Below are 103,133 nucleotides of genomic sequence, written 5' to 3'. Positions count from 1 at the left end.
AAATATTTGTGACAGTGATCAAATGGCTTATTGGTTGGTGACAAGAATAACCATTAACGTATGGGCTGTTTAAGCAATGCTTTCATGGTAGCAAACAGCATGTCAGGTTATGGTCAATCCATTTATTTAATTTAAAACAGTGCATGCACATAAGTGGTCGTAAGGGTAAAATCCTTGTGCGAACACCAGGGCTGCTTCTTTCAGTAGTACAGTATAGACTAGGCACAAGTGGAGATGTGAAAATACACGGAGAGCATTTCTACATCGGAGTGGTTGGGATTGAGATCCTCGATATTGAGTAGAGTCCCTTTCATTTTGATGGTGCCATTACACGGGGCCCTGAAAGAAGAAAGGAGTCTTGTCAGCCCATTCAAAGTCTTCTGTTAATGATGTGGTTCAAAACAAAAACACTGGTCAGTCATAACCTTACATACATGTTTAGTCATCGTCGTCATCATCTTCAGGGACAAATATGTCATGCTCCTCCAAAAGGGCAGCAAAGTTCTTGCTGATAAGAGTTCCAACATATAAGAAAGGTATCACAACCGCAGTGATGCGAATAAGGCCGAAGGAGATCTGAAAAGCAAAACATGAGCTACCTGAGACTGTAAATTCACTCCCAGCTCTGAGCCTATACCTCCACCCATTGCATAATTTTGAAAATGCTAAAAAGGTGTGCAAGGGCAGAGATTTTACTCCATATCCGTAAATATTTACCAATGGGTCGAATCTTCGTCAGCATTGGGCTTGCCATATTTTAAACAAGATAAACTTGGTTTTAATTAAAATGGTAATTTTTGTCCATATTACCACCAGCATGGTGTGATGTGTTTAATCACAATACAGTCATATTTAGTTTACAGCTCAAAGACACGTGGAAGTGTAATGTTAGTGTGTAGACTAAGTTGCCTTTTTAATTGTCTCCAGACATCAGTCCAAACTCTTGCTAACACACCCATTCTGTTATTGGAGCAGAACGCTATTCGACATTTAGTATAATCTAAAATATCGGGTTACATCTCAAAATCAATTACTCCCACCTCTTGTCAACTAAATGGTTATAATTATGTAGGTTAGTTTAATTTAAGCTATGTGTAATACATACTTCCTTACAGTTAGGTAGTGTACATATCAAGTCACTGACACAAGCTTAGGCCGAAAACTGATCTACTACCGTGTTTACTTTTAATGTGAAACGTTAGTTCAGTTTACCGTTAGTAAAAATACGTCACACCCAAATTCAGAGAAGAGTGATTTCTTTTCTGACACCGTGCGACCTCATTTGAGCTGTCAAAACTGTCATAACAGCAGTCTTGTGGCACAGCATGGTAATGCTTCGACAACTTACCTTTTTGGGTTTGGGTAAGATAGCACCAGTCGTCGTAGACACAGCGGTTCGACATGGCGTGAAAGTGGTACCTGAGCTTTTAAGCCCTGCTAAACCTGATGAAATCCCAGCATTTTTAAAAGCCCACAACCTTGATATGCGATACACTGGCGACGCCATTTTCCTCATAGTCGTACCCAGCTACACATATTTACAGCACTGCCGAGAGTTCCCTGTTTTACAACAGAGCTGACGAGCAATCTTAAAGGTGTAGAGCCTCATATCCCGCAGCAGTAAGCAAAAATGTCACTCTTCTGCTGATCGTGGTCATCATAATCAACCACTTACAAAGTTTAATTATTGTCCTCCTAGGTGTGTTAAAGTAACAATATGAAACAATTTGATACTTTTTCAGATATGGTTTTATAGGCAACTAGTTTTGGTACCATTTGGTACCTCAAATTCATTTTGATAGCAGATAAACTCATGTGCCCTTCCCACTAGCTTTCCAGGATGTAGTTCTGTGTACTGGGCTGGAATACTCTGCAAAAATGGAAGAAAAGCTTTCACAGCATAACATTGCCAGCTATACTGCCAAAAGACACCAGTTAATGGGTTGGCAAGCTTCTATTCAGTGTCCACTGGGCTGTTGGTGGTGTTTCCAAGGTTTGCACGCCTTTTAGGTAGTTAGGATAGCTTTCTGGTTTGGGAACAGAACTCCTTATTATTGCTGCTTTAAGTACCAGACACTACTGCAGTCAGTGGTTTTGTTATTGCTGCCTGCAATTTTAATAAGCATTCATGAAATGATAAACCTTTAGAGAAATTTGTGTGAGGTCAACACAGAGACAAAAACAAAAATGCAATTTACCCACACAATGCTGCACAGAGGGCACTGTTTGTCACAGACGCAATGAGCAGAGCAAACTTGGTATATGTTTATTTAATGTAAAGCTTGTTAACAGCCAAGACAGAACACTAGTGTGGTTTGCACTACGTTAATAGCTGTACATGGTGAAAATGTGGACAGGTTATTTGTACAAATTTGCTAATTTAAGACTATCATTTCATCTTAATACACAACAGTATGCACTTTTTATGCTAATCAAATTACCACTTCCTTTGTGCACTATTTACTGATGCCCCTCTTATATACACATAAAACACTCCACCAAGACCATGTTTTTCATAATCTTTTCAATTCATAAATAAACTTTTGAGAACATTTGAAAAGTAATAAATACTGTACAGTAGTAGAAATATATACATCGGAGAGATTCCATAAAATCACCTCATCAGAACGAAACCAATATTTTGGTTAAGTTTACGCCAGTGCCTCAAACAGAATATATGTACAGCCGATAAAGCAATTTAAAAAAAGACTAACTAGTACCTCCGTAATGTACTGTTTTGCAGGAATTTTTAAGGATCCACTCATTTCCTAGACTAGGTTCAGTTCAGTCCTAATAAACCAGTGGAGGCAGTGATGAAAGCAGGATAACCACAGGTTATAAGAATGTCTGATTGCGAAGCACAGGACGGCCAATCAGTGCAATGACATGAGGATTTGAAAAACTGAAGCAAATACAGCTATACTGTTTTTGTGCTTAGAACGTCATTTTCGGAATACACGCATTTATAGTTGCCGTGATCTCTAGGATTGATCCAGTAAACAGATAATTATTTTGTATAGTCCCTGTACAGATACCTGTATCCAGCTTACAGGGAAAGTCAATGTACATACAACATGCTTAGGAAGTGGATATTAACTGCAGCCTTTGGTTGACTGGCCAAGTAAAATAAAAACCTTAAAAACATGAATCAGTTTCTTTCACTGAGCAGAGCTATCCACAGGCTTGGTCTTCATCAGATCCTGTATAGTGTCTGGGCAACACTCTCACTGGAGAAAAACAGAACATGTAAAAAATAAAATCACTGTTTTCAGTTTGCATTTCATGCCATGTATGAAGCTTTATCTGACTTCTAATTCAAAAATACACTCTCACCTGGTGTTTAAATGGCAGCTGCTTGAAAAACTTCTTGATCTCAAAAGGTCCCGGTTTGACAGGCACCCCAGCTTTGCTCACCTCACCAAGCCTTCTGATCACTCCTCCTGCAATGGCGGCCTTCAGACTGAGGCTTTTCACCACGCGAGTCCCCGGCCCCAAACCAGACGTAGGCCGGGAGAAAACAGTGATGTAAGCAGCATCTTTCCACTGTTCTTCATAACTCACTGAAAAGAAAAATGACATGGGTAAGACTGAGAGCTCTGTAAATACAGATGCATACCATACCAAAATACCAGTCAACGGCCACAGCCGACAAAGTCATTACCTGCAGCAGAGAGCACAGTGTCAGTAGTGCTTGCCAGCTCCAACAGTATTGTGGGGTAGGTTGGATGCAACATAAACAGCTTGCGAACAACAGGGTCAGTCGGTGTTGAAGCTGTAGATACCTGCTGAACAACACAGATCCAGCCAAATAATTTCTCCAAATAGCAACTACTTACTTAATTTACCAATAATTATGTCTAATGTATTCAAATTGAGACAAAACTTCAGTTAGTAGTTAAAGTTGAGGTGGAAAGTTTACATACACTTTGGCTAAATCTATTCAAACTCAACAATTACGAACATTTCATTTCAATACATATTTTCTTTGCCAGTTCGGTGTACAGTGGCTGGCAAAAGTATTTCACCCCCCTGAAAGTCATCACCATTTTCACAATTACAAAAGATACTTACACATATTTTCCCCACTGCTGTCAAATAATTAAAAAAAATGACTTATTAATCCACATAATTTGTTGTGATTAGACGTGGTTAATCACTTTTGAGGTTGATGTATACGTTAATTGTATATCAATGGGTTATCATTACCGAGGCCTGGAAAGAAGTAACTCCCACTCCAGTGTGTAGCCTATTTTTGGAGCAGTGGGTTCGTTTTTGGGATATCAGGCCCAGCTTTGGCCAATTTACATAGCCAGCCACGCATCTAGCTAACACTGACAAAGTATAAAATTCCATTTGAGCTGGTTTACAATTTCAAACACTGTGAACATGTACATGAGCTGATCTACTTATATTGTAGGACCAACTTGACATTGACAAAGTTTAATATTGAGCTTGTCTTGCATTTGTTTGTGGAGGTTCAGTGTCCTCAACCTGAGCTTCGAATCTGGAAAGTAGGAGGAGGGGGGAGACAGCACTTGAAATGCAGTACCGATTTTAAACGCTTGGGGCCTGATTTACTAACATTGCGAACACAGCTTAATCTGCGCCTTTGCCAAAGTGTTTTTCTTGTCTTCTTGTCATTAGCGCCTAACCCCGCCCATTAGTGTCAATAGCGCCCCACTAAAATAGGGTAGACATAGCCTGCGTTTCCTGCCACCATGGATGAGGAGTTAAAATTAGAATTAGAGCTTTTGGTTGACGAGCACACTAACCCGGTTAAATATAGAATCTCATAAACATTTTTCCGTTTAGCCCTCCCGTTCACATTAAAAGTTGTGATCACTTTAAGTTCATGACTGTCCTTTATTGGTGAGCTGATTTTGGGAATTTAAACTTTTCAATGAACATTGAGTTTCTGGGTTGCTATGGCTACCCCTCAGTGTGCCTGTGCAGCTTCATATTAACAAGTTTATGTTCACACTGTTCAAGTTCAGTTAAACATATTAACATGAGTTTATCACACACAGGCAACTGCAAACTGTTAAGATGGTTCCCTAAGCTAGAGATAGCTAGTATAGTTAATAGCCAGGTTAACTGCCCATAGCATCCCGTTTAATAGTCTGGTAGGAATACACAGCACCCCTTACTTTAAAATGGTGTATTCCAACATTGAAAACAATGCCTTTCAAAAACGCTGCCCTCAGCGGATACATTTGAAAACTGGACTTGTAGTGTGGACAGGGCAGGGGAAACTGAAGTTCAGACGTTCGGTTGGCTTGGCACTTATTTAGGTTATAACGTCAAAATAAACATGGAAGGTGAAATTAATATGCTGCTCTGGATCTACAATTTAGAATGGGAAAAAATTCTTTCTGCGCGTTGTCTTTGTCTGTGTCTTCGCCTTGCTCTAATAACTGCTGCAATATCGAAGTTTTCAGACTCAATCAAAACACGCTTCCTGATTAAGACGTGCTTTTATGAAGCGTATAATTGTCCCGCAAATTTGAGACGCACTCTCGCCATGCAGTTTTAGTAAATACCACGGAATACATAATTAGGCGCACTTAACGTCTCTCCTCCCACCTCTTTGCGGCACACACCCATTTTTTTCTTTTACCCTCCCAGCAGAGGTAATCTGCGCTTCTACTCAAATGCGCCACCTTTGTAAATACCGTTTTATGTTTACACCCGCTTTTTTACGCCTGAAATGGCCGCAATCCTGTTAGTAAATCAGGCCCTCGGTGTCTCGTCTACATACAGCTACTTTAAGGTGTTAATCTTGACAGCACTAATTTGCCCACAGTATTTTTATTGCAAACATATATGCTAAGGTATATTTCCAAAGTCAATTTAAATGATTTGTCTATTAACAGTGACATATCTACGGAATGGCAGGTATGGTTTGTGCCCTGGGCACCACTTGAAGGGGGGTCCCACTGAGCAGTTTCCTTTCAAGAGGCCTTTTTATGCTTATTTTCAATGTTCATAATTCTATTTTTAGGGCCTACTAGAATAGATTAATATGCTTCAATGATCCAAAAACCTGTTAAGATTCTCATACTGCACATCTCTGTCCACCTTCTGTCTAAAACGCTTTATCGCTCCAGCTTAAAGTCCCCTCCTCCCAATGAGAACAGTGTGCCACAACACTACCAATGCCTTTAAGAAACACCATCCCAATAGTGAAATATGGCAGTGGTAACCTCATGCTGTAGGGATACTTCTCATCTACAAGAACTGGGAAACCTTTAAGAATCGAATGGAGAATCAATGCAAATACATTCTCCACAATATCACTAGAAAACCTGTTGCAGTCTAAAGCCGAGGCTAAAGCACCCAAGACACAAGGCTAAAGCAAAACTGGAGTTGGTCAAAAACAGTAAAGTGAACATTCTAGAACGGCTCAGTTAAAGCCCTTATCAAAATCCTACTGACAATCTGTAGCACTACAGTCCAGGACCGCCATCCCATCAACCTAGATGATCTATGTCAACTCTATAAAAGACACTTCAGAACTATGTGCACAGCTGGTAGGGTCTCACTTCAAAATACTTGTTATTGCAGTAAACTCTAACAGGTATAGGAGTTGAATACTTATGCAAGCAGAATATTATAGTTATTAATGTTTTATAATTAGTATATTTTAGTTTATTAATGTGTTATGATAGTAGACACATTGCTCATTTCGCCTTTAGAAATATACTACAACATAAGTGTATACCGATTGTGAAAAAATGTAAAATGGTGACTTTCAGAGTTGTTAAATACTTTTGCAAGCCGCTGTATGTACATTTCTGACCTCAACTGTACCTTGGTAATGTTCCTCTGTGGTCTCAGAGGATCCCCAGCCCAGAAGAGGAACACAGATTGGCCAGAGGTGGTCATGACAGAGGACCCCTCCAGCCCAAGGCGTGGGCAAACAAACTCAGCCTCCCACAGACTATGGCCATTGGCTCCATCTATTATCTGAACCTGAGAATAAAAAAATCCCAGCAGCTCACATCATGGGATGCATTTATGGCAGAGCAAAAATGACCCAATTAACAGAATAGATGAATATAAGCTGCACGTTCCTTACATGTTGATGACATAAACAGACCATGGTTCACATGTTATGTGAAAAGAGACCAGCGGGGACCAGTAAACGGACCAAATGTGAAAACTGTGTACAGTACCATTTTGTACACCTGTGTGACCTGTCTGTACAAGTTATACTGTTATTGTAATTTTTACATTTGAAAGCAAGCAGCCAGACTTACGGTATTTAAAGGTAGGAATTATGGAATCATATCAATGCCATAACAATTTTGTAATCTGTAATATAGATTTTGTATCTGTAATATAGATTTTGTATCTGTGAAACCATCTACACTTTCAAAACCTATCTACAGATACGGATTTCAAATACGAAATGTATCTACACTTTCAAAAACTATCTTTACTTTCAAAATCTATTTACAGATACGGATTTCAAATACGAAATGTATCTACACTTTCAAAAACTATCTTCACGTTCAAAATCTATCTTCAGATACGGATTTCACTTATGGATTTCAGTTACGAATTGCGGATACGGATACGGATACGGATTTCAGTTACGAATTACAAAATCTTTTTGGCACTGTTTTGACTTCCATTCTAAAGAGTTAATCAGCGCTTTTGGCAGATTTTCTAACGCGCCAATCAACACATTGTATCCTGTACTGACTAGCCAATCAGCGCAGTTGAGTGAAACAACTGTGTATGCAGGCAGCAGTCACGGAACAGACACCGAGAATGGCACAAGTAAGAAGGCCTTTATTTGGAGTTGTTAATAAGTCAGTCACAGTCAGTGGTTTTCACTCCACACTTCGTTCCACCTGTTTCTCAGATCCTTGTCGTTGTATGGAAGATATTATGATCTGCTTAGCTAACGAAGAGGTGGTGGTGGGGGTACGTTAAGTGCATATGCATCCTCAACAACTGGATAATGACCAGCCTGATTTCAAAACCACCTTGCAATGTCATTTTTGTTTCTTTTCATGGCCTATTTGTTACCATTTTCTGAAGTCCTTGAAAACGCTATTGTGTATTTTTTGTGGAAGCGAGTTTTAAAGCGTCTCAGTGGAAGAGATATATGAGGCAGCAAGCTGGAGTTCTCGCCACACTTTCATTAGATTCTATTTGTTAGATGTGGCTGAGACCAATTTCTTAGTGACAATGCGTTCTGCAGCCAAGCGATCTCTGAATCGCCAGAGCCTAAGAATAACTAAATATTACAGGTGTTCATCAGCTCTTACATGGTAGAAGGCAGTGAGCAGAGCCCTAAACGTTGACATTTTAGTGTGGTATTAAAAAGTACCCTACAGGCCGGAGCCGGAGGAGAGCTACGAGTTTTATGTGTTTTATGTGTTCTTCTACGTGGTAGAATGCAGTGAACAAAGACCTAAACCGTGACAGTTTAGTAGTGTATTAAAAAAAAACTCTGTAGGCTGACGATCTCCGAATCTCCAGAGCCTGCGGAGAGTTACGAGTTTTGTGCCGAGGAAAACTACACGTTGCTCGCATGCAGAGCTCATGTCAAGCACAGAAAACGTATTCCACCAAGCACCGCATTCCCACATGAGTGTCATAACCACTGCCCCTTTGGGCCAGACATAATGCATGCTTGTGTAACTTCCCCCACGGCGTTCGTACACCCAATTGTATTCAAACCATGCGGGGGGAACCCCAGATCTCTCCCTAGGCAGAGCAGTGGCAGATCCAGGTTTAGAACTATTGAATAATGAGCGGGACAAATTCAACTAGCGCTAGGCCTTCTTACTTGTGCCATTTATCGGTGTATGTTCCGTGACTGCTGCCAGCATTCACCCTTTTCCTCAACTCTCCCAGCAGTTGCCAACAAGCTAGCGCTGATTGGCTAGTCAGTACAGGATGCAATGTGTTGATTGGCGCGTTAGAAAGGACGTCAAAACAGTGCTAAAAGATTTTGTAATTCGTAACTGAAATCCGTATCCGTATCCGTAATTCGTAACTGAAGTCCGTAAGTGAAATCCGTATCTGAAGATAGATTTTGAAAGTGAAGATAGTTTTTGAAAGTGTAGATACATTTCGTATTTGAAATCCGTATCTGCAAATAGATTTTGAAAGTGAAGATAGTTTTTGAAAGTGTAGATACATTTCGTATTTGAAATCCGTATCTGTAGATAGGTTTGAAAGTGTAGATGGCTTCACGTATACAAAATCTGTATTACATATACAAAATCTATATTACAGATTACAAAATATTTATGGCATTGATCCGATTCCATAAGGCACCACTTAGAGGTCTATTGTAACCTAAGGCTATTGTTCCATCTAGAGACTGAAACAGATGCCTATTGTCCCTACTGGTCGGGTGGATATCATCATTGTAATCTGCTGCACAGCAACAAGTTCCTGACCCTAAAATCACCAACAACAAATCCTCATGAGATTGTTATTTGCCATAAATGTATGCCTGTGTAAAACACGTATCCCACCTTTCTCACACCTGCAGCTGACATCTGAATGAGAACATCAGGAATTCCATCTCTGTTGAACTGGCCTGGAGTTGGACGGCTGAAAGAACCCAAAAAGGACATCTGTTAAGTACTGTGAACAAGACAACAAGTGTTATCCTGCTGAGAATACATATTTATGGAGCTTGTTTGTTTAAAGCTGCCTTAAGTAATTTTTGCTGACTTCCATCAGACTACCACCATAGGATCCCACCCCTCGCAACAATGTGCTGTGCACACGCAAAAGTAAATCAAGTCACACTGAATTGCAGTTGCTTATTAAAGAGCACAGGAGATAATTTTTATCTGAAGGACTCCAAAAAAACATCTTTAACAGCATTTAGCCACATCATTTTAAAAATGGCACTAATAATCACACAATGAACAGCACGTTCACTAATCCCCACTAGTTGTCTATGGATACCTGTGTATAGCTGAGGAGTTGAGTGTCCACACTGTGAGGGTGTCCTTCTCTTTCAGCACAGCCAGCCTGCTCTCACATACCACCACCCAGTCACTTTGACTAGAGTTCATGCTGGACAATGCATCGAGGTTGTTGTGGTTGTTACAGAGCCCAGCCACAAGAGGGACAAGGAACCTAACTTGCTCCGTGCCACTGTAATAGCAATACAAATAGGTGTATGGAGTAAATGTCATAGTATGAAAATAACAGTGGATATATTGTTGTCCAATTATACATTAACGCATATTCAATTCATTTTACATTTCATCTTAAGTTGTAAAGGACAAATTCACTGCGTACAGAGGGACACAACACGATCACATCACTCTTCACTCAATGGATGTACCTCGATATGTGGATGAGTGAGGATGAGTTTGTTTTCCTCAGCTTTTCCCACTGAGGATCCTTCACTCTCAATTTAGGATCTATGGCTTTCTCACCACTGGCCTTCAGGTAAATGTCTCTCAAGGAGACTGCCTCCACAGTACCTGAAGTAAAGGCAGTAAAACATTTTTGTTCAAGTACTTTCTCAAGAACTCCCTTAAGTAAATGTTATAATGCACAATAATTCTCATGAAAAAGCATTTATTTACTTTACTTTAAGAACCCTGGAGTAAAGGTAACTTCCTATTTACTGTAACAAGGTAGACTGCCTAGAGACATGTTTTCTTCAGCTTTTTTTATTGCATAATAGGATGCCTGAATTTCTGGTTTGTGTTATCATTATTGACAAAGCAGGACTATTTTATGTTCTTCTCCGGCACACTATATATATGACACTGTCTACACTGACAAGTGGATGCTGTTAGGGCAATGTGACATTGTAGCCAATTGTAACTATTTGTAACAATCAGTTACACACTGCAGAAAGCAGTGGAAGCCATAACTGTCAACATTGGGTTTACCACTGTCATCCTACCCATTACATTTACAAGGGTGCATTCCAATTAGGGAAGGATTAACTAGCACCTACATTAACTAAGTGACTACAACTAGGTGGTCAGATACCAGGTTGAAAATAAGACTCTAATTCTGCTGCTCGCCTGCTGTTACTTTGACAGTAATGTGACCTTCTATGTTCTTCTGTGCTGTGTATATACTTGTAATATGTAATAAGAAACCTTACCCAATCCGAACAGAATGTAATAGGCCCCCACTCGGGTCTCATGGAGAAGAGGTCCAATTAGCTTGCCCTGTGCTGTGAGGTTAAAGGTCACTGGATGACCAATCTGGTAGCCTTTCCGTGCAGACAGCAGAACCAGAGAGAGGTCTGACACCTATTAATGAAGAGACACATTCTACAATCAATATTTCTGCAACTAACCTATGGTAGACATCAATTGCTTTCACTGTGATCAGAAATTAACAGAGTTAACATTACAACCCATAACAGTCCTGGTGTAGTTTATCTTTTAACTCTGCAATAGTTAGTGTCACAACTGACTGATTAATATGTACAAATATTAATCTTTATTTAAAAGACTTTGTTTTACATCACCACTGCAAATCTGACACATCATTGTTGTTGGTCAAATGCCTAGGTAAATGTTCTCTGTGGCGTGTTCCTACTGATGCATGTGTATGAGATAAGTGTTGTGAAAACCTACATGGTCTTTAGGTAGTGTCACGATGAGCAGGTCAGGAACTGAGTCTCCATCAACATCTGGTAGGGAAACCGCTGGTGACTCTATATCACCTGGAGTTGCAGACCATAGCGTCTTTCCTGAACAGACAAATTACAATTGCCTTCAACTGTCCCTTTGACCAAAGATGGCAATAACATTTCAAAGTTTCAAAGATCCGATTCCACAGAACACTCTTTGGATTGAAGGACTATACGGATTTGTGATGAATCCACCTGAAGTGCCATTGATGGCGGTGAGGTTTGAGGAGCCTACAAGCAGGCACAGAGGGTCAGACTGGAGGGGGGAGCTCTGGGCCTGCTGCCCCCAGTGAGCTCCATCTGCTGGGTGTGCTGCTGCTCCTGACAACGCTGGTCCAGTCCGTAGCCCACACTGTACAGACATCACAGGCTCTCTCAGTGGTCGCCTCCACAACATTGTCCCACTGGTGGCAGACAGAGCCACCACACTGTGTTCTGAGCAGAGAATAGAGGTAAGTTATTGAGAAAGATATGGATGGGGAGTTTAAAGAGAGTAAAAAAACAGGTAAGAGTAAAGGAAAACAGGACAATTATATCTTAGTGTATAATTGACAGACTATTTAAAGGTACAGTATGCAACAATAGCTATTCGCTAAAGGTATGCTAGCAGCTAAAACTAACGAAATGTCTTGAAATGTGCTGACTTTGACATTATGACAAACTAGTTACCCAACGACTGTCCTTACAGTCAACAACATCAAGCAAGTGCAACACAAGACTAAGCAAGACGGCAAATAAGCTACTTACTAGATCGGCAGAGGGTAAGCAAGTCAAGTCGGCGGGCTGCGGCAGGCAAAACTACAAAATGCAATTATAAGCCTATCGACCCTACTATGCCAATGGCACCGAAGCGATTCTCCATATTAAATGTCATTGTAGTGCCCAAATTTTTTTAAGCTGTTATTTTAAGGTTAAACTGCTTATCCTAACCCTAATCCTGAAGCATAATTGTTGCATACTGTGCCTTTAAGTGGATCTATAATTATATATATATATTAAATTACTCTTGCAGAATCTAATCTTGTAGCAAGTAAGTATAACACAGTATTTGTTAAAGGCTTGTCTTGAGGAGAGAATATCCCTCAAAGCATTTTTGTATGGTTACCTTTACTGATAACTTGTGAGCTGGAGCCCTGACTGTCATTGGACAACTGCGTGACTCCTATTAATATGTCTTCTATACCATCATTGTCCAGATCCCACAGAGCCAGGGGGAGTGATGAGACACCTGGTGAGGGATAGCAAAATATGTCAGAGACTGTAAAAACACACAATTAGTAGGGTGTTGCCTTTACATACCAGTTATTACAGCTAGATTAAGTAGTGGCTCTGACTAGAAAATATCATGTTTGAAAATCTATCATCATGATGACTGTACAGTTAACTCTTTATAGCAGCACTGCGGAGTTCTGTTCCAAAACTAGTGAGCTAACTACCTAAAAGGCATGCAAAAAGCTTGCAATCACCACCAACAATTCAGTTGACACTGATATAAGCTATCCAACACACTAACTGGTATCTTTTGGCAGTATAGCTGGCAATGTCATTCTGTGAAAGCTTTTCTTCCATTTTTGCAGGGTAACCAGTGGTATACAGAACTACATAGGGCATATTCTGGATGGCTAGTGGGAAAGACACAGGTGTTTATCTGTCCTTCACCTGACCATATGCTATCAAAATTAATTTGAAGATGGTACCAAAATGAGTTGCCTATAAAACCATACCTCAAAAAGTGTCAAATTGTTGCATAGTATTACTTTAAAAGGGAAGGAAATGAGTTTACAAAATCTGCTCTCAAGCTAATTTCTGATAATTTCATCATCACTCACCTCCTGCATCGCCTCCTAGTTCTCTCTCCCACTGTGGTCTTCTGTCGGGGTCCCCCTGTTGGCAGGGCAGGAGAAATGCACATAGCAGCACCACTATCATTGCTGAGCACAGGGGCACTAAGAAGGCAGCATTGCGAAGTGCCCCCTTCATTCTGGCCTTTTTCCCTTCAGGATCACACTCTGAGCCCATGCCTACACCTCCAGTGGATCGCATTCCCTCTCCATCGTCACTAGTTGCTTCCCTGCCCATCTCCCTCTGGCTCCAGTACTGTCTGCTCTCCCCATCCTCTGTCTCTTGCCTTATTTTCCCCCTCTGGCTTTCTCTCCATTCATCCTCCTCTTCCTCCTCATCCTCCTCGACACCCTGTTCCTGTATGAACCTGCTTCCTTTACTACTGCGGGAATCTGATATCCCCGTGCCCATGTTGTTGCTCCTGCCAAGACCATTGCGCGGATAGTTGAGCACCAGGTCATCCTCTTCACTGTCGTCCTCACTGTCCGCCTGGGTGAGAGGGTCATACTCTCCTAGCTCTGATCCCTTCTTACCTGAGGATAGAAACGTAAAAGCCAATCAATATGCAAACAATAGCGATGTGGCGAAGGCTCAGTGTAAAATGTATAAGCTATTCCATTATGTCATGCAACTTTGCAAACTGCTACAATGCATCTAGTTAAATAGCAAATTGACGTGATGCCAGGGTGTTCTATGACAAACAAACAACGTAGTGTTATTAGCATTTACTTGGTATTTTACAACCAGAACACTGTAGCTATTACGCTTCAACACCCCATACAGGTCAAATGTGGGGTAAGAGGATGATAGGGTAAAAGGATGATCAGTACTGTTTTTACATTACTATATATTATTAGATATAATACTTTCTATGTAACTGCAAGGTGCGTCACCAGCAAAATACAGGGCGAAGTTAACGTTGACATAGAATTCTATGAACTGACAAAATAATAACACAGAACAACATGCCATCCTGGAAACAATTAATTAACAACAACTAAATATTTTAGAAAGACTTATGTACCAAATTTACGTCACGTACCTACTCATTTAAACAAGCTAGCTTACGAACTTGGTTGAAATGAATGAAAATCCCTCCTAGCTAGCTGGTTAGCTGAAGTACTAGCATAATGTAACGGGATTTACCAAAAAAAACGGACTCAAGCTGATGTTTAACGAACAAATATCAGTTTTCATTCAAAAGCCTGTTACAGAACCAGATTTCTGTTAACTGACGACTTACCGGGCAATTTCAGAGCACGGGATAAAGCTGCTGCCATTGCAGATAGTAATGACGAAGTGGCAGGGAAATTTCAACGATTCAGACGACCGATGCGTGCCTCGCTGGAAGCCTGTCGTTGCGCTCAGCATGCTGGGACTTGCACGGGCCTAGCTTAAGGTCCACTCTGCCCCATCCCTCAAAAAAATGTGACTCATTATAGAAATGGACCCTCAGTGTTTCACGTAATCTTGTTAAATCGAATCTAATCCCTCTAAATCAAATAGCTTGTCCCATATCTAGTTGTCTCTGTTTTGTACTGAAATGTGTTTCCGATCAAGTATTCAGTCAAACAAGTAACCACAGTTAAAATTCAACTGTCAAGTGAAACGGGACCTTGAACGTTTCAGGTCAACTCTGGCTAAAATTTGCCACATAGCAGTTAATGCTCTTCTGCAGGCGAGCACAACAACTATCTTGATGTTCATCTGACCCAGGCAAAATCAAACATCTGAAACATGACTGTAACATTGAAAAAAGTCTCACAAGCCCTGTCCAAGGGTAGTCTAAAGTTTAGCATAAATTAACACACTTACTGTTATTGAGGTAAAAAGGACTGTATAATTATCTGGTAGCAGGGGCGGCCCTAGCACATTTGGCGCTCTAGGCGAGCTCCACTCCTGGCGCCCCCCCAAATAATATTTTTTTCCCCCCCATGAAAACGGAATTGTAACTTTCAAATGCTATTTTGCCCTGAAAGACTGCATTTCTTTCACATAAACACAACAACGATCGCAACGATGAACAAACATTAATTGAAGAACAATATCACTGAGAAAATGTCAGGCCTGTGCTGAACTAGGCTCCAGCCACGCCCCCCTGTTCAACTGTTTATTGACAAACAAACCGGTTGATCTCCGTGGAGAGTGTGCGGGCTAGAGTGTTCTATGGCAGTAGTTCCCAAACTTTTCTGGCTCACGGCACCTCTAAACATATCTCTCTCCATCCACGGCACCCCTATTTTTTTGTCATATTTGTACTTTATGCCATTTGATTTAACCTTGTGATGTGTTGAATAGGCTATAACTGCTTTTATTAAAGGCATTACATTGAGAAGGTGAGGTTTATCTCATTTTTGTCATATTCAAATTAACTGTTCAACTGACAGCCTTTGCCTCAGGTGTAGGAGGGATTGTGGACATTACAACACGGAGGTCCTGTTCAACTGACAGCCTTTGCCTCAGGTGTGGGAGGAATTGTGGACATTACACTAATTAAACTGGCTAGCTCGCTCGACCAAAATGAACGTTGTTATGATTACTTCAATTTGTATTTCATGACACATCGAAAAGTACGCAAATTGCAGTACAGATTAACTTGAACTGATGTTTAGACTGAATGGCAATAACAAGAAACATCACAAGTCACTGTCTAGCTAGCGTTAGTTAGGTAACTTTCATTGATAAGGTACATCATTTCTTCTCCTTTGCACGTTTCTATTCTTCCTTTCTTTCTTCTTAAATTGCGCCCCTGATGGCTTTAGCCTCTTCACTAGGCACACACACACACACTCTAACCAACACCAAGGAGGTTCGTACCCCTTCCGTTTTCGATTTTTGGCTAATTTTACCCTAATGTTAGATTTATTTTGGTTGGAGATATGTAAGGGGGCGCAAAAAAAAACTGGGCGCAGTTTTTTGCGTCCCCTTCTGAGTGGCGCCCTAGGCGCCCGCCTATACCGCCTGTAGGAAAGACCGCCCCTGTCTGGTAGGTTGCTAGATTGTGCTTCTCGGGCAGTGTCTGTAAGAACACCACAATCACGGCACTAGTCTTCTTGTTCTCTTTTAATAGGCTATCATTCTGTTTTGTACATGACACTGCATGAGTTGTTACATGGGTGTGGTTTGTAGCAGGAACGCACACAATGCCTCACATATGCAATTGAATAAAGATGATTTACTAATAATACATTTAACTCTTGACCACAACTGCCACAGGCTACGAGAGAAACTTGGAAACTTATTCATAACTGTCAAAACTGACGCGTTGCTAGGCAACGCCATAATCAACGTAGTCTTTCGTACAGCCGCCCTCGAATTGCTGAGGCAATTTGCTCATGAGAAAGACTCATCAGCCGGATGTTCTGCTGACGGTGGCGGATCTCCGTTGTCTTCGGAGTCTGGGATGGCGGGGAGTTGAATGAGTCGGGTCACTGGCCGAGTATAAACTCGATCCCTCACTCGAACGTCTGCTGAGCGCACGTGACCGTCTGCGCTCCGATGGACGTTGACGATCTTCCCAATGGGCCAACTTGCTCTTGGAAGCTGCGCGTCCACCAGCAAGACCACGGCATCCTCAGCGAGGTCTTCCGTGTCGGCGTGCCATTTCTGGCGAAGCTGTAGCGTGGGCAAGTAGTTCCTGATGAAGCTCGCCCAGAACTGGTCGGCCAGGATTTGGCAGTGCTTCCATCTCTTTCTGGTGAGTCCTTTGTCCATAGGGTACACCACTTGTGGTAGTGCGCCGTCAGGCCGCCCCATTAAAAGGACATTGGGTGTCACCGGGTCCTCATCAGCTACACTTGACGAGGTATAGCCTAAAGGTTTAGAGTTCAGGATAGCTTCCACTTCCAGCAGGACTGTGAGAAGCACTTCCTCAGCGACTGACTGAGCTCCTATCACTGTGTGCAAAGCAGTCTTTGCAGATCTAATTTCACGTTCCCAGACCCCACCGAAGTGTGGAGCTGCAGGAGGGTTGAAGTGAAAGGCAATTTTCTGCTTGGCTAGGAGTCTCTTGAGTTCCGGGTTCATGCTGGCGAACGCTTCGCGTAACTCCTTCTCACCGGCCTTGAAGTTGGTCCCTTGGTCAGAATAGACCTCCGCCGGGGCCCCCCTGCGAGCGATGAACCTTCTGAGCGCCATCAGGTAAGAGTCTACGTCTATGCTGGGTAAGAGGTCAAAGTGCACAGCCCGGGTTGTTAGGCATTTGAAGATAATGCCCCACCTCTTCTCTGTGCGCCGGCCTATCTTGATCTGGAACGGCCCGAAGCAATCGACACCAGTTGAGTAGAATGGCGGCTTGAAGAGCCGTAGCCGAGCTACAGGTAGGTCTGACATCTTCGGCACTGCAGGACGGGCCTTCCATCTACGACATTCCTTGCACTGGTGCTGTATGCGTCGGATGGCCTCTCTCCCGCGCAGGACCCAGATAGACCGTCTCATCTCTGCATACACACGCTCTGGTCCAGGATGACATAGGCGAGAGTCATAGTCCTGGATCAGGAGTTTAGTGGCTGGATGGCCGGGATCTAAGACGATCGGATGTATAGCACTGGAATCTAGTGCCTGTGCTCGCCGTAGTCTTCCACCCACCCGTAGGATCCCTGTATCAGGGTCCAGCTCTGGTGACAGGGTCAGCAGGCGGCTACTGCGCTGCACCGGCTTGCCTGCTTCGAGGAGGCGCAGCTCCTCCGGAAAACTGTCCCGTTGTGCCTGCTTGATGATCAGCATCTCTGCTTGCTGATAGTCTGAGGCAGTTGGAGCAACAGTTTCAGTGGCCGCCCCATGAAGCTCCCGTACATTGGCCTCGACAAGATCTCTCCAGCAGGCATACTGTTCAGCTCGGGAGATTCTGGGCTGCTCAGCTGTGGAGGTCAGGCCACAGAATGTAAGCTTACGGAATTCTGCAGGATCTGGCTCGGCCATTGTGGACGGCCTCACAGGCCAATCTTCGGGTCCCTTGAGAAGGAAAGGTGGCCCATGACTCCAACGGTTTGGCTGTGCTAGCTCTTCCAGGGTCTTGCCCCGCGTAATGTCATCGGCAGGGTTCTGGGCAGAGTCTACATAGCGCCAGCAGCTGGAGTCCGTTAACTCCTGGATTTCAGACACACGTGTGCCTACAAACACCTTGAAACGGCACGATTCAGATTGGAGCCACGTCAACACAGTAGTGGAGTCTGTCCACAGTATGGTCTGGTCTATGTGCAATGTGAGCTCCTTTCCCAGCAGGCTATACAACTGCGCTCCGGTAAGGGCACCACAGAGCTCCAATCTTGGCATTGATGTTTGCCGCCGTGGGGCCACTCTTGATCTTGCCACAAGGAATGACAGGTGGACTCCACCCTGTGTGTCCTCGGTTCGAAGATACGCGGTAGAGCCATAGGCCCTCTCAGATGCGTCGCTGAATATGTGCAGCTGTCTGGTGAGTACGTCAACCTGAGCTGGTACGTAAGGTCGGGGAAGTGATATACGTGGCAACACTTGAAGCTCTGTTTCCCAATCCTTCCATTCTCGCAGCACCTCTTGGGGGAGCAGTGGATCATCCCAGCTGTGATGCTTATCCCAAAGGCGCTGGACGAGGATCTTTGCACGGGTTGTGTATGGCAGAATGAACCCCAGCGGGTCGTACTGTCGAGCGAGGACCTTGTAGACATTCCGCATTGTTAATTCTCCATACTGTAGGGGTCGGTGCTTGTAGCCTAGCCTATCAGACTCCCAGTGCCAGGTAAGTCCGAGGGCAGATTCTGGATGGCTGGCATCACCCTTCGAAAGCCAGTGCTCAAGGCTGTTGGACCTGGCCTCGGTGGGTAGGTGACTGATTGCAGTTGGGGCACTGCTTGCCCACTGGCGGAGTTCAAAGCCACCAGTGGCGAGAAGAGCACGGAGCTTATCCACAAGCTGCTTAGCCTCCTCAACAGTTGACACGCTCTGTAGGCAATTGTCGACGTAGAAGCACTGTTCTACGGACCGCCTCACATCTTCATCGGCAGAACTATGCTCCTTGACGTGGCGCTGAAGTGCGAACGTGGCGCAGCATGGGGAGCAGGTTGTGCCAAATGGTAAGACTTGCCACTCGTACACATCTGGGGGCTCCTCTCGCCTCATGTCTCTCCAAACGAACCTGAGAAGTGGCCTGTCTTCTGGTTGGAGCCTGACTTGATGGAACATACTGCGTATGTCGCCGCTAATGGCCACTGCATCTTGTCTAAAGCGAAGAAGGACTCCGAGAAGAGAGGCGCTGAGAGTTGGTCCAGGCAGTAATGCCTCATTCAAGTTCAGGCCACGAAACTGGTATGAGCAGTTAAACACAATACGATTCTTTTCGTTGTGCCTAACTAAATGATGGGGGATGAACCATGATTCGCCCTCTGTTGAGACGTCAGGGCTGAGCTTCTTGGCTGATCCTGCCTTGACCAGTTTGTGGATCTCCTCACAGTACGCCTCGGCTAGCTTTGGGTCTCTTGCCAGCCTCTTCTCAGTGCTCCTCAGACTCGGCATTACCATCTCCTTGGTGGCTTTGAAGAAGGGCATTTGGCGTTTGCGTAGTAGGGGGGTAGCATACCGCAAGACACCCTCTACCTCCACACGTGTCGTCTTTGCCTCTAGCATATCCACAGCCTCTTGGTCCTCCTTGGACCGCATGACTACCTTGTCACTTTGGAATGGCAGCGTGTCCATCTGCCACAGTCTTTGCACATTTTCCATCAGTTCCGCGGTCTGCGGAGACACGGTGGTGAAAAGGCACTGCTGTTGTGTCAAAGTCTGCTGCACTAGCCTTGCAGGGCCTTGCAGGGTCCATCCCAGCCGAGTACGGAGAGCTGCGGGTCCTCCTGGTGGGCCCAATCTGACGGGCTCGACTGGGGTGAGTAAGTGAGGGTGGTCAGCGCCTATGAGGATGAGGGGCTGAACCTGGTTAAACTGCGTGAGGGGGAGACCGACAAGGTGTTTGTACTTCCTCTGAAGCGATGTGATGGGGTAAGACTGCTCTGCAAGGCTTAGACGCGGTGATGTGAAGGCTTGAGTAATTTTAAACCTGTTCTTCGGCTGGGCAGCTGGTGATAAGTGGAAGGACACACATGCTCCTCTGAGAACCTCGACGTCCTGTCTTATGGTGCGCAGGTTAAGTTCTTCGGGAGTGCCTTCTAGCCCTAGCTGCTTGGCAGCCTCTGGCAGGAGCATAGTGCGCTCCGAACCGTCGTCTAATACAGCGTATGTCTCCAGTTTGCGGTCGTGATGGATAAGCAGCACTTTAATTATCTTTAGAAGGACTCTAGATGAATCAGATGGGCGGTCCAGATAGAGGACCTCAGTTGCGGTGTTGACTAAACAGCTTTCCTCTCTGCGTGGCTCAGCCGAGTCTCTCTTATTGACCTCATGAAGGACCTTTAAATGTCTGCCTTGACACACGTCGCACAGCTTCTTCAGGTCACACTGCGCAGCTTGGTGGTTCCTTGCACAGCGCCAGCATCGTTTGTTGGCTTTGATCCACTCAATCACTTGCTCCTTGGTGAGACTTTGAATGGCTTGGCACTTATTAAGGAAATGCTCTGAGCTCTCGCAGTATGGGCAGTACGGCTTTACTTTGTCCCTCCTCTCAGACCATGCCGGGCGTTGTTGTTGTGGAACTATAGCCGTAGAGCCCTCCGCTCCATGTAGCACAGAGGCCCCATGTCTGTTGCTCGTCAGTTCGACCTCATAGCCTTGGCACCAGGACTCGTATCTTAGCCACTCTGCCAGGTCGATCAGGGTGTATGTGACCCCAGGTCGCTGAATCATCTGGCGGCGAAAGTCAGCTCTCATTTCAGGTGGGAGTTTGGTGAGGAGACGGGCGACGTGTGAGCCGCATCTCAATTCCACGTCTCCATCAGGCCCCAGGGTCTGAAGCATGCCCACCAGAGACTGTACATGCAGTGCAAACCTCTCGAAGGCCGCAGCATCTCCACGCTTCACCGCTGGTGACTCCATGACAGTGGCTAGTCTCTTCAGAGCCACGTGATGAGGCTGCCCAAACTTCTCATCTAAGGCTGACATGGTGTCACTGTAGGGAGTGGGTGAATTGAGGTAAGAATCAGCTACAAGACAGGCCTCTTCAAGTTTCAAGTGATCAGTGAGGACTTGATATTTAAAGAGCTCAGTGGTATCTGCAGGCAACAGATTCTCTAGGGCTATTTTTAGGCGGGCGAACTCCATTGGATCTCGGTGGATGAAGAGTGGGATCTTCGGCTTAGGCCCCCTGTACACCCTCTCTTCAGACCCAGATGAGTGGAATGGCTGCTGATTGCCTATATGTGAGTAACTATAGCCTCGGGGTCTAGGTAAATATCTAAAGCGGGAACCAGGGTCATACTGGGCTCTATGGCTTGGGGGGCTGAACAATGGGGAGTGTGTTGGAGTCCCTACAGCTGTAAATGGCTGGGATAGCGTGGGCCTGCTAGGTTGCATGGGCCTTTGGAAATAGCCTGCTCTGGGGGTGGAAGATAGGCTATTCGTTAGGTTAGATGCCGCACTCTGTTTCATAAGCTGTAGTTCAGCCATCATTCTGTCTATGGCTGAGACCATTTGCCCTTTATCAAGATGTCCTGATGACACTGCTGGTGGCCATGGTGGGGGAGGTGGCCAGTTGCCTTCGTCTCCGTAGTCATGCTCTCTATCTGTGACGCGTGGCGTAGGAGGTGGAGGGGGAGGGGGGGGGGGAGGTAACTCTGGCCAGGCTGTTTGATGATGCTCCATATGACTTATTCTTGGGGCAGTCACCTTCTCTGTTAGCGACCTCATGTCTTTGTGGACATCTCTGAAGTCTCCAATGTTGTTTAACATATACTCGTGAGCTTGGCGTAGTTTCATGTTCTCCTTACGGAGCTCCTCTAGCTCGGCTTTATATGCAGTGGCAACATCTCTGCCGTCATCATGCTTAGAAGAGGAATGTGAGCACTCATCAGACTGCTTACTCCACTGGTCATACACTGTGCGAAGGCTGGGGGAAAGCACGTCCTCTTGTTCATCGAGGGCTGGGTCCCACTGTACTTGGCGCATGGGGTATGAGGCGCGTGGATGTGAGGAGGGTGTCATCTGGACTGCTCCCTCCATGCTGGGTCTCCATTCATTCTCTTGCATGTGCATTTGCATTCCCGCTGCTGAAGGATAGTGATGTTTGTAACTGGCTCCATCAAGCTCATAGTCGTCTAGGTAACGTGGCAGGCTTGTCTGCCGTTTTTGACGAACTGTTTCACTGCTTTCTTGCATCTTGATCCCGAATCAACACTGTATCCGGCTCATAAGGACCAAATGTTATTGAGGTAAAAAGGACTGTATAATTATCTGGTAGGTTGCTAGATTGTGCTGCTCGGGCAGTGTCGGTAAGAACACCACAATCACGGCACTAGTCTTCTTGTTCTCTTTTAATAGGCTATCATTCTGTTTTGTACATGACACTGCATGAGTTGTTACATGGGTGTGGTTTGTAGCAGGAACGCACACTATGCCTCACATATGCAATTGAATAAAGATGATTTACTAATAATACATTTAACCCTTGACCACAACTGCCACAGGCTACGAGAGAAACTTGGAAACTTATTCATAACTGTCAAAACTGACGCGTTGCTAGGCAACGCCATAATCAACGTAGTCTTTCGTACACTTACATTGTATAATAAGGAAATATATTGTGTAAGTCCAACCCCCGAACTACAAATGAAACTATGAAAGCATCAAAACATTTACAACAAACAGTAAAGAATGCTCAATATATAGGAGGTAATTTAGTATGGGTGGATACACCCTGCCATGACCATTTGAATGTACATATATTTATTAGCTTTCATCCAAAGCCAAATACAAGTGAAGTGAGATATTATAAAAGCAGATAGCTGATTGGGGAGAAAATAGCAAGCTAAATATTGTAAATCCATGCGACAGTTTGCTAAATAGCTGAGAGGTATTTAAAGGAAGTGGAAAAGATAAGTCAAACTGCAGTGAAAGAATTAGAAGAGAATAGGGATTTTTCAACACATATGGTGAAAATTGCTAGAGGTGTAGGTTATTGGGAAAGAGATGAGTCTTCAGCTGTAATTTTTTTAAGATTATGAAGCATTCATTGGAACATACTAAATTATTTAACTTGATCCATTGTAAAACGGATAAGAGTGTGCTTATCATGTCCTTTCTGGCTCTCAAAAGCTGTTGATCTACATTAGTTTACGTACGTACATACGTTTTCATGCATTCTGGTTTGATGTCTGATATAAAAGTAAAAACTGCCCTTCGTTGTTTTTTGTTTTATTCTCTTAAAGGAGTACATGTTTTATTGTGCCATTTTGTTTCCTTTAAGATGCAGCTCGAGAATCGGTTTCGCACAGTGTGCACAAGAATATCTGCATCTTGTTCTCTGTCTGTGTGTGCATGTGATCAAACACCTCATACTGCTGTGCACAATCTCTCCATCCTTCCTGCAGTGTTATAGTAGAGTAACTAAGCCTCGAGTCTGAGTTGAGTCTCAGGTCCCAGATGTTCGGGTCCAAGTCCATATCACCAAAGAAGAGTCCGAGTCGAGTCCCCTTTATCTGAGTCCAAGTCTGTCATCAAGGTTGAGTCTACGTTGAGTTCCAAGATGGGCTCCAGTGCTCCACTATGGCACAATCAAAGAGCTGAAATACAAATACAAACCATTTCAAAAAGAAGTTTATTTACTGTGTGTAACACAATAACCAAACAAATGTACTTGCAAGCATACATCCGAGTCCTCGTCTCTAACTTCCTACACCGAATGCAGTCAATGCTTGCGTCTTAGTCCAAGTCCAAGTCATCAGTGCTCAAGTCAAAATTCACGAGTCCTGAAAACCAGGACTCAAGTCCAAGTCCTGGAGTTGAGTAGCCTACTACAACATAGACCTCCTGACCTATCTGGATCTGTAGAAGGGCTTTATTTCCCTTTGAATGTATCAATAACTGTAAAAAGCACACTGACCATTTATTGAAGAGAAGGTCCCTTGATTTACCATAATTTTAGGGGTAGTGCCTACTGTGTTCCTGACGTGGCCTGCACTTTTCAATGCTGCTGGAATTCTAGCTGTGGTCCTCCTTGGGCTATTTCTTTACTTGTTGTGGAGTCGAATTAGAAGAAATATACATTTTTAATTAGGTTATATGTATCCAATAATATATGCCAACGAGTTATATACTTGATACATGAAGTCGTGAAGTTTTATGACATTTCTTACGTGTGCTGATGTTGATTACATCGTGAACCACTGTAGGCCTGAGTTTACAACTGTGGAACTGTGTTGGGTAGTGACGTCACTGGGTATTGAAGTCACTGGTTTCAGCGCTTCCTCAAAACGTTCGGTGGAGGGAACGGGTTTGTCCGAGAGGCTGACGGCAAGCCTCGACAAAGCTACCTGAAAGGGATAACGCCTAACTATTGAAAACTAATTTATTTCACCATGTGTGCAAAATGACTGATCGAATTTCAGTCTGTATTTAATATTTAATTGCACCCAGAAACAAGTGTTCCTCCCAAGTCTTGAGACAGCTCTCTGGCTAGCGCAACTAACGTTGAGGCAAAACTCAAACGAAACCAGAACGGCGCTTGTTAACCGCCTAGCACATAACATTAGCCACCATAATTCAAAAGAAGACGGGCTATAGAGATGAAAAGGGAGCATTGGACAAACTGTTATCGATAAGGGTGTCTCCATCATAGTTTTTGAAGTCATGTTCGTCGTGGATTGCTTGTTTGACTCTGAAGTATAACATTAGCTACCTTGTGATTTCAAACTTTCGATAGCTAGCTAGCTAGCATACCTGACGTTACCCAAGGCCTTGGCTAGCTAGCTAGCTTTGTGGCGTTAATCAGTCTGTGGACACAACATTCGGCGCGTGGTCTGTCAGTGAGGGGACACCGACAGGAGCAGAGAAGATGTCGGCTCAAGCGCAGATGAGGGCAATGCTGGACCAACTCATGGGTACTGGAAGGGATGGTGAGTACAGCCATTTACATTTAGCTTTTCACAGATGTAGCATCGAGTGGAGCAGCTAATACAACAGGCACATGATGTAGCGCATTAGCTAATATTAGCATCTAGCTCTCAAGCGAACGTGCCTGGCTAGCTAAGGTTACGCTACTTAGGTTGATAAGATAGCTAACGTTAAGTTAGCAGTCCAAGCAAGCAAACTTGGCTAATGTTAATGGCTAGCAAGAGTTCACCGAGTTAGACTGCTTGATCTTCGTGAATTTAATTCTGGAATAGCTACCATTGTTAAACGTGTCCTTGTCTTGTAACTTGTTTATGTAGCCAACTGATGATGTAGCTTTATGGGCTTGTAGTATTTATAATTACACATTCGAACGAGTAGATGCCCTCTTCGTTGATTTGAACAGAGCAAAAGAAGTGCAGATGTCTTGTCTACTAACCCGTTAACTCAAAACAGTCGTCACATGTGTCGCAACTGTTAGCGCAGTGACACATACATAACGTGCACTATAGTTTATCTAAGAAGGTTTATTACTATTTAAGTTCTAAAACATGCCTATTGAATAACTGGTCACAATACTCTTTTTTAACAGGGGACAGCATGCGCCAAAGGATCAAGTTTACTGATGAGAGGGTCTGCAAGAGTCACCTGCTAAATTCATGCCCCCATGACATACTTTCGGGCACTGTGAGTTTTACTCTCCGAATCCCCAAGAAAACTTCAGCCATCCCTATTAAGTCAATGATATAAATGTGAAGTGCTGAGACCAATAATCTGATAATTGCTTTGTGTATTGCAGAGAATGGACCTGGGAGAGTGTGAGAAGGTCCATGACTTGGCCCTCAGGGCAGACTATGAGATTGCCTCGAAACAGAAGGAGTATTTTTTTGAGCTGGATGTAAGTTGTGCATACTTTTAGCTGTGCTGTCATTGTTTATTGCTTTGGAAATGTAATTTATCAGCTTATACCGGTTGTCATGGTTTCAATGCCTCATGCTGAATTCTAGTGGTTGACTGATATGGGTTTTCCAATGGCCAATGTCGATATTAAGGCGCAGGGTGACTGATAGCCAAAATAGAATGTTGATATCATGTTTATTTTTTGCATCTGATAAAATACAACAATTTAATAATGATAACAACTTACATGAATATTTATTTAACGCCGTTCTGTCCAGCACTGTGTCTATTTGCATAAGTAGTACAAAATTGTAGGGTACGTGCTTAACAACGGCAGACCACAGGTTCATGTACAATTAACGGCTACATAGATAAGGCCAATTTATAGTCCAGTGTTACTCAACCAAAAATTATCTAAAAGCAACAGAATTTGTGTTTGTTAGGGTGTTGCAGACCTTGTCAATACATCTGAAATTTTGAAAGGGTGCAGAATTTGAAAGTTATTGTCGCTAACTGATTGGGTGAGAAGAGAATCAATAGATATCTTGCTTTGTTGACATTGATATTGCCATCTGGCTATTTCATCCTTTTTGCATTCTCGTTAACTTGCAATGCCAGCTCTAAAGTTTATATTTGGTGAAATGTTGACTAAACAGTTGGGGGGATATAATTTCTATGTGGATGATATAACTTTGTGATCTTTTTTGACTTTTTGAGGAAATGTATATTTGAAGATTCTTCTGTGGCCAATAAGACATGAACTAGTTAAATAATGTTAGTTCGCTAGGTACCTTAGATGCCATAGAAATTACACATTATGTTCTGAGCCTTTTTGTCTAGACTACGAAAACCCACAGGTCCCATTGGCCTTTGCACCAGCCCACCTAATGGTTTTGTAAGCTTGTTTTGTTGGTTGAAGGCTTGCTATCATTGCAACTCCCAACAAAATGTAATTTTCCATAAGACCGGAATCAGTCTTATTGTACAGACAGTAAACATTGTACATGTTATTAAGAGTGGCCAATATATTGAGCTTTGAAAGCTAGGAATTTAAAGTAACACTATGCAACAATTTGGCACTTTTTGAAGTATGGTTTTATAGGCAACTAGTTTCAGTACCATCCTCAAATTAATTTTTATAGCATATGGTCATGTGAAGGACAGATAAACACATCTGTCTTCCCCACTAGCCATCCAAGATATGCCATATGTAGTTCTGTGTAACGGGCTGGAACACCCTGCAAAAACGGAAGAAAAGCTTTCAAACACATGCCATTGCCAGCTATACTGCCAAAAGACACCAGTGTGTGTATTGGCAAGTTTTCTACCAGTGACATCTGGGCTGTTGGTTGTGTTTGCAAGGTTTTTGCATGCCATTTAGGTAGTTAGCTTACTAGTTTCGGAACAGAACTCTGTATTGCTGTTTTAAGTCTGACCGTTTTCTCAGGTAATGTTCCATCCAGCATTAGCACTTTTTGCAATGTTTCACAGCACCCACTGAGGTCTGCCCATAGAATGGTGAAATTGACACAAGGGGAGCGCTACCACAGTTCCACAGCCGCCCTACTGGCAAAGCTGCCTGCAGATGTGTCTACAGACATTTTTTTGTTCGCCGGACTCGTGAGCGCAGTCATTGGCAGATGCTGGTTATCTCAAATTGGCATTTAATCGGCAGACAGATTAGTAGGCCGACCACTACTGAATTTTCACTGATATAACTGTCAATAAAGAAATTAATGTTCTCTTTCCTTTCACAGGCAGCAGAACACCTGCAGTCATTCATAGCTGACTGTGACCGACGAACAGAGCTTGCCAAGAAACGTCTTGCAGAGACGCAAGAGGAGATCAGTGCTGAAGTTGCTGCAAAGGTTTGCCACTGTTTTAGTTTTTTTACTTTTCGCTTTTCTCAGGTTCATGTTGATATCTGGTCTTCACAATTTATGTCAAATTGGCATTTGAGGGGGCATCTTAATATATAAAGTAGAGTTGTGAAAAATAATGCGTTATGATTCATTTTCAGGATTAATCCGTTATTTTTTTTTAACTAATTTAACGCATGTGACGAATGAGCTTCCAATAAACCCACAATTGACCGTTCGCGAAACTCCTCCCTAGAACGGCCCTCGTCCAATCCTACCTGAGGGTCAGACGACCTTGAGGGCTGATGAGCATGGTGAAACGGTGTTTATATGGGACTTGTAGATCTGACACAAGGTACCCTGAGATTTTAGAGCGACACGTCGTTTATTTCCACATTTCTAAAGCCCAAAACAAAGGAGGAAAGGAGCCGGCTGTGGATTAAACAGTGTGGGAGACCCCGCTCCCAACTCAATGCATCAAAGATCAACAAACACGCATGTCTGCTCCAAAGTAAATGAAGCTTCTTGAGCTTGCCAGCTAACACCCCCAAACAGTTATGGTTCATGTCAACTAGTATTATAACGACTACAAGTACACAACTAGTCTCTCCAACAAATGTGTTAATGTTAAAATAAAATGTTAATGTTACTGTCAAAATGTTAATGTTACCGTCTAAGGTTGCACACTTAGCCAGCAATAGCAAACAAAACGTCCCAAAAGGCCATTTTGAACTTTTTTTAATTTTAATCTTTGTAGCATTTTGTGAACGGGCAACCTGCTCCTGGGTATCCCAAGGTATGTGTGGTGTAGTGAAGCTTCAGAATAACGACAAGCAGGATGATATTAACACTGCTGAGAACTGTCAGCAGCATGAAAGTACGTGACTATTAGCATTAAGATTTATTCTTCTTCTGCTCTATGTACGTAAATTCAGTAGTCAATTGTCTCAATGAGAAATGTGTGAACACTGTTACTTTGCACTATGTGTTGATTTCATCCTTCTGTTTCTCAGGCAGAACGCGTGCATGAGCTGAATGAGGAGATTGGGAAGCTGCTGGCACGAGCGGAGCAGCTGGGCGGGGAAGGGAATGTGGATGAGGCACAGCAGGTGTTGGAGAAGGTGGAGAAGACCAAAGCCATGAAGAAGGAGGCTGAGGTAACACAGCTGACCATTTTGCCACAGTGATGAGAGGTTGACAAATGTCATAGTGCTTTCCCTGAGTCCATTTTAAAACTAATTGTCTGTAGGACAAAAATATACAACCTAGCCCATGCTCTTGTAACACTGTTTTGATTTAGCGCACTGAAGATGCTTCTGTTCCTACTTATTGCAAAACGTTTTCTGAAACTCTGTATCTATTAAGATACCTTCTACTCCTACCTTTGCTTAAAGACCCAGCATGTAAGCGAGACGAATTGTTTGATTTGTGTTTGTGTGACACAGGATATTTACCGGAACTCCATGCCAGCCTCAAGCTTCCAGCAGCAGAAACTGAGAGTTTGTGAGGTGTGCAGTGCCTACCTCGGTCTCCATGACAATGACCGTCGACTGGCTGACCACTTTGGGGGAAAGCTGCATCTTGGATTTATTGAAATCCGTGAGAAGCTTGATAAGCTCAGGGTAAGAAGATCTGTGTAAACCAGCAGGTTTAGGATGTACTTAGTCAGATCTTGACACAAGGTTTTTGTGGGGCCTATGGAAACCTGAGATGTACTTGTAGGTTGTAGATGTAGGTTATTCATTTAGCATGTGATTGTGAGACTGCTGTTTCTGTGAATTCAAAAATACTGGCTTCGTCTCGGTTCTTACTGCGTTTTAATTTTTCCTTTCCAAAGAAAACTGTTGCAGAGAAGCAGGAACAAATGAGGATGAGAAGACGGGAGGAGCGAGACAAAGAGGAGCAACGAGAGAGGGAGTGGGAACGAGAGCGGGAGAAAGAACGAGAGAAGGAAAGGGAGAAAGAAAGAGAGCGGGCGAGCGAGCGGGAGAGAGAGCTTGAGCGAGAAAGAGACAAGCGGAGGTGAGTCTGGATACAATGCCTAGTTATTTTAGTCATTGTTTAGAAAGTGGTATATCTGTATTCCAATTGACCTGTCGCTAAGCGCCGCCCTTAGAACGCAGATGAACCAATGACATTTCAGCCTGAACTGGACTCGGACATCGGCTCCGATAACTCCATTGAAAACAACAGGGAGGAGACATGTTACAATAATTTAATGATCGATTGATGTTGCTTATGAAAAAAAAAAAAACATGGTCAAACGATGTGCTTGGGGTACATGTAACACCGACAGTAGGTATCCCGATAGGCTGCAGAATGGGGTATATTTCATCCCTTTCCCCAAGCCACAACGGGACAAAAACAAGTGTAATTGTGGTAATGTAGTTTCAACATAAATGGCCAAACGATGTGCATGGGGTAGATACAACACTGTATACAATACGAGTTATCGTGAGAAGATAGGCAATGGGGTATATTGTATCTCATTTCCTAAACGAAAACAAGATCGGTCCAAAATATCTCCGGTGGATTAAGCTGTGTGACAGACCGCACAGTGAACGCTACGTTCATTAGCTTTCTGCCATACTCTTGTTAGAATTTCCCATTGCTTAAGCAATCAACTAAGCCTACATGATAAAAGGCATAGGCCTACTCATTATTCACAGTACCTGCTTACTTTCGCCACTGATGTTATGCTAGGCTTAGGCAAGTTATCTCTGGTTCAAATTAGCTAACGTTAATGATTCAATGCGCTAGCGTAACTTTGTCAGTTATGGGACAGTTTATTAAACAAACAATAGGTTTAATAATGGATTAACATGGCAACGTGAACGAAACACACGCATGCCGGTAATTAAAAAGGTTAAATTAACAAGCTAAACAGTTAGGACCATAGCCTATGGTTTGGACACTGTCCTGTCAGGGGCAGGTTCCTGCTAGTTAATAAACGTAGGTGTACATATCGGTGCCTTCCAGATTAGTTAAATTAACTGACTGTGAATTCATTGTATCTTTCCCATGCGGTGCATGAACAATGCAGGTATTGGATGTATTTATCTGCAATCGCAATGACCGTGAGTTAGGCTTCTCCCTCTTGCATTGAGCTCTGTAAATTCTCGCCTCAAATGTAAGCTTGTTATCCACCATATCGAGTTTTAAATTGTATACATATCCCTCCATTGCATAATTAAGACCCTTTTGAAGGCTTCTAGGCGAAATCAGGTCCTTTTGTCTCCAAAAGTTGTCTAGAGCCTCTTGGGATATAGTTTTGTCACTGATAGCTGCCATTGTAAACTCTAGTCAGCTCTGATAAAGTGTCCGATTTAGCAGCTGTCACAATGGGGGGCGTGGCTTAGCGATAGGTCAATTGCAAATGCTGTTTAACTTGTGTCATGAGTGAACATTTTTGTAGAGCTCCAGTTCTCTCTGAATGTGACCAATTAATTTCGCTCTAGTTAAATGTAAATATTGTAAGTGTATAGTTGATGATAACTCATGTTTTGTAGACACTACAGCTAAGTTTGTAAAATATAGGTATTGGAAGAGATGGTATATAAAATTACAGCTTAACATTCTTTACATTTAAATGTAGCTTTATTTATCTGTTCCCCCACTTTAAAGTCTCTTTTGTGATATAAATAGGTTAGAAGATTTCCTTAAAATTGGTATACATATGGATTTGCTGAGTGGTTCATCTCCGGTCTCAATAGTAGTTTTAAACAACATATCAGCAACAAATTAATAACATATTAACAATTTGCATTTTAACACATTGAAAACCAGAAGGCCTTGGTTTGGGTGAAAACCGCACAGGTTTATGGGAACTGAGCTCCCAAACCTGGACACGGTGTATAGTATCTATCTGCACAAAAAGAATCATTAAGGACCCAACCCACCTAGGTCACAGTCTGTTTGTCCCCTTCCCATCTGAAAAGAGATACAGAGCCATTGAAGCCTGAACTAAGACTGAAGAACAGCTTCTTCCTGAGAACTGTAGCCTCCATCACCCTCCACCCTCCCATAACTGTTGAAGACTGCGGTTTAATAGCTGTTATGTTTTTTTTGTCTTTTTTCCTTCCTCAGAACAAGATCCAGAAGTGGGGAGCGATACAGGTAAACATTGAGTGTGTCTATTACTGAAACTTTGCAAAGTACACTGCAATACAGTGCCCTGTAATACAGTGCCCTGTAATACAGTGCCCTGACATCTACAGTGCACTCCCTGTCGCTCAGGGGTGCTTTATCAAATAGAACACTTACGTTAAGCACCTGGTGGAAGTGACGTACGCAAATCTGCTCGCGATACCCGCGAAAACTAAAACGTTTGCGTTGTCATGTAAACCCATTATTAAACTGAGCATATCTATTGTTAATCCATTATTCAATTTGGCATTTTGATTGTTTAACAGAACAGTAGTTGTTTATCACTATCTGGTGATTGACATAGCTATCTGTTGTCGCACTGGCCCGTTGTAACGAGCGCCTGGAGCCTGCCACCTGCCCCCGCTCGCCAAACGAAAAGTGTCCCGATTTAGATGCACCTTCGTCGGTCTAGCCACAGGCACCGGGTGGGGGAATAGCCAGCTAGCTTAGCATAACTGCCAAGCAATTCTTATGGTAATGCTACCTAGCTAGGTATGCTGACTGTCGGTATACAGCGTGAAATCCACCAAAATACTCATGTCACTGGCTTTAATTTGATAATGGCATGTTAGTAGTACATTTAATATCAGTACAGTTGTTTAATTACTGCTGATATTTACATTTAAGGTCTGTAGCCTGGTGGTCTACTGCCTCTGCCACCATAGCCACTGTAGCCATCATGTCCGCCATTGTTTTAGAAATAAAACGAAAAGCTGGCGAAAGGGCTCCTCCTCTTCCATACATAGCCAAGATGGCGCCCGTTAGGGCGACTAGTGACCATCGTTTTACACTACATTTTTTGACCGTTTGCAGTGCATCATCCGGGCACTTTCAGTGCCCTGAATTCTGCTGATTTTGCCAGTTTGGTGCCCTTAGCACTGAAAGTCGGGGCTCAAACTGCTCAAGGGCACGGTAGTAGACAGTCATTGTGTTTATGTTTCCATTGTGTGTAGTCTTCTGGGGCCAGGTTCAACACCCAGTACTACTGGTTTGTGTTTTTCAATCAGAAACGCTGTAGCTTACTCATGCGTGTGTAGACCAGATTTCCTATTGGTCATCCCCGATGGTATGTTGTAATATATGCCTACCTCCTTGGGACTGCCACAGCATCTTGGTAGTATGTGTGGTTTCTAGGTGACGGGTGTTATAGAAAGGGCCCAGAGGTGTACAAATGTAAAAAAACAAGTCATCAAGGGGCGAACAAACATGGAGGTATCAGCTTGGCCCTCCCGTCTAAAACAAAACCACGAAACACTCCCCAGGTGGCATGATGTGGAAATCAGTCCCAAAGGTGTGTAGGCTGGTATGCATGAACTGTAAATGCGAAAGGGAATTCTGATATTACTGTTGCTAATTAACGCCACCTTTTCATGTTTAGGGATGGAAGCAGTTCTTCCCGTCATTCAAGACGTCACCAGTCCTCTCGGTCACGTGAGGAAGGAGGGGGTGGACGAGGCGGAGGCGGCGGAGGAGGAGGAGGCGGAGGAGGGGAAGGAGGAGGAGGAGGAGGAGGAGAGAGGGATCGAGAAAGAGACCGAGACCGAGACAGGAGGCACAGGCACAGGAACAAGGACAGGCAGCGCTCACGCTCGCATTCCCACCCTCATTCCAAGGGCAAGAAGAAGAGGTACCGAACACTTGTGCCTCTCAGCATATGCTGTGCTGCTGTTAACACTGCCTCTTTATTATGTCCTAAGGGCCAAGCATATTTTCTATGAAGCTCACACATAAACTTATATACGCAATCAAATAATAAGTGACCCGTAAATGTCCAGATCATTGAAATAAGAAATTGTAGGTGCACGTCAGCCTTTTCCGACATGGTTGGAAGGTGTATGACATCTTTAGACATTACTGACCACAATCCAAAACCAAGTATTAGACAAAAAGATTGTTTGGCTAATCCTAACCAAATCAACCTCCCACTGAAATTATTTCAATGAACCTGGGCTATTTTGTTATGCATCACATAGAATAAAAGATTCTAAAACATCCTTTTTGTCTTTTGAGCTTACTTAGCCAAGGACAAGTTGGAGATATTTATTGTAGGATATTGAATTGATATTCATGATGAACGGAACCTAGCCAACCTTACTATTGTGAAGCCAAGTCTTTGCGGTCATGGTAGTAGTTTTTGTTTGATGCCAGGGTCTAAAATGGTTTTTCAATTTGAGTTTTAGAAGCCTGTTTTCCTTAAAAATTTCAATGGTTAAAAATGACTTCTCTGTTAGAATACTTTTTGAAAGCCTGTTTTGTTGAGGCTAATATGCTAAGAAGCTAGTCCAGCAAAGGTTGACGGTGTCCCCCCTTGTTTACAAGTGACCCTTCATAGCATCTGCACCTCTTCTGTCTTCCCTGTAGTGAGAGCATGGGTGTTTCAGTGTGTTCTCTCTGTCCCCCTTCCTGTTGTATCATCAGGTCCTCCAGAGAGCGTTCTCCTCAGCCAAGAGAGAGGGGCTTCTCTCCAAGCCAGGAGCAGATGCAAGAGAGCAGGGGCTCGGGTGAGATGCCTCCAAGGGAGTCCGAGAGGATGATGATGATGATGGACGAGGAGTGGACAGCCTCACCGGACGTGCCCAGAGGCAGAGAGCACTCACCATCCCTGGAGAGAGAGAGGCGTTCTAGTTCAGAGGAGCGCGAGTCTGGGGAGCTCTAGAACAAACGGGGAGGGAAGAATGGTTTACCGAGCCACTGAGAGCATGTGTGCAGGGCTGTGGAGGGTTGTGTGTGAGTGTGTGTGTGTGTGTGTGTGTGTGTGTGTGTGACTGAGTGATAGGTGAATGATTGGTGTACATTTACTACTATGAAGTGTGGGTGGGAGCAGCTGACAGCAAGGTAGGGTTGGGCGAGGCAAAACAAGGCGCCACGGTGAGCACCAATGTAGGGAACATGGATGAGGAGGACTATTACCTCAGCATTGGTAGACCACCTCCTCTTACGGAGTCACTGGGATGAGTGAGGAGGATGGCTGATATGAGCGGTAATGGAGAGTGAATAGAAGGTGGAGATCCTATTGAAGGCTTCTTTTTAGCTTTTTTTTTTCTCTCTTTTTTTTTTTAAGAAATCACTGTAACGATCATTGTTTATGGATATCTGCTCCCTTGTCACTGCTTAATTGCATAAAGGATGGTTGTGTTTTATGTACAAAGAAATCCTTTCCTACACGATATGTTTAAAAAGGTTTTTTTCCTTGATTGACTGACAGTTGTGTGTTGAACAGTGTCATCCCCTATTGACAGACCTTGTTTCAGCAACTCGCCATCAATTGGACTCTATTCTCAATAGCAGAGGCCGTAGGATCTTTATGGTTCAGTCTCACAATTTGGTCCATGGTCCAGTCTGTGTCAGTGATGAGTTTAAAAATATTCCCCATATATGTATGATTCTGTTGTCAAATGCTCTTTGGATGTAATTTGGTGTTCAAATGTACATTATCAGTTGTACATGATTCATTGCAGAGTATAGACACATAGTCCATGGGGAGACTGTTTGGTTATTACTTTTCTTTTGAATAAACCTTTTCTGCCTGAAGCATACCAAGGAATGAGAGAGTGCATTTGGCATGCAGCTTTTAAGGTGATGGGCTATGGATACCCCGGCTCCTTGTGCTGTTCACAACAAATAAAGATTTATGCCTCTGAAACAGCTGTGAGCCTTTTGGTGTCTTTGGGAGATCAAAAGAAAATGAATGAAATAACGGTGTGACGACATAAAATCTTCTATGACTTTGGTGAAGCGTGATAGAGACGGAACACCAACCATGTTCTAAGGAGCTGCGGAGGTACAATTCTTCACAGTGAAGCAATATTGGATTTCTGAAATCTTGTTGGAAACTTATAAGTCAAAAACGTGTTTGTTCTGGTAGTATCCCGGAGTGTAATCTCCTAGCAAAGGTTCGGAAGTTTTATTATTGTACAGTGATGGGATAGGGTAGATCCTAGGCTTGCAAGGCATCTCGCGAAGTAAGCAAGTCACCTTAGCAAACAGACCTATACCCTCTCAAAAATTAATCTCGTTTAGTTTGACGAGGACACGGGCGTCACCCCGCGTCGTTATTTTCCTTACTCATCAGTTTAAGGCATGACGAGAAGATGGTCGAAATGAGTACTTGTGCTTTCGGTAAGTCGATTCCTCCATGGTTGGTACATATAGCGTATTGATAGGCTAATCAATATATCGCTCAGACTCATCTAATACTTAAAGGAAACACATTTGTTTCGAAATTATTAATCATCCTTATTTTTTATGAATCCATTGAAGTAGATAAATAAAAAAACATTTCAGAATTACAAGCACCTAATCGCAAAGGCTCATGGGTACCCTGTGACACGCCTCGCCGATTGCTCTTCAGTCTACGGCAATTTTGCATTAAGTTGCGGATGTTTAAGTCCTGTTATTTACAACCATACAACACCATAAACAAACTGAGTGTTTCATTTTCACAAAGCAGATCACATTTTATTCCTTGTTGGCCCCATCGACCACAGTCTCGGTTTTCGATTTACTGCCTTGTTTCGTCACACGCATGCGCAACAGATGCGGCAGGCTGCAGGGAATGATGGCGGATCTTTCTCTTGACGAATTAATACGCCGACGAGGTTTAAACACCAAAGGAGCTGTTCAGAGGTAACACACGCTGCAAATGTTAAAGATATTACCTCTAAATTATATATGTTGATTCTAGAGAGCTAATTTTAAACCTGAATGTAAAATATCGATTGAAACTGCTTCGTTATTTGTCCAGCGTCCTGCTCTAAGGACCGCCCGCGTCTCTTCCTTGATTGGATCAAGACGGCTTCTTCCGTCTTTACCCCTTAATAAAGTGTTTTTTGATTCGCTGCTGAACATTGCTCTTGTGGCTAGTTTCTGGCAAGCCATCTAGCTAGTTAGCCCGTGTTCATTCAGTCATTTTGTAATCAGCTGTTTGCATATTCATTTTATTTTGTCGACACAATTGGCTCAAACTCAGCGACGTTAAAAACTACGTCGTTTGTGTTAAACACACCTATAACTCGGTAAGTTAATGCATCCTAACCTCTGGCTATCTAGCAATGAACTTTGTTATGGCTAGCGCTAACGTTAGCTGGAGAGGCAACTACAACTTGGGTGAACAAATGTGAGAGACTTCACAATATAAAGTGTTCCTGAAAGCTATACTATACACGGGCTAACGTTAAATACTGACCTTCGACTGTACGCGTATGTTGTATAGTTACCTCCGCCATGGGGGTTATCTGATCGCTTCGGTGTGTTTGCCTGTTTGTTTGTCAGCAGGATCAAGGCCTCAAGGAGCCCATCTACGAGTTATTTTTCATTTTTGTTAACGTTGTGAGAGGGCATTTGGCTTTAGTGTATTTCTGCGCTTTCCGAATGCCTATCTAGTTCTCTATGTGGCTGTTGTGAAGTCTCTTTGGCACGTTCTCATTCCTGGCTATATTTTGAGGCTGGGATGTTTGATCACAGGCAATTTTACATATGATAGTGATTGCACAATGCTTTAGTTGGTCTTTCTTCTGTATTTTAATATGCATCTTCCTCATATACATACGTGGCTTGTGCCTATTTTAAAAGTTAATGTTTCTCTTGCAGGCCAGCCTTTGATAGAATGATGGGGACAGTGGGAAGAACGTTTGATGCAAGGCAGAAGATTGGGGCTGCTGATGTCCGACAGAGGCTTGGTAGCAGTGGGCAAACAGGGCCAGGATCAGGTAAATGGCTTGAACATATATATTTTTTTGAATGGGAGAATTTGCAGATGTTGTATGTCATGACTATTATTTTGAGAACTTTAGGAATAGTATTGTGTGATGCTTGCCTTCAGGGTTCCAGGTGAAAGATGCCAGGGAGAAGATTGGCCAGAAAGATGCCCGGTTCCGGATAAGAGGACGAGGCGGTGCAACTGGGGGTGTGCAGGATGCCCGGCAGATGCTCAACTCCCGAAAACAGCAAGGACCGAACCCAGTGGGCAACCCTCTTCTATCCCACAAGCCCCTGGGAATGGGGCTGCAAGCCACCTTCCAAATCCACAATAATAACGGTGCAACCAATGCCAGTGCCAGACAGTTCCCACCCACCTTCCAAGGACTTAATGTCCGAGCAGGGCTCTTGCCTCAGCCCAGTGGTGGGATAAAGAAAGTAGTGGATGCACGTGATCGGCTAAGCCTGAAGAGGAGCATCACTGGAGCAGCACCCACTATGAGCTCACAAACACCTTTGAAGATCACTAAAACTATTCAGGTAGGGGTTTCTTTGCTACTTATTGCTGTCGGTATTTGATGTCTGTTGACTCTGTTCTCATATATTGAACAGCCTGAGTATTCCAAGTACGTGGTATAGTTACAAACCTAAAAAAGTGAACTCCGAGTGAGTGGTAAACCTCCTAATAGAAAGGCGCTATGGCTTCATTAACCCAGGAAAATGAAGTCAGAGGGCTCTTCTTTTCGGAGTTATCTTCCCCCAGGTTTGCCACTATACCATGTACTTGGAACTGTTAGCCTAAATGAGCTAACATCAATGATTTTCTAATTTAATGGAGGTAGAACATGGATTTTATATTTTTCTCTTCATATCACCTAGTTTCTATATTTTGGCGATCTTGGGTGAACGTTATTTTTACTCAGAGGTTAATTCTCTGATTACAGCAAAGGCCAGTTGGAATGGCGAGTGACATCCGGTTTAACGTTCCTAGCAGAGGAGCCCAGGTGAGTGAGGAGAAGCCCTGGGAGCACCAACTGCATGACCTCATTTTAAATGCATGAACAAACCTGATCACGTCCTCTCTTTTCTCTCAACAGCAGTCTCTCTTGAATGACGACGATGTTATCCTTAACAAACAGATGAAGATAACCACCGCTAACCACATGGCACAGACACGGGTGAGTAGCGGTTCATCATATTCCAGTTTAGCAATTCTTCTGCCTTGTGCCCCTTACCTCAGGGTGCAGGTGACGGACTGGTGGGCCTTTATTGTTCATGAACAGACAAAGAAAATATACAGCAATTGTTTAGACATGGAGACCAGATATAATCCTGACGGCTCTTTTACTTGTACTGCTCCAGTGGGAGCCATGTGTTTTTCTCACATGTAAACAATACCATCTCTTTAAAGTCCACTTCAGTTAATAAAGCTGTGATCTTTTAAAGGCACACAGCTCCTCAGGCCTTAGTTTAAGCACATTGAAACCCTGGCACAGGACTGGCTTGCATAAAAGACTGGCCAGAATGTCATCTGCCCTGGCAGAAAATGGCTTGGCTCATTCCAGGAGAAGCAGCAGAACAGAAAAGCCCGGTGACCACTGGCACTCGGCCTTGGGCTTGTTCTGTTCTCATGGGTCACTAGGTGAGTGCAGAGAAGGGGCAGCACCACAGAGAACTAGGTAACCAGGAAGGATGCTGGAACAGCCTCTGGATTCTTTTTTTTAGTTTAGGTTTTTCTCCCCTTTTATTGAGCTATAATGGTGAGGAATGACAGGAAATGGGTGGGAGAGAGACTGGGAGTGGGATCAGGAAATGGCTGCTTGCCATGGTAAATTTCAGTATGCGTCTGTCCCCTTCCCACAAAACCTATATTCTTTGCCACATCGTTGCTGTACAGTGGCACTAAATTGAATCAAATTATTTCACAAATTACAAATCCAAGTTTAGTGCACTCAGGCTTGACTGACAGGGGATTAGTGACGGGGATTATTGAACATTTTAATGTTGGGTGTGAACTTCTCAAAATTGTTGGCAAGAATACAGGTCAGGAAAGGAGGAGGAAGTGCTCTCTTCTTTGTAGGGGTAACATTCAAATTATTTGCTTCCCCCCCTAGCCGGGTGGCATTGGATCCTCTTTCTCCATGTCGGCTCCTATAACCAAAGTGGTGAGGAACGACGCTTACACTGCCCCACCTCCACCTGTACCTTCTCCTCCTGCACGATCCACTGCTGCTCCCCCCGTGGCCACTGGGCAGGGCCATGGGCATGGACATGGGCAACAAGCAGCAGCCACCAGTGCCCGCCCTGCCCCCCCTCCTCAGGTAGGTCTGACTCCGGCAACACTTTACCAGCCACAAACACACAGAGTGGTCACTATGGGAGGTGTCCGTGCATGCAAATGTTACTGTCTTTAATGTACTCTTCAATTTTTGTCTGCGATGTATTTTTATGTTTTTAATTCGCATACAACAGCCTAGAGTCAATTGGTAGAGTTCATGAAAATAGTCAAAAAGCAGCTGATTTGGTAAATTATGAAGGTGTTAGTATGTTTACCACCAATTAAGTTGCTAGTTCTTTTGTCCGTGCCTCTACAGCCTACCTTCAGTCCACTGGAAGGCACCAAGATCACAGTGAACAACCTTCATCCCCGGGTCACTGAGGAAGATATTGTGGTCAGTATTCTCTCTTTCCTCTGTCTCCTTCCCGTCTCCCTACGTTCATCTCAAATGAGGCCTTTGATTAAGTGTTGTTGAACCATATTGAAATTACTCATTACCTTTTCTCTGTGTGTGTCTCCTTACGTGCTGCACAGGAACTGTTCTGTGTTTGCGGTGCTTTGAAACGAGCACGACTGGTCAAGCAGGGAGTGGCCGAGGTTGTGTTTGTCAAGAAAGATGACGCAATAAGTGCTTACAGGAAGTACAACAACCGTTGCCTGGATGGTAAACCTCTTTCCAGTATTATAATATTCAAATAGGGCTGGGCAATATAGACCAAAAATCAAACCTTTTTTTGTGTAATATTTTACCACTTACTTCAGTGTCCATTCCATGCGACACAGAAAATACAATTTCCAATAGCGATTGAGTCCCTCCTAGACTAGACAGCTCTGGGCACTTCCATTGGTGATCGTTGACATTATGAGAGAGACGCCTGAGTTACCTTCTGAGCTGTTTTGTGGTGGGAAATACATAGAGGAAAACTGTATTAAAAGAAACAACTTGTAAGCGAAAGGGTTAACAGCCGTGGCTGAACTCGTACTATTAGTTGTCCAGCTACACATGTTAACTCCAAACCTCCACTTTCTCATATTGGTGACTGGTTGAGGTAACCTGCAAAATAGTGATCTAGATACATATATTTGGTGTTCACTCACTTTAGGTATGAGGTACACCACCGCAAAAGGTTGTTCCTGTTGAAACGGTTTGAAGTGGAAACTAGGGTGCTACTTTCTGCTGGACTATTCAGTAACTTATTTGCTGTCTTGCTTTGTCTTGTGTTGTACTTGCTTGATGTTTGACTGTGTTAGGAAAGTTGTTGGCTCGCTAGTTTGTCATAAAACAAGTAAGCTCTTTTCAACAGGTTTCGTTAAGTTTAATTTCTAGCAAGCTTGATATAACACGCTTGGATATTGATGCTGTTAAGAGGGTGCTCTCGTGTCGCCTTCTTTGTAATGCTATTGTGATATCTATGTTGGCTAGCTTGCCAACAACTTTCCTAACACAGTCAAACATCAAGTAACTGCAACGCAAGACAAAGCAAGACCGCAAACAAGTTACTGAATAGTCCAGCAGAAAGTAGCACCCTACCTGGTGGCTTCAGAAACGCCGTAATGATACTTAAAGGAATTGTTTTGGAAATGTTTAGGGATTACTCAACTACTTGTTTGTGCTAAAGTGTAGTGGGTCATTGATTTTTGTTCATCTAACATCTTGCCTTCTCACTTTACTTACAGTGTTGATTTTTGAAATGCCCTTAATGGAGGATGGGTAGTAGAAGGCATTCATTTACATGATGGCTGATGTAAAATATGTAAGGACTCCTTGTGATGGTTTTTTGTGATGTTTGTGTTCAACAGGCCAGCCAATGAAGTGTAATCTACACATGCAGGGAAATGTCATCACCTCCGATCAACCCATTCTTCTGTAAGTCACTAATGGCTACTGTCCGCATACATTTCAGATAGCTTTACATTATAATGAGAATAATTGTGAAACACAATCAGTTGAACAGTAAAAAGCTAAACATTAAATTGAAACCTATATTAGCTAAAGTAGTGCGCAGTTGAGTAGTGGTACCAGTCCAGAGACACTACATAAGACTGAATGGTGCAACAAACATGGTTGTGACTATCAAAATCGCCCATTATTTCCCAATTCACAGAAAACATTTGAGTTTTACAAATCACCTTGGAGGCATACTGTACTGTAGTGCATCTTACCAATTTATCATGTTTCCTTCATCACGCCCTCTCCACTCTCAGGAGGCTGAGTGACACCCCAGGTGCAGGAGGTGGAGCGAGGAAAGATGGACTTCCTGCTTCTCTCAGCCGCCCAGGTGGCCGCCCTGCTTCCTCCCAGCCTGCGGCAGAAGTGGACCCCCAGACCATCCTCAAAGCTCTGTTCAAGTCCTCCGGCCAGACCTCCACAACCACAGAACCCCCGAGCTCCCAGGCCACTGCCTTTCGCATCAAGATTTAACCATGATCACATAAACAGGCACCTGTTTGCATATTTGACACATTCAAACACACGCACACAGGTACACCATGTCGTACATATTTATTTGTACTTCAGTAACAGAATTTGCATACAAAAATGTTTGAGTGTTTTAGAAATCACAATAATTTGGACCCTCCATGTCCATTCAGTCATCCAGTTCGTCAGCATTTAACTCCAGTGGTGTTGTCCACAGCAGTAGTGTTGATTGTTAGCTTGTGTATTTCAGTGGACCAACTGGAGAAAGGCTGACATAATTTGTTTGTAAGCTATTCTGTTTATTTTCAGTTTGAATTACAGATTTGAATGATAAAGCAAAAAGAATGGTGTCTGTCCAAAGGTTCATTTTAACATGCCTATGTTCAAATAGTTCACATTGAACGCAACCTCTGTGAAAGATGAGATGCTTGTTGCTTTTAGTTTTTTTTGGACTTTCCCCCCCTTTTTATATAATCCCTTAAAACAATATCCGGACAAGTACCAAAAGTGATGTCATTTACAACATGCAAAGGAATACTTACTGAAATTAAATGACTTGTACACAAGCTCACACTCTTCAAACAGGTTTTGTTCACCACTGTTCGCCTCCTTATGTACAATGAAATGCTTGTTGTGGCAGTTAAGCCACTTTGTCCTTAGATTATTAAACCGATGTAAACAGTCCATCTGAAACTCTTGTCTTTCAAACTGTAAATTACTTTCTACATATACATTCTTCTTTTGCTCAAAGGTCGAACGGCCAGAACTCTGTACAAGTGCATTTACTTCAGTAAAAATGTTCCTTTATATATACAAACATAATCTGTGTGATCTTTAATGGATAGTGCTCTTTTTAGGGTTGACTACCAATAAGCATTAATATGTGGCACATTATTTTTATTACCATTTCATACACTAGGCTCTATTGTCATGCAACTATAATAACGAGCCAATATTGAGCGCATGAGCTCGCTTCAGACTACAAAACATACGTCATTTCCTGCTTCCGCCGAAAATATCTTAAAGATGGCGGTGCCCAAGAAAACGCATGCTAGCCAGCCCTGTGTTATTCCAGGAGGATTTACTGGTAAATATAAAGCTTTTTTTGCAACGTTGCAACTGAAAATAGAATAAAAACTGTCATGTGTTGTAATAAATCGAAATGTGACACGTCAGTCAGGCAGATAAAGTTAACGTTACTATTGCCCAGAAGAACTAGAGATCGATGTCTAAACTGCCGAGTTAATTAAGTGTAATGTATCTAAATCTTTGTCTGTTAGGGATTTAAATGTATTAAGTGTGATCACACCAAATTGCATTGAAAAGTGTGGCGATCGGGCATGGGACATGTATCACACTGAAACACATCCTCGATGTGTCAATTTCACTTGTGTTAATGTTTTGTCTTGTCTTCTAGTACTGGATTTAAAGTTTACTAAGAATAGTCCAGCGGCACACCAGCTGTTTGTGAAGGAACACAAGGTCCGATTAGAAAAAACGTCGAGCAGACCCTTGGACAGAACACTGTTTGTTCTCAACATTCCACCTTACTGCACAGAGGTTGGTTACTGCTTAAGTGTCAGCTTGTATGTTGTTGCTATTGGAATTTAAATGTTACTACTTGGTGTTTCGTTGAGGTCTCATTTTTAAATCTGTTTAGGATGTCATAACCCGGCTATTCTCTCAGTTTGGGCCTATTCAATCCGTGGAGCTGAAGGATAAACCGGGCCACCCTGAGCCCACTGAGCAAAAACTTTCAAAATATTTCACCACTAAACAAAAACAGGTACAGTGCACATGTCGGCCATCAACTGTGATGCATGCCCTTTGGCATTATTGGTCTCCCTTTTTAAAGACTTTGTTCTCCACAGGGATTTTCAGTGGGGTACATCGTTTATACAAAGCCATCAGGTGTAACAGCTGCCAAAACCCACCCTCAAAATGTGCCCTTAATTGTTTCCACTGAGGATCATCCAGTAAGAACAGGTCTACACAGTAAGTGGGATTTCTGGCTTAGCGGGTTAAGCGTGGTTTTGTTTCGGCATCGTGCTACATTACCTTTTTTACATCACATTTAAACTTGGGCAATGAAGTATTTAAATTACTTTTAACATTTAAACAGAGACCTGTTTGTATTTTTCAGAATGGATACATCAATATAGCCAGTCATTTGTGCAGCCAGACACACTTCAACAGGCAGTTGATTCCTTTATGAGTGACTATGATCGGAGGAAAGAGGAGGTAATATAAATGTTCTTATCAAATCAATATAATTATATCAAATCTACATCTCTGCTACTTACTCTGTCTTGTTGTATTAGGAGTCAACCATGATGCATTTCTTTGAATTATTCTTATACTATCAGTGACTGCGTTGCCTTACGCCTGGCTACAAAGCTGTGCTACATCACCAAGTACATGCCAAAATGCAAAAGATAACAAACTATCTAGCTTGTATCAGTGCCAATTGTGCTGCTTTTGCTCTTTCCAGGGCAAGCCTGTTAGCTTGCTAGTTGTAGACAAAACAATTGTGACAAGGTAACCAATGTAACATTCTTAAAACCATCACAAAAAAATGAATACTCAGAAACTTCCAAAGGCAGGGCCAAGACACAGACAACTGTAAGGCAGCACAAAACTGTCCTCTGAATTCTTGTCACAAAGCAGATTAAACATTATGAGCTCATTGTACACACAGCACAAACCAAATGCAGAAAATTAGATATTGGTCTACTGTGCTGGGCATTTTTATCCTTACGATCTTCACTCTAGGATGCTGAGAGAAAGAAGAAGGAAGCAGAACAACAGGAGGAGGATGAGGAAGGCTGGGTTAAAGTAACTAAAGGTGCCAAGGGCACCAAGGTCCGACCTCACAGTGAGGCAGCTGACAAGAGGGCGCTGGAGAAGGAGGGAAAGAAGACAAAACGGAAGGAGCTGTTACGTTTCTACAGTTGGCAGCACAGAGAGTCACAGAGAGAACGTAAGTTAGGTCATCTGCCTGTGGCATTAGCAAAGAATAATGTGAAACTTCGAAAGATTCTCACTTCTGTTTCTTCAAAGTAATTGACCAGCTATGCTCTTACATTGCAGATATTGCAGAGCTTCGAAAGAAGTTTGAAGAGGACAAGCAAAAAATTGCTTTGCTCAGAGCACAGAGGAAATTCAAACCATACTGACTTTTACATTCATCCTACAGACTCAGATTTCATTATATATTCAGTTTATGTTGAAAGTTGTCAGGCAAACCACTTTTTTTGCAATATTGGTTATTTTAAGATTTATTCAAACAGTGATGCCTATTGCTTTGGACATTGCTTGTCAATTCTTTATTGTATAGCATATCTTGGTTTTTTAACCGTGGTAATACAATACTCTTAGATGGAATGTGCTCTGTATATCTGTGTATACAATAATACATCATTAAAATGGCTTAGTACTTTCAATACACATGACGGTTACATTTATCTTGTGAATGCTTTATTGGATTGTGCTAATTGAGTTGCTGTTATAGAGCCACAGATGCTTTCTCGCAGATGTTTACCATCTCAACCTTTGGGCTGTCTGGCTCTGATGTTTTATTCCTCCATCTACTACAGCCTCTTGTCCAAGCCAAGAATGGAAGAAAAAGTAGGACCAAGGCACACACAATGGAAAGGCAGTACAGAGCTGGTGTCCGTCCTCCTGTGAAAAGGCAAAGATATGGCCTGAGTGTCATAGGAGCTCGTACTAAACTAATACACTCAGATCAGTTTGTTCCGACCTGAACCCATTTGCTGATCCTGGTCCTCCTTTAGTCCTGAACTGTCTTTAGCCAGTTGGATGGGGCCTAAAGATACCAGTTGAGTGACATGGTCGTCCACGGTTCTCCTGCCCCGTGCTGTAGATTCGGAAGAGGTGGTGTCTAAGCCTACTTTAAAGAGCATAAAGAAAAGCACCATAAATCTGACTTGGGGAAGATAGTTATAAGAAGAGTGTTTTTTTTAATGCATCAACACATGAAAATACTTAGTCCATAGTCTTAAGAACATATTGACTTGGATAGGAAAAATTACAATAGTAGTAATGGAAAAGCAAAGTAATGCTGCTTTGACACAGGCTCTGGCACGCACTCTGGGTGGAGCACTGCTGGTCACACTTGGGCCCATGGGAGCAGATCTCCACCCAACAATAGAAGTACAGCTGCGGAACACATGCAGGGAGGACATGTCAAACTGTGGAAAAGTTGACCTGTTGATTTACAGGGATAAGCCTTTCCATATTATAATGATCAATACCTATGTGATTAAGGTCTCTTGGCCCAAGGAGCTATGTCTGTCAATGTTTCAAAAGGAAATTCAAAGGAATACCACTATATTATGCTATCTTATTCAAGATATACAAAAAATACCTAGCATTACCTCTTCCATGCTAGGTTTCCCAGTCTGTGGATTGATGAAAGCAAATGTCTTCACATCAAACCGTCTGACCTGGGAAGGTCCTGTTGACCCCAACTCTTCCCCCACTGGAATGGATGTCTGCATATTGTCAAGATGATTGGGGCACCTGGAGAATGCAAGAGAGTCATGGAGCAACCACTGTGGTAACCGTGGAGCTAGTGTCTCCATTTAACTACGTTAGTTGAACGCTTTTGGGAAATGCAGCCATGGGCAATTAACTCAACAACTGTTTTCTGACTTTCACTTTTGTAATTTGTATCACATCTACCTCGGTTGTCTGATCTAAATTCGTAGTCTTATTTTTCCTTTGGCTCACTCACCCATCATGAAGCAGTGTCCACAGGGAGTGTCTCGAGGCTGGATAGGCAAAGCAGTCACGCACCCTCAGAGAGAGGGTGGGATCGGGTGAGCGTGGGGAAGTGGACACCTGAATATAAACAGGCTTTTCAAGTAGTAGGCTTAGGGGCAGTTGGTCATGGTGGTGGAAGGAGGAGAATGACCCATCTGTTAAAAAAAAAATATATATTTTGGCCTTATGAGGATTTATGTGATGGACACCGATAGCCAAGCGTTGAGTATTACCTGTCAAGTAACATATATTTGTGTTTCAATTCATTCAAGACAACAGCATGTTCATTTAATTTGGTAAGTCAGTTTGGTTAGTGTTTATCCTATTTACCAGTGGCGATTCTCATCTGCACTCCCACTATCCCCTGTGCAGATGCTGGTGGGGGATTGGTGGGGTTTACAGACTGCATAACTGTGTTCAGAAGTGCAGACCTTGCATACTGACACTGGATGCGAAGGCTGAAGATGAAAGAAACACCAAGTCACTCATATCATACGTTCAAATTCTCACTGGAAAAACGGAAACAAATCTTCACATTTGTGAGACGAATCTTCACAGTACAACCTGATAGGTGTTTGCCTGAACACAGCTTCAGAGTTCACCAGCTCTACCACTTCTGCTTCATAATTCACCAGTGCTCCATTTACCTGAGGAAAGGCACATTTTATCACATTGGATTGGATTGCATCACTGCCATATATCCACAATAAGGTGGATCTCAAACACTTGTGTTGGGTTTGTGAGTTACAGTAGTACATTTCACTGAAGGTTTACAAGCCCCATCACATGAGTGAGTGGAGAAGAACAACTCACAGACATACGAGAGCCACACTCAGTCACTTCAAACTTGAAGAGTGCCACATCAGGACTGGAGAAAACAGGGAAGCACGGAGGCTGACTTTTGATCACCAGCATCCCAGGGTTAAGAGGTGGGTAAGCATCTGTCGCCCTCAGTGAGAACACAAAATGGCCATCTAGCGAGCATGCTAAGAAGAAAATAATTACATCTGTAGGCAAATAATTACATTGGTTACACAATAACCAATGACTAATTTATAAAATTCCTCTAGATCTTTGTAATAAGAGGAGAGTATCCGATTACCATTTATTTGGTAGTAGCACAAGGAATCTTGACTGTTGTAGCAGCATCCACGTTTTTGACAGGCATGGCTAGAAACCCTCTCTGGTCCACAAGCTACTCTCAGAGCTTTTTCAATGTTGCATTTTTCGAGAAATGCTTGAGGAACAAAGTGCAACATGCCAAATGAAATAACAGATATACCGTATACAAATACATTTATGGGTGAATATTCTCAGGAAATTACTGATTTCTTAAAGGAAAACATCCATTCATGGCAGCCTTGATCCAGATAAAACAGCACAGAGCCCACACACTTGCACTTTAACGTACTATTCAGGGTAGGCTATCTCTGCTTCTGCTTCTGCTTAAGGGGGCAAGTGATGAGGACAATACTTCTGAACACCAGAGACAAACTGGACACCCAAAGCTACCACCACTGAATCTCCCTGAAACCCAGAAAGGTGGCAATTACCAGTTCATATAACCACAATGATGCAATGTCTGGGTACAAGTTACTAATGGAAACCAAACTATCTGACCTCCATCTGTGCATAGCAACTGTCCTAACGACTTGACATTTAGGCCTATTTAGGATCTATGTCCTTTTTGGCCCTTCTCATCCCACATTGCTACACCTCGTTGTATACAACCATGATGGTGAAAGTACAGTGGACCACTGTCGGCTCACAGGGTGACAGAGCTGGTGGTCCACTGGCCAAATATGATTTAGAAATTCCAGGAATGAATAACATATGATCTTGTTTTAATATGCACTCCCAGCTACACTAAAGATGATGGTGGTGTGAGAGCAGACCAGACCAGCAGTGGGGTGCCGAGCCAAATTCACCGGTGGACCAAGATAATATGCTTTCTTCTCTGGGAATAATAGTCCTGCTGGCGCTAGGCTATCTGGAAGCAGATGCTACTGTATTACTTTCATCGTTGATTAACCGAGATCTATTGAATTCTAAAAGAAGCACTAAACTATTCATCATTTTAAATGTAATCATACGCATACCAAACCTTTGATGCGCAGGTTGTCTCTGACCTTCGGTCCCAAAACCGCGCGCATGACGTCCGCGGCAGGTAACATTTGGTGTAATTTGCAAAGATTTAGAACATCCTTGATTCTGAATGTGGGACGACAGATAACGACCAAACGTGCTACACACAAATGCCATCGCAATCAATTTCATTGTCATTTTTTAAATGTAGCGAACACACTTTAGTAATAGCCTACTATAAACACAGGCTTGTTGGCTATTTAATCTGTAAACTATGTAGGCTATACGTGGTTGGCTGGTGCGAAAATTAAAATAATTTAAACCTAGACGTAACCTTTCAAACATGGCATTACAGGCATTCAAACCAATTGACTAATTTATCCTTAATTGGCACATGAGCTTCAGACAGGAGAATGCACAATCATAACATATAAAATAGACCACCATTGACATTGAAACAAATGACTGATGGCGGAACTAAATAGTGAGAGGGTAAATAAGCAATTGTGTATGTTGAAACAAAAATAAGAGAATCAAGATTAAGATATATCATATTTAAATTGATAAAACAGATAGGCCCACAAGTCAGAGGCAATATTTGCTTGAGTTTACATGAAAAACAAGATCACATCATCAGGTCAAGAGTGATGGGCATTAACACGTATTTTGACATGTGTATTGTTGTTACACATCGTTATTATTTAGAGATGAATGCGCCATACACTTGTTTCTAGTTTATTCGATGGATCACGAGATGGAAATGATTACACAGCTGCTCCTGTGACGTAACGGGATTAGGCGAATGTAGGGCATTCAGATTATTTGACGGCCAGTGAACATACCAACGAAACACTAGCAAGCTAATCAAGGATTCTACTAAGCCAAACATGGCACTGAATCGAAATCATGCACAAAATGGAGGCGTTATGATTAATAACGGGGAAAGGTAAAGTAAAACATTGTAGATGTCTGAAATCTAGTATGTTAGATTGTTTGTTAATAGCCCTAACGTTAGTTGTAATTTTGGTTTCAGGCTGAGTTCGGGTTAGCTAGCTAGCAGGGGCTTCTCACAGTGCTTTCAAGCCTTAGTTTATGTCTTTATCATTAGATATATTTCTTTTATATTTGAGACCGAGCAGAATTGGTATGTATGAGATTGTCATGGTTATTGACACATATATGCTCGTAGTAAAAAGTAAACCTGATTTTGTAACCTAAAAGTTGCCAATTGGCTAAATGACGCCTTACGTCAAACGTTCCTTCAATGACGAGAAAGACATTAAAGCAGACACTGGTCAAACATAATCTTAAAGCTGACCTGTCTAAAGCTCTGTTTGTAAATGTTTCTAAAGCTCTACATACTCCTAGCTACCTTATTTCATAAGACCTTAAGATAGCAGCTAACGTCAGCTAGCTTTGTTTACGCCTTGTGTAAAATCATTGATTCTTTTCATTGGTTCTTCGGAGAGTCCCGTGACATTTCCACCTGCGACACTTCAATTACAAGTAGTCTGATTGGTTGTAATAATGCTGGAACGAATACAGGAAGCGAACTTTGTTGTCTTGTTTAGCACACAAACATTATACCTCCGCAATGCTTTTGGTTTTAACTACAGGTGTCATTTGACCCACATTTAGACAATCTAAACCACTACAGTATTGTCAAATTATATTTACTAGATAAAAAGAGTGTTTCTGACCAAATATCCCATAGTGTGGAGCTCAAAATGCTTTGATAATCTACTGGAAGGTCTGCTTTTCAGAGAAGAAGAATTGTTATTGAAGGACACTCAAAGCTTATATGTGTTCATATAGCAAACTGTAATAGGAGTGCATCTCAAAAATATTCTTCCTTTCCAGTGTCCTGAGAGACTGCAAAAATGTGGAGTTGTCCTTCAATGATGTTACAAGCAAGACCGATTTACTCAGGGGAACCAAGAAGGGTTCCGTGTACCTCACACCATACAGGGTAAATTGATTAATTTGTTGTCTGTGTGCTTTTCTCCATTTTGTGAAAACTAGTTTTCTGACTTATCATTTTCTTGCTTTTAGTATACATCTGCTTCAGATATTCTGCCATATCTCACCACAAAGGGTTTGAAGATAGGCTTTTGACTTTATGATTTCTTTTAAGGTGTATGAATATTGACATATATTATGGTCTCTATGCCCTTCACATAGATGGTGTTTGTTTCCAACAACCCAAGGGACAATCTTGGCTCAGTGATGTTCCCCTACTACCTGATTAAGGGTTGTAGTATTGAACAGCCTGTTTTTGCGGCAAATTACATCAAGGGCACACTCAATGCAGAGACTGGAGGTACTGAAATATACTGCTGTAACTTTCTTCTGGGCCGTAGGCCTATCAGATGCTTCATGAATAAAGCTTTGGAAACTCTCCTTGATGTATATATTTATATACAGTGTAATTAAAGATGCTGTAAGTGATGCTAGTGTTTCTGGGCAACTTCTGTCCCGTTTAGCCACTGAAGAAACTACCCCCTTGTGTGGTGAAAGTTTTGAAGATTCTTGATTAGTTGATACAACCACACCTTGTTGAAAATGTAGTCACTGGTTGTAGGGCGTGAGGGAGTACCATGAGCAGAATTAGCTTTTTTAGAGCATATGGTTTCTTCAAGGTTACTAAAATGAAAGTTAGCCTGCAGAAGCGTCACTTAAACCAGGTTTAAGGATCGGGGCGAAAACAGTTTGAAGCGTATGAGAGCTTTGTCAGGTCATGTTGTTTTGTGCTTATACTGGGAACTGTAATATGGGACAAGAAAAGAAACTCCTACCAATCAGGGGGCAAAAAAATGTGGTTGTGTTTTGTTGCCTTCTTTTTTCTTGCAAAAGAAGAATGTCATGATGAGTCCCTAACAGTTAAATCAAATATTTTGAAAACGTCTCTCCTGATAAGGTGGCTGGGAGGGACAGGCAAGTTTCAAGATGTCCTTCCCGAGTGGTGGAGCCATTGAGCTGGGTCAGCACCTCTTCAAACTGGCCACAAATGGTGAGGATTGTATCTTAATGTCTCGCTTCTCAGTGTTGAGATATGGATACGTGTCTGGACACGCTAATCCGTGATTAATGTCCTGTGTTTTTGTTTAGGCCAAATATAATATCTTGGTCATTTGCTAATTATTAATTCCGACTTTTTTTTCCCTCCATCTCAGCATCTCGTGCCCCTCCAGCCCAAAATGGTGGTGCCTCATTTGGCTATCCATCGCCTGGAGCTATGAACGGCTATGGAGCCCCACCCATGCCCATGGGCTACCCTTATGCACCCCCACCTCAGCAAAATGGTTTCCACCCTGGTTCCGCTGCACAACCTGGCAACATGGGCTATCCGTATCCCACAGCTGGTACACATTGTTAGACGTTAATATGGGCAAATGGTGCAAGTGTATTAATTTGTGCCGTGGAAAACAGTTTTTAAGATCCAAGTGGTCATGTCATGAATGATCAATGTCACACAACCTCTTGGTAGTGACGTCAAGGCTTGTGACATCAGACACGTGTATAAATAGTTTGTAATGATTCGTTTTGTTCACTCATTATGAGCACTGATGTCCCAGGCTCGTTCAGTAAAGCGTGTGTAACTGTCGTTCTGCAGGAGTGTACCCGACTGCCCCTGCCTACATGGCCCCCCCGCCACCTTATCCTGGACCACCCCAGAACTGGGCTGCTCCCCCTGCAGGTCTGTCTCTGCGTCTCTCCTCCTTCATCTACCTATCTCTTTTCCCTCTTCTCTTTTTGTTTTTCTATAGTACTTGTATCTGTTCTCTCTTTCTATCTCTCGCTCTTTTCTCTCTCTCTCTGTATCTGCCTCAGTGCATCTGTCTGATTCCATCAGTCAGCATCTGAGTGAATGCCATGACACAGGGCAGGCAGCAAGGAAGGAGGGCCAGTGTCAAAAGAGCTACTTGTCAAATTAAAAAGGACAACCACACACTCACGCACACACACACACACGCACGCACGCAACAAAAATATCTCCAGAAATCAACATCATCCCTTATACCAGTGCTGAGGTGCAACAAAATGCAACCCTTCAAAGATAAAAAAACGTAAACTTAAACCAGGTTTAAGGATCGAGGCGAAAACAGTTGAAGCGTATGAGAGCTTTGTCAGGTCATGTTGTTTTGTGCTTATACTGGGAACTGTAAAAGAAAAGAAACTCCTGCCAATCAGGATTTTTGTTTTGTTATTTTGTGTTTTCTGGTTGTGTTTTGTTGCCTTCTTTCTTCTTGTAAAAGAAGAATGTCATGATGAGTTCCTAACAGTTAAATCAAAAAAAAAGTTTAATGAAATTGTATATATATTTCAAAATGCACTCACACAGATAATACAGTTTTAACTGCCTCAATCGTCACACTCTACAGAACCTTACGTGTGATTTTATGACGTGTTATTATTTCCTAGATATGAAAATCTTAAAGTCTATTGTTAGATCTACATATGAAAAAAAAAAGAAGGTGTTGGTTCATCTAAAAGTGTCAAATCTAAATGCTTATGAAAGTATTTACTCATTAAGTGATCCAGTGGAACCGTTAACTGTTTGAATGCATGACTGATTGAAAGGGATGTCTATTTTTAATCATACAATTTGTAAACTGGCCCTTTCCCGTTTCTCAGGCAATGCAAAGGCTGCAGAGGCTGCTGGTAGTGCATATTATAACCCAAACAATCCCCACAATGTCTACATGCCCATGGTAAGTATCTGGCCATCCAAAAACCCTTCATACCACCATTTGTCACATGCACTTTATGCTAATTTAATTAACTGTGAGGTTAAATGTGATTAAAGAGTCTTTGTCCCTTGCAGGAGCAGCCACCTCCATACGCACCTTTTCCCAACTACCCTGAGAAGAAGAACAACTGAGACGAGGCCATTTACAACACATTCACTTACAATACATTAGTTTCCAGTTAAACACAGATAATAATTATTTTGTACTAATACTGAGCCAATATAGGTGTTCATTTGTGACAGACCGTGCTGGCTAGAGTGCAAACACATTAGAATACCTAATGCTGTTTTGGAGAGATAATCAATCATACATGGATCACAGTCATGGATCACAGGCAAGTGTATGGAATGAGTTAGATACAATTACCTCTCTATTCACAACCTTTCTTTTTCTCTCAGCTCCTTTGACACAGTTTTACTTCAGACATTTTTTAACTCCATTAGATAACCAACTCTTGTATTAAGTGTATGTGTGGACTGTTCTCTTGCCTCTCTGTGGGGCACTGAACTCTGCTTCAGAGAGAGCTTTTGAAACGTACTGTGTGGGAACTGTTCCTCTAAGTTCAGACATGGGAATGTGTGAGCCTGAAAGTATTTTACATTTTCAGCATTTGTAAAGGAAAACAAAGAGCCAATTGTGTCATAGGGATAATTTATAATGACCAATTTGCGTTATTCTATAATGAATGATGTGACTTAAAACCACAATGATACTATCACTCTTACCAGTAATAGTATACATGTGGCTGAGGTGGATGACTCCTCCAGCTATGGGGCTTTGCAACATATAGTCTTTTTCGGATTGCTAGCGAGCCTTCCATCTACGTTCCAATACACAGCAGCCTTTTGTGAATTTTTTTTTATTTTGTATTGCCTAGGAGGATAACTCTGTGATCCACGATTTACCATATAATTTAGATTGTTGTGATTGAGGGTAGTGTGGTTGCATTACATGGCACTCCTAGTTCCTAGGAGTAGGTCTTGGCGACCCTATCATATCAGGTTCAGTCCCTGACCTCTGCCCCTTTTTCAAACCACCAGTCATGACTTCTAATCTTCTTAGAAATTCCAACCTTACTCTTTCTGTAATTACCACAGAGTTGAGTTACACACAAACACACGCACGCACGCACACACACACACACACACACACACACACGTATACGTATACAACACAAACACACACGTTTGCTTTGTGGTTGTGTCTTGTTTCACAGCCTCCTCCCAAATGAACTGCGGCTATTAATGCATAATTGAACTGGAGCAGTAGTCTCCTCCAGTTTATAAAGTCATTGGCTCTCTCAGAGTTTATTTTGTATGTTCATGGCATGACATAAACGATTTGGAGAAGTGTTTAAAAATATGAAGTGTGTTTAACAAAAGCTCTTTGACTTGGCTTGTGTTTGTGTAAAATTATTATTTTATCTTTATTTTTAAAATCTAAAACTGATCAATATTTCTATAATCAAACAACTAATAAATGTATATTGAAAGTAATTATGATATGCGTGTGTATTTGGCTGATGTAGATATTGAATGTGCAAAAACAATGCAATTGTTTCTTTGTGTTATTCTTCTGTCACCCAAATATGCATGTGCCCTCACTACTTTTCTAGGAATAATATTTTTGAAGTCAACACAACATGATACATATAAATGCATCTTTTGAATATTTTTTTTTGTGGAGAAATGCAGAGCAATGAACATATTCTTATTTTGGCATTAATCTTTTAGGTCAGACACTTGAGCATTAGCATAAAGTCTGGCTTTTGTATGTGAACATAGAATTCCTAAATTAAAGTAAACAGTGCCAGTGACCAACATTTAAAACAATCGACCACAGAGTATTACCTTTGATTGATGGTTGTTCAAAAATAAAAATGCAATGACACCATTTTGTTTCAATAAGCCAAACGCTGTTGTGGTGCTGCTTTTGAAATACTTACTGGGTCAGTAATATGGATTTGTATCCTGGTGCACTGACAACCTGGGAATGCTTATACACTTCTTGGCCAGCCGATGACAGCAGCTCATAACCTTCACCAGGGTTAACAGCTTTGTAAATATGTATCAAATATGTGTATTTTATAATGCGACTGTGACTACCATACAAAAACAACAAAACAAAAACCACACTCATTACACTGAATAACATATTTATTACCATATGATATTCAATCCATTGCTGACCAATATATCCAACCTACATTTTCACAGAAAATCACGCCACGTAGAGAAGTACTTGAAAACGGTTTCTAGAACCACTGTTAATTTATAGTAAATGACTCAAGGAGTGCATTTACAGTAAAAAAAAAAAAAAAAGACAAACACAGCAACAAAGTCACTACACAGAAATGAAAAATAAACCAGTGAATAAAACCTACTTCTGGAAAGCACAAACACTGAAATAAATATCTGAATAAATTATTTTATGTATAAGAGGAGGCCCTTGCTGTTGCGCAAAATTGTTCCTATTCACGCAGGCAAAGCTTTGATGTTTTCCAACATTTCATAACATCATTTCATACATTTGTACAATGTCCAGTAAGTCTGTGAGATGTTTGTGACGCAGTTTGACAGAACAGTTAAACACATTTCAAATGACAATGCATCCTAAATCAACAATGGGCTTTGTAGAGTGTCGAAAATTAAGATATTGATGATTTGTATGAGTACGCACTTCATGTGCACAGTATAGATTTCTTTGTTTCAGAGTTGACAACTTCTGACTCAAAATGAACTGCTCAGTTCTAGCATGACAAAGTGGTGAAAGAGGTGAAAAACACGGCACTCTAGCTGGTGCAAGATATGATTGTTATCAGGATCTCTGATAACACAGGGGTCATGATACTGCTGTCATTGATGCAACATTTTGTGCCTTCCAATATCTTGTAAAGAGACTTGATTGATGATCAATCGTCTTGAAGATGATTTAAGGTATTTAGAGGCAGGTACAATGTAATGTAACATCACATTTATAAACAATAAACGGTACCACTTTACAATAAGACTCCATTGTAAATCGTCTATAAATGGTTTATAAATAGGTTATTAATTAGGTTGTAAACCTTTTGTAAGTCATTAATAAACCCTTGTAAATGAGTTATAAACACAGTTTTTATACATCGATGCGGGCTCACTATTTGGGAAGATCCCCATCTTGGCAACCCACTGTCTATCCCTTAACTTGCTCTACTAGCCCAATTGCACACTCCCTACCATTCTTGTATCTGTTACTAGAGATTAAATCCCAGGAGGGGGGGGGGGGGGGGGGGGGGGGTGATTGTGTTTTGTGATTTGTGGATGTTGTGTCTGGATGTTACTGGATGTCCTAAAATTTCCCTCTGGATTAATAAAGTATCCATCCATCCAAGATCAAGTTACTGCTTACTACTCATTACACAACAAATCACCCTTTATTAATCAGTTACTAACATTTATAACTGGCAAAACGGAGCCTTATTGTAAAGTGTGAAACACATCATCATCTAGTAATCAGTAACAAACATTTATAACTGGCAAAATGGAGCCTTATTGTACGTTGTGAGCCCCCCCCCCCCCCCCCCCCCCCCCCCCCCTCCTGGGGTTTAATCTCTAGTAACAGATACAAGAATGGTAGGGAGTGTGCTATTAGGCTAGTAGAGCAAGTTAAGGGATAAACAGTGGGTTGCCAAGATGGGGATCTTCCCAAATAGTGAGCCTGCATTGCCGTATACAAACTGTGGTAATAACTAATTTATAAGGGCTTATTAATGACTTACAAAGGGTTTACAACCTAATAAATAACATTTTTATAAACCATTTACAAACCATTTATATAGGAGTCTTATTGTAAAGTGGTACCCAATAAACACAATATACAAATGAAACATTAATAGTAAAAATGACCCTTTATGAAGAAGTTTTAGGACCTCTTACTATTGGTCTTGAAGATAACTATTTTGTATAGCAGAATGGCATAAGAGTGAACTGTGTTTGAAGCTGAACAAGTCCTTATTTGAATGGCAGACTCTAGCCCCCTCTTAAAAACTATAATGCATTGTGGTTTAGGCAGATGATGGTAATCAAGTCTCTTATTACCCTATGATAGATATGCTACTCACCCATTTATGTTATCGCACTAGTTGAAAGGTAAATATGAAGCCCACTATTGTGGATAATACTAACTCCAACATCAAATGAATGTTACTGGACTACTAGTAGGTCTGTGACAATGAACCCCACCCAACCGACCAATATAGTACTCCTTGTGCTTCTTGGAGTTTAATCAGCCAATCCCACCCATTTCCTTAATATCCCTAGCTCCTCTCTGTCAGTATTACATGTTTCTAGTCATCCCTACTCCATGCTACAATAACAAATGGTAATTCAGGGCTCGTCCTGGATGAACCAGACTTCATTTCGTCGCCCGTAGGGCTTAAGTGGTGGATCATAGCTTAAGCAAAAGTACTGCTTGCGTTGATAAGGAGCTGTCTCACCAAGGGTGCGTGTCAAACGGAGCGCCTCTGAGCGATACTCTGTCTCTCCTGCGAAGCCCCCAAACTGCCTGCATGATCGAGACAAAAAGAGTGATATTGAAAATTATAAAATATAATTATTCTATGTCAAGTAGTATGTCAAGAAAATCACTTCTGGAATTATAGCCCTGACAATGGTTTGAGGTTAGTTTTTGCAACTGTCCTTGAGAGGTGAGATACCTACAGTGAATAGACGGTCATGCCTGGCCGATCCTCAATCTTGATTGTGCTGTCGGTTGGGTCTGGTGGGCAGACTTGAAAGCGGGAGGGAATACGAACAGCAACAACCAGGCGTCGCATCATGGCACCATCATCCCGAGGGAACACTGTGATGACGATTGGTGTTGTGTTTCCCATTGCTTCTCCTACAAGTCAATACCAACACAGTGGGGTCTAAGGGGAACATTTCCAAATGAACCATGTGAAGGGGCCGCCGGGAGGGCTCTTCACAACAGTAAATATCTATGAAGCTAAAGATACCTTAAACATTCTACTAGAATGTCATTGGATGAATATGATGAGACTCTTAAAGGCTTCATCTAAGCCTGGGGAACTGTGTTGTGGGGTTTACATGGTCTACCTATATGGAAAACAAACTTGTATCCTTATAGTGCTACATTGTGAAATATTGTATATATTGGGCTGGTTTCATTGAAGGATGCTAAAAAGCCATTCAAGAGTTGTTCTCTCTTAAGCTGATACCCAGAAAGGATCTCCAAAAGTTCTGTTATCAAAGGATCAAAGAGTGGAAGCCACATGGAGAACCGCTCCCCATTGCTGAGATTCACCAGCAGGGTTCTACAGAGAACTCCTAATTAAAGGGCTCAAAACAGAAACGTATAAAATTGTTCCACATAACCCGCTTTTCTCCAATAGAGTAGGCTGCAGAGATAAGCATTCCCTTGATGAGAATGGTGTCTTTCTCAAGCAGTCTCACTGACCTTGTAACCTAGTGGTTTATGGCCAATTCTGTGCTGGCTCACCTTCTGTGCTGTTATGGTCGGCTCACCTTCTGTGCTGTTATGTTTGGCTCACCTTCTGTGCTGTTATGGTCGGCTCACCTTCTGTGCTGTTATGTTTGGCTCACCTTCTGTGCTGTTATGGTCGGCTCACCTTGTTCATTGCTCCCCCCGAAGTACATGAGGAGCCTCCTCACAAGTTCGCCCGACACTTGATCAAATGTCCGCCCCTCGGAGCTTACGGTGGCGTACTTCCAACTGTCATACCGTCGCACCTCATAGCTGACCCCGTCCTGAGAAGGAGGCCAAGGGGTGAGGACATGATTCACTACTGACGCACAAAAGAGATAAAAACAGGCTGTGCCTCTACTGAAAAAAGACACCTTCAGCCAGGAACTAAAACAGACAGTAGTGCCCTGGTTTGTAACAGCGGTGAATTTTTTGTATCCAGCTGGCTGAACACTCAGACTGCTGTTACTGAGCAAAGCATCCGTGGAGGAATTGAAAAGTGTTCACCCAAATATGGCCTGGCATATAGAGAAGGTTACACTGATTTGATTACTGTTGTTCTGCCCGACTCATCACACACTGCAGGGTTTAATCAGCCTAAAGAATATAATGAGACACTTGTGATTCCTTCTGTTACATAAGCTCAGACACACACATACACACAACAAACACACATATTGACAACGCAGGGTTAATGTGATATGCACATCCTTACTAACATTGAACACTGATCATGGTGACTCAGTGTGATTCCAATGTGAGCAGCATCAGTAAGCCAACAGAGGCGTTAAACAACAACCGCAATCAAACAATTAGTGCATCAAATATGGAAAATCTGTCAGGACATTCAAGGGATTTTGTGATATTCAGCTAGATTCAGCTGAATATGCACAGCCCTGCAGTAAAAAATTCCACTCTGTTAAGGGCAATTTGTCAGCAAAGTACAAAGGCCTGAAAACATCTACCAACATAGAGATAACCAAAGTCATCAGGTACAAACACAAAGCCCTCAGCAAGGTTTGTTACACAGCCTTTGTGGTATGTACTAGATAATGGGAAAACAGGGTAGCCGTATTGACCTTTTCAGAATGTGGTTAGGGATGATTAGCAAGCTCTGGCAGAAGAAGCCATGTTAAGTGGATGGAGGAGTGGAGGAGGTGATGGAGGACTAAGATTGTTTCATCATTTTAGTTCCTGATCACCTGTTTGAGAAATACATATTTAGAAGCAAGGAACTAAAAATTGAACTCCAAGTAAAAAATTAAACACATATGTCTATTATATTCTACTAAAACCATTATGCCTAACTGTTACATTCAACCATTTCTTAACGTTCAAAAAATTGTGAGTTCTCCACTGAGATGAATTCAAATTATGTGGTGCACTTTCCTTGTGTGAAGTTGTGACCATACGTAACAATCAACCGTATGTTAAACTTTTTCTCAAGGCATGATAATATAACAGCGTCATATGTGACAATTTACAACAGTTCTAATTACATAGCTTCTGCTCAGAGTTACTTTAGAGTTATAATTAGTGTGTATGCTCAACTGATGTCCACAACCTCCTCCAGATAAGTATGCAGTGCTCCAGCTGGTAAGACATGGTATGTAATTAATGTGCGTATGCTAATATTAGTGAGTCAATTAATAATTCAGTTCTGAGTCACTCTTTTCTTAGGTGTCTGTCTTTCCTCCCATGAAAGTGGCTCCCTTTGGCAAACATATTCTCCAGTGGTTTGTCAGTGGATGAGAGGAGATTTTAAATCAACGGAATCAGTTTACAAGAATTTGTTAGCCTTTTACACTAACCGGATTTGCTTTGTGAATTTGTGCAAAAATTCTAGTAAACCTATTTTACAAAAGTGTATGTCCTAGACCATCAGAGTTACAGAGCAAGACAATGGTGAATCATGAGGAGAATATTATAAATTTGTAGAAGTTTTGGTGCCACCCCTGAAGCCAAGAGAGCCCTTTGGCAACTTAGAGCAAAAAGGCTCTATTATAACACTCAAAATTGAAGAAGTGAAATGAGAAAGGCCTTGCATACATCATGTGTAGCTCTTGGGTCCAGGCTAAGGGTGTGTTAAAACACATTTAAGCCACACAACATATTTTAGTCAAAGACCAAAATACATTTTAGGACCTGCGGCAAAATGCACTGGCTAGACACTCCATCAGCATTCAGTGTCTTGTTTAATTAAGCGTATTGGGTGTCAGGGTCAAAAAAAGGAAGGAGAGATCAGGTGTCCGTTTGTGATTTCAGATCTTCCGTGACTTGTCACTTGTCAAGACCCTAGATTTGTCTCCATTGAATGTCTTCCTCTCCAATACAAAGCAGCAATATTGGCATGATTTCAAGTTTACATGTGTTTTAGTTTGGCCTTTCTGTAATGCCTACCAAGTGTGACTATTTAATTACCCTTGTGTTAAAACTGATGATGCAGATTAACTTGCGTGATCTGCTCTCAGCAGAAGTGTTTCGGCTGGAACTGCATTTGGTCAGAGGACAACAAAGGTGTCAATCTGTTTAATCAATAGAGATGGTGATAAGGAGACTGTTACGCTAGGAATAACCATTATTTTAATATACTTCATGTGTAAATGCATGCGTTTATGCATCAGGAGTCCTGACCACCTATACAGTACATATATGTAAAATGGCAATAAGGGTCTGCCTCATTTAACAGCACACATCAGTGACTTCAAAAAGCCTTTTCCTTCTCCAGGCTTTGCCCCACAGTGCTACTGCTCACACATGACTGCAATGCACAGGCAACCACCTAGCATGTTTTCCTGACTTCCACAAACAACTATTTTCTCTCTCTGCCTCTCTCTCTCTTTCTCTCTAGGATTTATTGACCTTGACTACTGATGCTACACATTATGTGGGCCAAGGTCAGTGTATAGTGTAGAATAACAGCGCTGCTGATGTCATGGCCAAGACCTGAGACGCACGTACATAGTTAAAAGTGTAAACTAAGTAGATGTGTAATGACAATGCCAATACAGACACCATGGTATATCTCCCACCTACTAAAGGGAACCGATATACAATTACAATATTTTCAACAATGTAAGAACCATGGCTGTTGCGCCACTTTCCACATTTATAGGTATGTGAGGAAGGGCTATCACATGATCATAAATCTTCAAGAGTAGGCTAGGCGACAAAGGTTACGTAAGGTTAACTGATCATTGAAACCGTGGACTACTGTTCAATAGGTAGGGATACGTTACCATTTGGGTTACTAATTGGCACTGACTGAAGAACATAAATGCTACGAAAAGCATCAATCAATTAAAACTATTTTACCAAATGGCATCTAATACAAAGACACCGGAAGCTTCTGATAGTAGTAGGCTATTGAGAGGATCGGAACAAACGCACAAACGCAGCTTCAGCACCACAGTCACGATTTCTCCGCTTATTCTAGACGTGAAATATGCGTGAAATAGGAGTAATCATCATTTCCACTGATTGTCGAAGGGAGCAAAACTTACCTTTGTCTCCGTGCTGAGTAATTTGTACTCAGTTTCCTCAGTGGCCCCAAAGAGCGAATTTTTTATCATGCCAAACATCGTTGCCCTTATTCTTTCAACTCCTTTCGAGTCAGAACGTTTTCAAATTTAAGTAACTTTCCCCTTAAAAGATCGCCCCGCTCAAAACGCGCTATTAGATGATGACGGAATAGAAATCTTGGTAATCATAAATAATAGAGTTATGCGCCTCTGTTCCAATTTACCCCTGTCATTATAGGACTAATTTCTCAACCCTAACTTCGTCTTTTTACCGCTTCCGTAGGTCTTTCAACGCGCACTTGGTATTGTCGACTTACTGAGTCTAGTATTGCTCACACTCTTTCTCCTCCCTCACTAACGCAGAGCGTCAAAAGTGTCATCAACCATTCTTGATTGACCCCTTTTCAGCACCCTAACCACTGCTAACTAACCACAAATCAGCTATGTTATACGTATTTACATGGCAAGACAGAACATGTATTTTTCTTGTTTTGCTTACATCATTGTCTTTAGGGTTCTCATTTTTTCCTGACGGATAAATAGGCTAAATACATTCTCAGTAAGTAATTGATTGCTCTGCTAACAGAAGGTTCAGGTTTTTTATGCTATTGTCTTCAAAGGTAACAATGAAAGGAGACACTGGCAACCTTATGTTGCTTATTAGCTCAGCATCACCTCAGCTTCCTCTGGTACTAGACTGTGTTATTGTTGACCACTTGACAGTATCCTTCAGGATGTCATAGTGTATCACCATTCATTAAATGCATGTGCGTGTGTGTACAGTTGAGAGTCAATGACGCGCATGTGCAAGCGTTTCTCTTCCCCTCTGTCACAGCACATTGCATAGCTGTAGGGTCAATCTATTTAAACTCACACTGAAGGCAATATTAGTCACTATGGTGTGGCCAGAAGAAGGGGGTTGCTGTCTAACACATGCATAGTTATCCAAGCCTCATATAGCTCATTGCTTGGAGGTGAGAGAGATGAGGCCGGCACAAAATATCATCCACTAGGCACTAGTTGTATGGACAACTTTGTCCTGAAACATGAACTCAGTATGACATAAGAGGAGAGGGTTTGGGGGGATAATGTTCATGCAGGGGGACTGGCCGTGAAGATGAGCAGAGGACGACAGACTGACACTGACTGCTCCCAGAAGGAGAGAGATGTCGCTTCCACTGAGGGACGAGGGGAGGGCAAGACAGAGCGAGGAGAGATACTAGGGAGCCCCTCCAGCAGCACAGCTAAACAAATCAATTTGATGTTGCTAAACAACAGAAATCCTTTCTGATGGTGAATTAGCACGCTGGTGAATGACCCAGAGCAAGGTCTCCCTCTCTTCTCTTTTTCTGGTGCCATAAGGAAACGAGGTGAAAAAAGGATGCAGGGTGGAAATCTGAAATACCCATCCACTTCTGGATTTTCATATTGTTTTGTTACACCTTCAGAATCAGAGCAAAATTATTTAATACAGATTAAGCAAACGGTTATATCCCAAATAACCAATGCCACATAAACCTGTGCCCCCTTTGAATAAGGCATCGCATTGCTCTCAGCAATGGAGTGTTTCTGACTTGCATCAACATGAGAAATTGCAGTATTACTTTGGCGGCGTACCATCCTCATAATTTAATATTGTGATTCCCATGTTTGTTTTTGATCAACTGTCTATGAAAAAATATAACAAAACAACCCTATAATCTCATCAATTAAAAGCTGATCTTTTCTCTCTCACATTTTGATGAAGTGAAGCGTGTTTAATGCTCATAAAGGTCAGCACACACTGTGTGTGCTGCAGTGGGTCTCAGGAAGCCAGTTCCTCCCACACATTGACTCTAAAAAGGTTAACATGGGAACTGTGTCTGTACCTGGGAAAATAACCACTCACACAAAACAGACAGTCTTAGATGTAATGGGTTTGTAAAACTACAACTAGCTTTACATTTTCTTCATGTTCTGTCTGCTCAGGAAATACCTAAATATTTAGACTGAAAACCCTATTTCACACTGGTTATTGTTCATCCCTTTGACTATTGCCTCACATTTGAACACAGACTAGGAAATCCAGATTCAAACTTCATATAAATATGTTCACTGTACAATATATGTTTTAAATGAGAAAACAAGCAATTCAAGTAATTTGTCCTTTAATGACATCAAGAAAAGTATTTACAGATGTATGCGATGCCTTTAACTACGACACTGATAAAGACAAGTCTTGATTTCTCTAGTGGATGCACCTGAACCTAACATAACATTCAGCAATGCATGTCTCATTGTTCATCTCAGAGCTTAAAGATGGATGTGGTCCATTCATGAGCTTGAAGTGAACATGTTTCTCTGTCACCTTTGACCTCTCATTTTTCCCAGCCTTTTCCCCCAGGTTGGGTGGGCAACCGAAGGCCCACCATGCCTGCCACCTGCTCTCGGCTGCGCTCCCCCTTTACATGGTAGAGGTTGTGGAGAGCCATGTGTTGCCTGGTGGAGGACAGCAAGCACAGGTAGGTATGGGAGGCGTGGAGTGCCTCCTGTTGGGCCCTGCAGTATCTCTCCCCTGTTACCTAAGCAGATGAGAGAAATCCACAGCTTGTTCAGTTTGTTCACACACAATGAATGGAAATCACAAACCGTCTTGGGTCATTACATTTATGTTTGGCTGTATGTGGGCAGAATATATGAAGACTTCTGCCTGAGGCTTATGTCCAAACACCACACAGCTCATCCCATCTATGAATGGCTGCACATGCGATCAGTCACCCATATGTAATGTACACAGTGAAGCAAATTGAGAGGTGGAAAACAAAAGGAAAGGACAAACATAGACTGCCTTACAGAAGTGACACCTGATGTAAAACCTCTATGAATTCAAAGAGCTCTGAGAAATGAGGAGTGATAGTTTAGGTTAATGTCACTTAAAAAAAATATCTAATTATTATTTTAGGGACATTACTTTCCATAGTGATATAATGGCGTTAAGCAATTTTAAATTAGTTAAAGGCATGGCACTACAGGGATAACAACTTCAAATCAATCTTGACGCTGTATGGTCATGTTAAGGAGAGAGTATTTTATCACCAAAATATATCTATTGACAAGCAACCCAGGCCAGGATACCCAAACACATCAGTTAGCGAGCAAGCTAGCTTTTACCAGGGCTAACGATATTCGTGTGGGTACTGCTGCAAGACCAGATAGCCCACATTTATCAGTTCCATCGAACTATCTTGTGATTATATTTCACAGACGTCTAATTTAAACTTTAGTCACGGTCACCTTGCTAAAAGCGAGTTTCATTCGTGACTACTTGCTTAAATTATTGTATTATCACTAACAAGTAACGCAAACTGGCTCAGGACATACACATTCATACACTTTGTGGTACAAATGGTTAAGTTTAGGGTAAAAAAAAACAAAGATAGCGTTAATGTTACACATTTAAGTTGTTGTGAGTGGGAATGGCATGGATACTGCATATTAGTATTAGTTAGCTATCTAGCTGCCTAGCTAAGTCTACATCCATCTGACATACCTGGTTTTTACGAAACTGATCCAAAACATAATTATATGCCATCGTCTGTTTATATTCTGGTCCCCTCAAAGCTCGCAGTTCTTTCAGTATACCACGACATACACGCAGAGGTGAATTCAACGACGCCATGTCTAGATCAAGGTGTTCCAGTGGATGCGTGTTGTTATCGTCCGCTAGGCTATAGCTTCCAACTTCCCCTTAGAGAATCTTTAAAAAAAAATATTTTAAAACTAAATTAAGACACTCAAACCCTAACTCACTCAAACAGCACTGGCTGAAAATCAATCCTATCAATAGTACAGATATAAGCAGTTATATCCGATAGTTACATAGCCTAACTTCTTCTCTATCTTCTTCAATTGTGTTAGTACATTTTGGTAACGTGTCTCCACCGCCAGGACGGGAGGGTATGGTGACGCCTACGGGTTACGCTAGAGAGGATACTGTTTTCTAAAATATTTGGTGACGCGTCTAGGTTAAGGTTACATAACATATCTGAAATACTTTGAATATAAATACTTAAAAGAAGTTATGCATTACAGCATTGACATCATTTTTTGCAACCTTACGTTTCGGACGGAAGTCCGTCAGCTGCAAGCGCTGTGCTTCTGGCTAAATGACAACCTGCAGCCTAGGATATTTATAGGGGGCAAAAAACATCATTTTGTTGTAAGACTTTTGGATACGTTTGGGGTGCTTTTTTTCTCGAGTGGGTTATTTTCTGAGTTGAAAGTCAGAATTTCTTAAATCAAACTTAAAGTTTAAACTTAAGGACTATTTGTTCAAATTAAATGATTTCTACTTCGTTACTATACAACACTAGTTATATTGACAGTAACCCATCTCCCTTACGGAGATATTGGCGAAAGTTGTTTAAGATCTTGATTTTATGTCCCTTCTACAATCACGATGTTATTAACCATACGTCATCAACAAATGCAACTTAGCCTACATCATTGCAAACGTATAGTTTTGCAAACGTGTCTAGTTTTTGTGCAGTAGTGAATAAAGTCTACCTCAGTCTACTTCACAGCATATCATTTTTGTAGAAAAGGTGGATCCATGATAAAAAGAGAGAAATACACACAATAGCCTATATTTTCATTGCTTCAATTTATTGAATTTCTTATTAATACATTTACTTTTAGTCATTATGCAGACGGTTTTATTCAAATCGATTTACATGGAGATGTAAAACTACAATTACTACGGAGGCGAAGGGGGTCGAACTAGCAAATCTGTTGCATGCAATCCATGAGCTCTAACCGCTGCACCAAAGTCACATAACCCCATTGGAAAAGATATCAGCCTATAGACAGTTTCTCATATTGCTGTCACAGCCGCGGCAGTGTTGAATTTTGACATGATTATGGTCTTGAATTCTTCATATCGCGTTCATGGTCATATTCTGCCTTAGCGGAGAAAAAAATGAGTCTTTCTCTTTGAGTTTAGAATATTGTACCGTTAAAAAAATTAATGGTTTTGGTGATCGACATTTCCTGCCTTTTGAAGCAGGACGTGCACGCGCAATTTAGCTGACAAGTTTAGCCTGGGACAACTTAACTTGACGATTAAGTATCTTAGTGCACGTCGCCAGACCGGCTTGGCCTGTTCTCATTTAGCGAGCTATATTATCTCATGTCGCGAGCTAAATTAATTATCTTAGCTTCAGTTGTACGCCGAACAGGGCCCAGGTGGCATGTCTGGAGGGGTATGTGTGTACATTAGAGCTGAGTGTGAGCTGCCTAAACAAACAGTCAGGTTTTTTTAATGTGTTCATTTTTTTAATGAAAGATAGAAGTGATGCTTTTAGCCTCTCATCAACTTTCAGCCAGGAGAGTCGGTCATGCATGTTGTTTACGTTTGCTCTTGGTGTGCACTTAAGGGCATGCCTAGCTGCTCTGTTTTGTTCCCGTTGAAGCTTCCCTAGATTCATTTTTGTGGTACCTGACCAGACTACCGAGCAATAATCTAGTTATGACAATACCAGGGTCTGCAGAACCGGTTTGGTCAGATGAGGTGTTAAAAAAGAAGAGCATCTTTTAACCACAGATATGTTTCTACCCATCTTTTGCACCAGTAGATCTATATGTCTTGACCATGATAGTTTACAGTCTAAAGTTACACCCATAAGCTTTGTTTCCTGTACTTGCTCAACAGCAACATTGTTTAGTACCAGGTTCAGCTGGGGTTTAGAGCTTAATGAGTGCTTTGTCCCAAATACAATGCTCTTAGTCTTGGAAATGTTAAGGACCAGTTTGTAATCAGAGACCCATTTAAATACCATCTGCAACTCTTTGTTGAGGGCTGAGGTGATTTCTTTAACTGTTGGTGCAGACATATATAGTGTTGAATCATCTGCATACATAGACATACAGGCTTTTTTACAAACAAGTGGGAGATCATTTGTAAAAATCGAGAAGAGCAATGGTCCTAATGAGGATCCCTGAGGAATTCCACATTGTAAATGTCTTGGGTTTGAGAGGCTTCCATTAAAGAAAAGCTTTTGTTTCCTATTGGTTAGGTAACTTTCGATCCATGCAACGGCAGATGGAGTAAAGCCATAGCACTTGAGTTTTTTCAATAGCAAGTTATGATCAATTACATCAAAGGCAGCACTAAAATCCAAAAGCACTGCTCCTACAATATTTTGTTGATCAATATCTTTTAACCAATCATCTGTCATTTGCGTGAGCGCTGTGGAGGTTGACTGTCCCTCCCTGTAAGCATGCTGGCAAATGCTAGTCAAGTTGTTCATTGAGAAGTAGCATTGTTTTCCAACAGTTTGCTCATAACAGGTAATAAGCTGATTGGTCGACTGTTTGAGCCAGTAAAGGCAGCACGAGTGTTTTTCGGTAGAGGGATTACCTTAGCCTCTTTCCAGATTTGAGGGCACATATTACTGTCAAGACTCAGATTAAAGATGTTGCATATTGGAGTGGCAATATGGTCCGCTACCATCCTCAGTAGTTTCCCATCCAGGTTATCAATACCAGGTGGTTTCTCATTATTGATAGACAATAGCAGTTTTTCCACTTCATCTATAGTCACTTTGCAAAATTCGAAAGAGTACTTCTTGTCATTCATTATTTTGTCTTGTATACATGAATACAATGGCTCACAGTGTGGTGTTGGCATTTCCTGCCTGAGTTTACAAACTTTGTTAGTAAAATAATCGTTAAAATAATTGGCAATATCTACAGGTTTAGTTAAAAAAAAGTCCCTTCCACCTCAATGAAAGATGGAGTCGGGTTGCTCTTTCTGCCCATGATGTCATTTAGGGTGCTCCAGAGTTTCTTTCCGTCATGTTTTATGTCATTAATCCTGGATTCGTAAAATAATTTCTTCTTCTTTTTGTTCAATTTAGTGACATAGTTCCTAAGTTTACAATATACTTGCCAATCAGATGTGGAGCCTGACCTTTTTGCCACTCCTTTTGCATCACCTCTCTGAGCTATGCATTCTTTTAATTCATCATCGACCCAGGGAGCCCTAACAGCTCTAACAGTTAGCCTTCTGACAGGTGTGTGTTTATCCATAACTGGAACTAACAGTTTAGTGAAAAAACTAAGCGCAGTATCTGGGTCTCTCTGTTTACTGACATCAGACCAACAAATCTTTCTAACATCATCCACATATGAGTCACGACAGAAACCCCTGTACGATCTTTTATATACAATTTCTGGCCCAGCCTTGGGAACTTTAGCCTTCCTAGATATGCCCACTAAATTATGATCACTGTAACCAATGATGACAGATATGGCTTTTGAGCAGAGTTCTGCAGCATTGGTGTAAATGTGCCCAATGCACGTAGATGATACAGTTCCTGTCTTGTTAGTGAACACCCTGGTTGGTTGGTTAATAACCTGAACCAGATTGCAGGCACTGGTCATACTAAGAATTTTCTTTTTCAGAGGACAGCTTGATGCAAGAAAATTTATGTTTAGGTCTCCCAGGACATAGATTTCTCTATTTTCATCGCACACTCTATCAAACATTTCACACAGATTATCAAGATACTGACTGCTGGAGCTTGGTGGCCTATAACAGCATCCCAGCAATATAGGTTTTAGGTGGGGTAAGTGAACCTGTAACCATAGCATTTCAACATCACATGACATTAGATCCTTTCTGAGCTTAACAGGGATGTGGCTCTGAATGTACATTGCAACTCCCCCTCCGCATATATGTCCCTGTCCTTTCTATAAACGCTGTATCCTTGTATCTCCCCTGTAGCATCATCAAATGTTTTATCTAGATGAGTTTCAGAGATGGCTAGAATATGAATTTTGTCAGTCGTTAACAGGTTATCTATATCCTGAACTTTATTTCTTAAGCTACAGATGTTTACATGAGCTATTTAAAGCCCTTTCTTGTGAAGTGTTGGCATAAACATGGTGAAGGAAGATTAATATTCAGTACCCACAGTGTGTGTGCGTGCCTGCCCGAAGTTAGGGACAGTGTCATCGTAACTGCTATAGGTTTCCACTTGAAGGTCACAAAATCTAACACATCAATATGTGATGCTGTGAGAAGGAGATGAACGTCAGTAATCAAAATAATTACATTGTCATACACCCTCTGGGAAGCCGCTCCAGCTCAATAAGCCACTGTTAACTAGCTAGCCATTAACATCTCCATGTGAAATTCTTGCAGAAAACTCTTCTTCTGCACAAAATCATTAACCCTAACCACATTCATTACAAAACCATACTACCACGTTACTTAATTGCAGAAAACAAACATTCTTTGTAGGTACAGTGACAACTACCATGGCTGTCAGAAGAGAACATTTTTGTTAAAAATATTGAACAAAAGAGCAAAAGGAGTAAAAGAAAAGATGTCTCAAAATCATTACCATGACCTGCACAAGAGAGCCATGGGTTCAGTCTCTCTCTCTCTCTCTCTCTCTCTCTGTTTGTGTTGTGTGTGTAGGCCCACATGCCATGAATGTGTCTGTGTGTATAGAGATAATCAGGCAATTGAAATTGGTAGGCACAAGAAATCTTTGCTACCCAATGACATACAATTATGTTAACAATGTAATAAAGGTTAGGTAGAGACAGAGCTTTACTTTCATACTGAATGCAGAAAATTTAGAACCATCAGAAATACATTACTTGACAAGACTGACTTAACTTATGTAATACTGAAAAAAACGCCTTTTTTATTAGATGAGCGCAATAAGTGTGGCCTCTTGGCAGCACAACATGCCATTCTCTGAAGGACAGTGAGTGAAGTTACCCCACACATGCACACAATGACAGTATACACATACACACCCACTTACAGATACAAACACCACTACACACTTGCACGGACACACACGCACACACACCAACATAGCTGTTTAAAGCTTGCATAAGCAATGAACAGTATTGCTCTTCTTCTTTTTTTTTTTTTTTAAATGTATTGTTATTCCATATGTTTTTTGGTGCTGACACTACACTACTCCCACTTGACCAAATGTCAAAGGGTATTCGTGTCGACAGTCTTTAAGCGAAGGCACAAAAGGCAGCAGGGATACAAGACTCTGTAGTTGGTACATTTATTTTACCTCCAACAAGTACATAATCCACAGTGAAAAATATATAAACAAAAATACTGATATAAATGAAAACAAAAAGATATTTACAAATATATGTACAATCAATAGTACAAAGTTATACACTGTTACTACGCTGAGGCAGTGCACAGACATCAGCCTCCCGCTTCTGAAACCGCTAGAGCAGAGCCTAAACTAGCTCACCAACAAACTCTCTGAAAAACGTTCTCACCACAGAAGCCCCTACACAACTAGGTGAGTTAGTTGTGTAGGGGCTTCTGTGGTGAGAACTTCTTCTTCAAATGTGTCAGTTGCAGCAATGGAATGAAACAATCTAACTGAAATCCACATTCTGTGCAAATGAGTTCTCAGTTCAACCGGAATAGAACCACATTCTTTACACCTACCTACCTTTGTGACAGCTATCACAAATGAGGCATTGGTTCACCCTTAGGTTTAGTTCTGTGAGTATCTGTCTGCAATCTGTCTTTTTTTTTTGTGATCAATTTTTTATTTTATTTTTACAGACATTCATGCAGTTACACCATGCAAGACAACAGTATATCAGAACATTATTTCCATTTATCATCTGGTGTACATGAACTGAACCCCCCCACCCCCCACCCCCACAGCCCATAGGATAAACAACATACAACCCCCCCCCCCCCCCCCCCACCCCACCCCCCTGCGGTCTCATGAAAAAAAAAGAAAAAATAATATTTTAATAGAAAACAAACAAACAAAAGTAAGCAAATAAATAAAATAAAAACACCTTGCCTAGTCACTGTCTACTGGGGAATTATCTAGTTCCTGTGCTGTTGAGGTCAGCATGTCAGAGATTTGGGCTGCCGCAGATCTCCACAGTTGGAAAGTTCTGAGTTTTGCTTTGTTAACCCTTGCTGTGGATAGCTCGAGCATCACCATATCCAGAAAGTATGATAACCACTTCCGCATAACGAGAGAGTGATGAGGGAGCCATCTCTGGGCTATCATTTTCTTAGTTGCTGTTGAGCCAGCTAACCATATCTGCCTCTGTTTTTCAGTGAAGTTCAGTATGCCAAAAAGCGTGTACCTCCTCGCACTCCCACACCATGTGTAGGAAAGTCCCAGTTTGTTCAGGTTGACAGAATGTACAATAAGGATTAGAAATGGCTTTTGTAATATATCTTCTCTGATATATGTTTCTCAATATGTCCTGTGGCATATATTAAAGTGGATGGACTGATGGTTTGGGTTTTTGGAGCAGTGGAAAATATTATCCCAAACTACGTCCCAATTGATAGCGTCTCCCTGAATGTTTAGATCTCTTTCCCATTTCTTTACTAATGGGAGTTCACCTGTGGATGCTTGCATTAACTCTGTGTAAATCACGGAAACTAGACCTCTCATGGGGTTATCAGAAACCCACTTAATGACTGGATGTGCCTCAAGATCTTTCCCCCATGGCGCTCCACCGCCTTTCAGTGCTGATCTTAGGCAAAGATAAAAGTAAAAAGATGTTTGATGGACATCAAAACTGGTTCGGAGTTCTTCAAAGCTCAGCAAACCTTTGTCATTAAACAACAGATCCAGCGTATAAATACCTCTCTCACTCCACTCCTTGAAAACAAAGGGCTTATTACCAGACATTAAGTGCATGTTGTGCCATAGAGGGGTATTCCTGTGCCACTTATTGGTATAGCACAAGTGCCCCTCCGCCCGCCTAAAGTTGGCTATTGTATTTGCGATAATAGGGCCATAGGTCAGAATACACTTTTTTAGACCAATACCTGCAAAAGCAAAGTCCTGTAATCTTGGAATTCCAATATGCAATCTGTCTTTTACGACACAAAGCCGTGGAAGAAAAGTGAAAAGTCTGAAGAGTATTCAGATAGCTTATATGAGCGGGGGCTGATTGACGTAATAGGCCAGAAAATGTAATAACCTTAATATCACAAACAATCATTTCTACGGCAAAAACCAGCACAAACGAACAGCAAATGATTTACATTGCAGGTAGCTGGATTTTATCTCTGACATAAGTGATAAATGGCTTCCATAACTCAAAAAACCTCTTTGCAGAATCCCTTAATGAGTGTTTTATCTTTTCTAGTTTAAGAAATTACAGCCCATCTTCAATCCAGTGTGTACAAGTGGGAGGATGGGGATCTTAAACGTCTGGTAATAAAAGTCACAAAAGCAATGGTATCTGACTTTGTTTTTGACAATTTAAGATGGTCTGGGGTGGCACCAAAAATGGCCATGAAGTATTCTGAGAGAGCTTCAAAAACAAAAGACCAAAAGCCTTTAAGTTTGCTGCAAGCCCAAAACATGTGGGCATGAGCAGGGGATGAATGGCATCGGCTGCAGATGGGACTAATGTCTGGGAAGTGTCTTGAAAGTTTTAGGTTGGTCCAGTGTGAGCGGTGTAGAATTACATAGCATTAGGCGGTGCCTAGCACAAATCGATGAACCATGTTCTCTTTGCAGGATAGCTTTATAGCATTATATGTGGCTCAGGATAGAGAGCCACATATAATGCTTTCACCTAAATCAGCTTCCCAATTGGCTTTTAAAGATATAGCAGTGAGTGGCGCTCCTGTGTAAACTTATTGAATATTATGGAAATGATAAATGATTCAGGTAGCTCTACAAGCACCTCAAATGGGTTGCATGGTGGCAGTGCTGGAAACACCGGTAGTCCTTTACACAGAAAGTCTCTGACCTGAAGGTAGCGGAAGACGTTACTTTTGGGGAGGGCAAATTGTCTACAGAGCTGGTCAAATTAGGAAAGAACACCATCAGAGTAGAGGACATAGAAAGATTAAATACCTTATCTCTGCCAATTTTAAAAATGACATGTCTAACAAGGAAGGTGTGAGAACATGGTTTGAAGGAGCTTTTAAAGAAAAACATGTCCATCCAAAATGACGACGCCTCTGTTTCCAGATCTTTAAGGTTGATCTCACTATCATATTTTTGGTGCTATTTGATATTTGGGCCAGCTTCACTCAGACGGGGGGCCAGCTTTACTTCACTCGGAAGGTTTCTTTCTCTATCTCTGTCTCAGTTCTATTAAGTTCAAAAATACTTGCTTTATTGACATGGAGACAAAAAACAATATTGCCCAAATTTACTTGAAGAACAAAACACATGCAAGGCTATGTAGGGACACCCATGTAATTCATTAATATAGGTAGATAGATACCTCTCAAACCTACCAATAACCATTTCAAAAAAAGAGAATAAGACAAGCCCCAGGCAAACTTGCCAGAAACTGTCCTGGCATCCTTCCTACACACTAGACCTGTTGCCCAATCCCAGACAGAACCCCAGAGGCATTTTGTCGCAATTCAACCACTAAGAAAATAGCCTTCTGCCTTTAGAGATGTTTTGAATGAGGGCGTGTCAAGGGTGTGGTGAGAACTTGCTGAGACACATCCTCTTTACTTGTCGTGATGGGAAATGTGACGCAACTCGGTCCTCAACTCCTCATTTCAAAGAAGGGTTGGTTAGGAAGGCTACCCATTTCTTCAACGGAAAGAAAACAAGGAAATCGGTTCAATTTCGCACATGGGAAAGATATACAGGAATATGTTTAATTTGTTACTATTAGCGATTTGTACCACCTTCGCAGTTGGTGAGTTATTATGCAACAGTTCGACAACACCCAGCATCCGCACTTAAACACTAAGCGTTGACAATGCACATTGTTTCCGGTGGAATTTGGTTTTGGAGCTGTGTTTCAGTCTTGGACTTATTAACCTTTCTGTCTAGAAATACACCTTTTCTGTCATTTAAACATATAACTTAAAAAGTTAAAAATAATCATGGTTAAAATGTTGAGATTTCATTATTTTATCCAACAACTATGTTTTTGTAATGTGGATTTAAATAACACAGCATAATACGTGTGTTATTCTATTCAGTTCCTAGCCTATTTAAGAAACATATATTTATATATCAGTCGAAACTTATACCTTCGGCTTCCGTCCTTGCACGGCGGCGAACAACGGCGTTTCCTCTGGCTCATACTGCGCTCTGATGTCATTTCAGCTAGTCATGCCCCATCCAGTTTTCCAGAGTAGTGAAGATCAGAAAATAGTAAACAGAATTCAGTTATGTGGCTTTCATTACCCTAGTTCAGAATGAGGGCGAGAGAGAGAGAAAGCACACAAGGCAAAAAAATGGTGAATAAACGCACGCATGGATGGATGATACCAAACTGATTATGTGTACAGTCATGGCCAAACGTTTTGGCAGTGACACAAATTATGTGTTTCGCAAAATTGCCGCTTCAGTATTTTTAGATAATTTGTTCCTATGTTTATATGGTGTACTGAAGAGCAATCATAAGTTTCAAAGGCTTTTATTGGCAATTAATGCTGGATATCAGCTTCTGGGCCAAATTCTGACTGATGGCGATCCATTCTGGCCTTATTAGTACTGGGAGTTCATCACAATGTGTGGATTGACCACAGGTTCTCAATGGGATTAAGATCTGGGGGGTTTCCTGGCTACGAATCCAACATTTCAATGTAATGATGTCCGAGCCACTTCATTATTACTTTTGCCTTGTGACAAGGTGCTACATCATGCTAGAAAAATCCCTAAATTGCTCCTGGATCGTTGGGAGAGGTTGCTCTTGGAGGACATTTTGATACCAGTCTTTATTCATGGCAGTGTTTTTGGACAGAATTGGGAGTGAACCCACTCCCTTGGATGTGAAGCAACCCCATGGTGGATGGCCTCAGGATGCTTCACTGCTGGAACGACTCAGGACACATGGTAGCTTTCACTGTTCTCTTCTCTGGACACTCATTCTTCCAGATGTCCCAAAAAGTCAGAAGTGGCCTTCTTCAGAGAATATAACTTTGCACCATTCTTCTGCTGTCCAATCCTTGTACTTCCTATAGTATTTGTGTGTTCTTGATATTTTTTTGGAGAGAAATTACTTCTTTGCTGCCCTTCTTGACACCGGTCTTCGCCTCACTTGTTTGTGTAGATGCACTCACCCACAATGCCTATATTGAGCAAGCTCTTCAGTGGTGGTGACATGATTCCGTAGCTGACTCCTCAGGAGGAGGCTTGCTGGACAGTCTTGGACGTCCTTAAGCCTTCTTCACAGCAGGTGAACCTCTCCCCTTAAAGTTCTTGATGATCCGATAAATGGTTCTTTCAGGTGCAATATTAGCAGCAATTTCCTTGCATGTGAGGCCAATTTGATGCAAAGCGATCATGGCTGCACGTGCTTCTTTGGAGGTTACATTGCTAGCACAAGAAAAATATGATTTCAAGCACTTCTTCCCTGCTTTCATAGTAACCAGTTTGCTCTTATAATCCATTCAGAATGGCAGAGTGATTTCACCTGATTTGTACTCGTTCACACTTTCCCTGTGCTGATGATATGATTATGGAAATTATGTTGGCTGGTCAACAAACAGTGAAGTGTTTTTTTATGCCAATGAAGCGCTTTGTAATTATTAAAAATGCATCTGATCACTCTGCACAATAATATAGAAACAATGTAAATAGCCACCACGAAAACTGAGGCAGCAAAGTTTGAGAAACCCAACATTTGTGTCACTGCCCAAACTTTTGGCCATGACTGTATAACGGCCATAATCAAAGGCAAACACGATTCAGAAAGATTAAGCTTGCAGTAGCAGCGTCGCAGCAGAAACATCAGCAGTGTGAATAACCACATGCAACCCAGCCCAGAGGTTCCGCAACACGCACCCAACGCAGGTGGTGTGCTATATACCTAATGCCAAAGTGAACCTTTTTTTCTGCCACTGACAGTATAGGTAATGAATAAAATGACAAGTGTCTGACTACATGGAAAGGATACCGACACAGGCAGACCTGTGTCTATTGACCTCTCAAACACATTACAGCATCCACAAATGAGTGTAACTTTAAGCAAAACTGCACCACACCGTATTTTCATTTCATATGGAATCAGATTTGTCTACATCCAGCTGTAATTTAAGATTATCTAACTCCGACACTAAATAACTATGTCAGCATAGATAAACACATGGGGGCCATGTCCGTCCTGTTGTTCATCCTGCCTTGCTTTCTGCAATTGAAACATTTCAGCTAGGAAAGAAAGAGACACAGGTTGAACCTTCTTATCACCCATGCCCATGCCCACGTACAGAAGGGTCGCTTCTTAGGCACATTATTTCTTACGCACACACACAGATAAAGATGTGTCAGGCATCAGAGCTACACAGAAAAGCCATGTTTCAGTACACAAAGGCACATGATTCATACAAAGGAATTAACTATTACATATTTTTGATCATAGTCTGGAGATTCACAATTATTTCTATTATTATATTTAATGCCAAGTTCAAAGTACAATTCTATGGGCTGATCCACGTAGTGGCGTTGGCATTTTAGTGGCAAATAGAGTCGTGGGATCCCAAAAGGGTTATGAGGTAATGGAAAAGGAAGGCTATTGTGTGGAAATGCAAGACTTATTGCGGGGGAATGGAAATGTATTGCGAGGGAATGCAAAAGTATTACGCTTTCGAAGAGAGGAGAGGGAAATAGAACAAAAATAACAATCACTCACATTATTTGCTTTAATTAGTAGTAGTAGTAGTAGTCCTTTATTGTTACAGCAAGTATACAAGTACACAAGTATAAGCAACGCAGCCTGTCACTAGTAAACTTGCGAAAGTGGCAATCAGCCCGTCCATAGCATATACTGACAAGGGGGTAGACAGAACGGAAAGACAAGGTTGAGGGAAGAATTTCAGCATAACATTGGGGAGTGGAGGAGAGAAAAAAAGTCAACCCCCAGACTGAGCTCCTAGTGGAGCACAGTGTGGGGACAGTAAAAAAAACACCTCAGCACATAAGCACATGCATTTTACATGACAGAGACTTGCAAAGGGTTAGGGGTAGGGGGATGGAGGTAAACCAGTACAAACAAGCAGCCATCTGGTCTAGTGCGCCATTTCGGCGCTTGACACAGACCCGCCTGGATGGGCCGGGGGTAAGAAGCGGGCTAAGGCGTGGGATGGGGGGTCAGGAGGGTGGAATGCATATTGGTGAGTGGTATGTATGTGTAGGCCTGGGTTGTTGCCCTACGGGGCCACAAATCAGTCAGATTCTCAGTCCGCAAGATAGTGGTTGCCATAGAGACATGCTTGATCCGGTTCCTGGCAGAGACAACATTTCTAGGTGTCTGTGGGATGGGGGAAGGGGAGGCAAGAGAGTCTCACTACATCGCACTTCAGGAGAGATTGTTGTTCCAGCAACGACCTTGGCCAAGGCCCGTTCTGGTTGAGGGTGCCGAAAGCAGATAAGATAGGGGTTTGTTTGGTCTTGCAAGTAGCCATCTTAAATTTGCCACGACTACTCTTTAGCCAAATTAATAATGAATTATTAGAGGGAGAGAGAGAGTATTAGTTTATTGCCTGAGTGAGCAATAGCATCCTACAGTGGCGTTGTTAGGTCTGAGTGATTTAAGCATTGAGTACTTTCGTCCTGAAAACCGAGATGTTTATAATAAAACAACAGACAGACTGTGTGAGTGGAACTTAACTTTTAGATTCCAAAAGGACATAACTAGGCATAGTTGAAGTTGGAGGACTCACGCACCCAGATGAAAGGCTCCAGTATGAAAGCCTTATTGGCCATTTCAAGTAGATCCATCCTTGAGCATGGGTAGCCTACGCTGCGAATGTGACAATGTATCGAATTATGTTGATGCCAAATAAATATTTACTGACGTGACTTCATTGCAACCGAAACTCTAGCCCTTACTCCAACAATTAGTCCATGGTGAACTGACAGCCAAGTCTGTCAAGTGAAGGTTTCTTTATCTCTTTCTCAGTTACAAATAAGTTCAAATAGACGTGCTTTATTGGCATGGACACAAAAAACAATATTGCCCAAACTAATTTGAGGAACAAAACACATGCAAGGCTATATAAGTGACAAAAAAATATGTGTTTCGTCACACATTTCATTTAACTTATCCCAGACTTTTCACAGAACCGCTGCAGCATTTGGTTGCAATTCAGCCATTATGAAAGTAGCCTACTGCCTTTAGAGACGTTGTTTATGAGGGAGTGTAAAGGATGTGGTGGGATCTTGCTGGGACACATCCTCTCTACTCGTTAATGGAAAATGTTATGCACCTCGGTCCTAAAGGCATCATTTCAAAGAAGGGTTGGTTAAGAAGGCTACACATTTCTTGGAATATGTTTATTTTGTAATATTACATTGCATTGCATAGTGTAACGTCATGAGGTTACCAGAGCAGGCTAGGGTGGGGCAGTACAATGTAACTGAGAAAACTGTCAAAATGTGAGGTTCAAAAGAAAGTTAATCTTTTATTATTTTTATTCTTAACTCAACAGGCAACTCAGGTAGTCTCTTCACACAATCACAGAAGTCCAACAACCAAACGTTAAGCTTTACAGGGGAGAAACTGGTAATTTAACTAAACAGAACTACAAAAATCTACAAAAAAGCTGTGCACTGATTTTGCCCTTAAGAACATGGGGGCACTCCAATCTGCCCTTTCTACTACTGCTTTTCCGTGTTCTCAAATCCTGTTCTTAGCTCAGAACGAATCCCAGATAAGAAAATTTAAATGAATGCCAGAATTGTCCCGGAAACTTAAGTGGAGTTAAGAAGAATTTCTTTCTAACTTTTTCTAAACTGCGTTTGTGAATGAGGTCCATTGTTCTCTGGACCTCAGTATTGCATGAACTCTCGAGTGCAGCCCTGTTGACAGTTGCATTTCCCAAAGATGTTACAGAGTAACATTAAGCAACACTGCACCACACTGGCTTTTCTTTTAATATGAAATCCGATTTGTCTACATTAAACTGGAACTTAACTTTTACCGTCGATCATGTCCATTAGTACATTTTAAGTAAACAGATATTTCACCAATTGATTTCAGATAAGATGTTGGCAAGAACATAAGGGCATATATTTTGTGTTTACTAATATTATTTGTGTTGTAGGACAGACTCCAGAGGAATGTTATGAGTGTTCAGGTGCGACATGGGAAAGCTGCGATGGGATGAACCATACCTGTCGCATTTCTGAGAAATGCGTGTCTGCAGCTTCTGAATTGACTCAAGGTATTACCATTTGAATTTATTTTATGTGCATGTATGTATATGGTGGGGTTGTGTGTTAGTGGGTATGGTGCGTGAACACCAAACGACAGATTGAACTGTTTCAGTGTGTGTATGCGTGTGTGATAACACATATTTTAATCTCTGTGGTGGTGTGACAGACCTGGCTGGAATGGACAAAAAAGACTCCATCAAGAAAGTGAATAGAAGATGTGCAGATACTACAGTCTGTGAAAAGGACTTCTCCGTAAACTTTGGACATGCTAGCTGGAATATCATGACCAAGTGTGGTGCCGATGCCACTCTGGGTAAGATCAAACCATTTTGTCATCAGAAAGTTTGACCCAGCACTGTAAATTAATTTCCCTCAACTGGTCCCTCTCTCTCTCTCTCTCCCTCAGGAAATGAAAAGGATTCCAAGAACGGACTTAAATGTTTTGGATGTATTTCTGCCTCCTCTGAATGCACTAAAACAGTGGAATGCAAAGAAGCTGAGACAATGTGCATCAGTGCTTCAGGTAATCATATCATAACTCTGTGTGTATGTAATCATATCATAACTATGTGTGTATGTGCTTGTGCTTGTGCTTGTGCTTGTGCTTGTTGTGCATGTGCGTGTGCGTGTGTGTGCATGTGTGTGTCTGTGCCTGTGCGTGTGCGTGTGTGTGTGCGTGTGTTAGAAAGGAACGGACTGTTAGGACTATTATAACTGGTTGACAGGATTTACTGATAAAAGCATTGCTGAGGTTTCAGGTGAATAAACACATTAAATATAATCTGACATTTGTATTTCTCACAGAGACTGTTGCTGGGAACCTTATGGTCAACAGAGGTTGTGCAACTAAAGCCATGTGTGAACTAAGTGAAGACATTTCTGATGTGGTGGGGCCTGTGGTAGTTGGAGAGGTGTCCTGCTGTAAAGGGAACCTTTGCAATAGTAGTGGCATCCTGAAATCCACTTCATCACTGTGTTTATTGTTGCTCGTAATACTTCCCTGGATGTAACCATGAAATTGGAAAACATCAGCAAAGAAATGTGGTAGAAAAAATAAATGGTTTTGCTAGACTGCCAGAATAACCCAAATTCAGTGCATGTAATGACAACAGTGTCGTTTAAAAGTTAAATTAATGTCATTTCAGGCATATTTGTTTTGTACATATTTTGTATGACAATTTGATAAGGACATGCAATAAAATATTTGACTTAGTCTCTTGTTTTGGTCATCTCATGGTCATGTCATGGACAGGTGCTGTGGGTTTCAGGATATTTAGTGGTTAAGTCTCACTACACCAAAAGTCATCACCCAAAGATGCTGAGGAAATCACAAAATCAACATGACAACCATACAACTGGAATAAGAACATTGGAGAAAAATGATATCACCAGGTTGACACTAGTTGTTTCACTAGAAATCTCAAATGTGGCACAAGTTCTAAAACCTGTCCGTCAATGATCACAACCCCACACCAAAACTACTAACTGCCTTAAAAGCCTTATACATCCACATTTTGTAAAAAAAAAAAAACACTCCAATATTTAATAATTTATCACAATGTGTATTGCGTTTAGGTTGTTTGTTGCAAAATGCTGGTATTATTACACAATTAAGTGAACATGTATTACACTGCCGCCGCATTCTCATGTCAGATAATTTGTTTTTAACTCTCTCAGTTTACATTTAAGTACTTAACAAACAATAGATGATCAAAACCATAGGGATTTTTTTGGTCATTCTTTTTTGCATGTTAGATTTTGTGGTTTTTGCAATGTTCTTTTAAAATCCAACTACAACCTTTCACAACTGTCACTGGCCTACTCACTCACAAAAAAAATCTGAATTGACTGTCACTTTGGTGTTTACTTTTAAGAGCATTTCTGTCCACTGACTAGATCGGAGAGAAAGAAAAAGGTTTTCAGGTGAAGGATTTTTGAGCCCTTGCTTTATTCTCCAAACCGGTAAGTGGCGATAATGCTTGCCAGCCATTGAGTTACAAAATAGAAAACATGAGGTAGAGTTGAAAATACCTACAATCTTTAGCTGCCAAGTTCAACTCTGGGCTGCGTGGTGTGCTTTTGTAAGTATTTCCACGATTGCAGTTCAAAGAAGCTACGTTAAATTGCAAACACATCATCTTGTGCAAACATTTACCTAGCATAATCGCTAGTGTATTAACTTCCATGTGAAGTTTGGCAACGGGCTAGCTGAAGTGAAAGCTAATTAAATTAGCATTACTACAAGTTCCTTGTGCCAAACGTGTAACTTTACTATTCATATGCCTTCTATGCATTTTAGTTAATGGCTTTAGACATTTCAATCATGGCACCCAGTAATTTCATCTCAAATCGGTAATCATGTTTAATGATGAGATATGTATTGATGCTGAATGTGGAGGAAAGTTATCATTAACATTGTCACACACAGTTAATCAAGGTTAATTTAAGACAGATGAAAAACTAACAATGAAAATCTCAGACAATAAATAATTTTTAGAGAACATAAGTGACATCAGCATGGTAGTTTAACTTCTAATTCTATAAGTAATAAAATGTCGTTAATGTACTGCAGCACAACACAGCTTTTACACAGCACAGGTGAGGAGATAATCCTGAATGACTGGGTTGGCTTTCTCAGTACTTAACAGTGGTGTTATTTACTTGGTTATGGTTGTCTGTTTTCTTAACTATTGGCAGTTCAAGAGCAGATTTGTTGTTTTGTAAATGAAGCTGTCGGTGCACAAAAATGTATTGCCTATCCCACTATTCTCTTTCACTGTTTTTTTGTAAGACCAAGGATGGACCCAAGGGAACTTAGAAAAGAAATTCCCAGGGCAAGAAAGTCACTGGAAATCACTAACAGGCAACAAGTGAAGCTGCTGCGGAGGGTTCTTTCTCAGTTTACTCCCTATTACCCACCATCAGAAGCAGAGGTGAGTGGAGGGTTAACCCTGTTTACACACCCTCTTAAATGTCAAAACAGTGCTCACTAGAGGTCGACCGATTAATCGGGCCGATATCTGGTATTTTTAGTTAATCGGCATCGGTGATGCCTAAGCTCACGAGGCGGATTATCAAAAAAATTCTGCAAACACAGCTTTTTATTGTTGGTGAGCATGTGGTCTGCCGCTGTAAAGCATGTTACCTAACATAAACATACTGTATTTTCTTCATCCATGGCGCTCATATACATGCACATGGCATGCCAGTGAAAAGTTTGCGGTAGAGTAAAATTACAGTTTTTTTACGATTGCTAAAACACTAAAACCCATTGGCTGAACAAATTCTCAGTTGCCTGAACTCATGTAGCTAATTGTGCAGTCTGTCGTCAATACCTTAAACTTTTTCACATGGTAAAACACAATTTGCAGACCTCACTTAGACTTTTCATCAAAACTCTAAACACATTCTCAGTATCAAAACACATTCTGCACTCTAATGCACATGTCATCCATACTGGTAAACACAAGTGGCAAAAATAAAATACAAATAGAACACACGTCATTGATTAAACACAACCACTCAAAACTGATTTCACTTGTATCAAATGATGTGTCTCAATCAAAAATAAACCAGTTTAGAGAGCAAACAGGTTGTTGAAGGTGGGAAGGAGAAAGTCTGAGAATGGATAGAAGAAACAATGTAAGAGGACGAGTGCGTATGCGAGGTGGGCGAAGAGGAGGAAGAGGAGGAGGGAAAGGAAGAGGAAGACAAAGAGTGGAAATATCTGATGAAATAAGAGCAACAGTCATAGATAGTTATAGTCCATGGACTGACAATGAGGGAAGCAGGACTGGATACGGCACACATGAGGCTTCTTCCCCCGTTGCCTCAGGAGAGAAAATATTGCTTGTGATGTAGACAAAGTGCTCTGGCCTGACCCAGCTCAAAGACAAGAAGAAGCACATTGATGACATGTTGACTCCTTTGATTTTTGTCCCTTTTACTGTAGTAGTGTATACTTTAGTAGGCCTACAGTGCATTGTAGGCTGTATAATGTACAATAAACAAGTTGTATGGCCCTGAACATTGTGCTTTCTATTTGCTACAGTAACAGTACTGATTGCTCAGTATATTTTGACTGGTTGCAGGTTCATATCAACAAAGAACAAGAGTGAGTTGTGAGTAGTGAGATGCAGGGGACAGTACTATAGGGGTACAAGGAGGAGAAAGAACTAACAAAAATTAGAGCAAAGCAGAGTAGTAATTTCTGATACATTTTTAGGTACTATGAGAGAACATGTTTTCGTTCATCAAAAGATGACGGATAAATAAGAAATTAGTTTTGAGATTAAAAATGTACTTCTCCTTGAGAACTATAACAATTTTTTGGTGTATTGTTTACTGACTGCTTGAAAGTGTATATCATTTTGATCACTTTGTTTATGATTTGAGAGCAGTGTTTGATTTTGAGCACAGGTTTATTTTGCAAGAGGATTCAGAGGTTCTGTAAATAGTGCTTGAAGATGAGGTTTTGTGTTTAGAGTTTAGAGAAAATGGGTGACTATTTCAAGAAATGTGTTTGAGCAATCGTAAAAAACTGATAGCCTGCTAGCAGAACTATTCTCAAGTGGGCAAAGCCAGTAGCACCTGCTCCCAGATGAGGCTGAGAATGAAGACAAGATAGATGAACCTCTCCTCTTGTCTCAAGTAAACAGTCTGCGGTCAAATGGTTGCATTTGCTAATGGGCTAGAGATAGCTTCGATTCAACAAGTGGGCTTACGATAACCGCAATGCGAAAGCCAGCGTTAATGTTATCATCTTACCAACAACGTTATGGGGAACAAATGTTATGGGATATAAATGTAATAGCTCTGTTGAATAGAGATTTTATTATTTTTTTGTTCATTTTTTTTCATCTGAGGACTTGGTCTACCAATTTGAAGACATTAAACATTTGCAAATAGTTTTTTTTATTTTTAACCCAAATAGTAACCTTGTTTTTTGTTTTTAACCTCAGCCTAGAGTTTAGTTGTGGACATTTTGTGAACATTTTTACATTTTTTAAATAATAGATAAAGTGCAGAGTGCAGTGCTACGTAGGCAGACAGAGACAATGCAGACAATGATAACATTAAATAAATGTTAATTTAAGTTCAGCAATTTTGTTTGTCATTTGTTCATTTTATTAAATTGTTATCAGATGCAGACCCCCCCCACAACAACATTATATTGGCATTATACGTCAGCCCTGTTCTCTTAATATTGGCCTCTGCCATTAAAAACCCATATCGGTCGACCACTAGTGTTTACTCACCTTTTTGTGATTGTTTACTCACTTATACTCTACTGTATTACAGTATGTCCTATTGCCATTGTTTAAGTAGCCCACTCCACATCTCTTTGTAATAAAAACAAAATAACATTTCTGTTTTGAAGCTTTAAAAACTATTAATTGTTCAGCCCAGTTGCAATAATTCTGTACGTCTAAATAAACTGGGAATGTATGGGTGCTAATTTGTATTTTTTTAACCACTACAGCACTGCTCAGAAGCCTCTGAAGAGAGGTTAGCACCGCAAAATCCAAACAGTCCTGAAACCACAGCAAGTGACCAGCTCAGAGACTCAGTCAGTCAAGTACCTCAAGTACCGTCATCTGTTTCACTGCAGCACACAGTGAATGCTCACATGTCTAAAGAGGAGCCTACTCTTAATGTAGACATTCCTCCATCTACACCTCATGTCACAAATGAAAGCAGACCAGTCACAGTGGAGACAGAGGAAGAAAGTAGGAACTCTGCCTTACTCTTGAAAATTGAGGCACTCAAGAAAATCCGCATTGCCCCCATTAAACAGCCAAGCACGGTGGTGGTGACGACACCCAACACTGTGCAGTCAGCTGCCGTCTCTGACGAGGATTTCCCGGTTGATTTTATCAAGCAAAACGATGATTCTTGCACCTCGCATGATGGACAGGACATGGAGACAGACCCAGCAGAGGTTGTTGAAGATGAGGAAATGGATGGAATCGATGTGGAGAGAATAGATGGTAGGGGCTGCCCACCAGTAAACAATTGCAGCGCCATACCCCAGTTATATTTATCTCCCAATTCTCCTGCAAATCCAGAGAGGAAGCACATATTCTCCAGTGACCATGAGCCCGGGGGCCATGGAACAGGCAAGGAGGACGACCTTTTGGACACTAAAGTGAATGTGAAGGTCAGGGGGACTGCAAATGAACTGTGGACTCGTCTGGAAAAGGTCTGTCTGCCCTGTGTGTGGGAAGATACAGCCCTGACAGTCTGTGTGCTCAGGAATATTAGATTTTTCTATTAATTTCAGGATGCATGATTTTTATTTAATGAGTTGCAAAAATGCACGTATGACTTAGTTAAGAGGCCAATACATAAAATAAGGTAGCCCCAAAACAGAACAGCACAGGAAATAATATTACAGAAAACGCTATTTGACAGTTTTGGTACAAAAAAACTAAGGGTTCTTCTTAGTAACAGTTGTCTGTGATGACCTGAACCAATGGCATGGATTTGTTTCCATCTCTGTTGCAATCTGTTATTCACACAGCTTGTTCAACATATGGTGTCAGAGCAAGTTGGACACAACTTCACTCTGTTTGAAAAAAATCTTCAGGAGCTTCATGACAGGGTGATGAACATTGAAAAGGGCACTCAACAGCAGGTCAGGGATTGTACTTGGCTCTATATACAAACACACATATGCATACACTGTGTTTGTAAAGATTCAAAGATTAATCAGCATCCTTTTCAATTTTAGATACAGATGCACATGCTATCCAGACAGCTCCAAATGGTTAAAGAGGACTTAATCTCCAGGAATGCATCTATGGTGGATGCTAATGCTACTACTGTAATTACTACTACTACTACTACAACAACAACAATTCCCTCTTACATCTATACCAATAACAATGTATGCTTTAGTTTAATGAATAGTTGTTTGTCTCTCTGCTGTTGTACAGGAGTCTACATATCTTGCCTGTGCCACTCCACCCACACCTCTCGAAGGACCCTGGTTTGCTGCTGCTGCTGCTGCTATTGTGTTTGAGAATGAACCTCCTGTCCACATCTCAGACTCTGTGCCCATTAGTTGGTCAGTCTAACTTGTAGCTTGTGTAGATGTTTTTTTATGTTTACATTTTGAAATCGCTTAGGTGCATTTTAGGTAAAACAACAACAACAATTCATGCATAGTACACTCCTCTAAGCAAAATTTTGTACAATAAATAAGCTAGTTATTTTTAAGAACCTGACTGCTGTCCCTGAAACAGCACTAAAATAACCCTCCACTCTTTAAACAGCACCTTTGAAACCTGTTATGGCTTAATTAACCAGTCAGACAACCCCCTTAGAGATGGGCGTCCCTAACTGATAGTCATTTTATGTGCGCACAGCACAAATAGGAAAAGTAAACTGTCCTTCGTGTGCAAAAAGATGGTGGGAAGAGCTGTTGATATCCCATATAGCGTGTTTAAGGGAATTCAACAGAAGAGAATCCCCAAACCTGGGTTCGGCCTGGGATTTTCATTTACCAGCCAAGCTGTTAAAATAACTGGGATAAACAAATCCTCTCTAGACAACATGATAACACCTGTTCTGTCTAGGGCAGGGTGTGCCTCAGAAATCATTGCACTCACTCAGCATGTTAATGGCAAGAAAGCATTGTCTGGGGGAGCAGATACTGCCTCTGCTAAATATCGGGGGGCGAGGGTGGGGGCGAGAATGGGGGGCAAGAGTGGGGACAAAGTTTGCCAGAGGAAGCACAGTCAAGCAAGACGGATGTGACCTTGGAAATGAGACCAAGGAGTCACGCAAGAGTAGCTCCGATGGAGAATTCCCCGAACACCAGACACACGTGAAGGAGAATCGCAGATTACGAGTCAAGCATGGACAAAATGCCAGGGGAAGCTTTGAATATTCAGAGCCAGAGTTGCTCCCTTACAAAAATCACTGAACCATAGTAAAAAAAACACAAGGTGCCAAAACTAGAACCTTTTGCCTGGCTGTGCATGCACCAACTACTGCATGAACTGTTCTTCAGGGTTCTTGGTTCCATTACATTTAGGTTACCATTTACAAAAAAGTGCCGGTCTAAATTATTATGATGGATTCTCACTGCCAAAGTGATTATGACTAGTTATAAATGTCAATATTCTCCTTAGTAGTGTAAGTAATGCAAAGGTAAAAAAGATGAACTTTATTAGTTGCACTATGTAATGAGCCATGTAATATATTGCTGTATACTGTGGTTTAACAATATGACATGTACATATGTAAATCGATACAGACCTGCTATGAATACTCTTTAATTAGCTTTGTTTATGACTAACTTCTTTACTGATTTACCATGCCTGTCTACCTTGTTGTCTGTTTTAATGTAATTCTCCCTTTGAATATTCAGTCCAAGTGATGTGACAAATTCCGAGAAGTCCGATAGTTTGCCAGATCTACTAAGCAGTTACCGGCCAGACTCTAAAGGTTTGCACCCATCTTTTGTCTGTCTGTATAGTAGGGTGTCTGACTGCTCCCACAGGTGATGCAGTATATTTGATTCATTCTATGCCAAGCCTGTCACAATTATTACATAACCGCCTAATAAGACTCACTATAATTTGAACAGAATACATTTCAAGCACTGCACCTTTTGAGGTGGAGAAAATGTTAATAATTATTATTTTTTAGTTATACACAGGAAAATATGTTAAATGAATTGTGCTTTTGGTAGGGGATATCCCACAGTGGTCAATCCTTTCACTTTTGCATTCTGGTACTCGTACCCAACAACTTAACCAATTAAAATACTGCCCAACCGCAGGATACAACAGCGAGGCACAATTGGCTGGTGACAGCCGCACCACGCATTGCATGTTGTACCCGAGATCCATAAAGGCACTCCTTCACAGTACAACATTCGCTGTCTGTACCGAGTTCAGGGGGCCCCAAAGCCAGAGCCTCTGCGTGACGTCGCTGTTATTAACTTTGTATTTATATGATGATATGACACGATGCGCCGTAGCCGGTATATGCTAGGCCTAAGTCATTCATGTCATTAACAGGGCCCCAAAAGTCCTACTGAAAAATTAAAAAATAGCCTAAACATTCACTTTGAAGATGTCACAATTATGATGCTATCCACCCCTGATCTGTCTGAATGGAGCCCCTCAATCATAACACATCACAACATTCCACTGTATGCTCCTTTAAAAATGTTTTAATGGTAGGCCTTAAGGCCGATTTATGGTCAGAGACGCAAGCGCAAGAGGCCCTTTGCTTGCGCTTACGTGCTTACGTGCTTACGTGCTTACGTGCTTACGTGCTTACGTGCTTACGTGCTAACGTGCTTACGCGTTGTGTCTGAAACTGAGTATATATCGGCCTTTAACTGGGACAAGTGAGATTCCTTACAAAAACCTAAAAAAAATATTTTGAATAGTTTATAGAGGCCCATCTCTAGCAAAAATTAGGTGATGCCCTATTTATTGAAGATAAAATGTTGTTAAGCCTATGATGGTCATTTTTCAAGAATGAGAGAGGGATGTGTGGGCTACTAATGTCCACTCTAGGGTTACAACTATCGAATATTTTTGGAGTCAGGTATTCTGTCGTTTATTTAGCTGATTACTTGAGTACTTTTGCGTTTTTAAACAACAATATCAAAATATGATTCCTGACAAAACTTTTATTCAAATTCCAACACTATGGCTTAAAGGATTTCTCAAGTAACTTGAATAATTCAATTACAATAAAAGCTTGAGGCAAATGATTTTCTTGACAAATGATTTCTTTGCAAATTCTTTAATTTGCCAGGGATTACCGTTAGCAGTGGAATGAGTGTTTGAGAAAGCGTTGACAGGCAAGGTAACGGGTGTCAAAAATACCAGTCCATGTGAAACAATGATACCGGAGCTGAGCAGGCCACATTAAGCAAGTGATATGATAGCAGATACTTTTTAATAGAGGGACTGTGGTGATATGAATTCAACAATTTTTTTTTTAATCAAATTATTCAAGTTACTTGAGTAATCGTCTGAGCCCTAGATCATTCCCATTCAATGAATGAGTCGACGAGTATCTTTTGAATTCAAACCTTAACTCGGTGTGGTCTCCCTACTATGTTATTTCCACTTTGAGCAGTGTGGTTGTAACGATTACAAAAGTAATTTGTTTAATACATATAACCAACATCTCTGCTATCATATCATTTGCGTTATGTTGTCTGCTCAGCTCCGGTATCGTTGTTCCATAAGGACTGTTATAAAGTAATGTTATTAACGATAAAAAAAAAAAAAAAAAAAAAAATATGCAGGGGTGGGGGGCCCTTGACACGTCCAGGCCCAGGGGCCCGTGGTTTCTTAATCCGTCCATGACCTTGACAAGATTTCCCATACCTCAGTTTTAGTTCAGGTTAATTCACAACCCCAAGTTGTCTGCAAGCACCTCCACTATAACCACTGGCTTGCTTTTTTTTTCAGCAGCCTCAGACAACTCCTTTGAGTGACTGTCCTCGAAAACCAAAAGCCAACAGAAGTGTTGTGGTTGATTTAGCTACAAACTCTTTACACCTATCTCTACTAGTCTTGTGTGTGCTTTGTTGTGTACTTTGTTGCCTTGTTTTGGCTACCAGTTCTGCATACTTTTGCTTCTTCCTTTCAAATGCTTCAATTGCATCTTCAAAGGGAATAAGGGAATTGTTAACTCAATAAAGTAAACTATGCGCTCATAGTCAGAATACAACTGCATGTTTGGACATTGTGGAAGTTGTTTACCGGCATCAGTCAGCAATCTCCAATCCAGCCACTCCTGTGAACTGTTGATCATATATAGGTTAATATGATCCTTAATCACCCATTACAATTAAAACATTAGGGACTGGCCTAATCATATAAAAAGTGTTTCTGTGTCTTATATAATTTATTTTTATTTTTTTAAGTATAATTCTCCTCTTCCCTCCTGGCATCCCTTCACATCTCCCAACCTGCTTATCTTTCAGACGTCCTCGAGTCCCACCTCACAGCGCCCCCCTCCAGGTCTCCCGTGCTGCCCAACATTCCCCTGGACAGCGCTCCAAGGAATTATCTTGTCCCATTTAGTGCAGCACCTCAACCCTTCATTGCTCAACCAGTCAAGGGACCTGCCACACTCATCTGCCCCGCCCAACCTGAGGGACGTGGATGGTATCAGCAAGGTACGATCGCACTGTCCTCTCAGACCGTGGGAAATAATTTCAGCCCTCACACTGCCATGCTCGCTAATCCCCTTACCTTTTCTCAACTTTTGTCTCAAGCCTCCGCCAAGCTGACGGGTTCAGCTCAGGCCCCAGCAACTTTTCCTGGCATGGGTTTCTCAGTGGGCCCTGGTTCTTTCATTCCAGCTTTTGTTCAGAACCTGACCAGCTCCTCGTTGAAGCCTGAAGGGGTGGCTTCTCCTGCCATCACATATGCCATTGCTGATGCTTGTGAAGGTGAGGTGGCCATCTTATCTCGACTCTCTTCAGCCTTGCTATTGATATCTTGCACACTGTAGATCCAATGGTGGTCTCCAGTGTCTTATCTTTAGTGAATGAGACTGATACTAAATGGTCATGGATACCATTGAAATAGAGATACCTTAAAAAAAGCCAATTGCTCAGTGTTCTCTTTAAATAATGAAGTAAAACCTCACAATGTCAAAAAACATTCACTACAGGGAAGACCTATACAACCAATGCCCTGTCTGACATGGCTTACTTTTTGTACCTCTTAGTGTCACTTGATATTCATGTAAGCATCCACATTCATTACTTCACAGGTTCCCTAATGTGTGCACACAGGCTCACTGAAGTAATGACAGGAAGGTTAATCAAGTCTCTCAGGGCAATTTGACATGATCCGGTCATGGCCTGTTAGGTAGCGGAGACTTCTGCTGAATGCCATGTTTCACATACTTTAATGTAGATGACTTATGAGAGGTCAGCAGTGATCCTGTGGTGAGGTCTGGCACCCGGAGCTAACTGTGATCAGATGAAAGTGAAAGGCAGGTGTTAAGCCACATGAAATATGGTTATTTCAGCTACAGGCAACCTGACAAAGCAAAATCCTCACTATTGTGTGGATGAAAGTCTGCAGATTTTGTGTTTGAGCTTTGATTCGCTTTGCCCCTTTTGCTTTCAGTGGAATTCTATACTGAAGAGGTAGAAGCGGCGGTTAATGCGGTAAGGATTGATCAGACTTTTTTTTAACCTTTTTTAACAATACATATAGTGAATTGCTCGTAGTTTTCACATTCTCTTTGCTATTTGTGGTTTATCTTTAGGTTCCTTCAGGTATCAATCTGAAATGTTCCTGCGATCTCAGTATGCCTCCCTCTCTCCCACGAATAGCCTCATTGCTTTTCCTGGACCAGCTGCCCCAGGAGGCCCTCCAGACCCCCATCCCCTGTCAGCCTACACTCAGGTTAGTCTGCCTGCCCAGTCAGACGGTCGTGGAGCTCTCCTGGAGCATGCCTGTGGAGGACGATGCGGCCCTGGAACGTGTGCACAGTTACCACCTGTATGCTTGTCGAACCAGTGACCCTCCAGTAACCTGGAAGAATATTGCAGCGCTCCAGGCCAGGGCTTTGCCTATGAGGTGCAGGCTCGGACACACTCAGCCGGGGTCCATGTGTTATGTTGCAATGTGTGCCCGGGACATCTACAATCGCTTTGGCCCCTTCAGTAAGCCACAGTGTTGGTTAGCCAAATAAGACTCATCACTTACAACAACAATCGGATCTAAGAATTCTGTTCAGGTGTTTTTTTTGTTTGTTGCTTTGTTGGAGTGTAGAAATGCTGGTCTGTGTTTGAGAGAGAGTATTTTTATAACCTATGGTTAAAATTAAGCCAGCCCAGTACAAACTTTATAGTATTTAAAAAAAAAACTGTTGGCGACGTGTTACAAGTTCATTAAGCTCTGAATGTTATATTTAGGATGTCACTTTAGAGTTTCATTTTTGAGCTGGCTGTTCTTTCCTGGAAAACTGACAAAGTCAGAGGTCAGTTATATATTATTTTATTCTTGTGAATGAAAACATCACTGTGTCTGAATAAAGACAGCAACAATACCATATGGCAGACCCTGTCAGTTTTTCCCCCCAATATGTTATCCCACAAAATGATCCACTAGAGCCCAACTGATAAATTGGCATTCTGATACTATCGGCCGGTATAAGCTGATGTATTGGTATCGGCTTTTGTAATGGCCAATAAATTAAACAAATGGAAAAAAGGAAAGCTGAGGATTGATCCTTTAACTATATTACCAGTGTTGTTGGTGCGTTTTTTGTCCAGCAGAGGGCGTTATGCAACTGGCAACACTCTGGGCTATCAATTTCAGCTGACTACTGCACAGTACAACAGAATCTGATCCATGTTTTGTAAGGGTGATAATTTTCACCTGAAATGCATTACTTAAATAACAGTGTCTCCCATCATTTCTTCTTCAAGCCTAATTAATCCTGAGAAACTTCATATGAGCCATGCCTCATTTTCCTGCATGAGAGCTATACCATCAGTGACCTTATAGCCTTCATTCAACAGCAAAATAATGTTGATGTTAGTGATGGAGGCTAACTTGATTTTTGATTCATTTGTGAAACCGTAAGGCAGTTGTATTGAGTAACTGAACAGTGGCCCTATCATTTTCTTCCTTATCGTATCCCACACATGCTCAGGCGATATCGTTGACAGTTGCTAAGTTAGTTGTCCACAAAGCTAGCTAATGCCTAGGGAAGGGAAGGGTACTGTAGTTAACCAATAGTTCCTGGTTTGATGGGGAGATCAATATTTGTTGTTTTCCCTGGTCTATGGTTGGGATGGGAATTGTCACAGAGGCCGTGGTACAGAAGCCTACTATCACGATATTTGGGCCACGATATGATATTGTGATTGTTTACATTTGACATTACAGCAAGAATTGCAAGTCGATTCCGAGATACTTTGCAATGTATTATTATTACAATTCGTACACTGGGAAACCATCCTGGTGCGATATATTTGTTTGTGATTCCTTTCCAAATTCCTCTGTGATGCGGGAAAAGAACAAGGTCTTGCACCATATTGTGGACTTCAGAGGCTATGTTGTTATTTCATACATGATACACACACCTGTATCGATATATTGTGCCAAAGAATATTGCGGTACCAGGCTGTGCCAGTTTTTTCTCCCACCTGTAGTATGGTAATCCAAAATGTTTCTGACCAAGCCCTTCATTGCTTGTATCGCAGGCCTATCCTGTGTATTCACACTCTGTTTGGTGAGAAAAACAGAACGGCAAAATGCTAGCCACCTAAAAAACACAGCATACTGGTAAATATGCACAAAAATATGCAGACCTTGTGGCAGTAAGCAAAGGCAATGATTAATCAAATCATACTAATAGCCAGTTGCATTTTGCGAGTAGTGCGTGTTAAGAAACAACTTGCTCCCCCCGTGCCCTCTTTCTTCATTACAGGGTTGTTCATGTTTCAACACGGTGTTTACACTAAGTACTGCATAGTTTAAGACGACACATAGTGATTGAATTTTTTTTCTTGTAGCTTGTTTAGAATAGAATTGGAAATATAAGTGAATACAGTGAAAGATGTGACTGTATGTGTGATCAAACAACAACAAAAACTAAACCTGTACATATTATATCATTTATTGTCTATAAATGAAAGCCTTTGTTAACTACATCATTATTTACATTAATTTACATTATTGTTTAAATAATGATCTGGTAATAGTGCGGTGTTGGTACATACTCTTCAATTATTATGCTAAATGTTGTAGAACATTTCAATGTTATGTGTTTCTGTTAAAAATCGGCTGATTCATCATTATTGGATTTTTAAGATCCTAGTTTACCGAAATCGGTATCGCTCTGAAAAATCCAATATCGGCCCGGCTCCATTATCTTCATCGGGAGTTTCCTTTTTCAATGCAGCTGTTCAAACTGAAACCTAATGCATCACTGAAGTGTAAGCTTCAACATTCACACCTAATGCATCACTGAAGTGTAAGTTTCAGCATGGACACACAGGGGAGTAGCAACATGTTTAGTTTAAGAATTAAAATGCCTGCAAATGTTATTGATTCACTAGAGTCCTAAAATATGTTTCTGCAAATTTCCCCTAGCTTATTTTTGCAATGACAAGAAAACAAAATAATCTGCTCAAACAGCATTCTTGCATTGCCTTGAACATGGCAAGAGCTCTAAACACATTAAGTCTGCAGTTTTTAATGGTGATGAAAATCAAGGAGATCAAAGTAAATGCTGAATTCCTACAGTCTCTTCACTCTACCCAACTTCACATAGTTTGTCTAAGATTTTATCTGAAAAGAATACATTTGGGGAAATTGTCCAATTTTTTATGATTTTATTGGGAACTTCCAAATTTCATCTTTACCCCCATCCAAGTATGCTGACAGCGTAATGCAAAGTACTGTCCTTAGGAGATGGTCTAAACGTATTTATTTTTTCATATCAGCATAATCTTACGGGCCTGATGATACCACATTCTGTGACCTTGGCCACTTTTAAGGTTACACAACATTTAATTACAGATGCCAGTGTTTCCATGTTTCCATAACTATACCATATGACAAGCTCTGAGTTTGTGATGTGAAGTCTTTTTTTCATATCCTTAATCAAAAGACTGAAACCATAATACTCTTTGGCCCAATGACTTCAATTCTACTTGGAACGAGCATCTGACTATGAGCACTAATTACACATTAATCAGACATTTCAAGCATCCTTGTTCTTTGCTTTGCGGACACTTCGTAGGGAGTGTTGCAGTTTAGTGGGCAAACATACTCCACGAGACACCTGGGTTATGAAACTAGTCGTCTTGATCTGACTCACAGGGATCTAGTCATCTGCACGTGTCCATTTTTGTTGAGTCACCTGTAGAGGGAGCCATGCTCTATCAATGAAATTCACACTTCAACTCAACGTTTGCTGGAAAGACACTTGCACACACTCTCTCTCCCCTGCCTCCTCCTCCTCCTCCTCCCCCCGCCACTCTCTCAGTGCATACTAATGTTGAGAGAAGACCCACCTCCCTCCTTTCTCTGGGATGGGAGGGAAAGGCGGTCTCAGTTCAGGATCCTCTCCTCAGCAGGCAGGGAGTCTGAGTGGCAGAGCCGTGTGTCTTTCAGAGAGAGCCGCACTGATGCTACCCGGCACTATGTCCTGCCCAGCTGTGGCATGTGAGAAACCATAGTTGAATCAGGAGAGGTGGGCTTTTTTTTCATTTTCTTTTTCCTTTTGCTCTTCCATGTGGATGGGAAGCCCTTTTTTGGTGAAGCCAAGGAAGGAGGAAGACAGACAGAGACAGAGTGGGGGAACTACTCACAATCACCACCACTACCCCCCAGCTCAGAGACACAAGGAAAAACGGAGGCCGCTGGAGTATTCGTGTTTTTTTTTCGTTTTGTGTTCTTCTTCTTCCTCATCGTGGTGTTGGGAGGTGCTTTGTCTTTTCATTTGCTCGCTCTCTCCGTTCTCTGCCTTGTCATCTACTTCTCCATTTACCTCGTCTACAATTTCTTGTTTTTATGAGCAACAGACAGAGGGGAAAGAGAGGGGGATATTTCTTCTACGTTCTCTCCCCTTTTTATTTCCCTCATCCACCCCTTCCCCCTCCATCCTCCCCGTCCCTCCTGGTTTCTCTTCTCCCCTCCTGTGCAACCTCTCCTCTCCATCACCAGCTCTCATTGCATCTGTCACCTCCTCCACCCACCAACTTTTACTGCTTTTAAATCCACCAGTAGGCTAACAGCACTGAATCCTTTTTTTCCTATGAACAACAGAAACCAACAACTCAGTGATTGTTTTCTATTTTCTCACCTTTTTCCCCTCTTCTTTTCCCCTTTTTTTCTTCTTTTTCTCTCCCTCTCATCTTATGCATCTCTAATTTGGGGGACTCTTTATTGTATTTATAGGTAGGTTATTCAGTGTTCTGTGTCTGTCTCTCGGACTGTGTGTGTCTGCCTGTGTGCGTGCGTTTGTGTGTGTGTGTGTGTGTGTGCGTGTGTGTATATCCCTACATATGTGTGTTTGTGTGTGTGTTTTCTGCATATATGACACATGATCACACATGGTCTGAACTACTGAACAGAAAAGGGAGGGCTCCATTTGAAACCTGTTCATTTGATGGTTCTCTCCTATCACCTCACCTTTTTTATATTCCACTTATCCTCCAACATCTATGTCTCGATTGAGCCATTGTGAACACCTCCTTTGCTTCTTTAGCACCATCAAAACAGCCACAAACCGTGTCCTCCCTGCACCTCCTTTTCATGTCAGAGAGGCATTTTAATGAGTGAGTCATTTTTTAGTCCCTCTGTCTGTGCTATCGTTGTTGTATCCAAAGTTTAGCTTTGCCTTGTCTGCCGGCTGCCTTTTGTCATTTCAAGCATATATGCTATGATGTCCTTTATGAGAATCCCGAAAAATAACACATTTGAAATGTCTGGGGAATAAATTAAGTAGCCAACTGATGAAAAACAATTTCAATCTGCAGCACTGAAAACGGAAGTAGTGTAGTCTGGCAATGCCTGTGAAACATATCCAATAGCACAGTTTTCAAATGCAAATTTCTTGCATAGCCCATCTTCATTCCACTGGTCGATCACCTGTCTGTGCATACATCTCTCTCTCTCTCTCTCTCTCTCTCTCTTTCTCTCTCTCTCTCCGTTCTCTCACCCTCAAACACACTCAAGCACCCAAATAGAACAAACCACGATTCTCTTACCTTTCAGAGGATTAAAAAAAGATTTCTCCCCACTCACTTTCCTCCTCTCATCTGTACCCTGCCTGTTTTTCTAACCTCCCTGTGAAATCTCATTCATCCATTGATTTATTTCACTTTTCTCGATCCACATTTTCCACTTACCATTTGACAATTATTCATGCTTCTTGCTGATTTCTCCGAGTGGAACCCTGATCATTTCACAATTAATTGTAAGGTGAAATGAAAGCTTGAGCCCTTTTTATGCAGGGCCATGTTTGCTTTTAAAGGTTCTAATTTGATATCTTAATTATTCTTGTTCGAATTTCTTGCTTAATTTTAAGAGTGGCATGGCATGGTGCAGGTGAAATATCTTCTGTATAATGTTTAGCAATATGGAGATTAAACTGTGGTGAAGTGAGAATTGTTAGTGCAGGGCAAAAGGTAATTGCATTTCACACAAACCAAAAAACTTGGACTTTGAAATTTGTAGGCGTGTGTGGCAGTGTGTGTATGTATGCTTGTGTGTGTTTCATACATAGCAATAGTCCGATACAAAGCAACGTAGAGCAAGTCTCAAATTCATGCCTTCACCTCCATCTCTGTCCACATTGCCCTTTTATCTTGAAGGAGAATTTTATGCATCTCCACACTGTCTGAAGACTGGCAGAAGAGCTTTTTGAATGAATTGTGGTGTGGTACGTGGAGGATAAAATTGGATTTAGTTTTTTTTCCCTTGAGGAATTACTCTTTGTATGGGGGATTGAACTGAAATGCTATAGCTTGTTAAAAAAAATCAACAACATTGTAATTTGGGGCTTTTTGGTCATTTCCTATCGGACTAAACCTGATTTTAATACTTTTTCTAATACTGAATTTTAATGGGATTTTGCTACCAAGAATTAAGGACCCAACACCACTGTCCTTTGACTCCGTTTCATTTTTGATTATTGTAATACTTTTGTCCCATCATCCTGCAAACCTTTAAAACTGTTTTTCCTCCATAATCAATTGGGTGAGTACATCTGTATTCCAACACTGATCTTCTCTCTGTCATCACCTTGTTTGTATGCACAGTGATCATTTACATACGGAAGTGTAGAAATATCGGTGCACCGTTGTATGTCCCTGTGTGTTCATGGTCCTGTTAATGTATTTGTGTGTGAGTGTGTGTGTGTGCTTGAATGAGGTGAGTGCTGGACAATTAAAGACCAGACTATTATCTTTCCCAAAAAACGATTTCAGCTTTATTTCATTGCCTAGCCACAGAGAGAATTTGAGTGCGAGCCGAGTGAGTGAGATCTGCTAATCTGAGGATGCCATTTCGCCAATACTATTGCTTGAACAGACTTATATAACCTCCATCTCTCCATGTAGCGGGACCAACATGGGCATCTAACAATTCTCTCCTGGATGTATAATTTCTGTCCCCCTACTCTCCCCCACCCACTCTCCCACTCAATGCAGTTCTAGACACTTCTGCTAATGCACAGAGCTGTGTGCGTGAGGTGTCAGTGTGTGGTTGGCCTTTTCCGCCTACCTCTCCCTGCAGCTTATCCAGGGCGCATACACGTTGCTATTGCGCTGAAAATGCATCAACGTGCTGCAAAAGCTGTACTGCATCTCATTGGTGGCAGCCGGGGCTCAGAGATCCTGTGAGCAGCTGCTTTTGAAACAGATCTAGAACTGATCTGAGCAGGAGCTGCACCAGTTGCCTGTTTTCTGGGTGGATTTGTGTCTGTGTGTGTGTGTGTGTGTGACTTTATGTGTGTGTGTGTGTGTGTGTGTGTGTGTGTGACTGTATGTGTGTGTGAGTGTGTGTGTGACTTTGTGTGTGAGAGTTGTGTGTGTGACTTTATGTGTGTGTGTGTGTGTGCGTGTGTGTGTGTGTGTGTGTGTGTGTGTGTGTGTGTGTGTTACTGTATGTGTGTGTGTGTGTGCGTGAAACTACCTCTCTGGGTGAGATGACCCGGCTCACACACCTCTCCGTCTCCCCATCTATCAAAATACCAGCGTACATTTGACCCCTTTTTTCTGATTAAGTCTCGTATCATTTGCCTGACAAGCTCTGGATTTATAGGCCATAGTGGCACTATGGTCAAGGTTACTGACTTAGGCAGAGGCTAGCAGGATCCACATGGGAATTTGGTCACGGCCCACCCTGGCCGCCCCTGGCCACCACTAAGACTGCATATCTGCTCTGACCCTGAGTCAGACACTTTAGCATCCAGCGCCCCTGCAGTGAGGCTCCCACAGGTCTAAGAGCCTGTCAGGATGTGATGGTGCCGTGGAGCGTGGAGGAATGTTTTGCTCCCTCTGTGGCCTAAATGAGTGTCATCTACACACACTGTCAGCGCGTGATAAATGATTCAGCTCACTTTGTTCTCGGCTCATCTTATGAAAGTCGGCTCATCTACACATTTGCATACATGTTGTCTAGTATTTTGAAGCTTTATAGCAATGCAGGCATAATCAGCACAAGTGATTAATTTACAGTTGAAACACATATATTTCTGCTTTCTCATTAACTGCATGTGAGGGAACAACATTTCCCTTTACTGAAATAAATGTACAGATAAAATATAGTTAAAACTGGCCGTAGTCAGACGTATAGTTTCAGCAAACTAATAAAGATGTCACATTTTTCTGAGCTATTATACTCCTCACAGTCACTGTTTTGCCTAAAATCTGCACTGGTATGACTTTTGAGACCTAATCAGAAAGGAACGATTGGAAATCCACCTCGGAGATCAATGATAGCCATAAAGACTTTCAGCAACAAGACCTGTCTTTTAAATTAATTTTTGTAATTACCACCATGCAATAAGCTTGTCCTCTTAATAATGTACTAATTTTGGAAACCCAAAGGGATTATCTGGTCTGAGACGTCCCCATTGTCTGCTGCCTGACTCGTAGCAACAGCTCCCTGACCTCTCCGCAGAGGCAGAGGTGGTGGCAACCAGAGCTACGCTTACCAGTCGTCCCTCCCCCACCATCCCCCCTCAATACTCCCCAACCCCCCCTTCCCCAAGCCACCGTGAGCCCTGCTCGTTCTGCTCCATCACACTCACCCCAAGACCGTGGACCCCTAAAATCTAATAGAGTCAGTGTGTAAAAAGAGGAGAGTTCATCCCTCTCTCCTGTCCTCTGCTTGACATGCTGGAGAGCTCAGGGGGTCCGGCCCTGACATTTACAGATGCTCGTTTAGTAGACACTCTTAGCTCCCTCTCCTCTTGACTTGCATTTGTGCGATGTACACTGTGATGGTCTAGGGGTTTGGGAGGTGTTGGAGAGGAACAATATTGAGCATAGCATTACAGGCAAAGAGGATTTCTAGTTGCCAGTGGGGAACGGCATTGTGACCCTCATCTGGTTACAAGTACAAATGATCCACATCTTGTTTTGGACTGTCTGACCCTCACATCCACAATCTTTGATTCAACAAACCCCATACAGACAAAATTCTGACTTCAGAGTATGGCCTATTTTGGGGGAAATAGCAGACTAGGTATATGTGTGTGAGAGAGTGAATGCAGTGATGGGTCAAGGTGCAAGACATGATTTATAGTGTTAATTTTCCAAGGGCCAACATTTCATTTGCCTCAAATATGATCCTATAGCATGCATTATTATATTGCCTGGGCACTGGGCATCCACTCCAAATAATTGCAACACAGGTTACAGCATACATTCTAATCTAAGGAAATTCCTTGTGTACTTGTGTAAGATGTTTTCTGAGAAACTGTTATTGAAAGGTTATTGAACTATTAAATATGGAATTTGTTATCTGTTGATGACTGGAATCTGTTGCACCAAATAAATAGTTAAATATTAATCAGAGTATTTAATTTATCATGTATTTACCTAAAGGATGGCCTTCAACAACC

At 41.7% G+C, this 103,133-nt stretch overlaps 10 protein-coding genes and 1 pseudogene across 15 annotated transcripts; 7 read left to right on the top strand and 4 right to left on the bottom strand.

Annotated features, from left to right (window-relative positions):
- Window positions 1–16,410: 16,410 nt before the first annotated feature.
- LOC308379458 (uncharacterized protein) lies at window positions 16,411–25,879 on the bottom strand. 3 transcript variants are annotated; one of them, XM_080856607.1, is made up of 3 exons: window positions 24,700–24,829; window positions 24,478–24,576; window positions 16,411–24,126 (listed from the first exon to the last, which is right to left on the bottom strand). In XM_080856607.1, exon 3 carries the CDS (start codon window positions 22,721–22,723, stop codon window positions 16,820–16,822), a length of 5,904 nt encoding a protein of 1,967 aa, XP_080712733.1. In that variant the 5' UTR covers window positions 22,724–24,126; window positions 24,478–24,576; window positions 24,700–24,829; the 3' UTR covers window positions 16,411–16,819. The 3 variants fall into 3 exon arrangements, with proteins under 3 accessions (XP_080712733.1, XP_080712734.1, XP_080712732.1); XM_080856608.1 differs by having other exon boundaries at window positions 24,478–24,571; window positions 24,700–24,821; XM_080856606.1 differs by lacking the exons at window positions 24,478–24,576; window positions 24,700–24,829 and adding an exon at window positions 25,733–25,879.
- Window positions 24,806–36,001, top strand: LOC308379461 (putative RNA-binding protein Luc7-like 1). The gene is made up of 10 exons (XM_080856611.1): window positions 24,806–25,458; window positions 26,046–26,140; window positions 26,253–26,351; window positions 28,111–28,221; window positions 29,226–29,369; window positions 29,658–29,834; window positions 30,050–30,234; window positions 32,299–32,328; window positions 33,737–33,985; window positions 34,777–36,001. Exons 1-10 carry the CDS (start codon window positions 25,398–25,400, stop codon window positions 35,012–35,014), a joined length of 1,389 nt encoding a protein of 462 aa, XP_080712737.1. The 5' UTR covers window positions 24,806–25,397; the 3' UTR covers window positions 35,015–36,001.
- Window positions 36,002–36,883: 882 nt separating this feature from the next.
- On the top strand, window positions 36,884–43,510 carry poldip3 (polymerase (DNA-directed), delta interacting protein 3; the record flags this gene model as incomplete). Its single annotated transcript, XM_080856610.1, has 10 exons — window positions 36,884–36,984; window positions 37,948–38,066; window positions 38,180–38,595; window positions 39,000–39,059; window positions 39,153–39,233; window positions 40,170–40,376; window positions 40,650–40,727; window positions 40,868–40,997; window positions 42,134–42,200; window positions 42,539–43,510. The coding sequence occupies 10 exons, from the start codon at window positions 36,884–36,886 to the stop codon at window positions 42,753–42,755; spliced, it is 1,476 nt and encodes a 491-aa protein (XP_080712736.1). The 3' UTR covers window positions 42,756–43,510.
- Window positions 43,511–43,777: 267 nt separating this feature from the next.
- rrp7a (ribosomal RNA processing 7 homolog A) lies at window positions 43,778–46,175 on the top strand. Of its 2 annotated transcripts, XM_080856614.1 has the most exons (7): window positions 43,778–43,839; window positions 44,170–44,312; window positions 44,413–44,538; window positions 44,624–44,747; window positions 44,896–44,993; window positions 45,525–45,732; window positions 45,843–46,175. In XM_080856614.1, exons 1-7 carry the CDS (start codon window positions 43,779–43,781, stop codon window positions 45,926–45,928), a joined length of 846 nt encoding a protein of 281 aa, XP_080712740.1. In that variant the 5' UTR covers window position 43,778; the 3' UTR covers window positions 45,929–46,175. The 2 variants fall into 2 exon arrangements, with proteins under 2 accessions (XP_080712740.1, XP_080712741.1); XM_080856615.1 differs by lacking the exon at window positions 44,896–44,993 and having other exon boundaries at window positions 44,624–44,728.
- Window positions 46,176–46,257: 82 nt separating this feature from the next.
- On the bottom strand, window positions 46,258–49,820 carry LOC308379462 (zona pellucida sperm-binding protein 4-like; annotated as a pseudogene). The gene is made up of 10 exons: window positions 49,642–49,820; window positions 48,640–48,774; window positions 48,351–48,544; window positions 48,099–48,184; window positions 47,868–47,995; window positions 47,509–47,692; window positions 47,150–47,294; window positions 46,862–46,931; window positions 46,513–46,659; window positions 46,258–46,433 (listed from the first exon to the last, which is right to left on the bottom strand). The product of its transcript is annotated as a zona pellucida sperm-binding protein 4-like (transcript).
- Window positions 49,821–50,438: 618 nt separating this feature from the next.
- wbp2nl (WBP2 N-terminal like) lies at window positions 50,439–56,090 on the top strand. Its single transcript, XM_080856616.1, has 8 exons — window positions 50,439–50,568; window positions 51,483–51,591; window positions 51,804–51,942; window positions 52,540–52,632; window positions 52,796–52,984; window positions 53,236–53,319; window positions 54,258–54,334; window positions 54,448–56,090. The coding sequence occupies exons 1-8, from the start codon at window positions 50,510–50,512 to the stop codon at window positions 54,502–54,504; spliced, it is 807 nt and encodes a 268-aa protein (XP_080712742.1). The 5' UTR covers window positions 50,439–50,509; the 3' UTR covers window positions 54,505–56,090.
- Window positions 56,091–58,740: 2,650 nt separating this feature from the next.
- On the bottom strand, window positions 58,741–63,460 carry LOC308379467 (heme-binding protein 1-like; the record flags this gene model as incomplete). The annotated part of the gene is made up of 4 exons (XM_080856618.1): window positions 63,361–63,460; window positions 60,003–60,141; window positions 59,074–59,254; window positions 58,741–58,918 (listed from the first exon to the last, which is right to left on the bottom strand). The coding sequence occupies exons 1-4, from the start codon at window positions 63,436–63,438 to the stop codon at window positions 58,741–58,743; spliced, it is 576 nt and encodes a 191-aa protein (XP_080712744.1). The 5' UTR covers window positions 63,439–63,460.
- A 2,048-nt stretch (window positions 63,461–65,508) lies between these two features.
- Window positions 65,509–67,265, bottom strand: fmc1 (formation of mitochondrial complex V assembly factor 1 homolog). The gene is made up of 2 exons (XM_080856619.1): window positions 66,908–67,265; window positions 65,509–65,939 (listed from the first exon to the last, which is right to left on the bottom strand). The coding sequence occupies exons 1-2, from the start codon at window positions 67,034–67,036 to the stop codon at window positions 65,736–65,738; spliced, it is 333 nt and encodes a 110-aa protein (XP_080712745.1). The 5' UTR covers window positions 67,037–67,265; the 3' UTR covers window positions 65,509–65,735.
- An 8,690-nt stretch (window positions 67,266–75,955) lies between these two features.
- On the top strand, window positions 75,956–82,643 carry LOC308379466 (uncharacterized protein). Its single transcript, XM_080856617.1, has 5 exons — window positions 75,956–76,071; window positions 81,428–81,547; window positions 81,706–81,852; window positions 81,946–82,062; window positions 82,344–82,643. Exons 1-5 carry the CDS (start codon window positions 76,005–76,007, stop codon window positions 82,547–82,549), a joined length of 657 nt encoding a protein of 218 aa, XP_080712743.1. The 5' UTR covers window positions 75,956–76,004; the 3' UTR covers window positions 82,550–82,643.
- An 899-nt stretch (window positions 82,644–83,542) lies between these two features.
- On the top strand, window positions 83,543–88,709 carry LOC308379463 (uncharacterized protein). Of its 2 annotated transcripts, XM_080856612.1 has the most exons (6): window positions 83,543–83,620; window positions 84,331–84,472; window positions 87,022–87,741; window positions 88,063–88,176; window positions 88,273–88,365; window positions 88,478–88,709. In XM_080856612.1, exons 2-6 carry the CDS (start codon window positions 84,338–84,340, stop codon window positions 88,616–88,618), a joined length of 1,203 nt encoding a protein of 400 aa, XP_080712738.1. In that variant the 5' UTR covers window positions 83,543–83,620; window positions 84,331–84,337; the 3' UTR covers window positions 88,619–88,709. The 2 variants fall into 2 exon arrangements, with proteins under 2 accessions (XP_080712738.1, XP_080712739.1); XM_080856613.1 differs by lacking the exon at window positions 88,063–88,176.
- Window positions 88,710–89,237: 528 nt separating this feature from the next.
- Window positions 89,238–94,365, top strand: LOC308379093 (uncharacterized protein; the record flags this gene model as incomplete). Its single annotated transcript, XM_080856149.1, has 6 exons — window positions 89,238–89,296; window positions 89,917–89,993; window positions 92,506–92,700; window positions 92,800–92,976; window positions 93,665–93,705; window positions 93,807–94,365. 6 exons carry the CDS (start codon window positions 89,238–89,240, stop codon window positions 94,233–94,235), a joined length of 978 nt encoding a protein of 325 aa, XP_080712275.1. The 3' UTR covers window positions 94,236–94,365.
- Window positions 94,366–103,133: the final 8,768 nt, after the last annotated feature.

Source organism: Sprattus sprattus, assembly GCF_963457725.1.
Source record: "Sprattus sprattus genome assembly, chromosome: 18".
Taxonomy (NCBI): Eukaryota; Metazoa; Chordata; class Actinopteri; order Clupeiformes; family Clupeidae; genus Sprattus; species Sprattus sprattus.
This window is presented reverse-complemented; position numbering and strand designations above follow the sequence as displayed.

What these genes read in the sequence shown, in the direction of transcription:
- LOC308379463 (XM_080856612.1), top strand. Translation starts at nt 84,338, where the DNA reads ATGGACCCAAGGGAACTTAGAAAAGAAATTCCCAGGGCAAGAAAGTCA. An exon ending in TGTGGACTCGTCTGGAAAAG is followed by an intron (nt 87,742 to 88,062) that starts GTCTGTCTGCCC and finishes TTATTCACACAG; the next exon opens with CTTGTTCAACATATGGTGTC. An exon ending in TGGATGCTAATGCTACTACT is followed by an intron (nt 88,366 to 88,477) that starts GTAATTACTACT and finishes GCTGTTGTACAG; the next exon opens with GAGTCTACATATCTTGCCTG.
- LOC308379461 (XM_080856611.1), top strand. Translation starts at nt 25,398, where the DNA reads ATGTCGGCTCAAGCGCAGATGAGGGCAATGCTGGACCAACTCATGGGT. An exon ending in CATGGGTACTGGAAGGGATG is followed by an intron (nt 25,459 to 26,045) that starts GTGAGTACAGCC and finishes CTTTTTTAACAG; the next exon opens with GGGACAGCATGCGCCAAAGG. An exon ending in ATGACATACTTTCGGGCACT is followed by an intron (nt 26,141 to 26,252) that starts GTGAGTTTTACT and finishes TGTGTATTGCAG; the next exon opens with AGAATGGACCTGGGAGAGTG.
- rrp7a (XM_080856614.1), top strand. Translation starts at nt 43,779, where the DNA reads ATGGCGGTGCCCAAGAAAACGCATGCTAGCCAGCCCTGTGTTATTCCA. An exon ending in TATTCCAGGAGGATTTACTG is followed by an intron (nt 43,840 to 44,169) that starts GTAAATATAAAG and finishes CTTGTCTTCTAG; the next exon opens with TACTGGATTTAAAGTTTACT. An exon ending in TCACCACTAAACAAAAACAG is followed by an intron (nt 44,539 to 44,623) that starts GTACAGTGCACA and finishes TGTTCTCCACAG; the next exon opens with GGATTTTCAGTGGGGTACAT.
- LOC308379458 (XM_080856606.1), bottom strand. Translation starts at nt 22,723, where the DNA reads ATGCAAGAAAGCAGTGAAACAGTTCGTCAAAAACGGCAGACAAGCCTG.
- wbp2nl (XM_080856616.1), top strand. Translation starts at nt 50,510, where the DNA reads ATGGCACTGAATCGAAATCATGCACAAAATGGAGGCGTTATGATTAAT. An exon ending in TGTACCTCACACCATACAGG is followed by an intron (nt 51,592 to 51,803) that starts GTAAATTGATTA and finishes CCCTTCACATAG; the next exon opens with ATGGTGTTTGTTTCCAACAA. An exon ending in CTGGGCTGCTCCCCCTGCAG is followed by an intron (nt 53,320 to 54,257) that starts GTCTGTCTCTGC and finishes CCCGTTTCTCAG; the next exon opens with GCAATGCAAAGGCTGCAGAG.
- fmc1 (XM_080856619.1), bottom strand. Translation starts at nt 67,036, where the DNA reads ATGGCGTCGTTGAATTCACCTCTGCGTGTATGTCGTGGTATACTGAAA. An exon ending in ATCAGTTTCGTAAAAACCAG is followed by an intron (nt 65,940 to 66,907) that starts GTATGTCAGATG and finishes TCATCTGCTTAG; the next exon opens with GTAACAGGGGAGAGATACTG.
- LOC308379466 (XM_080856617.1), top strand. Translation starts at nt 76,005, where the DNA reads ATGGGAAAGATATACAGGAATATGTTTAATTTGTTACTATTAGCGATT. An exon ending in TTGTACCACCTTCGCAGTTG is followed by an intron (nt 76,072 to 81,427) that starts GTGAGTTATTAT and finishes TTTGTGTTGTAG; the next exon opens with GACAGACTCCAGAGGAATGT. An exon ending in TGGTGCCGATGCCACTCTGG is followed by an intron (nt 81,853 to 81,945) that starts GTAAGATCAAAC and finishes TCTCTCCCTCAG; the next exon opens with GAAATGAAAAGGATTCCAAG.